The sequence below is a fragment of the Momordica charantia genome (assembly GCF_013281855.1).
Source record: "Momordica charantia cultivar OHB3-1 chromosome 5 unlocalized genomic scaffold, Mcharantia_2.0 BLBB01000005.1, whole genome shotgun sequence".
Classification (NCBI taxonomy): Eukaryota; Viridiplantae; Streptophyta; class Magnoliopsida; order Cucurbitales; family Cucurbitaceae; genus Momordica; species Momordica charantia.
The window spans coordinates 19194020-19325071 of NW_028275163.1; the positions used below are offsets into that span (position 1 = coordinate 19194020).

Consider the following 131052-nt stretch of genomic DNA (forward strand, 5'->3'; position numbering starts at 1 on the left):
ATACTTTTTTCATTTGTATTAATATAAATGTTATGTTAATTAATGAAAAGCATGATGCATGCAAGATGGCATTATTTCTAATAAGATTAGAAATATAATAAAATATTGGTTATAAGGAACTCTATCGAGGAAAGTTCTATCTAAGACTGATGTATTTAAGCTGATCGTAAGAGAACAACCCTACTTGGGAACCGACTTGAGAGTTGAATTAGTAAACATTTTATAAAGCATGAAATAATGTGGTTATTTTATCAAAGTGTTTAATAATAAATCACTTAGATAAATGTCTTAGCCGGATTTACCTAAGTAATAAGGCCTAGTTGTAAAATACTTAGTGGGAGAAAAGAAATATATATGATATGTCATTTTCTCTCACACTCTCCAGTTAAGTTCACACCGTGAGACCCGTGCTCGGCCTCGTGGCGGAGCGTCCTCCCTTCAGAAGGTGTGTGCATGGATCAATACTAAATTGAATGGATAAAGTATTTATAGTAAGTGGAAGAACAACATGTGTCAACATATGATTTAATTATGGTCTCCTTCATTAGTTTGCAATGTGAGATTTCATGTTCGGCCTTGTGGTACCCTGCGAGCGTCCTCCCTTCGAAAGGTGTTTGCATGGAGTCAACATTATGGCAAACTCCAGAAATGGATAGGGTCGCTTTAGTTTTTTGAACCAATATTATCCCTCCTTACGATAGGCTTGTTGGGGCGGCACTCTAGGATCTAAAATGGAGCACTACACTTACAAGAAATCATTAAGCGAGTAAATGTTTTTCTTGACCGAATAAATGATAACTAATTGTTTTAGGAATAAAAGTTATTCTTGTGTAATGCTTAGCTGAAAGTGTCTCAATTCAGTGAAGGAGTAACCGTCTACATTCGGTGACTATTGCTCTAAATCATCGAAGTATCATTGCAAACTAAATTATTTTTAAGGTTCATTATTTTGCTAAAACGTGATTGGATTTATTAAAAGTTTTTGCAAAAATATAATATAAATGAATTTGTTTGTTTCAACCAAATGTCTAATTCTATTATTTCCTTGCTTCTCGTCGGAAAGTTAACTGGGGAGAATTATACAACTTGGAAAACCAATTTGAATACTATACTTGTGGTGGATGACCCAAAATTTGTCTTGACTGAGGAGTGTCCTGAGGTTCGTGGCTCGAATGCGTCACGAAACGTTCGTGATGCATATGACAGATGGACGAAGGCCAATGATAAGGCCCGAGTCTATATCTTGGCCAGCATAATTGACGTTTTGGCTAAGAAACATGAGAACGTGATTATTGCACGCAAGATCATGGATTCATTACGTGAGATGCTTAGGCAATAATCCATACAGATCAGGCATGATGCTCTCAAGTTCATCTTTAATGCACCAATAAAGGAAGGAACTTTTATACGGGAACATGTTCTCGGCATGATTGTCCACTTCAACGTGGCATGGATGAACGATGTTGTCATTAACGAGTCCAGTCGAGTCAGCTTTATTCTGGAATCTCTTCCGAAGAGTTTCCTGCAATTTCGTTGCAATTCTGTTGTGAACAAAATTGACTACAACCTTACCACTCTCATAAATGAACTCCAGACTTATTAGTCTCTACTGAGAAATAAGGGATAGAAAGAGGAGGCAAATGTTGTCACATCTAACAAGAATTTCCACAGAGGTTCGATCTCTGAGACTAAGTCTGGATCTTCTTCTTCTGGCACTAAAAACTTTAAGAAGAATAAGGGTGGAAAGGGAAAGAAGGCCAAGGTTGCTGACAAAGGAAAATGTTTTCACTGCAACGTTCATGAACACTGGAAGAGGAACGACCTAAAGTACTTGATTGAGAAAAAAGAAGCCAAAGAAGGTAAATACGATTTACTTGTCTTGGAGGCCTGTTTAGTGGAGGATGATGATTCTACCTAGATAATTAATTCGGGAACCACTAATTATGTTTGTTCTTCTTTATAGGGAATTAGTTTCGGGAGGCAGCTTGAAGTTGGAGAGATGACTCTTAGAGTTGGAACCGGGGAGGGCGTCTCTGCAGTTGTTGTTGGCAGCATCAAGTTATTTTTCAGCAAAAATAAATACATGTTATTAGATAGTGTGTATATAGTTTCTAAAATTAAAAGGAACTATATACACATTATCTAATAAAATAATGGTTATTTTATTTGTATAACTCAAAATTGTTGGTCAAGTGGGAAATTGTTGAGTTTTGTGCTAAACTTGTGGCTTGTATTGTGAACAAATTATTTATTCAATAAAATAATGGTTATTTTATTTACATAACTCAAAATTCAATAAACGAACATCCAAAGTTATTTGATGTAACTTGAATAGTATGTGGCCGACGTATGGGTAGATCATGTTCAAGTAATAACCTAAAGGGTCTATAGTATATGAATAAGGTCGGGTACCTTATCTTGGTGACACTATGGATACGGCTCATTTTGTAATAGATATAAACGATTTGATCCAAATCATTCATGCGAAGCATGTGAGTAGGAGTATCCAATACAATGAGTTTGTATAAGACTGGACCGCGAAATAATTAATCTCACTTTGTAACACCATTGATTGACGATATTAATATTTCATAGAATGAAAATATGTAACTTGATCTCAATCTTGACCGAGTTATGAACTCCTGTCTACGAGGGATCGTCTTTTTATTTGTATGGGTGAGAGTAGTCTGGGTTGTCGACTCAATAATCCTACCATTAATTTTGAGGATGAAACCAAGTGGGAAGCAAATAACATAGCCACACAAGATGGAATTCACTCCTTGTCGTATTTAGGGTAAGTAGACGAGTTGTTCCCTTAAGTGCTGACTCTGAATCTTACACAATGGGACCCCACCCTCTCACTTGCCCGAGAGGGACTTAGTTTATGGTTGGACCGTAAACAGATTGTTCATTATAGGATCAGTGGTACTTGAGAAGGAGAAGTAATTAGAAGTGTAAAACGGTAATTCTATCCAGCTGTAATTACAGACAACTCATGAATTATTAACTTACTTGTAATTGTTATATCAATGGACGCAACATGTTCTACAGTGCATAAGAGTGCAGCTATGAATCTTTAGTAGAGTGACTCATAGTTAATGAATGTTGATTAATTTAATTAATGAGTTTAATTAATTAATCTTGGGTTATTGGAGCTTATAATCTATAGGTCCATTAGGTCGCATTACTAGCTCGTAATGGGTAAAACGAGGACCAAGAGTTTTGAAATAATTTAAGTGTTCAAATTATGTAAGGGAATGTAGGTTAATGGTATAAGATACAGTTAATATAATATGTATACAGATACATTATATTTTTTTTAGTAAGATTCGAAATTAAACTATATAATATAATAAATAAAAAAATTAAACTATATAATATGAGAGATATATTTGAATAAGATTCAAATAATAATTAATATGAATTGGATTCATATTAAAACTATAAATATGATTCAAATTAAAAGTATAGGTTTTAGGAGAGAAGTGTATGTGAATTGGATTCAAATAAAAGTTTAATTAAATATATGATATTTAATTAAGGTTAATTAATTAATATTATTTAATTAATTATTTAATAAATAAATTAGATAACTCCCCCACCTATTGCGAGAGAGTGGGGAAGTGATGATAATCCCCTTCCGTTAAATGCTCTCCCAACGATTATAGAGCGAAAAGAATTTTCTGTGAGAAAAAAATTCCCTTCACTTTCAAAAGGTTCCCATATAACTGATCCTTGTCAGAGAATAGCACGGAAGAACTTTTGGAGACGTTGGTTTGGTGTGTTTTTTAAAAAGTTCTTCAAAGGAATTTTTTCTCATCCCTTAGGTCTCTTTTACTTACTCGCAATCGTAGTGAAAACTTTCATTCCCTTTGATGGTGCTTACTAAATTGTAGGAATGAAATCAAATAGTGGGATCCACCTCAAACTTTGTAATCTCATTCCTTAAAATGGTGTAATCCCATTACATCGTTACAACCTCATCAATCTCATTCGCATTCCTTATTTCGTGGGTCCCACATATTTATTATAATTATTTTACAACTTTTACCCTTTCACTCTCATCTATTAATTAGGCTCATACAATTTTTCATTATTTTTTTATACTTTTGTAATTTCTTCTTCATTTATACTTGAATTTTTATTATTTCATGTGATTGTATTATATAATATTATAAATTTATATTAATTATTCATTATTTATTAATATTAAAAAAACTTTATAATAAAAAAATATTTACTATCAATAATCTAGTAATAAATTAAATTAAAATTTATTATTATTGTAATTAAAAAATATTAGCACAAATGTATTTGTAATTAGCTTAAAAAGAGAAACTAAAAAGGAGAAATGGGCGAAATGGGTATACTAGTAATTGTTATATATCTGATTTCGATTCCAATTTCAGACAATTTTAGTAAAAAACATTAAACGAATTCTGATTACGATTCCAGAAAATTTATGTTAAACAATATCAAAGGAATAACATTCTCATTCCGATTGATTTTCATTCTGATTCATTCCCATTACGATTGTGTGTAAGTAAACAGGACCTTAGTTCTTAACCTTTGCTGTTTGTCACTTTTCTGTTCTTTTTTTAAAGGAAAAATCGAAGCACTTCGTTCACACGCTTTTGCTGTGGGATTCGATCCCTTTAAATATTGTGTTATACACCTATCGTATAGCAAGTGATAAAAATATCGTACCCACAAATATTGATTAACTAAATACTTCAATAATCACTCCAGAAGTAAGAAAAACAAGTAAAAGATATTTCAACTTATCACTACTTCACAATCAAGGTAAAAATGCGAGGGTTTGTTTCCTCTACTTTGGTGTTAGAGACTTATGCTTCAACAACAAAGTTGTTAAAACCATTAGCCAACAAAACCGGATATCTTTTCAGATTATCTAGATCTTTAATGATATTCCAAACATTGCTTAGACCAACACCTATTTAGCTCAATTTTTAGTTAGGTTAGGTGAGTCTTATTCCTAGACCTAACACAAGTTAAACTCTCCGTATTACAATCTCCCAAAAGTAATCAAAAGTTCATTCAACATAGTGGTCAGGCACATTGAACTTAGAAAAATGTACACAATCTTTAATAAAGCAGCAACAACTTTATATACCAGCATGTTCACAGTAAGAATTCACAATCCTCCTTGAGGATTTTAGCTAACTCAATGTCATAACGAAAAGGGAAAGACAGAGAAATACAAAGCCCATCAATTGAGGAATACTAAAAAAAGAAAGAATAGAAAGAAAACAGTAGAGATTCCAATGCCAACTGCTCCTTCTTTGGGTTCTCCAAATTTGAATCTCTCTCTATCTCTTTGTCTTATCTTCTCCCAGGGATTGATGTGGAATGAATCATATAGAGGCAGCCTTCAATGCAAGTTTTTATACCTCCACTTCAGTTTAGGGCAACATAATGAATAAAGTGGGATCCAACTCAAATTTTAGGTGCTTTTCCGTTTTTACTACTGTAACTCTTGGGTAGGCCAACTGTTGCTTTTAGCTCTCTTTCTTTTGTCTTTATGGCTCCAATACTCCAGCATCAACTTAACATTTAAAGTTAGAAACAATTCATAAAAATCACAGCATTATTAATTTCAAATTAAGCTTCTCTTTGAATGTTTACCTATTTAGCCTATAACATTGGTAATTTGAACTGCTTTGCAGAATTTTTTATCTACCGAAGGTATTTTTCCTCTAAAAATAACTCTCTTATGAAGAGTTATCAAACGACACCATTGATCTGAAGTACTATAGGAGCGAGGAACAACTAGCATACATACTTACGAAACCTCTCAAGACTTTAACTTTCCAAAATTTGAGAAGGTTGATGGGTCTCTGCACTTTGAAGGACATTGATGTTGTTAACTAAAGTATTGTAGCGTTAAATTTAGGGAAGGGATTGTTAGCCTAATAACTATTTTTAGTATTTATTCATTAATGCTCTTGTTTTCGGTCGATATGGTCTTAGTCTAGGAGCTTAGTCCAGGATTTTGTTGGCTGTGGAGTCCTATTTTTACATGATTCTATTATGTATTTGCTATTTAAATTATAGGCTAAAGTATTCTCAATTCAAAGCCATAAAAATCATTTCGTTCCTCACGTATTTGTTGTCTCTTGTGCTTATTTCTTGTTAACATACCCCTCAAAAATATTTTTGTTTCCCCATATTTTCATCATGAGGGGTGGAAACAATATTGTATGGTAATATCCTAAGTTCATTCTACTGTCCCCAAAATTATATAATTTCAATGTTACCAAGGCTCTTTTATATTTTTGTTTTCTACCACTTGCCACCACATCATATTTTCATCTTCAATTTTATTCATTAATGGTTAAATTGAAACTTTTTTAATGATGAGACTGTAATTGAAACATAACGTAAAGTTCAAGGACATAAATAGAACCTAGAGTAATATTTTTTATTTTATATAAGTCACTGTTTCATTTAAACTGAAAAATTAATGACAAGGTAGATGAAAAACAAATTTAAAGTTTAATAGCAAAAATGAAACTTTTAAAAATTTAGAGATATTATTAAAACCTACGCTATCATTAAAGAGATATTTTGTATAATTAAACCTTATAAATTAATTTGATGCTATATAATATCCAAGTGGGCAGTCTCTCCCAATGTTGTAGTTGTCATTGACTTTGATACAATGGAATGAATGGTCCACAAACGTTTCTTCTTATGGAGTGTTGGAGATTTTTTTAGGAAAAATAAAATTCTTGCGGTAGTCTATAATTTTGTTTTGATTTTTCTCCTTTTCAAAATCATATTTCATAAATCTAATTTCTCACAATTTCTTGGCTTCTTTTTTTAATTATTAGCAAAATTCAAAAAATTTTAAAAAATTATATAATTTTCCTTTTAGATTTCAAACTGATTTTAAGGATAGATAACCAAACAAAGAATCAAGGTTGAAAATCGTATTTAGAAGTTTATGTTTTTTTAGAACTAAAATGATGAAAGTGTTGGGTTTTGACAAAATATTAGAATGAAAGTTGTCCAAAGATAGTCTCACGTGCTAGAAGTTGTCCCAGGAAAAGTACAAAGAATAGATGTATTCCAACTACTATAAAAGAGCGAGGTTTGGATTTTAATTATCGCAATTAAAATACTTTTAAGTCTGGTATACCAGCTCTAGTTAACTTATTTACTTTGAAATGGTGTTTTGCCTTGTAGGCCGTGGTTTTTTCACTTAATTCTAGATTTTTTCCATAAAAAAGTTGTGAATGAAAATCAATTAGAATAAAAATTATACATATGATAATTACTAGAATACAACCATCATATTCTTAGCTAATTAAAAATGCATTAGCTAAGTAGATTGTCAATATAATTTTTAGTCAAAATAACAATAACCAATAATAAATCTTAATTTACTTTATTGCTATTTTAGTTTAGAGCAATACTTTTTATTTGAACCATTTATGTGATCTTAAAAAATAATGCCTAATTTAAGTAAAATTACATCAACTTAAAATTATTGATATGATTTTTATTAGCACAATTATTATCATAAAATATTATAAATTTTATTGGTATATTTAATAATAATGAATTGTATTTTAACTATTAATTCATGTTAGTTATTAAAAACTAAGAAAAATTAAATAATTGATAAATTAAACCGAAATTTGAAATACTTTATAACAAAATCACATCAACTAGAAAAGTTTATATATATAGATTTTGTTAGAAGAAAAGTTGTTTATAGAAAATATAGATTAATTTTATTTGTATATGTTATCTAATAACCATTTTTATTTTAATAAATTAAATAATAAACAATGACTAACTAAAATATATTTAACCAATTAAATAGAAATCTTCAATTTTAGAAAAAAAAATCACATTTACTAAAAAGATACTAGTATAATTTTTTTATTAGAAGACAAAAGATTGATAGTATAAATAAGAAATTTTAAAATGGTAAAATAATTAATTAAAAAAAAGTTGTGGTTCCTACCAATAAATAAGAGAAATAATAAAAATAGTAAAATAATTAATAAGAATGTAGTGGAAGAATTGGACGCACCAAATAAAAAATGAGAATGAGATTAATGAAAATTTTTAAAAGAGAAATGAAGAATACGAGGTTTCACCATTTCTAAATTTTAAGAAATTATTTTAGTTTTTTTTATTATTTGTCCCACCAAATACTTACTTCAACCCACCAATATAACTTCAATACATTAATTAAAATGTTTGTACACATTTGAAATATTTGTTATAGAATTTATAATGTAATAACATCAACAACCAAATAGTTATTTATTTTCTAGATTTAGAAAATATAATAAACCTATAACTTTCGCACCTAAAATAAGATTAAACTTTTTTTTTTAGTGCATGGAGGCCGGAGTTATAACAATTAAATAAAAATCCTGAGAGGGTTGATTCTAATTAGGGAAAAAAAAGGATATCTGAAAAAAAATAATTAGAAAAAAGAAAAAAACAAGATTGAATTTTCCAACTTTTAAAAGAAAATCCAAGGATAGTTTATAAACATTCTAATTTCAACATCAATTCACAAAAAATAAAGAATATTTAAAACTTATTCTGAAAAATATTGATGTTTGATTTCATGAAACACTATGATTTGTTACATCAAGAATCATCTCTTGAAAAATGATTTCTCCAATTATTATATCAAATCTTTGGTATGGCAACTTTATCTCTCATTCGTTTTGCATAAAAGGTTTTGTTTTGAATGAACATTTTTCACCATTTTTTTTATCAAATTTATTAATTAAAAAGGTAATTAAGGTTAGAAACTACATATTCCAATTATTATATCATGACTTTTTTGTTGTATATGAATAATTCGATATTGTTAATATAAATTTTATTTTTATTTTTTTTAGTATCCAAGAGTCAGCGGTCCTTTAGCTTTATTATGTTCTTATACTGGAGGATGCATATTATCCACGTACCCCGTACATACACAAGGGGGTTATTACTTTGTTGGAGTGGATTATTTTACATTATTATTAGCTACTTTGGGTTACAAAATTAGAATTGAGAGGTTGCATACGATTTAATTCATATGGATAAATGTGTCTATCAAAGTTGCCAATATAGTTCAAGTTAATAAATTTATGCCGTGAATAATTAAATTCAACAGAAAATAATATGAGTTTTTTTTCCTTTTGAGTTTCGTCGAGGTTGGAAGATCGAACTAGCAACTTTTTTCAACTTTTGTGATTGTAAGAAATGTCCTATCAACTAATTAAACTATGCTCAAATAATATAACTGGATGAGTTTTATTTTAATAGCAAAGAGCTTGATGTTAAATTTCTTGCAAGTATTATTTAAATTGTGGAGGATATGAGAATTACTTTATATACATATATACATATTATTATATTATTAGATGAAGAATCACAAAAAAAAAATATATATATATATGTTAGATTACATATTTAGTTCTTATATTTTTACAATATTTTTAACTTTAATTTCAATTGATTTTTATACTTTTAAAAATTTTATCGCCTCTCTCTAACTTTGATTAAAATGTTATAAGATGTTCCTTTCGTTAGTTAGCAAAAGTGACCAAAGTCCAAGAAAGCAAGGAATTTAGGATTATTTAAAATAATTTCAATAATTTAAGGTGTGGTCACAATATTTAAAAAAACATGCATTTCAAAATTTGATTTTAATATATTATTTGGGATGGAAAAATAGAAAAAAATGGCTAAAGTTATTTCAAAATGTAATAGGATCGGATAATGTCTAACTGGATCGAGTGTACAACCACAAGCATAACTTCCTACGTTGGATTTTTTTTGTTGCTAATTCTTACTAATGATGGTGATGGAATCCAAATGTAACTTTTAAAAATGCTAGATGGAAACTAAAGTGTAAAGTGTAAAGACTAAAAATGCAAACCTAAATTTCTATCCCACTTGGATACTTGGATAGACTATTATTAGAGTGCATAAAGGAAATATCGTCATTTCATTTATCGGCATATAAACTTCGTAATAAACAGCCATGATACGATATGATATCTAACATGAAGTTTAGTTTTTTACTCACATCAAAGCTCCAATGACTAAACCAGAAGATTCAACAGATCTAGAAGGGACTGCAAAGTTCTCCATCAGCATCTCCCTCATCAACATCTCTTCAAAACTCTCGTATGGACTCTCAAGAAAGTCGTCATTCGAATCCTCCATTGTAGTGGCCACATCAAGGGACGCTTCCTCATCATCATCACCTTCCCGATTCTTCTCGAGATTCATTTCCCCAACATCAATCGAGGCCTGATGAAACTTAGCCGGGTCAGGGAACTCGGCATCTCGACCAGTGAGTTCTTGGACCAGGGCTCTAAATTCAGACGCGCTAGTGTGGACCCTCATAGGGTTCGATATGTAGACAACTTTTAAGGGTTGGTTCTTCTGAACAGACAATTTTCGTTTTCGAGTTTCTTTCTTCATCGGCTCCATCTCGCTCACAATTAGATTTCGATCCATTTCCAACGAAGAGAAAATTTTGAGGTTGGGAATGAAGTGGTTTGTTGTTTTGAGGGTTGATTTAAATGGAGAAAATTATGGGAGAGGAAAGTGTTTGGAGGCTGCGAAAGTGAGTTGGAGGTTTCCGGGAAAGTAAAGGGACTCGGAAAATTTGGGACATGAAATGAAAATAGATAATGTTTTTTGAGAGATAATGCCCAGAAAAATTGGTAAAGCCAATCGCCTTGCAGAACGACAACGGGAAAACAAATCTTGTCGATCTCAGACGCGGCCGGGGCGCGTGTGGTGAATGATAAAACTTAAAAGTTAAACGACGGTAAATTTGCCTCACACGTGCGCGCGTGTAGTACACGATTCACACGATCGCGTGGAGATTAGATTAGCGTCCATCAATAATGCACTGATCCGCCATGAGGTAGACGACAAGCCGTCTCTGTCGTGACGTCATGTCGGCTTTTTGTGATGACGTCAGAGTGAAAAGTAGCTACCTATATGGGCAAAACTTGTGATTGTGGGTGGGAATCTGCTACTCCACTGTGTAGCTATATTAATTCGCCGACATAGTGACATTTCTTTTAATATTTTTATGTATATAATGATTCGTGGTCGAATATACGAGGGATAAATTGATATTTTTTTGTATGGTAAAAATATTGATAAAATATTAAAAATATATCTACGGAATATCATTAATATGAACCAAAATTTTAAATGTCGATATCAATGGAAACGTTGAGATCTCAATTTCATCAAAAAATGGTAAAAAATATATAAATTAACAAATAAACATTTTTTTTTAATTTTTAAATAAGTTTAAAATGATTAATATTAATATTATGGGTATATTAGTGAAATTTTGTTGATATTTTTCATATTTTGTTGTAATATGATGGAAATGTCAATTTACCCATTATATCGATGTCAAACCCATAGATACATAGAAATGTCGAAGGAAATGACGACACGTAGATAGATATGTAATACCATGATATGAACATATAGTATTAACATTAATAATTTTTTACTTATTTAGAAACAATGGAATGCTTTAAATTTAATTTAGACATTTTTGTTATGAATTTTTTATTTTTATAACCTTTTTGAAAATATTCATAAATATTGATATAATTTTATTAATATTTCATCGACATTTCTATGAAATTAAAATTTCGATATTTTCATCGACGTCAACATTTAAAACCTAGATTATATACTGAACAAACATTTTTTGTTCATGAAAAGTTTTGATTTAGGTTTAATCAAATCTTGTTTGAACTTTTTATATTTGTTTTGTTCCGAAAATATTTAAATGTTGTGTTGTAGTCTTTAAATGTTTCGTCTTTTTTATTATTATTTTTTTTTTCATTTAGTGGAGTAGATGATTCAAATATCTAATTTTTATAAAAATCTATAAATGTCTCAACCAATTGAGTATATTTAAATATTTTATCTTAATATCCTAAATTTTACATTAAAAAAGATTATCTAACCCTCGTTAATTTTTCTTATTCATCATTTAATAAGAATTTAAGTGCAATTGAAAACCTAACATTTAACCTATAACATGTTTCAAATACTTGTAGACATCTATTAATTAGCTGATAAATAAACAAAAGATGTGTCTATGCCGTAATTAATTTGTTAAAAATTAAGGGCGATGATTAAAATAGTTTTTAATACCAAGTTTAGATACAAGAATATTCAAAAGTGTATAAACGTAAAAGTTGATGACAAAATAAAATTCAAACCTTTTAATCATTTCTAAAGTTTAGAAGATTTGGTAGAAAATAACAAGCTGTTGATTTTAATTACTATCTTTTTTTTACAACGTACAAATACGAAAGTGAAGAGATTAAAACCCACCTCCTTTAGAAAATGGTAGATACATCTTACTAAACTATTCTCGAGTTGGCACTTAAATCTCTTTTTTAACTCTATCTTTTATGTTGGGGTTGATTTAAGCATACACGTGGCAAGTCTTGGGTGGATACACAATCTGCAACACGTGGCTTATGAGAATCGAAGAATAGCGACTTCGGCTCAGCACCATCGGTCGAGCCGAACTCATTAAGTGGCCAAGCCGATCAAGTTTTCTTTGACTTACGTTCTAGCAAGAATGTATAAGTCAGTTGGCTTTCCTCAGTTCGGTCATGCCTCTGACAAACTCTACGACAGTACGCCACGTTTCACGGTAATCTTAAAGAGCCATTGAGGCTGTGTCGAGAACATTATCGGAGGTTCGCCTATAAATAGAATCATTTTCCTCATTTGAATGTACGCAATCCAATCAATTCTCTCTCGAATTGATTTGAACACTTGCTGACTTTAGCATCAGAATTTCTACTCTGTTTTGCAGGTCCTCTTCATGGCTTCTAAAGCTAGCAGTCCAGCTCATCCATGTCGAACCGAAGCTTGAAGACTTGATCATGTTTTTGGTCAAACATTTTGTCTCCTCAATGACTCCAAATTTGTGCTGCAAGCTTGAGAATGAAAGGACATGTATGAACACGTAGCTAAAGCTTACTCTCAAGAACACGGTTTGGGGTGAGAGTGAGGTGTAATAATGGACAAGTTAGGGGCAATTTAGTAATGTTTTCATTTTCGGTTTCTTATATCTCTTATGGTGTCTTATTTTCTCTTTTTCATGAGAGAAATAAAACATTATCGTGTTGATAACTATTTCTTTTTTCTTGTTTTTTATTTCTTTACGAGTAGAAAAAAAATATAAATGTGTTATAAATAATAAAAAATAAAAATTTTACCTGAAATTTTAGTTTTTTGATAAAATATTACAAGATTTATATTATATTTTTCCAATATCTATTATGTAAGAATGATAAAATAATGCTTCTGTGTTTGAAAAATTAGAAACAAGAATAAAAAACAATAATTATACCTTGTTATTTTCAAATTTTATAAACAACTTTGAGAATTTTTTTTTTCTTTTTAATGATAAACAAGAATTAGATGAACCATATCAATTGTTTCTAAAAAAATGGAAAATAATTAACAACAAATGAGAAGCATGAACTTTACAACAAAAATATCTTAATTTCGTTTAATACTGAATAGATCTTTCATCAAATTAGTTTTGAGGTAACATTAGCTAGAGATTTGTACTCTGAAAGACAACATTTTGCTTTTTTTTGCATTTTTTTTTGGCAAAATATATATTTTTTGACGAAGATTAAAAGTATTCATTTTGAAATTCTATAGACCAAAAAAATAAACCTGAAACTTCAAAATCAAAAGTACATTTTGCCTCTTTTCCTTTGATGAGAGTTTTTTTTTTTTTTGGGCTTTCAACAATTGATCTTATTTTGACGATAACAAACACAGTTAATAGACTTTAAAAAAGTCGCTATAAAAGCTTGAAGTTGATGAATTCCAGCCCATCTTAAACCATGGATATAAGATCATGTTTGGTACGTTGAAATTGGTAATCCTTGAGCATAAAAATAACTAATAATCCTAATGCCAACTTAAGCTGCTAAATTTAAAATAGTATTTTGAATTTCAGACCAGAAAAAGAGTAAACTAGCTACATGTTTCACAAAGAAGAATTGTTCTCAATGTTTTCAAACATGTGTTGAGTAGCAAATTTAAAAATTGATTGATTTATTAACATATGTTATAAATTTTGTAGAATTATTATTTTATAATATATTACATTTTAAAAAACAATAAAATTAATTTATAACATGATATAATATACTTATCAAAGTTTTTATTACATTTTAAAATTTCAAATTCAGAATCTAAAAACATTAAAAACGTAAATTTATTTTTCAAAAATAAATTGATCAAAAAAGTAGTCACTGAATCCACTGAAAACATGAAAAAAAAAATGAAAAGATTGCATACCAAAGAGGCCCTAAATTATAATAATGGAAGCAAAAAATCACCTTATAAAATGATTGACTAAAATAATATAATACACTCAACCCTACAACAAAAGGGAAGCAGTGCAACTCTAATCAACTGTTAGTACTTTGTCCAGTGCCTTTTTAACAAGAGAAATGTCACCAATTTGTGACAAGCATGAGTATATCACTTTGGTGATCGACTTGAAAGTTTCAATCTTCTTCTTGCTTTCTGCATCAACACATCCCTTTCCTGTCAAAAGATAAAGCCACTTGTTGTTCAGAACATCCAACACACAACACAAACTAGATCATTATCACACATACATTATCACAAAACATAATTTAATCTTTAAATTTCAATTTGAGCTTAGTTTCAATTTGGTCCTTATAGTTTAGCTAAACCTTTAAACCTCACGTATCGTCTGTAAATTGTGTTTTATCCATCTGCAAAGCTTGCCTACTTCTTTCTATTTTTAACTCAACCCTAATGCAAGCAACTAACCCATATAACAATCCGTCGATTGCCACATAAAAAAATTGTCAATATGTTAATGGAAAGGAAGATTTGTGAATTTAACAAAACCATGTAAAAGTTTCTATCCACCCTTTTCACTAGTTACACCCTTAACGAACTTATCATTAATTGGAAGGCGTTTTTGTAATTGCCCTTGTGGCCTTTCATATATTTCATACCATCAATGAAATACTCGTTTCATATCAAAAAAATAATAATAATAAAAAAATTAAAATTAAAATTAAAAACACTAAACTAAACCATAAGAACCAAATTGAATCTTTTTCTTAATCTTTTTTTTCGATAATTGTGAGTCGGAGCTTTGCTCCCCATCAAGGATTTTTGGTATTAAGCTCACCAGAAAGTTCGAACCTAAAACCTCTAAGCCAGTATAAACAATAGACCCCAAGCTCTTGCCAACTAGACTATTCCTTGAGGCAACCAAATTGAATCTTTTAAAACCATAAAAGCTAAATTGAAACGAAATCCAAACCATAGCTTAATCAGTTGGGATTGTTACCTGGGGAAACTTTAAAACAAGAGAGAAGAGTGGCACAGAAACTAATGTAGTCAGCGATCTGCATGTGTCCAGCTTTATAGGCTGAATGAAGAACCTCTATCATCCGAAACACTATATCTGGATGCAACTCAGGGCCTATGAACAAGAAGTGATAAAACGATCTTAAAAACATAAAAGAAAACAAAACAAAACAAAAAGAAAATTTGTTAAAGCAGGAAAATGTACGATGAGAAATAATTACTCACATAGGCAGCAAGAAGCTAATGACTTCAATACAAGAGGATCCAAATAAGAGAAGTAATAAAGACAACAAATTGAGAGCTCCTGACATTCTTTGGGAAGCCTTGTAAAAGGACCATAGCATTTATTTCCTGCAACAGAATGATAAATGAAGACGGAGTTGCTTATTTCACCCTTTGATAATGGAAAAATTAGATTCAATAACAAACTTCCTTGATGATGGTTGTGTTAATCTAGCCTCGAACTTTATAAATTTAAATAACATCCCTAATTTTTTTCATTCTAATAATTTAATGTGACATGAGAATAATTATTTGGCATGACATGGAACAAAAAGTAGGCGAACTAAATAAAATAATGATATTTCGAATATAATATTCTATATTTTACCTTCTATTTTTAAAAACTAGTGATATAATGGAGACTTCTATTTTTAAAAACTAGCTTTCTCACCATTTCTTTGGTATGTTTTTCACCTTCTTATGAACATATTTTAATTCTTAACCAAATTTCAAAAACAAAATCAAGTTTTTTAAAATTATTCATTTGTTTTAAAGAAGTATTTTAAAAAGTAGGCAACAAAAAAAGAAACATGTCAGGTAATCGAAGAAATTTTTTAGCCCACCAACCTTTATTTTGTCAAATTGACCTACTCGCTTATGCAACATGTAATCACATCATGCCAAATGATCAATCATTGGTTCAATCAACATGCCACACCAAATAATAAAACAATGTAGTTTTATAAAAATCAAAATGAGAAGTTCAGTTCAGGGACTAAATAAACAACCATCAAAATATAGGAACTAAATATAAACGACACTTACCGTCAGCAGTATCCACCATACTATAATACTCTTGTAATGGGTATTGGGTGTTGTCATATTCCCATTTCAGGGAAGAGTTTAAGAAAGATGATTGTCCCACATGAAGCAAAAGACGCAGTACAACCTACAATGCAATGCAACTTAGAAGTAGAAATGAAAATTAAGAAAAAAATAAAAAAATTTACTACAGATAACCATATCATGAATTTTTTTTTTATTTGATAAAGCCATATCATGAATTATAGAATGCCATAATTAACGCATTACATATGGATAAGCAACAGGATACATATTTACTTTCAAGTTAACCTTTAGCACCAGCATTGGAACATTACCTCAGAACAGGAAGCATGTTTATCACCTAGAAGGATCAGCAACAAAGGAAGCTCTCTAATCCACGCCACCCGGTACTCGACTATCTCAGGAAAACTTGCATCTAGGCATGACGACTCAGCTGTCTATGGTTGATGAAATAAATCAAGAGAGTGATTTTGTATCCTAAGTAATTTCTAAAGAAAAACAATTGAGCAAACTTACGGGAATAAGTATTTCTTCAATAACATGCAGGCAAGCCAATTTTAACGAAGACTCTGGGTGGCAATCTTTGAATACATGAGTAAATCCCTGCGAGTACTTTACCTGATCAATATGGTTTTCTAGATTCTATATTCATTTTTGGAACATTAAAAAGTTGGAAAACATGGATAACAGAAAGTGTCACTTGCTCATAATGTCAAACCTGAAGCAGTCGAAACTTCCAAGTATTTTCCATTTGTGCAACGAGTTCAGGAATAAAAGAAAGTAATGGAAGGATATGTTTCTCCCTGACCACTTTACCAAATTGAGTGCCATTGACAGTCTGCAAATTAACACGTTATACTTAGAGAACGACAACCCAAGAATCAACAATCCACCACTCACCCCAAAGTACCAACCAGAAAAATAAATCGTACACTCAAAAATACCCAAACATATTCTGATCCAGAAAAAAATATATATCGTTAATTGCCAAATAAACATGATAGAATTCATGAAGGTGGGTACTATTATGGGTAACAAGTATCATTCTTTGGACATCATCTTGATACAAAAGACATCAGCCTTAAGGTGATAAGAATTAATGATACTTGAAGTAATACCTGATCACCGAAAAATTTCAAAGTATTATACCTTACTAGATACTGGAAACACGCCCCCCGTGAAATTTAGATGGAGATGTGCCAACAAGTTATAGATAATATACAGCTAAAACTTCCTCTAGCGATTTTATGAAAAATAAATCCTTGAAATATGGTCTGAGAATTATTACCTTTCCAAGCATAACACTTTCTATAAATTCTAGAAATCTCTCCAATATCACATTTGAAGGTTTAATACGCTTGCTTGAATGCAAAAATATCTCCGTAATGACGATGTTCAGCGTAAGTAATCTGTCGTCGTCCTGTCAGACATAAACAAAACAATAGAATCATTAATTTTGAAAGGTCATGACATATTGGTTCTTCGATTTAATGTAGGATGCACACAAACAAGAAACCTAGCACTTTCAGAGTGTAATAAAAATGCTTTAAGATCGTAATCAACTTTTCGTTTGAATCACATGTTAGAGAAATCTTTTTTGCATAACAGTATGTGGTTTGAGTGGTGTCATTTTAAATCATTTCAATCATGACAAGTTTTTAGAAGGCACATGATTGAAAATAATGAATTTCCACAACAAACTCGTTGAGGTTCACTAAGGAAGCAAGTCTATTTTGAGCGAGAGTATTTTGAAGCAAAAGGTCTCTCCAAGTTACAAACTTTATTTTCTACTGAAAAACACTACTAAACACACAAAAAGTAATTTTTTTTTTTTTGATATCCATGTGTCCGGGCCAGCTTGCGCACACCTCAACTATTCACAAGCCAACCGCCTAACATTACTACATTTGGTTGACAAAAAAACTTGTAGGATATAAATCCTAGATAGGTGGCCACCATGGTTTGAACTCATTCCCTCTAAGTCCTTTGCTATTTACATTGGCCCTCACTGACCACTTGGGTCATCCCATGATGGTTACAAAAAGTAATAGTTATTAAGAAGAAAAAGTGGTAAATTTGAAACAAGTCAAAGGTTCATTTCAATAAAAGGAAATGAAAATACAAGACGTTATCATTTGGGATCAAACATAATGATCTTAGTTTACCTTCTCCGAGACATGATGCGATGGATTGAGGGGAAACACGGAAAACAATTTCTTTAACAATGCTGACGAAATTGTCCCCTCCAACCGCATGTCAAATCCTTTACAAGGAGAATGTGATTCCACTTTACCTTTTTCACTCCCATAAAGGAAATACTGAACTGCAAGATGTATGCTTTGAACAACATATAGCATACAGTCATATATTTGTGCATTAAGAAGTGTTACATCATGAACCACCGGCATGAACTCTTGGAAACAATTTAATAACACAAGCACCAAATCCTCTAATTTCTCAATAATGACACAAGTCCCTGAACAGAAACAACAAAGATACAGAAAAAATATCAGATTAGATGGTTTAGTGATAAGCAGGCAATAAAAGAAATGAAGACCAGAATTTCCAATACCACATAGAAAATGATTTCAAACAAGAAACTTATTATCTTAATACGACACACAATCAATACTTTCCAGTTCCTTCATGCTAAAGTTCTATTTTTCTAAGGAGAAACCTAACTTTATTAAGAAGAATAAAAGAACAAAAGAACAACAAAGTGGACATGACAAGAAAAGCCTGAAACAAAAGGAGTGCACTGATGCCGGATTCACTTTCATTATGCAGCAGGATGATATGTTACATAATATTTGTTGGCAAAGAAAGCAGATTTACTTTCCTCTGATTCTGGGAAGTAGATGTTACCTATTCACATCTCTGAATTCTTTTCTTCCTTGTATTCTCACCCTATTTTTCATGCATATTTGCACTTGCCCTAGGTTAGAAATCATCCTAGATGGATTATTGTCTTTCTAATTTAGCTAGGTTCCTGCTTACGGGCCAACAATGTAATAACCATTTCTGAGAAAGGAATGTGAATATTTCCCTTCCAATACTTTCAGACGTCCAAACGAGTCAATTGGACTCAATAAGGTAAAAGGCTAAAGTTATTTTTAGTGCTATAGTTTTTTTTGTTGTAACTTGGCGTAAATGCCCAACCATTTTTCACTACTATAGATTTTCATTCTCTTTTTCCAATTGGAGAAGTCTTTGAAAACTCCCTTTGGATCGGGATTCCCCCCTTCGAAATTTCATGCCATCTATGATATTGTTTTTTATTCAAAGCTAAAAGTAACCAAATCTTACAAATTAATTGAAAAGGATCTTGCTTTTTAAAAGAAACTGAACTTTCATTGAGACCAATGAAAACAAAAGCACATGACATACAAAAAACCAACCCACAAGAAGGAGCACCACCTAAAGAAAGGGCCTCCAATCCAAAAGAGTAAAACCTAACTAATAATTACAAAAGTTGTAAAGAAGTTGACAAGTTGTAAAGGGTTTTTTATCTTTTGGCTACAATACTTTATCCTCCTTTACTATATCTTATTGTGATTAATAGTTATTGACGACTGTTTTGAGGTTGTTCCCCTGTTTTTGTTGGGCCCTTACTTTTGTGGGACTCTCCTTGTTTTATTGTTCTTTCATTTCCTTAACAAAAGTTGTATTTTATCAAAAATAACAAAATGGTTATTGATGAGAAAGAGAGAGAGAATGTAACAAGCACAAACACCAACAAATGGACTCTCCTTTCACATACCAGTAGATTCTGTAGGCACATGAGACTCAAAAGCATGCAGCATCCCTTCGTCCACGACATTCTATAATAAAAGGAAAATTGTGTTAAATTAAAGGGCTCTATGAACAAAAATCACAAATAATCAACTTACATTTCAAAAATTGTAAACAAAAATATGTCTTAATAGAAAATAATTGAATAAACTAACAAAACTGAGAGATTTTTTTCTTTACGCAGTACATTTTTAGATGAGCCAATTTCTCTTTTGTTGCATGGCAATAATGATAAGCATTGGACCAACCCAGTAAGAGCATTCTTGAGCTTGCCTTTATCTTGTAGATAGAATTGATTCTTTTGTAGAATTTCCACATGGTTTTGAAGAATCTGAAAATGAAGAAAACAATGGGAACATTAAAACAAAATGCCAACAACCAATAGCGATGACACCAAAAAAGTAAATAATGGACACAGATGATATACTCTTCTGCTTGTCTTAAGGAAGTTTCACAACTATCCTACCTTTTCATACTCTCTTGCAAGCTGTATCTCCACTTAGAATAATGGCATTAAATTTTTTTTTTTTGAACACTTCAAACGTGGTTATTGGCATGGGTGCTCAAATTAGGACTGATCAGAAAGTCTTACAATTTGGTTTTACAAGAGGTAGGAGCTGTTCAAAATCAAGGGTTCTCATCGCTGAGCCAAATTTTTCGATTTTCTATAGGTTTGAGGAAAATGAGAAGTGAATTCTCAACAAATTATCAGATCTACTGTCTAATAAGGGAAATTCTATAGTTATTCGGAAAATTGAGTTTGAGGGCTTGCTTTAAGGATGAAAATGTTGAAATCATGCAAACTATTGTCAGTAAAATATGCATTCTTATAAGAAAGAAGATAAGTAGAAGCTACTTCTTATAAGAAAGAAGATAAGTAGAAGCTACTTTTTTTTAACAAAGGTTGTTCAATTATGGAGAGCCGCACTTCCTTTCGATCCACAGAAGGAGGAAACTCTTGGGTTGATATTTGGGTTTAATTATTTATTTAAATAGCCTCCTCTTGAGCGTTCATGCAATCATTTTGTAATTACCCCCTCTTTCTCTCTTTCTATGATTGTAGCCAACTGTAGAAGCATTTTTTTAACCCATTTGCCTCTTAGGCCTATGCCTCTTGTGCAAATTTAATTTATCATGGAAATTTTTTCCTCCCAAAATGGAAACTAATATACAAGCAAAGATAAGTACCTTATCAGCATGCAAGAAAAATGAAGAAGGGAAGTACTCCACAACAAGTTCAAAAAATCTGAAAGCCATCATCCGAACATCAATGGATAAGTGAGTCATTGCATTGAAAATATAACCCATCAGTAAGGAAATGAAGAGTCCTTGATTTTCCTCCTATTAAATGACAAAAAACAACATTAGAACATACACATGAAGTTAATGAAAAGCAGTTCATATTTCTTATAAGAAGAATAATGTGATTTCAATTAAAAGAATAAATTACACTAGATGGTTGAATCAGTGATCGACAAAGGAAACCATATAGCAAATATCTACCAAGATCCCAACAAGACTCTCATACCTTTCTTTCTTTCTTTTTTTGAATGAGAAACGATTCATTAATGTAATGAAATGAAAAGAGAGAGATATAAAAAAAGGGGGAACACAGCCCAAACCAAAGGAGTTACAAAAAAGCTCTCCAATTGGTTAAAAGAGGACAAAACTATAGTTTTGAAATATAGGAGAACATTGGAACCACGGTACCACCATAGACACTATAGATTCAAAAAGGCTTTTGGTAAATAGCTCTTTTCCTTGAAAGATCCTACGGTTTCTTTCCAACCAGATCGACCACAGCATGGCACACACAAAATGCATCCAGAGAACCTTTGCTTCGTTAGAAAATGGGTGACCCGTGAGAGCAGTAGATAAGGGAGAGTGTATGTCTGATGGAAGAAGCTTGGCCATCCAAAAGATGATAAGAGATCAAACCCATAGTTTGGATGAGAAGTTGCATGAAACGAAAATGTGCCCCAAGGATTCGTCATATTGTTTACAAAGAACACACCAAGATGTTGGCCCCTGTTGGTGTTGTTTCCTTTCCAAAGAAAGTTCTCATCATTTTCTCCAATTCATTTGCCACCTTTGATGGGATGGGAAAGAGAGAGAGATAATATATAGGGAGATTGGATAGTGTAGCTTGAAGGAGGGTGAGCCTATCTCCTTTTGAGATAAGAGAATTTTCCCATGAGCTAAACTTTTTCCTTATTTTTTCCAAAATGGGGTCCCAAAAGGATGTCGAATGAGGTTTACCATTGAAGGGGAGACCAAGGTATGAATTGGGCCAAGATGCTCTTTTACAAACAAACCGATTTGCCAAGAGATCCAGCTCTCTGTCCACCAAGTTTATTCCCATCATTTCAGTCTTGTGAAGGTTAGAATTCAGCCTAGATGCTTCTTCAAAGATCTTAATGATGGAAAACAGGTTTGTAAGATGGGCAGCTTCCATCATCTGCAAATTGGAGATGGTGTATCTCCAATTAGCCAGAACCTACTGTGAGACCCTTTATCGAATTGGATACTGCTGCAAGGGTGAGGAGCCTACTAAAACAATCCACTACAAGGATAAAGAGGAAAGGTGACAGGGGTCTCGTTGCCTTAGACCTCTAAATGCTCTTAGCTTGCCTCGAGGCTTCCCATTGATGATAATAGAGAAATTGGTGGAGGAAATGCATCCCCTGATCCATTTTTGCCATTGCCATCAATGTCAAAAACCTTTTGCTTCTAAAATACCATCAAAAAGTCCCAGTCCACCTTGTCAAAGGCCTTATCAATGTCTAGCTTTATAACCACCTGATTTTCCTTTTTCTGGAAACATTCATCGATGAGCTCATTTGCAATTAAAGAAGCATCTAAAATTTGACGATGAGCCACGAAAGCGGATTGTTGAAGGGTGATTGTAAACGGCAGAACCTTCTTTAATCTTTCACTCTAGCTATGATCTTGTACATACAAGAAATCAAGTTAATGGAACGGAAGTCACTGACCGATCGGGCATCCGTCTATTTCGGGATTAAGAAGATATATGTCTCATGTAGGCTGGCATTCACAATTCCTTTCTAAAAAAAATCTTGGAGCACTCTAAGAATATCGGCCTTGAAAATGTTCCAAAACATTTTTGTAGAATTCTACTGTATATCCATCGGGGCCCAACGTTTTTGTTGTATCCCAACTCCTTAACTACTAGCCAAATTTCAAATTCTGTAAAAGGAGATTCAAGTAGAGCTTTCTGTCAAGGGATGATGGGTCCCAATTAAGAGGGTGAGGGAGAAATCTAATACCTTCCTACTTTGCGTAGAGATTTTCAAAAAAAAAATATGAATTTGTTCAATGTCTTTGTCTTTCGTCATACTACCACCATCTTAGGAGAGACCTCCAAAATGGTACTTTTTCTACACCTGGCCGCTACCAACCTGTGAAAGAAACCGAGTTCACGTCCCCTTCTTTAAGCCATTTAACCTTGCACTGCAGCCTCCAATGTGCTTCCTCTTTGACAGCTAAAGAGAGGAGTTGTGCTTTAAGGGAAGACCATTGGAGAATCTGTTCAGGATGAATAGACCCCATCTCCTCTTTGAGTTAAGAGCAGCTAAATCCTTAGGATGCAGCCAAAGATCTCTTTCTTCCAAGATTGAACAACCGCTTTGAGGCCCTTTAACTTCTGGACGAAGTCATGGCCAGGCCATCCTTCTAGAGGGTTTGTTTGCCACCATCGTTCCACCATGGGGAGAAGGAAGAATGATGCATCCACGTGTTTTCAAAATGGAAGGGAGAAGGACCCCATTGGTTTATGACCAAAGATAACTATATGGGATAGTGATATGAAGTTTTCCTGTCCAAACGTTTCACCAAGGCATTAGGGAACTTAGAGAAAAAAGAATCATTACATAAGAACCTGTCAATAAGGGAAAGAGAAGATGACTCCCTCATGTTGGACCATGTGAAGAGACCATTGGTTGGCGGCAGGTTCCTGAGATCATTTTCTGCAATAAACTCATTGAAGAGACGCATGTTATAGATAGGTCTCCGTTGTTGGGATTTTTCTTGAGACCATCTGGTGATGTTGAAGTCACACCCTAGGAGCCAAAAATCGGAGCAAAGCTTAGAGAGGCCTTGGAGCTCCTCCCATAAAAGATGTCTTTCGCTTGTCTGTCATCAAGAACTTCCAGTGCCAATGAGTCAGAAATTACGGGGGGCTAGAAGCAGGAGATTGTCACAAGATGGGAGATAGATGAGGGTAAGATTGGAGGAGATAGGCGTGTGATGTTGGATAGGGACTAGAAAAGGGATTATCGGTCTCTGGTTCCGAGTGAAGTGTATTGGTGGAAAATTTTGTGCCAGTACAAGAAAGGCATTTTTTGTCTCTATCTTAACGGCTCTTTTTGGTTTGTGGTGTACCTAGCAGGGGTCAGGCAAAGGGAATAAGAGATTGTTTTGATGTGTATGGGAGTAAGTAGATGTTTGAGGGAGGGCCGAATGATTAGGTACGACGATAGGGGGAGACAAAGTGGGGTAGAGGGAGCAAAGGTTTTGGTCTATTACGTGGCTCTCTTCAATGGGTTCCTTCCCTTTTGAGCTTTGGTCACTTTTTCTCAAAAGCAAGGTGACAGGAGCTGTGATATGTTCAACTAGCTCATTAATTATCATTAATTAGGTCTATTGGTGTCATTGGGTTTGCAATGTAAGGCTGCTGGGAGTTTGTAACATGGCAGCAGCTATTGTCAGGTGGCAAAACTCAAGGGTATGGCCAAAGAAGGCCATCACCTTTCTTCTTTGGGCATGTGTGAGGGGCTCTTCGATGATCGAACACCATGGATTCTGGCCAAAAATCCAATGTAATTTCCACCGGAGAAAAAAGGATCTATATGGACCACGCACCTCTTTTCCGTCGGAGTTTAGATGAACAATGGCCGGGATAAATCTATACGAGTTTTTCTCGACACGAATAGTTGCCTCTAGGAGGTCCAGCCGTGAAAGGGTCTTCTTCGATGTTTCAAGGAAACCTCTGCATTAATTTCCAATAAATCGCAAATCGTCTTTAGTTCATCAATCAAGGGTAAGTACCTGATTTTGATCCATCCTCCATATGATGGAACCACATGAGCTTCATAGAAGGCAAGACTGTCCCATGGTAAACATTTAAGATGGTATTTACCCACTTGGTACCATTTAAGATGGTATTTACCCACTTGGTACCAGTCCTTTAGATTGGTGAGAATCTGGGCTTGTTCAATTCCTTTGCAACGTAATAGGGCTCTGTCAGCCGCGAAAGGGTTGAGAGAGCAGAAATAGCTAATGTGTTCTTGTAGAACCCTCATAATTTTCAACCAGTCATCATGGAAGTGTTTCCTTAAAACAATAATGGATGAGTCAAGGTTCGGGTCTGCGTGTGGGTTTGTGGATGTGGATGTGGATGTGCCAATCCTCTCAACGGCCTTCATTAAACTTGTCTGGTTCATTATTTCTCCCTTTTGGAGACTTTCATCCTTTTTTAGGACTTCATAGTACGAGATAGATGGCTTGAGTTGTTGACTGACCTGTGTTGCAGCAATAAAATTTTCTTTCTTTGGGTTTGGTGTGAAATCTTTAATGATATTATAAGAGGAGAACCAACCTCTTCTTTCTTCACCCACGGGGGCTAGTATTTTGTTAATGCTCTCATTATTGTCCAGTCTTGCAATTTCTGCAATAGTTCATTTTCTATTAGAAGATTTTTCAACCCAAAGGGTCTAGTCATCAATCTGTTTCTCTCTAAAGAATCTTTGGTTTATCGAGACAAATAAAAGGGAGAAGAAATAGGTAGCAATCCATGTTAAAGATTACCAATGAGTAGAGATGAAGGACTCATCTTTTGAGGTCTCATAGATTTTGATGCGACTACCTCTATATCTATGGCCAACTTCTACCGAGAATTATTTCTTTTCAATCGTGACTGATGTTTTAGAAGACGCGAGTTTACTGGCCATGGTGTACCATACATAAGCTTATATTCGACATGAAGTCGAAGAAGATGGTGGGGCAGGGTTGGTGGTAAAGAGGAAGATGATCATGGTGACTTCAAATCACCAACCAATGGTCTCTCATATCTTTTTTTAATAAGAAACTGCGCTTTCATTGAGAGAAAAAAAATGGATACAAAACAAGGAGGACATACGAAAAAACAGCCCTACAATAGGTAACTCCTAAAGAAAAGGGCTTCAATAGGTAACCCCTAAAGAAAAGGGCTTCAATCCAAAAGAATGAGACCTAATTGATATTTACAATAGGCCTTAGTGACCGACCCCCATAAAGTAGCCGCCTACCAAAGAAAACGACCCCTGTTGCGAAAAGGGGGAATAACAGCATTTCCTCCATCATCGCCCTACAATCTCTGGAACGGACCCAGACAATCCCAAAACATCTAAAGAACCGAAGCCATAAATCCTGCACGAACTGACAGGTCCACAACAAATGCTCGAGATCTTCCGAAGCACTCCTACAAAGAACACACCACTGTGGACCCAGACAAAAGGAAGACATCATTTGAATACGATCCATGGTATTGACTTTTCCATGTAAGACTTGCCACCCAAAGAACTTAATCTTCTTTGGAATTTTAATCTTCCAAAGGGAGGTAAACCAAGGGATCACCGGGGAAGAGGAAGAAGAAGAAGAAGAAGAACGTAGGGAGTTCAAGATAGGGAGTTCAAGACATGGAAGAAGGAGTTACTCTCATATCTTTCTACATATAAGTTTTTCCAAAAAATGCATAACTAGGTGATCTCTCAACCCAACATGCTAGTGCTAGTAAAGAAAATGTTCTTAACATGTATTTCTTTGTGAAAAGCATAAGTACATTAGCTTAGTTAATTTAACTCAAAGAACAATAAAGTTACCTCTTTACAACCAGGGAAGATAACCGACTTCAGAAGCTGATATAGTGTCTCGCGAACTACTTTATCACTATCATCAATCCGTTCACGCAGTTTCTCAATAACCGCATAGCGATGTAACCTTAACTCCGCAGGGTGTTTAGAGAATAAATCTCTAATGCCCAGCAGAGCACCTATTGACTCACAAAGAAGGGTAGATGATAAGAATAGAGGCCAAATAATAAATAAAGGAACCTAATAGTTGAACATATTCGTTGCCTCAAGCATCAGGATTAAATAATTTAGGCTCCCACTCTAGCATCAATGGGGAAAAATCTTTCCAGAAACAGCCATCATACAATTTATCAAGATGCATTAAACCAAGCCTCTTATGCCAAAGCTTAAGTTTCATTACAACATAATGTAGAGCAATCAAATAAACATCTTCATGTGTAATCCATACAAACAAACAAGAATTAAACTCTGTTCACCCTATCAATATGAGAATCCATAAATTGAGATTATACCTTTTCGAACCTTAGCATTGTAGTGGGATGTTTGCTGAAGTAGCTCTTTCAAAGTCAAACCTTTTTTGTTCACTGCTAAACCTGCCTTCTCTGAGGCCACGCTTTGCTCGGGCAAAATAATAGCTGTCATAATGCGAATGATTAAACTCTCTCTGGCAACAACAAAAATATTGGACCTTCTATGTAACTAAAAAGATTTTTTTTCCCCTTTTTAAGACTTACCTTTTGATTTAATTTCAGTATTTGTAGCATTCTTTGGCGGTGGCAGTTTCCTGCCTATCTTTCGTTTGATTTTCTGTAGTAAAAAAACATTAATAATTAAAACAAAAATATGCCACTGAACTAGGAAGTGTAATGCTGTTTAAGTAAGATGTACCTTGAAATCAATTCCACGTTTTTGCTGCTTCTTTGAGGGTGCTTTAGAACGCACCATATTTCTTTTCTACAAAAATGCAATAGCTTAGGCAATGAAACTAATAGAACTTCTTACAATATCCTACTTGATACGATATGGATATTTCTTATTTGTTCTATTTATGTTTATTATGTTTCGTTCTTTGGTTAGTTTCCTTCTTTTGGTTTTAGGCAAACGTTGAATAGGTTTTGTCCATATGGATCAATGGAATCAATGAGAAAACTGGGCTATAATAAGCTAAAGCTATATTTTTGTATTACAAGAATAGTATTCAGGTGCTGAACATCTCTTATCTCTTACTAATTACCCTTATATTTTTTAGAGTAGGAGAGTGAAATGCAAAAAGAAAGATTAATTTTTTAAGTTTTTAAAAAATTAAAGAGCCGTCAAAATTTTGATCAGTGGTCAGTATGAGATAAAATGCCATAACCTAAGTACCTGGACGACGAAGAGGAAGAAAGAAGAAGGAAGAAGGAATGGGGGATTGGAGGGGCGGCGCGCCTGGACGACGGACGGCAGAGCGGCGGGGCTGCGCGACGGCGGCGGACGAGCGTGCGACGGCGCGGGCGAGAGAGCGACGAGCGAGGGAGAGAACAGGGAGGGATGAGGGTTTGAGTTAGGGGTTTTATTTATTATTTAAACAAAATTAAAACAACCTTTAGTTTAGTTATTACTTACAGAAAAAACAGAAATAATAATAATAAAATAAATTTTAAAAGCCTTTCCCGACTGTTTAACAAACGAAATAAAACTTTTCGGACTGGGTTAAGAATAGTCGGATAAAGTTTTTAATAATTCTTTTAACAATAAAGTATCACGATTGTTTTTTTAAAGTGTTGGAAATTAATTTCTCCCGACTATTTTTTTAAATAGTCGAGAGACGTAATATTTTGAAAAAAATATCACCGACCCTTTACTACGATCAGGAAGTTTAAGTTCTCCCAATCATTTTAAAATAGTCGGGAGTTATAATATTCAAAAAAAAATTAAAACAATATTGCCGATGGTTCATTTAAATATTCAACTTCTTCCGATGGTTCATTTAAAATAGACGGGAGTTGTAATATTAAAAATAAATAAATAAAATATCACCGACCTTTTACTAATGTCGGGAATATTAACTTTTCCTAAAAATAGTCGGGAGTTATAATATTTAAAAAAAATTAAAACAATATTGCCGACTGTTCATTTAAATAGTCGAAATTATTAACTTCTCCCAACTATTTCTAAAAAAAAATCAGCATTTGTAATATATAAAAATAAAACTTAAGAACAATATTCACCGACGGTTTGTTAAAACAGTCGAATAAAGTCAATTTTACCTGACTCTTTTTGTAAATTATCGGCAAGGGTAACTTTTTTCGATTATCTTAAACATAGTCCAGAGTTATATTATTTAAAAAAATATATTAACGGACAATATAGTTCGACAATTTTAAATAGTAGTGAGATGTATACCTTTTTTTACTGGTTTAAGAAATTGTCGGTCAAAGTCCCAATTATTTTTATTTAGTTAAGAACAAGATGTTTGCCCGACAACTGTGGTTGTGTCGAGAAAATAACGCATTTTCTTGTAATGAATCTGGTTTATTGGATGTTCAAGCGGTTTTATCTTGTCCTGCAGGTCTTTTTGATGGACAAACTGTGATTGCTACTCAGGCAGGCATTGTGCAACTGACGGACTCTATAATACTGCATAACATTCTCTTTGTCCCTCCATTAAAGTGTAATTCCAAGTTTCACAATTAAATGTTGAGCTTCATTGTTTTATCCAATTTAATTCTAACTTTTCTGTTATATAGGACCAATGTTCGAGGGGTAACGATTTAATTATAACTTCTCTGTTATATAGGACCAACGTTCGAGGGAGACGATTAGTACAAGCAAGCAAAGGGATGGACTTTATATGCGTCAAAATCTTACAATGCAAGTCGTTTTAGTCTCTAGTTGGAAGTCATTGGAGTTACAGCATCATCGATTGGGTCACCCTTCCGAGAACGCAGTGAAGTTGTTTCTTTTCTTTTCCAACTCTATTGATCATTTGGATAAAGAGTATGACGAAGTATTATTCCCCCAACTCATCTAAATTTAGGAGTGGTAATTATGAGATATGTCAAAATTTTTAAAATTTTGTTATTCTGAACTCGTATTACATCATTATCACGTGAAATTACTTATCACTCCACCATCTCCCTCAAATTACATCACTTCTCTCTTCAATTAGTTGTCACCAATTTTTCCTTGGTTTTCTCTCTCAATTTTTTTCCAACTCAATTATTTATTTTTATATTTTAATTAACTTTTTATCTTCTAGTTAAAATTTTTCCCAAAGTCTAATTCCTTTAACTCTCTCTTTCAAAAAATTTCTCTTATACTTTATTTTTCTCTTTCAAATTTGTTCTCTAATTTTGTATTTTGTTTTTCAAAATCTCCATATTTCTCATCTCCGTTAATCATTGGCCAGCACTAGCGAGATAATAGGAAAAATTCACCTACGTCAGCGAGATAATTGGGGAAATTTGCCAACGATAGAGAGAGGCAAGAGTGATTGAGCGATAGAAGAGAGGTGGAGCAATGAAGCGAAACTAGAGAGAGGCGAGAAAAAGAAAAGGAGTGATTGAGTGATACTAGAGAGAGAGAGGATAGAAAAACAAAAATAAAAATATTAAGAAAAATTTGAGAGAGGAGTGAAAAGTGAACTCGAGATTTTCAGTGGAAGGAAGTGAGAAGAGAGAGAAATCGAGATTTTGGTAGACGAAAATCTGCAAGCGAAGGAGAAATCGAGATCGCAAACGAGGAGTCAAATCGATGAGACAAGGGGGGAGGGGGAGGGAGCGACAGGGAAAAGGGAGGTGGATGAGCGGTAGAGAGAGGGAGAGATCGAGTGTAGCACTAGAGACACGGAAAGCTAAGATTTTGATTTTATTTCCCTAAAAAAAATTGAGGAAGAAATAATAAATAAAAATATAATAAAATAATAGAACTCAACAGAGAAAAAAAATTAAATTCAAACCAAAAAAGGAAAAAAAATTTGGAGATTGAAATATTTGAGTGATAATGATTCTTGTATATATCATATTGATAAAAAAAAACTATAAAAATAATAATCTCAATCTCAAGTTCTTTCAACTTTTTTAGATTATGAAGTGAGGGTGCATGAAAAAGAATCGGTGGTTGATTATGAAGTAGATTTTGTGGGCTTGTATTTTTTTTTTTAAATACAACATGTAGGGGATCGAATTCACAACTTCTTGGTTAGAAATATATGTCAATTACCGTTGAACTATGCTCGCTTTGGCTGTGGGCTTGTGATTTGAGGGAGGGAATTATTTCGTAAATAAAATTAGTTAGTAATACTAATTTTATAAAATTTTAATTGAAGATTTTGAATTTGAATTTAGAAAAAAACGAACAAAAAAATCAATTGAAAATTTTGATTTTCAATTTTTATAAAAAAAAAATAGTGACGGTAGAAGATGAAACATAAATAATAAAGATGAAGCGAAGATAAAGAAGAAAAGTGACAACAACGAAAAAGAGGGAAATTATATTGTGTAGGAAGAAAAAATAAATGAGCAACGAAAAAGTAATTTCATGGGATGGTAACTCAACAAAAGGTTAGAATAACAAGTTTTTCAAAAGGTGATCATATCTCATTCACACTTTCAAATTAGAAGGTGCAATTTTATCACGTGTGAAAGTTTAGGAGTTTAATTTTTACTATTGAAAGTTTGAGGGTTTAATTTTTTCATTTATAGAAGTTCGAGGGTTTAATTTTTACAATTGAAAGTTTAAGGGTGTAACAACCACCATACTTCAGGGGTGGTTTTTACAATTTACCCAAAAATAATTTACTAATGCAAAATCGTGTTATTTTTTTAAAAGATAATTTTGAAGCAAATAAAGATCTTTTCTTTCAAAAATAAAAATATATTTCATTTTTTTGATCTTCTTTTATAGAAATTTTGCTAAAAAAATATTAAAAAATAACATCTTTATAAAATCATTCTGTCACAAGGCTAAAATCCCCATAAAATTTTTCGCCCCATGCGGCCTAAGGACACCACCTTAGTACAACCTAACACCTTTAATTCCCATATCTAGACACAATAGAAGATAAGATTGCGGAATAAAGCAAAACATAACAAAACACACAAAGTTGGAGGGGGCAGCGCCCCCAATTTTCTTAGCTCACTTTATTAAGCTTCCTCGACAAAGAGATACAATGTGTAATGTGTAAGAATGGAATGGGTTTTCAAGGATGCTTGAACACTCCTCAAGCTATCCTTTTATACATGCAACAACCTACCTATTTTTAGACACTTCAACTTTAGCTTACTTGGAGTGCACTGCAAGTAGTTAGATAACCTCCCACTAAATGGATGTTAGGGTAGAATGTGAATCACAACTCCACTCCTCCTCCTAAATATAGGGTTGCTAAATTTAGGCATTCCTAAATTTAGCACCCATGACTTATCCCACTATAGGAAATGTTACGTCTACACAACTTGTATAAAAACATGTCGTTGCCTCGTGTCTGCCTACACGAGCCCCGCACCGTCCTACACGTACACGCACGCTTACGCCCACCGTGTGTTGCGCGTGCTCGTTACTCCTGGTCACCCGCCCTCGCGTGCGCCTAGCAGCCTACTTGCCTGGGGCGCGCGTGCCCGACGCTTGCCATCACCTGCGCACGACTACCTTACACACCGCCCGCCTGCATGCTCCTTTACCTCGGCCACCCATGCATGCCCACCTATGCGCATCGGTCATTTGGTCGCCCGTGGGCCTACATGCTGTCTACATGTCTTAGCCTGTACTAAGGTTGTGTCCTTAGGCCACATGGGGCAAAAAATGTTATGGGGATTTTAGCCTTGTGACACATTTTCTCCTAAGAAATTGACATTTTTAAAAGTATTCAATATATTTCTAAAATTAAAAAAAATCAATTTTTTTTTTCCTTTTTTGAATCTTGTTTTCTAAAAATTCCTATGATGGAAATTGTTTTTGGTTGCCTATGTTTTGTCTCCACTCTCTTTGCAGGACGATCCAAGTTTAATCTTCAAGCCATCACAACTGTGTTTATCGGCTATCCTTCAAGAATGAAGGGTTATCACACCTCTTTTATATAGCTTAGAATATGTTTTTCACTTCCAAATATGTTACTTTTCAAGAGTCTTTTCCTAATTCACAAAGTAACTATCTTTGCTAATGTTTGTTGATCCCTTTTTGGGTTTAGTGTTGCATTGGTCTTTTGATTTCTCTGGGCATGATTCTGTTGATTTGCATACTGCTTTTCTTGATGAGTTGTCTGTTGTCAAGATTCATTTGCCATCAGAGCTATTAATTCTTCTAGTCATATTGGTTTTGATGTTGGTATTATCTATACTTTTTAATACATACCTACGTTGTCTTTCAAATTTTTATGTGACACGACTATTCGGGTTGAAGTGTTTGTTGATAGAAGTTAATCCAAAAGAGTTGCGACTATTCGATGAAGCGATGCGTCCATTCGTACATATGTGTGATTGTAAGTCATCTATAAAAGAAAAGAAAACAAAGTGATTGTACAATTTTTTTTTTTTTTTTGGTTCTCTTCAGAATATATATGAAGGTTTTTTTTTTCTTGAATACTACTAGAAATTTGAGTTTTCCTGACAATTTCTTTTCATTCCCAAGTTTGTGGATAGAGCCCCGTTGTGATAGACTTTTGGCAACAAATTTTAGATTTCGTCGAAGGTCTTCGGCAACGAAATTTTCTTTGGGTAGCATAGGTACCCATCATTTCGTCGCCAAAGGCACCTATGGGGACGAAAAAAATGAATTTTGTTACCATAGATAATTTTTTACGCACCTATTTTTCTCTTGTTACCTTGTTACCTTATTTCTTCAAATTTAAATTAAACTTCATAAGCACGCATTCAAAATTATCACATAAAATTTGATTTATATCAAACATAAAGTGATTTTTACAATCGGTCTAGTCTAACCTGACCTAAGTTATAAGCAAGTGAGACGATCGTTTAAGGCTCCCAATTTTAGAATACTCAATATTGTTTCTAGAACATATAATATATATACTAAAATATTGTTTTACAATTTCTCTTCTTGAAACCCAAGAAAGTCTTTCATTTTTATCTCATCACTATCATTTTTATCTTATCATTTTCACCCGACCTAAGGTATAGGCTTAAGATCCCAAATTTTAGAAGGACCCATATTTTTCATATAACATATAATATATACTATAATATTATTTTCTATTTATTTTAATTTATAAATGTAATTTAGAATGTAAAATAATATATGTTTCATAAAAATTATTTTCTTATAATATGTAATTACAAACTAATAATATATAAAATTCTTAAATAAAAAAAACTTAAATTAAATGCAAATTGTTTTAGGAAACTCATAGTCAATGAGCTCATAATCTCCGTAATGACAATGTTTAATGTAAGTAATCTGTCGTTGTCCTGTCATATATAAACAAAACAATGGAATCACTAATTTTGAAACGTCACAACATATTGAAATTTCGATTTAATGTAGGATGCACACAAACAAAGAACCTAACACTTTCAGAGGGTACCATCACGACAAATAGAAAAAATCTTCATTGTTAGTAGTCGCATTTAGTACCCCTCCTTTCAATCTGTTGTATGGTAATAATTATTGGATTATTGATACCAAATGTTCTCAACATTTGTAGTAATGAATCTTGTTTATTGGATGTCCAAGCGATCTCATCTTGTTTTGTGAGTCTTTTGGATGGACAAACGGTGGTTGCTACACATGCATGCATTGTGAAAGTAACATACTTTATAATAAAGTAACATACTTTATAATACTCTGTAACATTTTCTTTGTCCCTCAATTAAAGTTCAATTTAATCTCAGTTTCACGATTGAGTAATGATGTCAATTGTTTTATCCAATTTAATTCTAACGTATCTGATATACATGACCAATATTCGAGAGAGGTGATTGGCCTAGGTGAGTGAAGAGATGGACTTTATTATATGCGGCAAAGTTTTACAATGCAAGTCGTTTTAGTCTCTAGTTCAAAGTCCTTTAAGTTATGACATCATCAATCGGGTCATCCTTCCTAGAACGTAGTGAAGTTGCTTCCTTTCCTTTCCAACTTTAAGGGTCATTTGAATAAATGGAGTGAAATATGTAGTCAGGCTAAACAATCTTGCAATAGTTTTTTTTCAAGTCAAAATAAGTCCACTAAAATATTTGAGTTAATTCATAGTCTTTGTTAAAACAGAAAACTAAAAATCAAAAACAGAAAATCAAAAACTAAAACAGAAATCTTATCATAGGCCCTAAATTGTTTACCGTCAATTTAACTGTTAGACTTCATATTAGTCAGGTGTGCATGAGAAATAGGGGGAGAAAGAGTGGGGACTAAGTTAGTTCTTATTTTTAGTGTTAAAAAATGTTTATGAAGGGAACGTGAATCCCAGAGTGGAAGCAGTAGAACGCGTTCTTGAATTTGTTTTGAAATTTAAAACACAAAAAAATATAAAACAGAGAAGAATGTTGGATTTCACCTTTGAAAACTCTTCTTCATGTAATCCCAATGAAACAACACCACCTGATCTTCCCTGCTAAATCTCTCGGGCGAGAATCTAGATTGTGAGATCAAATTGCAAGGGATTGAGAGAGTAAGAGAGTTGAGAGATTTTTAGAGAGGAAAAATCCCAAGACCATTATGATATAGGATATCTTCTCCTGAATCTAGGGAAAATCTCAAGACCATCGGGATATCTTCTTCTTTTTTTTTATTTAATTACTAATAAAACAAATTAATTAAATCAATTAACAATTAATTAATTTAATTATTAATTATTAATCTAATTAATAATTAATTTATTTAATTAGTAATTAATTAATTTAAATCCAAATATTAAATAAATAAATAAATAATTAAGAATTAATTATTTAACTTTTAATTAAATACACATATTTAATTAAAACTATATATATATATATATATATTTTGAGGAAAATTAAACTTCATTGGAAGGAAAAAGCTAATGGACTACAATCTGAGAGATTTCTCCCTTAATAACAACATCAAGCCACATAGGGAAATTTGAGGTCCAAGAGGACGTGACGCCAAACGACGGATCTCTAAGATCGCATTAAAATCATCTTCCATCGTTGAAGAAGTTCCATGGATGATCTTAATTGTATAAAGGCAATCTGATTCGACAATCAGGTGAGAGCTATTGACGTTTTTGGCAAATTTGAGACCTTCGATTATTGCTTTCAATTCGGCACGTTGAGGAGGGAGACTAAAATTAAGTGCTTGAGATTTTGCAACAATTGTAGAGCCTCGAAAATTCCAAAGAATGAGACCCAAACTTGCGTGAGAATCCCTACATGCAGCGTTCAGATTAAGATTGGCGAAACCATCAGGTGGGGGAACTCAACAAGCTAGATGAAGAGGCGATGACGCTGAAGCGGGAGTCTGAGAGGGGCGTATTGAAGAAATAGCATTTCGAAATTGAAGGGCATAAGAACTGATCCGGTTGCATTTGTCATCAATATTCGAAACTTGTTGGCCTCGATTAACTAGATTCTGATTATTCCAAATCTCCCAGCAGGTAAGTTCAACCACGTCTTTTTCTGTTGATGGGATTCTGATAAGAAGGTCATTCCAAATCTCCAAAAATGGCAGGTGCATCTAGCTGAAGAGGCTCAACAAAGGGAACATCATTTTCCAGATTGAACGAGCATGCTTGCAAAGGAAGAGCGAATGGGAAGTGGATTCCAATTTGTTTTTGTAGAAAAGACAATAAGATTGGACTTCTAAATCCCTATTTTTCAGATTTGTCATACATGGAAGATAGTCATTTGCTCCTTTCCATAGGAAGATTTTAGCTTTAAATGGAATATTTAGATTCCAAATAGCTTCCCAATTATGTCCCTCGTCAATGTGGCTTGATGAAAATGTTGAGCATTTTAGGTGCATATACAACTTATAACCGCTCTTGACATTATAGCTGAAGGGATATGAATCCCGGACCGGAAGCGGATCTTCGTTGCTGTTTTTCGGGATACAAAATCGAATTGGAAATAAGGAAAATACAGGGGAAAAACAAACCTTTGAAGAACGTTTCTTCAGTAAGTTCCCCTCGAACACCACCGCCGGATCTTCCTCGCTATCCTCTTGGGTCTCGGGATCGTGCTTGTGGTAGCACCTTGATAGAAGAGAGGGAGAGATTGAGAGAATTGTGAGAGAAATTCTGGGAGCCTTTTTTTTCTCTTGTTCAGTAACAAAACTTGTTCTTCTCCTTCTCCAACACTTGGAGAAGAAGAAGGGTGACATGGGGTAACTCCCCACGTCACAACACCTCCCACTCCCCTGCAATTTTGCAGGGGAGTTAATATAAATAATAATAATAATAATAATAATATTAATATTAATATTAATATTAATATATATATATATAATTAATTAATATAATTAATTATTAATCCAATTAATAATTAATAAATATATATATATACATAAATAATTAACACTTAATTATTTATTATAAAATTAGAATCATATTCAAAAACATTTCTCTCGTATAACCTATAGTTTTAATGTACATCTTATGCACATTATTTTTAACCTATAGTTTTAATATGAATCTCATTCATATTAATTTTATTTGAATCTCATTCAAATAATATCTCTCATAATATATAGTTTTAATTTACAATTAACTATATATATTATAATGTATCAATATACATATAATTCCTTAAGTAATTTGAACAATTCAAATTCTTCCAAAAATTTGATCCTCGTTTTACCCGTTATGAGCTAGCAAGGGGACCTAATGGACCTACAGATCCGAAGCTCCAACGATGCAAGATTAATCGGTCAAACTCATTGACCGAGTTAATCTAGATTCGTTAACTACGGGTCATTCCACTAAAGACCCGCAGTTGCACTCTTCTCACTGCAGAATGTTTACGTGTCCAGGGATATACGACCATTAATGACAAGCCAATCCTTCACGAGTGTTCGTAACTCAAGTTGGGTCAAATTACCGTTTTACCCCTGAGTTACATCTTACTCCTTAAACACCACTGCTCCCCTAATGAACAACCTGGTTATGGTCCAACCAATAACCGGAAGTCCCTCTCGGCCTATGAGAGGGTGGGGCCCCTTGTTCAAGTCTCGGAGTCAGCATTTAAGGGAACACTCATCTACTCCCCTAAAGTCGGGGAGGAGTGAATTTCATCTTGTGAAGTTATGTTTCCAGCTCCCCACTCAGTCTCGTCCCCAAAATGGTAGAAATGTTGAGTCGACGACTCGGGCCACTCTCACCCATACAGATCAAAGAACGAGCCCTCACGGGCAGGAGTCCATAACTCACTCAGGATTGAGAATGAGTTGCCTAATCATCCTAAGAAATGACAATCTATTAGTTAACGGTGTTACATCTAAAGATTGCCTATTTCGCGGTCCGGTCTTATACAAACTCATTGTATAGGATACCCCCACTCGCATGTCTCCACACAAACGACCTTGATCGAGTCGTCTGTAACTTTTACAGAGCGTGCCGTATCCATAGTGTTGCCAGGATAAGGTACCCAGCCTTATCCATATACTATAGACCCTTTAAATTATTCACGGGACATTATCCATTCATATATCAGGGGTATATCAAATATATACCCCGTATATCAACTATATACACAGTATATATACTGTCCCGATTACATCATAAATAACCTTGGATGTTTAGTTTATTGGATTTTGGACAATGCAAAGCTATGATTCAACAACAAATTTATTGAATAAAATTTTATTAAATAGACATTTGTTTTTACAAAATACAAACTACGAGTTTAGGGCAACACACCCAACAATAGCTACCTCGTTTATCATAATGCTAAATCCAAGAGTCCACCTGATTCGAGGGACTCAAAGGAAGGGAAAGAATTAAGTCTCGATCTTCAGGACAAAGCCGGTTAGAGATAATGTGATCATCCCATTCCCCTCTTGGATTAATTAGCTTTGCCACTGTTAAATTTGACTGATCCATTCTAGCAGAAATAGGCCGAAAAGTCAAGGGTCTAGGGAGCCATGAGTCATCAAAAGCATGAATAGAGGCACCTTATCCAACCCGAAAATGAAGGAATTTTTTTAATAGATCTCAGCCCCAACAAAACTCCTCCAAAAATAAGAGCATTTAGATTGAATTGTAGCTTTAAGAACACAAGAATAAGGAAAATATCGAGCTTTGAGAAATTTTAAGACCAATAGTTGAGGGTTTTGAAGGACACGTCAAACTTGTTTTGCCAAGAGCGCTTGGTTGAGGCCTTCAATGTCCTTAAAATTAAGGCCTCCAAGCTCTTTAGGATATCACATTTTCTCCCATATTAACCAGTGAAGGCATTTTCGATCCTTAGTAGAGCCCACCAAAATCTAGCAAACATTTGGGTGACTTCATTGCAAAACCCCTTTAGGAGCTGGAAAACGCTTATAGCATACGAGGGAATAGCTTGGCCAATGCTCTTAATTAGGACTTCTTTCCCCCCAACAGAGAAGAAAGAGCGTTTCCAACCCTGTATTCCAAATTCTGTCCTTGAGAAGTTCTAATCTAGGCCTTTGTGGCGAGAGAAGATGGAAGGTAGACTCAGATAGGATCCCAGATCATTAACCAAACAGACTTGAAGAATGACTTGGACGTATTTTTGCCTTTCAACATGTACATTTGGGGAGAAGAGGAAAGCTGATTTGGAGAAATTGATATTCTGCCCTGAAGCCCGACTATAAGTTAAAAGGAGATTCTTAATGACTAGGGACCTGAAAGGATCAGAAGAAAATCAGGCTGTCATCGGCGAAAAGTAAGTGGGATATAATCAGGCAATTTTGATCCAGAAAAGTACTAGAGAGGTGACCCCTCTTAGTTGCATTATTAGGAGCATAGAAAGGACTTCCGAGCAAAAGAGTAAAAGATATGGTGATAGGAGATCACCTTGCCTTATCTCTCGCGTAGAATTGAAACATCTTATAGGTTCACCATTTGAATTGAGAATCATGCAGTAGAGATACAATTCATTACAAGAGAGATCCACCCCTCAACTAAACCAAGTTGTCTCATAACCTGATCAATAAAGGACCACTCTACCCTATCAAAAGCTTTACTAAGATCTAACTTTAAAGTTGCCCTGCCATGTTGACATGTCTTGTGGTTCCGAATTAAAACTATATATTTGAATCATATTCAAATGCATCTCTTGTATAACCTATAGTTTTACTATGAATCCAATTCATATTAATTATTTGAATCCTATTCAAATATTTCTCTCATAACATATAGTTTAACTATTGAATCTTTATTAAAAAATAAACTCTATATATATAATGTAGCATAATACATTATATACATTCCCTTATATATCATTTGAACATTTTAAATTTTTTCAAAATCTTGATTCTCGTTTTACCCATTGTGAGCTAGTAAGTGGACCTAATGGACCTATAGATCAGAAGCTTCAACGATACGAGGTTAATTGATTAAACTCATTAACAAAATTAACCAACACTCGTTAATTACAAATCATTCCACTAAAGATCTGCAGCTGCATTATTCACACTACAAATTATTTCGTGTCCACGAAAATTGACCATTGATTGAAAATCGATCATTCACGAGTGCTCGTAACTCTAGTTTGGTCAAATTACCGTTTTACCCCTGAGTTACATCTTGCTCCTTAAATACCACTACTCCTCTAATGAACAACCTGGTTATGATCCGAACAATAACCAGAAGTCCCTCTCAGGCCAGTGAGAGGGTGGACCCTTTATTCAAGTCCCAGAGTCAGCATGTAAGAGAATACTCATCTACTCCCCTTAAAGTCGGTAAGGAGTGAATTTCATCTTGCGTAGTTATGTTTCCAGCTCACCACTCAGTCTCGTCCCTAAAATGATAGGATTATTGAATCGGCAACTGAGCCACTCTCACCCATACAAATCAAAGGACAGTCCCTTATAGGCAGGAGTCCATAACTTGCTCAGGATTAAGATCGAGTTACTTGGTCATCCTATGAGATAACAATCTATCAACTAACGGTGTTAGAGTCAGTGATTAATTATTTCGCGGTCTGGTTTTATACAAACTCATTGTATAGGATACCCCCACTAGCATGTCTCTACATGAACGACCTGGATAAAGTCGTTTGTAACTAGTAAAAAGTGGGCTGTATCCATACTGTTACCAAGATAAGGTACCTAACCTTATCCACGTACTATAGATCATTTTAGTTATTATTCGAACATTATCCACATGTATATCGAATATTTACTGTATATATACCGTATTTCAAATATATACATTGTATATTAAATATATATTATATATCAAATATATATCGTTCCAAACTTGTATATCAAATATATATACTATATATTAAATATACACTGTATGTCAAATATATATTGTTCCAGTTATATTAAATAACCTTGGATTTTAGTTTATTGGAATACGAGTAAAGTAAAGAAATAATAAAATAACTTTTAATAATAATAATAAAATGTTTACTAAATACAAACTCACGAGATTAGAGCACTAAACCCATTAGTTTATTTGTTATTTTTATGGTTCAGTCATGGGTCAGTGTTTTACTTCATGTCTTAGTCAGTTAGGTTGTGTTTTCTATTTTTTAGGTGGGATAGAATAGATTCATGTGTTTAAATAGTTTATTTATTAGTGATAGAGGCAGATAATTTTCTATTCGGGATGATTCTTCCTGTTATGCTGGTTATCGCTATTTCCTCACTTTAGTGGATGGTTTTTTCGTTACAATTGAGTTTTTATGATGAAAGACAGGTATGCTTTGCGAATTGTTCCTCAATTTTTTCAATTGATATAGACTCAGTTTGGAGTTCTTATTAAGCAATTTAGATCCGATAATGCTCCACGACTATTATTTTCTTAATTTTTTCGCCCAAAAGAAGTTTTCATTAATTTTCTTGCGTCTAGCACCTAGAGCAAAACTCTTTTGTTGAACACAAATACCAACATCTACTTAATGTTGCTTGTTCTTTTTTTTTTCAATCCCTAATTCAAATTTGGGGTAATTGTATTCTTACGACCACTTTTTTAATAAATAGGACTTCATCTCCGATTTTCAATTGGCAAACTTTTCTTCTAGTCATATTGGTTCTGATGTTGGCATTATACCATTAAGTGATGTTTTTGCTTTTGTTCCACATACTAATATTGTTGTTGAACACAATATTATTAGTTATGATATTGCCATACATCATTATCAATTGTTTTTCCTTTTATTCCACATACTAATATTAACCTTGGTCAGCATGTTACTACCACTTCTATTGTTGAATAGAAAATTGTTTCAAATACTTCATTTGAAAATCTTCCGGAACTTCTCGCCCTATATATTTCAAAGGATTATCATTGTAGTCTTCTCACATGCTTTTTTTTTCCTTGTTCTGATGTTATCCCTAACAGTGTCATTTATCATATGAACAATTGTCTCCATCATATAGAACTTTGCTTTGAATCTATCCATTCATTATGAAGCACAGTTTTATCATCAAGAAGTTCTTCATTCCCACTAGTTGATGCAATGGTTGCTGAATCGAAATCCAGGGAGGACAATGACACATGGTCTATTGTTCCTTTGTTGCACATCATCATTCCATAGGCTGCAAATGAATATATAAAGTCAAACACAAGTTTGATAGTTTCATTGAGTGTTATAAGGCTTGTCTCGTTGCCAAAGGTTACACTCAACAAGAGGCTTTGGACTACATTGATACTTTTTCTCTAGTCGCCAAGTTGGTCATTGTTAAGGTATTACTTACCGTTGCTATTTCTTCTCATTTGTCATTATTACAACTTGATGTAAATAATGTTTTCCCCATGAAGATCTTTTTGAGGAAGTTTACATGGACTGGCCCCTAGGATATAAGCATAATGTTATTGTCTGATGAACAACATTTAGTGTGTAAATTATATAAGTCCATTTATAGTTTGAACAAGTTTCTCGACATTGGTTTAATAAGTTTTCTCATGCTTTGCTTCAAATGGGTTTCAAACAGTCTAAGTTTGATTAATCCCTCTTTCCCAGGGGTATTAGTAGTAGTTTCATTGCTCTACTCGTTTGTGTCAATGACATCATTATAATAGGGGCTTCATCAACTATTATTGATAGTTTCAAACTTCATCTCAATAATGTCTTTCGACTTAAAGATTTGGCCCTCACGATATTTCCTTCGGTTGGAATTAGCTCGTTCTTCTCATGGTATTTCCTTATCTCAAAGAAATTACATTCTCCAACTCCTTTAAGACACTGGTTTTTTGGCTTGCAAGCCATCTCCTTTGCCTGTTAATGATTTTACAGCCCTTGTGCAAGTGTACACAATCGTGTAGCAAGTGATAAAAGATCGAACCCAAAAGGATTGATAACTAAACACTTCAACAATAACTTAAAAACTAAAAAAACAAATTAACAAATATATTGAGGGGTATTAATGGTTGCTATAAAAGTAAATACACATAAAATATTGACATAAACTATTGGAGGAAATGCAGTTTCAGCTTAAGAACACAAATCACAGAAGAAATGTTGAGGGTAAAGGATGAGGAAACAAGAAGGGGAGGGAAGAGTTGTATGCTTTACTTTGATGTAAGTGAACAATACTCCACAACAACGATATTAACAAAATTGGCCAAACAGACGTGAAATCTTTCCGGATTTTCGAGATTTCATGCGATTTAGATTTAAATTCAGAACAACTTTTTAGCTTAGTTCTTAGCCATGCTAGGTGAGTTTTTTCCATAAGTACTCACCAAGGTTCTAAATGTCGATGTCGATGGAAATGTAGAGGTCCCAATTTTACGGACATGTCGATGTCGACAGATAATTTGGAAAAATCACGGAAATTGTGGATATTGATACAATTTTTTAATTAATAAATAAGATTTTGATTGTATTGTAGCTAAATTAGCCCATAATTGATCACATTTGACCATCATATCTAAATATATAAAGTAATATACTTATGGAAGTGTTGTAGCGATGAAAACATCCGAACAAAATCATATATAAATAATTAAATAATTGTAGGGAATTTTGAAAATAAAATTTATTACTAACAAATGGTGGTCATATAGCTTTATTAATACCAAAAAGGTTATCTTTTCTTTTAATTCAAATAAACATACGTAATCTTACAAAGAAAATTCCAAATTTGATTAACCTCCTTAATTTGTTTTGGATAAGATTTGATTATCTGTTCAATTATTTCCAGGAAGTTTGCCCATTCCAAATGTTTTATATAACAGATGAGCAAATCAATTTTTTTTTCTTTTTTTGCAATCAAGAAAAAATGAATAAACATATAAAATTATTTGAAATTAACAAAAAAAAAAACAAAGTAATAAGGAGAATTAAAAATGAAAAAATAAATTTAAAAGTCTACCTAATTAACTAAATCTTGGTAAAAAAGAAAAGAAAAACAAGTGGGTTTCAAATCATATAGAAAAAAAATCAATTCCTAAATTATCTCACCCAAACCGGCATATCTTTTCAAATTATTTAATCGAAATATCCGAAATAACCGTGTGCATATCTTGTCAAAATTATTTAACCGAAATATCCGAAATAATCGTGGGCATATCTTTTCAAATTATTTTAAAAAATAAAGATTATAAGTTATACCTTCGTCTACATGACTCGAATTTAGCAAATATTAAGCAATTATTTACAATACTTCATAAATTTAGAAAAATAAACTTGAAAATTTTGTTCCAAAATACAGTAATTAGTAAACGGTTTGATGATTTTATTTTGAGTGTGTTGAAGGGGCAGGTGTTAACTTCCTTACAACTAGGAGAAAAATAGTGCAAGTATATACTAATTGATCAATTGTAGTACTAAACAAGGTTGTCTTTTCAAGGATTTGAGTTATATTTTGATTCAGTAGTTTAGAATACCAAAAAGCAAAAATAAAAGAATAGTTTGATTGGAATATTGGGAGGACAACGAAAATAAATTTATAAACAGTAAATGGACATATGCAGAAATATTTCGATACAATGCTGGAGCATCCGACACAGAAAAAACGCACTTGTAATGAAGAAACGATGCGAAGGTAAATCGAGGGGGATTCACTCAAATGCTTTCAGCTTTTCCTAACATGCTTTAGCAGATCTAGAATACTGAATGCCCAAATCGACGCGGTTCTCTCCCCAGATACTCAAACATGCTTAAATCCAACTCCCGTTGTAATTAAAGCAAGCAATAAAAGCAGTTTATAGACACAATAGGGTGAGTCTCATCCTTGAGTACTCACCATCTTACCTCAAAGAGAGGAATCTAAAGCTAATAGAAGCAACCATGCTAAACAAGGACTCTCCTGAGGCTCAGGCAAGCAATACACACTCAATAAGTTGACCAAACAAATTCAGTGAGAAGGAAAGAATAAAAATACTTCTATGAAAACAGTATTCAAGGCTACTAAAGCATAGTCAACAAAAAGCTACAGCAAGCTCATCCCACCCCAAAGGTGGGGTTTAGTTCATAACGAAAGCAAAGAAAAGAGAGGGTAGAGAAGAAATAGAGCCCATAGGTGAAGTAGATAGCAGGAAATTGGAAGCTTCTCGGCCAAAAAATGGTGACGTCAAGGAAGTCAACCCACATCCTTCAGCTCCTTCTTTGATGAACAGATGATGACAAGGCAATGAATGTTCTCTGAAATTAATGCTCTCCTAATGGATCTCTATTATGTCCCCGCTTTTGCGGCTAGGGTATATTTTCCATATATAACGGGTCCTTAAAATTGAGGGCACCCCTGGAAGCTGTAAGGATGCAGTGAAAAACATATGTGAAGAGTTACTGCGCAATCATACGTGTTAGGACATCTGAGCGGCTATAAGCTCCAACATAAACGTTATTTCAGTCATGCTCCAGCAACATCTTCATAGCTTTGGCAGCACTTAGCTTATCCTTAACAACTTCTACAGTTCCTGCATAAAACATCAATAATTAAGCATAATTCATTCCAATTGAGGAAATTGAGAATTCTAACAGCTTGGGGATCTAACTAAATGATTTCTCCTATTTTTCATGGTCCTTTAATAATGATCCTCACATTTCCATACAATTAATACCCAAATTAGACCACAAAACACTATCTTATGGAGAGTTATCAGTAGGTAATTTGAAGTTTGAACAATGATGGGAGTGCTTTTGGGTTTTTTGGCAAACTATTGGAATGGAAGTTGTCCCATATTAGAAAAGTACAAGAAATGAGCTCCAAGAGCTAGAAGTTGTCTCACATCGAAAAGGTGCAATGAGAAAGTGTGTTCCAACTACTATAAAAGGAGCACATGACCTTAGGTTTTAATCATCCCAATTAAAATACTTTAAGTATGGTATACCAACTCTAGTTAACGGTGTGACATTTGCTTTGAAAAAGTGTTTTGTGACATTGGGGTCAGGGAGAGAAATCTATGTGATTGTAATAATTTTTCACATAGTGAATTTTTCATTGTGGGCCGTGGTTTTTTCTCTGGTTTGTAGGCTTTCCACGTTAATTCTTGTGTTTCTTTATTTTATTGCTTTCTTTAAATTTCCCAGTTATTTTATGCTTATTCCTCCGGTAGAAATAGAGGATTTTTTTCCCATCAAGTGTTATAGAGCTTTAGGTTTATAGTTTCTAGAATTTCTAAGTATGCTATGTGGTTGCAGCATTCTGAACTTCCACATAAAAAAAAAACAAAGATTTCTTTCACATAAAGATTTGGCACTGGTAGCTAGCAATTGGAAGAACATGAAAGATTCCGTACAAAAGAAAACTTGTTGCTAGGGATGCGGATAGTCTAGACACATGAAGAAAAATTATCTTAATAGAGCCGATTCGTCAAAGGGCTTTAGGTTGGATGCTAACAATGTTTCTCTAGTCATGGGAGATGAAGATCAGTTCCTTTAAAGAGAGAGAGAATTCATCCTCATTGTATCCTCGCTTTACTATGATAGAGGATGTAATGTTAGCAGTTCCACAAGTTTACACATGGGCATTCGCTTGGCGGTTATGCAAGGTGTGTGTGGTGGAAGTTATGTCAACGGTTGAAGAACTTGCAGGTGAGCCAAGTAGGTGGAAGTTGCACCTTAAATTTCAGTAGAATTTATCGACATGTGACGATGAAGAAAAATCTTGGAAGGCGACATTCCAAGTGATCTAGTTTTATGGTGGAATATGCTATAGTTATCTGAATTGAGAATTATGATTGTCGGTGAAGACAATAAATGCAGTAGAAGCTGTGAATTTTTTCAATATCTTGCCAAGGTGAAATTTGTTAATTTTTTTGGCAAAATATTGGAATGTAAGAATTATTGGAAAAATACAAGAAATGAGCTCCAAGAGCTAGAAGTTGCTCTACATCAGAAAGGTATAAGGAGAGGGTGTGTTCCAAATGCTATAAAAGAAGTCCATGGCCTTGGATTTTAATCATCTCAATTTAAATACTTTAAGCCTGATATACCAGCTCTAGTTAACTGAGCAGTATTTGCTTTGAAAATATGTTTAATGTAATTGGGATCAAGAAGGAAAATCCGTCTGATTGTAATAATTTTCACATAGTGGATTTTTCCTTTTGAACCATGGTTTTTTCTCCAGTTTGGAGTTTTTCCACATTAATTCTTGTGTTTCTTTATTTTATTGTTTTTTTTAATTTCTCAGTTATTTTCTGCTTATTCCTACAGTAGAAGTAGAAGATTTTTCCCCCATAAATTGCATCATCCAAGTGACTTCAAAAATTCCACTTGTCATGTTGTACAACACCACTGAATCCCTACTGAATCGCCACCAAAATCAAATACATTCTGAAAACAAGAGAGAAGAAATCAAGAAATCTGTGTGTTTTGATAATTGGAATAATGGTGGTCACAAAAATGTCATCTTCAACCTCTGCAAATGCAAGGTCTTTCCAATGCTTTTCCATTTCTATTTTCAGATGTTCGACCAAGATTTTCAGGATATCTTTTGCTACTTTTCTGACTCTATTAAACATCCAATTATTTTTTTCCTTTCGCGTTAAGAGAAAAACGGAAAGAAAAAACAAAAAAAAAACTATTGATATTTGATCGACTTTTCGTCGACCCTTCAACATATCAATGATATGCTGATATGTCGATGACATGGGGGGGACATGCCAAGCAATATTTAGAACGTGGTACCCACACTCCTCAAAGTAGATCTAGCACAAGTTGAAGCCAAACACTCCTTATTACAATATTCCAAAAGTTAACAAATAGTTCATTCAATATGGTGATCGAGCACATTGAAATTTCCACAATATAAACAAACTTCAACTTAGTAGTAACATCATTATATACGAAAAATATTGTTCGCAACTCAAAGTAAGTTCACAACATTCCCCCAGGTTAGTTTAGCTATGCATTGTCATGGAAGAGAAAATACAAAGAGGAACTACCAAGCTTATTTACAAGTGAATACAAACAGAAGAAGAAGGGAAGAGAATAGTAAAGTGCTGCTTTACTTCCTCCTTTTTGGGTGTTTCTACCGCTCTTCAAAGTTCTTCCCTTCTTCTTGTCTTCTCGTGGTCTATGGATTTGTGTAGAGAGAAAATGAGTAAAAATGATGGAAGAATGAAATGGTATGGAATGTTGGAGGTAGCCTTAAATGGTTGCTTTTATACACATCCTTGATTTTAGAGAAACACCAAAGATAAAGTGGGGCCAAGCTTGAAATTCAGGTTCTACTTCGTTCTAACTGTAGTAACTCTTAGGTAACATTCTGTCGCTTTCGGCTCTGTCTTTTTCTGCTTTTGAACCTGATCTGCAACATCAACAATGCTACAACAAAACATTCAAAGTTAGAAAAGTTCCATATAAATCACATCATCATCTAACAATGCAAGGATTCTTGTGAATTTCAATAAATTGAGCAAAAATCATGATGCTTAGAGCTTCTTGGTTAATATTTTATTTACCCAAGGTGTTCTTTCTTTCAAAAATAACTCCCTTAAGGAGAGTTATCAAGATCTTAATGCTAAGTTGTAAGCACTTGTAGTTCTCTATTGGATGACCCCCACTGTTCACCGACGATTGATTGGTTGTCTTCTATATCTTACTATTTCACAGTCGGACATTGCCTTTATAGTTCATAAGATGAGTCAATTTGTTGCTCACACCATTCTCATTTGGCTGTCAACCATTTATTCTTGCAGTATTTAAGAGTTGTACAAAATAGAGGATATTACTTCGTCCTTCTACTTTTTATGTTTGGGCCTTTGCTGACGCAGACTGGATTCCTATTTTTCATTGAGATAATGCCTTAGATAGGTCATTTTGGAAACTTATTTTCACAAATATTCAACGTTTACATATTTTACGGTTTTAGAATTTTGGATTTTAAATTTTTTCATAATACTAAGTTTACCCTTATTTATGACATTTATATTTATTATAAATTGTTTTTATTTAAATGTAAAAGATTTAATGTTCCAAATTTGATTTTCCAAACATTAAATTCTTGTGGACCCAAATCAATTATTCCCCTAATCCCCTAATTTACTCCTTAATATATTCTACTAAACAATTCTATTTATTATAAAATATTTTTCCCATCAACTAATATTTATCGGAATCCGTCCTTGGAATTTACTTCATTTCATTCCAATTCTTTTTGCTCCATTCCAATTCCTTTTTCATTAGTTTAATTTTATGTTAATGATATATACATATACGTATTATTGGTTATAACATATATACTATGTGTACTTTTGAAATCAACTATTGTTAGTGATTTGATGAACATATTGTATATACATCTTTATACTAGGTTATAACTTGCCTATAATGTATTATTATAAAATATATACAATAACTTGTTATAGGAATATGTACAATATTTTAATTTTAGTTTATCTATATATATCTATAAACATTTTTTTATTATACCAATAAATTATGTTCTTGTTTTTTTTTCATTAATTTCATATTTTATGTTAATGTTGTATACACATGTTTATTACAAGTTATAACATATATGTTATGTGTACTTTTGACATCAACTTTTATTAGAGATCTAATGAATATATTGTATATACCTATTTATACTAGGTTATAACTTACATTAGTGGAGGTAGCCACAGGCTCAGTTGGATTTGTGGGTGTTGTGCCACTGCTTGCTCTCATCGGAGGAGGGAGGAAGGGGATGACAAGTTTTGGTGGGAGATAAAGAGAGAGATTAGGGTTACATGGAATGAATGAGAGAAAGAGGGAGAGGTAGATATGATTTTTTAGAGAAAGAGATTTTAAGTTGAAAAATCCCTAAATTAAGGATTTTTCCATATTTGATTTTTTCTTAATTTTTTATTCAATATATATTTAAGAGGGCAAATTTGTAAAATTCTACATGAGTTTCATCTCATACGGGCTCAGACAAAAGTGTAAAATTTTGAGATTCATGTAAATTTGAACCTCCATATAGTCTAATAGTGTACTAATCTCTTTTTCATTTGGTAAATGCTTCTTCTTTTTATTTTTTGTTTATCTTTATTTGGTGAATGTTTTTTCCTTTCTTCTTCTACAAAAATTGAAAATAAAAATATGTTTGGTACTGAAGTTCATTATTGTTTATTCTCTCAAAATTTAAATAAAATAACAACTTTCTAAATGAAATTATTATTTTTTAAAACAAATATCCAAACTTATTATGTTATGTTTAATTATATATATAAATATATATATATATATATATATATATATATTTATTATGAAGGATAAAAATAATATCTTGTTGTTTATGTGTATTTTAAAATAGAAATAAAAGAAAATTAGATTTTGATATTTATAAAATTTATAGACAATTATGATAACGTTTCTTAAAAATAATCAAAATAAAATGGTTGGCAAATGCTTAAAAATGAAGCCTACAATTAAGAGTTAAAGTTTGAATAATTTGAGACCACTTTTATTATGGTATTTATTTTCTTTTTTTTTACGAAGACACTTTCATATGGGTATTGAAATCAATATAGGCATTTCTAAAAAACGGAATATATACTAAAACATAAAAAGTTACTAGATCGTAAACATTATTCATATTTTAGGCCAACATAGGCTTAGCTAAGCATCAATTGACACTCTAAGAGGTCATGAGTTCGAATCCCACCACCCCCAACTGTTGTACTACCCAAGAAAAGTACCATACGTTATTTGATTGGGAGTACATGAGCCCCAAAAAAATAATATTGATCTTCGTTATGGTTTAAAAGACTAATAAACAATAATCACTAAAATCTCATTTGATAATCATTTTGTATTTTGTTTTTTGATATTGAAAATTAAGCTCATAAACACTCATTCTGCCCATGTACTTGTTTCATAATCTACTTTTTAAAAATGTCTTCAAAATCTAAGCAACTTTTAAAAATGAAAAGGTAGTTTGAAAATTTTTGTTTGTGTTTTTTTAAATTTGACTAATAATTCAAATATGTTTTCAAGAATGTTGTAGCTACGGGTTTGTGACGCGAATCCACCTACTTTCTTCTTTGAGAGAGGAACAATGGAGTTCTTGATTGATAACGTGTGATTGATCGCCACAATATATGGATAAGTTGATCTGCACAAAAAGGTTTGGGTTGAAGGGACTTTTGTGTACGGAGAAGGTGCACCCTACAACACTAACAATAATTTATTTTCTTATATAATTTTCAAGAAAATAGTCTTAAAAAATTATTCTTATTTTTAAATGTCGCATGCTTTATTGATTATTGTTCTTAAGCTAAAAATGAGCAATAATTATAAGTGGCCTAAAGTCTGTTGAAAATTTTTAATAATTTGATTTAATTTTGCCTCTTAAGATAAATTCATGAAGGGAATACTCTTGAATTCTCGATTTCTATTATAGAAATTTTGAAAAAAGATTTAAGAAAAAGATGTGGATTGTTATTTTTTTTTTTTGAAATATCATTAATGCTTTAAAACAATTTATTTTCTAGGAGGGAGTGCCTATATTAAAAGGTTTTTTTTTATTTAAATGTTTTATTTTACAACAAAATTTTTCTTATAAAAGAAGAATTACAAAAATGATTTTTTTAAGGAAAATATATTTATTTGCTTAAAATGATATTTTTCTTTAAAAACAAATGCAAACAATTTTGTATTAGTAATTTAATTATTTTTTAAGCAAAACACAAGGATAAACAATTTCAATTGAAATTACACATTTTCCTTAAAAAAATATTAAAAATCAAATCTTTGTCTCTCGAGATATTGATTTTTCACCTCAAGAATCCAAGAATATTGGCATCTTGAATATTTCAAGGGTTTCATCGTTCGAAAGTTTCTTTTGAACTTTTAAGTTAAAAAACGTTCGAAAATGATGAAAACCAAATCGAACTCTAAAGTCAAGCCGGATTCCGGGATGCTAGACTTCCGTATGCGGGCACAAGCACCTGAGCAACAAGAGCCTGATATTGCCCCCTTGGTCGAAGAGCCCCTTTACTAGTACTAGTAAGGGTGCTAACCGATTGAATCTTGATTGAAATCCTAGCGATTATACCAAACCGTTCTTCCAACGAAGTGCGAAAAGAAGGAAGGCCCAATTCCAAGTTGTTCAAGAATAGTGGCGTTGAGTTTCTCGACCCTTTGCCTTAGGATTAGTCAGTTCTATTTGATAAAATTTAAAAATCTCCACCAAATAATATCAAAATAATATTGACATAATATACCCACATTTATAAAATATTATATTCATAGTTTAAATAAACATGAACTAAATCTCATGTTACAAGCAACAATAATATAAAATTAACGGTGAGAATAAATAAGAAGAACATAAAATAAAACGAGTGAAGGAACGTATCTCGAAAATAATGTCGAAAGAATTGAACTTGTACTTGGTTTCAGAAATTGAGAATCAAAAATGAATTCTTTGAAATTATCTTGAATTCATTAATTTGCACGAATATATGAGCTATTTATAAGAAAAAAAGACTTTAGACTAAGCCAATTGACAGAATTGGGTAAGAAAAAGAGATAATGTCTTGGACATTGTTTTGAAAACTTATTTTAAAAAATGTTTAATGTTTACAAATTTTACCGTTTTAGATTTCTGAATTTAAAACTTTTCCCAAATGTCAAATTTGCCCTTATTTAGGACATTTATATTTATTATAATTAGTTTTTTATTTAAATGTAAAAGATTTAATGTTCCAAATTTGATTTTGTAAACATTAAATTATTGTGGGACCCAAATATGTTATTACAATAATCCCCTAATTTATTTCTTAATATATTATACTAAAGAATGAAATTTATTCCAAAATATTTTTTCATTTCATTCCAAAATTGGCTCAATTCAATACATTTCAAGTGCAATATTTTGCTCAATCTCACTAATACTCGCTAGAGAACACTACATTTTAGGAGAGTAAACTTGTCGGCATGATGAGGTAAGACGACAATGGAGTACTGCAATTTCACCCTTTTCATTTTTGTCCTGCAAATATATATATATATATATATATATATATATATATATTTTGATTTGTCGCCTACATTTTCATTTATATGGAGATATAAATTATATCTAGCTATAAACTATAATAATGGTGAAAAGTGAGAGAAAAGAAGACGAGTGAAGAAGAGAGAGATAACTAAAAATTTGGAAAGTTTTTTTAGAAAAGTGAAAAGGTGCATAAATTTAGGGATTTAAAATGTAATCTCCAAACCAACTATTTTTCTATTTTGAATTTCAATATCTTAATAATAATTGCATGTATATGAAAAAGGCTATATTGGTAAATTGCAGATGGGTTCTATATTTAAGGGGTGTATTTTAAGACAAAAGTGTAAATTCTGTAGAATGGATCCTTTTGTGTAATTATCATCTCCCAAAGGGTCTATCAATATACTAATCCCTAAGAAAAAATGGGCAACTAGAGAATGGCCATATGAAATAGAGCGATTTAAAAAATAGCCAAAACTATTAATATTGTAAAAATGACTAACTGACAAGTTATCGTTCAATCCTACAATTTAAATTGGACAAAAATATCATTTAAACAAATTGGCCAAATATCATCCTATAATTATTTTTTTCAGTGACAAATATACCCTTTAACTAACAACTTATAAGCAGCTGGATTTTACCCTGAAAAACTTAACGGAAGAATAACCATACAAAATCAAACTTTTTATTATTTGAAATTGTAGATTTAAGGAAAAAACTAGAGGATTACATTCTTTGAACTTCGAGATTTGGAAAAATCAAACTTATTGTCGCATCGTCATCGCGACGCGATGTCGCCCCTGAAGGGTCTCTTTCGAGATAAGGGTTTGGAGTTGCCACCAATCATCCACGAGGTGTGATTGGTCACCTATAAATAAAAACAGTCTATGAAAAACAAATTTTTGGTTTGGGAGTCGACTAAATGTAGGAAAGGTGTTAGCACCCTACAATACCCGTTCGAAAACGGTTACCAAATTTTGTCGAAAAGTATCCTATTACATTTATTGGTCCAAAAAAAATATAATTTTATGTTTTATTTAAATGTCTCATACAGTGGCAGATCCAGGAATTCCATTCGAGGGCACAATACACATACAAATTTAATAAAATAATCTACGATAAAAAATTTCAAAATATTCATAGGTTCATAAATGTACTAATGGAATAACATTACAACTATCAATGGCGGATCCTGGAATTTCATTCGAGAGCATAATACACATATACAAATTTAATAAAATAATCTACGATAAAAAAATTTCAAAATGTTCATAGGTTCATAAATGTACTAATTGAATAACATTACAATGGTTAATGGCGGATCTAGGAATTTCATTCAGGGGCACAATACACATAAAAATTTAATAAAATAATCTACGATAAAAAATTTCAAAATGTTCATAGCTTCATAAATGAACTAATTGAATAACATTACAACTGTCCTTTACGACTTTTCATATTTTGAAATCGATTCATGATAACGTTGTTATCTAACTTATCAAATAAATCTTTCTCAACATATGCTATGAGACTATCACTCATCCATTGATCTCCCATTCAATTACGCAATCGAGTCTTCACAATATTCATGGCAGAAAACGTTCTCTCTACAGTAGTTGTTGCAACAGGTAAAATCAATGCCAAGGTGAGTCATCGATAAACTAATTGATATACCTTATCCCTATTTGTCATTACCATTTTTACTACAAGATTAGTAATGCTTCTTAGATCATCGAACTCAATATTTGAGCGCACATCAATAATTTAATTTTGAAGGTGATCATCAAGCACAAAGAGTTCAATAGCTGAGAAATCTCTTGGATAAAATTGAGCAAGACAATTAAGTTTTGTCCTTAAAAAGCAGCAATTGAATCCTCTGGATTCAAATATGCCACACAAAGAAAAAACTCAGTACTTGTTTCAGTAAAACGATTACTCAAACTCTTGAAGCTGCATATCAATGCCTGTATAGAAAACTTCAATACGATAATGATGCATATTTGTGATTGGTTGAAATTTTCGTCCTCGTCGTCCTCGAATCAAAAACATATCATCCATCTTAAGAACTTGAATATTATATTTATCACAAAAAATAGAAACTTGATCGAGCAATGAATCCCAACCAGACTCCCTTAATATTCGCAATCTTTCTTTTCAAAATCTGACTAAATTCATGGCATTCACAATGTCCTGATCTTTTCTTTGTAATGCTTGAGACAAATCAATTGTGATTCTCAAGATGATTTTCATAAAATGCATATGAAAAACAAAGTCAAATGATTGGATTGAACTTATTATAATTCATACTTCATATTTCTATTCTGAATTTGATCCACCTTCTACAATTGTCTCAAGTACATCAACTACTGATGAAAACATTGTCATAATACTCAATAAAGCACCGTAATGTGATCCCCACTGTGTATCTCCTGGTCGTTTAATCATTGTCTCTTGATTTAACCCTCGACCACTCGATAGTTCACCATTATCCAAAGCTTCAAAAATTTTCATACTATGCTATTTCCGTAGAATATCACGACGTTTTACTGTTGCCACAATAACATTCACTACATTTGTAACAATAAAAAAAGACCAGCAATTTCCACATGATTTTTTGCCGTAGCTATAAGAGCTAACTAAAGCTGATTAGAAAAACAATTAATGTAAAGAGCACATTCATTTATTTCAAAATAAGTGTTTTCAATCCATTAAACTCACCTTGCATATTAGTTGCTCCATCATATCCTTGTCCTTGCAAACTAGTAATGCTTAACCCATGTTGAGAAAAAAAAATTCATCAATAGCTTCTTTAAGTGATAGAGAATTTGTATTGGCGACATGTATAATTCCAACAAATTATTCAATCACATGACCTTTGTCCACATATCGCAATACAACTGACAGTTGCCCATTTAAAGATATAACTTTGGATTCATCAATCAAAATAGAAAATAACTTATCACCCATATCTCCTATAACTGCATTCACAATTCATATTGCAATACAATTCACAATATCCTTTTGAATATCGGGTGCAGTAAATTTCAAATTGTCTGGAGCATTTTTCAAAATCACAGCCTCAATATCCTTGTTGTGTTCACATAGCCATCGCAAAATTTCAAGAAGGTTACCTTGATTTTTTGAATCATCTGTCTCATCATGTCCATGAAATGGAAGCCGTTGTCGTAATAAAAGCTTAATACAATCAATTGATGCACCTAATCGAGTTCGAAATTCAACTCGTGCTTGATCTGACATCCTATTCAGAAACGTCTCAATACGGTGCTTTTGTTTCAAAAAAGCCTTACATTTAACCCAAGCTTGATTGTGTGCACTATTAGGACCACCAACATGAGTTTGCAATTTCTCTTTTTTCTTCCAATTAGAATATCCTTAACCAATAAAATGATCACCTCCTGATTGTTCCAATTTCTGGTTTGAATAAGTAGCAACATAAACAAAATGCAGCATCCTTTGAAACACTATATTCAAACCAATTAGAATATTCATTGAACAAAACTGGATTAAATCGTCTTGACTTCTGTCCAAATTTCTTGAATAGAAAGATATGATCTCGCGGCTAACAAGGACCCTTTTGTAAATAAGCTATACAAACTTGATCTTGAATATTACAATTGTAATCAGAAATTTTTGGTCTTAGACTAGGATCTGCGGGTAATTCTCCTAAATCAACTTCTACACCAGACCTATCAGAATCAGTATTACTCTTCTTTATGATAACTCAATTGTTGTTTTTCTTTTATAATATTTCTCCATATTGATTTCAAATTAAATCTACAAAAATATTAATAGAAAAATATTCTAGAATTAAAACATAAATTTAACAATCATAAGAAATAAAACTAAAAGTCTAAAAGAAATTAGATGCTAATCATAAGATAAAACTAAAAGTTTAAAAGAAATTAGAAACTTACTTGTCAATTGTATATTCTTACTTTCTGATAAAAAACTCGTCCTTTGAATTCAACTCTAAAATTTATAAAGGAAAAAAAATCAACAATGTAAATAGAAAAGTAAAAGATTAGTTTATTTATCAATAAATTTTTATGCAAATTAAAATAAATGATACCTATGCCCGAGATTCAATATTGGTGAGACTTGAGAGTGAAAAATTACGGGAAATTTGAAATTTTGACCCCTCCCATAATTCACTTTTGGATTTATGACCCCATTCTGAAAAAAACTAATATATGACCCATTCTTCCTTATTTATTAATAATTTCATAATTTTCAAATGTGAAGTTACTGTAATACCCTCACGTTTCAAAATCAACCATCTCCCCCTCCACAAATTTCTTTCCAATCTTTATTCCCTCCACAAATCTCTCACAATAATTAATTACAACCCTAAAAAATCTAACTTTTAAGAAAAATATCTAACTCAAATAGTAAATTAAAAGTTTAATATGGAAAAAATGAAAAACATACATAATTACATAAGATTTGTACGAATTTAATTACAAAAAAGTTAAGATTACAAAAATCTCGGACCAATATTGCATTAAATGCACGAGATTTAATTGATAACAATAGGGCTAAGAGGAGAGAGAATGCAAAAAAAAAACTGAAATTTGGAGATCCCGAACTGGGATTGAAGAATCTCGGTCCAGGCTTGAAGAATCCCGGACCGGGATGGAAGAATCTCGATCTGGACTTGAAGAATCGCTGTCCGGGATTGCAGAATCCCAAACCGGGTTACTATTCGGTCCAGGATTCTGCAAGCTCGGACCAGGATTCTTCAAGCCCGTCCGGGATCCCCAAATTTCAGTTTTTTTTTTTTTGCATTATCTCCCCTCTTAACCTTTGTTGTCAATTAAATTTCGGGCATTTAATGCAATTTTCGCTCGACATTTATGAAATCTTATTTATTTTTTTGTAATTAAATCCGGACAAATCTTATGCATTTATTTTTGGATCATGCAAATCTTTTTTTCACCCTAATTTAGTTATTTGAGGATTTAATCTACAGATTTTTTTTTTGTGTGGATTCGTTTGTTAAGTAATTGATTCCTAAATTAATCCATATTAGATTCAAATTAAAAAAAAATGGTAAGGGTTGAGAGAAGAGATTGGTGAATAATTTTACTTAAAATAAACAAGGATATTTTGGTAATTTTACAAAGACAAAAAGTGGAAAGGGGCACAAATTAGAACAGTAGAGGTCACAAATTAGGTTTTTTTAAAAAGGGGTTAAAAATCCAAATGAGTTATATAATGGGGTAGAAACCCCAATTTACCGAAAATTAGTATTTTAATGGCTAAACATGGTTGAGAGTGAAAATGTGATATATCCTTGGTGGTTAAATTTATGGGAAACGCGTATAATAAAATAAATTATAAATATTGCATTCATTAGGAATCGAATCAAGGTATAACAGATTGCAAAAAATGTAGAAGAAAGAAAAGTGAAAAAAATGTCTAGAATCGATTCCAGGATATTGATGTAATTTTCTAAATTTTTGTATTTCTTTAGCCAACTGAACAACAACTAAATACATTATATTCAAAATAATTTCGGGGGACCACATGCCCCCCCGACCCCGACGTGGATCCGTCCTTGGTCTCATACTTTATTTTTAAATATGAACTAATAATTATGAGTGGCAAGAATGTCATTAGGGGAATTTTATCACCTCGGGAATAATGGAAAGCTCCTATTTCTGTCATTGGTGTTTTCGAAATAATTATTTAATAAAAAACAATGATTAAAAAAATAATAAAATAATTTTAACTTGAATCATGTACATTAACACACTGAGCCTCTTGCCATTGTGTTACAAAGTAAGTTTCCTTTTTAAATTTAAAAAGAATTTTGAGTTTTTGTGACGTTAATCAATAGTAAAACACAGTTGAAATTTTAAATAAAAACGTCACGAAATATAAAAAAACGTTTTTAGAGGGAAAAAACATCACGAAATCCATTTTTCATGACGTTTAACATCATGAAATCAGTTTTCTGCGATGTTTTCTAGCCACAAAATATGTTTTTATGATGTTTCTTAACCGTCACAAATTTAATTTCGTCACGGACATCTCTTTTGTCGTGATACTTTTTAAACGTCATAAAATCCTTTTTCATGATGTTTTATAACCGTCACGAAAACCTCTATTTTTGGTCACGTTTTTAAATCGTCACGAATTCCATTTTTCGTGACACAAATACCTTTCGTGATGGGAGCATAGGTGACGTCGTAAAAAAGTCACAAAAAGCCAAATTTCTACTTGTGAAAATACAAACTTTTTATTTTCAAACTTTGTTTAAAAAAAAAACTCTATCTAAACTAAATCTTTTATTTAAAAAGAAAAAAATAAAACTATTAACTACTTTGCAATTTGAATTCATTTTATTGTTTTATTTTTTTAGAAAAAAACTTATTTATAAAATCTCTTATTCATTTTTTAAAACTTATTTAACCAATCGTTTATTTAAAAACAATTTCTTTTAAGTCGACTTTTGTTTTTTTTTTTATAAAATTAAGTCAACTTTTGTTTATTTTGAAAAAACTCAAAACTTAAAACAAAATCTTTTTTTGTTTTTAAAACTTGTCTTGATTTACCAAATAAAATCTTTTGTTTCAAGATAAATTTTATTCATCAAAATCTTTTATTTTCTTTTCAAAACTTATCTAAAACTTAATTTAAAAGGTTTTCTTTCCTTTTTAAATTAAAAAAAGAACATAGCAGTCGTTTGTTTCGTGGGAATCTAAGATTCCTGTGAGACGAGCATTTAGATTCCCACGTTTGTTTTACGATAATGTAATATAATTGGGTATCTCGAGATGCCCCGGTATCTCAAGATACCCATACGGAAGACATCTGAGTCGATTTGAATCTTCTTTTGAAACACAAGTTTCCATGATTCCCACGTCGAGGGCATCCTATATTGACATTTTTGCCCCATCATTATTTTTTCATCTATTTTCTTTTATCAAATTTCTGTAGTTTTGTTTGTTATTTTATAATTTAAATATATTAATGTACTATTTACTAATAAGCAATTAAGCATATTTATGTGTTACATGTACATATAAAAATAAACTTCAATTAAAAATTATAATATCTTCATTTACTTTTAATATTTGGAATGAATTATTATAAATAATATCTATTATCTTAAATACATACTTTTAAAGCAACATTGTTTTAACGATTAGCTTACCTTTGATATTTTTCTTCTTAAAAGAATATAATTTCGCCTTATATAACATTAATGATATAATTGTACTTTTAAAAAAATATTAGAATTGAAAATGAAATTTATATTAATATTAATTACTTTTAAAGAAGTCTTATATTAATATGAATTCTACCTCATAACATACAAAAATTAATATATATGCGCAATTAATATAAAAAGACCTAAAATATTAAATTAATTTTAAGAAAATCTATTATATAAATACAAATTATATTAGATTAATGTATAAATTTTATGAATATTCGTAAGGACATTTTTGGAACATTATATAAATTTAGGACATTCCATGAATAAATCCTGCAAAACAAACGTGGCTATCCAAATATTCTCGGACATCCTTATATATTTTCCTACAAAACAAACATGGTCATCTGAAGATGTCCGGGATTTTAGAAAAACAAACGGCCCCTTAGGTTTTATACCCAAAAAACGTTTTTCCTTATTAACCAAAAATTCTCTTTCTCCAAAACGAGTTACTCTCCTTGTTTAAAAGAAGGAAATTTCTACCCAAACATTTTCCTTATAAAAAAAAGCAAATTCAACACTTTTCTTTTTATTGTAAAAAAAAGTTTTCTTTATTGAAAACCCACCGGACACCGACTTTAATGTAAAAAGAGACGTCATTTTTATTAAAAGCAGTAAACTCATCGAAATCTTGTTAATGTCGGAGTTCGTGAATGTGCTGTGTCGGAGGTCGTGTATGGGTGAGAGTGGCCCGAGTTGCCGACTCAATATTCCTACCATTTTGAGGATGAGACCGAGTGGGGAGTTGGGAACATAACTACACAAGATGAAATTCACTTCTTCCCGACTTTAGGGTAAGTAGATAAGTGTTCTCTTAACTGCTGACTCCAGGACTTGAACAAGGGGCCCCACCCTCTCACTAGTCTCTGAGCGACTTCCGGTTATTGGTTGGACCATAACCAGGTTGTTTATTATAGGATCAGCGGTACTTAAGGTCCAAGATGTAATACATGGGTAGAACAGTAATTTGACCCAACTGTGCTTATGCACACTCGTGAAGGATTACTTACCGTGAATGGTCAAAATTCGTGGATGCATAATATTCTACAATGAGAAGAGTGCAGTTGTGGGCCTTTAGTGGAGTGACCGACAGTTAACAAACGTTGATTAATATAGTTAATGAGTTTAATCAATTAATCTCGTATCGTTAGAGCTTCCGATCTATAGGTCCATTAGGTCCCCTTGCTAGTTTGTAAAGGATAATTACGAACATTTAGACTTGAAAAGAATTTGAATTGTTCAAATTTATTAAAAGGAATTAAGGTTAATTGTATGAGATACAATTAGTATAATGTATGTTGATACATTATAATATAAAGTTAATTTTGAATTGGATTCAAAATTACGAGAGAGATGTATATTAGAGTTTTATTCTAATATGGTTGATTAATTTAAGTTTAATTTAATTAAATTAATAATTCTTTTTTGTAATTAATTAAATTAAATTTAATTAATTACTATTTTAATTAAGATCGTTTTAATTAAAATAAAAAAAAGAAAAATGGAAAGAAATAGGAGGAATAATGGTGGGAAGTGGGAAAGTGGTGTGTGGGGAAGTGACTTCCTCTCACTCCTCCTTCCTTATAAAAGGGAGGTTCTCCCTTTTTTCTTTGGGTTATCAGGAACATCGGTTGAATGAGTATCCCGAAACTCCGTCAAGAAACCGTTCTCTCAATCTTTTGATTTCCCTCTCATGGTTCCCAAAACTCGAGTTCTTAACATCCAGATGATAGCGAGGAAAACTTTTTGGTGGCATTCTTAACATTCAAAGGTATGTATCACTAACTTCTTTTTATTCATGCTTATGTCTTTTCTTCATTGTAATTTCCAAAACAAGATCTAAGCACACACGTTCGCGAGCTTCCAATGCGGGATTCGATCCCTTTAGCCGAACCACTATAAAATTTTCGGTGTTATTTTCTTTAAACATCTCCTATTTAATTACTGCAATTAATTTTCTTTATTATAAATCGCATGAAATTAATTGCTAGAATTTATTATTCGTGTTTTATGTGCAATATTTACATTAAAATTCATTTGAGTACTTTGCTATTTTTAATTTATTTATTAATTTTATGTTAAAATTATGTGTTCGTAAAAAGTTTACTTATTTGTTTAAATTTGGTCCACTGTGTTAAAAAGTTTATAAAATTCCATTAGACCCTATTCACTCCCCCCCCCCCCCCCCCCCCCCCCCCCCCCCCGTCCCCTCTAGGGTTGTCATACCAATGCAACAACTTGAAGCTAATGTCATAGTTACACCTATGATTAGTGGCTCCATTGTTTTACACGATAAGGCGACCCGTTATTAGAACCATACTTATACAAAAGTCTTGTTGGGGTCCTACACTATGTTACAATTACGACACCAAAAATTTCATATGATATAACAAAGTGTGTCATTTCATGCATGTTTCTACTGTGATTCACTAGCAGCTGGTTAAATGTACTCTAAGGTATCTTAAAGAAACTTTTAATCATGGATTGCTCCTAACAAAACCCACAACACTCATACTTTAAGGATACTTGGATGCCGATTGTGTTGGGTGTGTTACCCTAAACTCGTAGTTTGTAATTATGTAGAAACATATTTATATTCAATAAAATTTTGTTTTTTCTTATTCAATCAATTTGTTGTTTAATTTACAACATTGCATTGTCTAAATCCAATAAACTAAACATCCAAGGTTATTATCATGTAACAGAGACAGTATATGTACTGGGTATTTTGATATACCCTCAATATACAAGTGGATAATGTCTCGGGAATAACCTAAAGGGTTTATAGTATATGGATAAGGCTAGGTCCTTCATCTTGGCAACACTATGGATACAACCCAGTTTGTAAATGTTATAAACGACCTGATCCAGGTTGTTCGTGTGGAGACATGCGAGTGAGGGTATTGTTAGGACTTTCTCCACCTTTTAAAAAGATTAGAGACTCGTGCAAGTGCACATGGTCACAAGTAATACTTGAGAGTAATCCAAGGTCGAATCCTTAGGGACTTGTTGCTTTTCAAAACAGTTTTAATAAAGTGAATGGTTCAAAATGTAATTGTGTTTTATGAAGAAAAATAGTGATGAAATGTTGTTATTTGGGGTTTTAAATATCAAGCAATTTAATAAAACTCAACATTTTTGCTTCCTACCTTAGTTTTGATGCAAAACATGGAAAACACACTTTTTTGGGAAATTGAGTCAGGCGCAATTCTGACTTTTCTTGGGATTTTGAGTTATACTCTTTCACTATCGCTTTTGGTTGCTACAGAGGCTATGGTAACCTACAATCAAATGTATATATGTGATTACAATCCTAGAGAATATTTAACAACTAATTTGCATTATGGGTCAGAAGACATATGTCTACAACCATGTTTTATGCGCTTATGTCTAAGTCACATCCCATATTGATTTCCTATCATTTTACCTAACTCACCCTTTTCAGGGTCGGGCTTTAGTGTATAAATCAAGTTCCCACTGGCCAAATGGGAAAAAGACGTAAAAAGAAGTTTTTAGAAACCAACCCAAAAAAGTGACAGACACAATTCTGGGCAAAATCTCAAGCGTGTTGAAAATCAAATCATTTTGACCAAGGCATTCCACAAAGAGGTTGATAATTAATTTAGAACATGATTAAAGGATAAAAAATGTACGAAAACATAAATGAAGTATTTTTCATTGAATTAAAACGAATAAATAAGTCGTACAAGGAGTTCTAGTTTGACCTTCTTCTCTTTCGAATATAAGGGAAGTGTAAACTCGCTAAAGAACTAAAGAAGAATAGAATAAATGAAGAGCAAAAGGTAGAACTTGAATTAAAAGCAATATGATAAGCAAAAGTATGAAAATACAAAGAAATAACAACTAAAATATAAAACTAAAGCCTAAGAACGAGTTCTACAATGAAGAAGGAAGTAAATGAAGCTGAAAACGAGCTTAGAATGGATGATTTGCTGCTGGAGGAATGACTTTCTTATATAGGCCCTTGAGTTGGTTGAACTTCCCACCATTTTAGGTGGAAATGAGCTGAGATTCACCTAACCACCTTTATTTGACTTAGACTCACGGCTGTAGCTTGATTCAAACACATATGAAATGTCCTCATTGCCCTTCATTAATCAAAACACATGTTTTGGCAAAGTTGGAAAAAAAGTCTCCAAAATTGCGCAGGCGCAATTTTCTGCAAAACCAGAAAACTGTTATTTTCTTCGAACTTTGACCATGTTTTTCTCATTTTTTCCTAAAGTACCATATATTGCAATGTATCCAGAAATGTTCTATGTATGTTCTACTTTAAAAATATGTAATCATTTTTGACAAATAATGATGGGAAAGGGTTCAAAATCGTGGTCAAACAGGCCTATCGACACATGTTTCTACAGTAAAAAGTCAACCCTAACAGGTATCCTATACAATGAGTTTGTATAAGACCGGACCACGAAATAGCCAATCTTTATATGTAACGTCGTTGACTAATAGATTACTATTTCATAGGATGACCAGGTAACTTATTCTCAATCCCGAGTGAGTTATGGACTCCTGCCCATTAAGGCTCGTTCTTTGACTTGTATGAGTGAGAATGGCCTGAGTTGCCGACTCAACATTCCTATCATTTTGGGGACGAGACCGAGTTGGGAGTGTTGCGTCCTCATAATCATGATAGATACAAGTGCAAGTGTACACTATATCTGTCACTTGTAGTACGAAACGAGGTCGAATCAGCAGGGACTTCGGAAAATATTTTAAACTATGCTTGAAGATACCAAAAATATAGAAAAATAATAAAATAGTGATGTTGGTGTATAAATAGTAAAGGAAAATATCATAAACAAACGATAAAAAAAATCCAGCAGCAAACACGCTTTAAAATATTGACATTAGGGAAAAGCTTCAGAACAGAACAATGAACGGGTGTTAAACACATATGGAAAAGTGGGGGAGACACAATATGCTTTCACTAAATCCCAACCTATACTTTAGCACGAAATCACTCATTATTGCTCAACTCAACACGATTCCCTTTCGAGACACTCAAACATGGACACCCACAACTCTCGTTGTTAAATACCCAAGCAATAAACACAAGTTTCAAGCACGATTATGGGACCTCATTCCTGAGTAACCACGAGCCTACTATAAAAAAATAACTAATCACAAATAGAGCAATTCAACTACCCATAAGCCTTTTCGGGTCATACAGAAGCTAGCATACTAAACAAGGTAGCCAACGATGTTCAGTAAGATAAAGGAAATATGCACAGCTCCATTTAATAACAAATGAAAACAGCTAAAGCTTTGGTTGTTCAAAAGTTACAGCATTTGAATCTCCTCAAAATGAGGTTTAGCTCATGGGGGAAGAAGAAAATGAAACGGGCAAAAAAATTTTACAATCCATTTTAGAGAAAAAAGAAGAAAACCGAAGATGGAGACAGCAGAATGCGATAGCAGCAGAAGCTCCTCTCTGTCGTCAGCTCTCTCCCGAAAATGGTGAGATTCTTCTCCCTTGTCTTTTCCAACACCAGAGAATGTTCTCTATTAGGATCTGTGTGTGCCGGGTAGGGTATTTTGTCCCTTTTATATTGAGTCCCAATTTTAGGGCAACAGCTGGTGATTGTACGGGTATGGTAAATTATCTTGTGTTTGAGACAGTTACTGCGCTGTAAATCCATGCTCCATCAATTGTTGCTCCAACTCTTTTATGCTCTGTCTTGACGATGCTTCATCCACTCTTTTCTGCGCTCAGCGCTTTCTTCATGTTTTTATCTTCTTTTCCGAACCTGCACATAAAAGCCAATAATAGGAGAATTTATCTCTATTTTAAGCTAAAGCATTCAAGACATGGGACTTTAGCTTAGAATTCAATTTCTAAGATTATTCATGATGCTTAGGAGCTAAAATAGACACACTTTGACATTTCTTTGTACAAAATTACCTAAATAATTACTAGATTAACTCTCTTTTGGAGAGTTATCAGGGAGTTGGGAACATAACTTCCCAAGATGGAATTCACTCCTCCCCGAATTCAGGGGAGTAGATGAGTATTTCCTTAAATGCTGACTCCGGGTCTTGAACAAGGTGCCCCACCCTCTCACTGGACCAAAAGAGACTTTCGGTTATTGGTCAGATCATAACCGGGTTGTTCATTAGAGGAGCAGTGGTATTTAAGGAGGAAGATGTAACTTAGGGAAAAATGGTAAATTGACCCAGTTAGAATTACGAGCACTCGTCAATAATTAACTTGCCATTAATGGTCGTACATCGGTCGGTCGGGGTCGATTTTTGGCCAATCCCAACGTCGAAAACTAATCTAGTCAATTTCCAAATTTGGAAACCGACATCTACGTCATGCCATTTTGCGCGAACCGACCGACTAGTTGATTCGGTCGGTCGATTCCGTTGGTTTTAAAACAGTCTTCTTTTTGGTGGAGGATGCTAGTGCCGGAGCTATGATGGGCCAAGAAGAAGAAAAAAAAAAAGAGAACAGGTTGGGCGAAAAAGAAGAAGAATGGGTTTTGTATGAAGCAAAGAAGAAGAAAAAAAGGGCAATCGGTGATCTTTGGGAGGGAGAAGAAGAATGAAGAAGAAGGCGAGGGACTCAGACGGAGAATGGTTGGGCGAAGGGAATATAAAAAAAATAAAAAGAGGAAGAAGAAGAATGAAGAAGAAGACGAGATAGAATGGTTAGGCGAAGAGGGAAAAAAAAAAAGGAAATGGGAACAATAGAAAATAAATGGGAGGATAGAGGACGGGGAAGATAAAAAAATAAAATAAAAATTAATAAAAAAATTTATGGCTCCTGGTTTTCAACGCTGCAGCAGCCCGCGTCTTGGGCACTGGGTAGACCGCATTTAATGTGGTCTGCCCCTTTTTTTATATTTTTTATATATAAATTATATATATATATATATATATATATATATATATAATATATCGGTCGGTTCGGTCCAAAATGACTTTTCCGACCATATCGACCGACCAACAATCGGTTTTGAAAGTTAAAAACCAATTTTGACCGTTTTTTCCATCAAAACCAAACCGACGTCGGTTTTGCTCGGTCGGATCGGTTTTTCGTGGTTATTTGATCACCCCTAGCTGCAAGTCTTTAGTGGAGTGACCCGCAATTAACGAATGTTGATTAACTCGGTTAATGAGTTTGACCAATTAATTTCGTATCATTGAAACTTCTGATCTGGAGGTCCATTAAATCCTCTTACTAGCTCACAACGGGTAAAACAAGGATAAGTTTCTTGGAAGAATTTGAAATGTTAAAATTGTTCGAGGGGTTATATATGTTGATACATGGTTAATTCTAAATTAAAATTATATATTATGAGAGAAATTATTTGAATAAGATTCAAATAAAAATTAATATGACTATGATTCATATTAAACTATAGGTTAAAAATAATTATTTAATAATTGCAGGGGAGTGAAGATGTTACAGTGGTGTGGGTAACTTCCCACATCACTCATCGATCAAATATGCAGGGAAGGTCCATGCATATGGCTCTCTGGAACTTCCCCTTTCTTACCGTGCTCTCTCAATCTTAATAGCCTTTACTTCCAACATTAGTGCTCCCCCAGGCAATTGCTCATTCCTAGAGGATAGTCGGGAAGATATGTGGTTGATTGAATGGATTAGCTGAGACCTCCCTCAAGGTCTTCAAAAGTAAGTTTTACTTCTCTATTTTTCTATCTAATGTGTTATTAATTTTTCTCCTTAAATTCAAGAATACGATTTTCGTTTCCTCTGCGAGATTTACGTCTCATCATATTGGGCTTTAGATCGTGATGACAAAATTCACATATGGATTTTGCATCTACTTAGGTGATAATTCTATATCCTCGAGATCTAAGAAACAAACAATAATTTCATGCTAAGTATAGGGGTAGAATATTGTGCGCTTGCCCTAGCAACATTTTGAACTGACTCGATTGAAGATGCTCTTCACGGAGTTGAAGATTTTGATCCCACAATCACCGATTCTCTAGTGCAATAATCTTAGCTCGGTTAATCTCATTGCTAATCTAGTCCTCCATTCACGAACAAAACACGTAAAATCTTCCCCCTCTTGCTCAAATCGTAAACGCTCTCACAAAACCTTTATCATGTGTGTGTTTTCAGATATTGAAGGTCAAGCTCAATGTCTACTCACTTGATAGAGATCGTCTGGAGGAGTCAAAACTAATCACTGAAAGTGGTTTTAAGTTTCAGTTGTATTGTTGTAACAATATGGGTTCATACTCAATTCTGTTAATGAGCTTATTATGAAATCTTTTTCTTATAAATAGTCCATAGCCCATATCCGTACAAATTAATGAATTCAAGATAATTACAAAGAATTCATTCTCGATTCTCAATTTCTAAAACTTGGACATAGGTAGGCAAAAACAAAATATGACAAATACATCGATCTACTTTATTCTCATTCCATAAGAACATGGAAACTTATTTCTTAAAAAAAAACAAACTCTCATTTTTGCCCCCTTATTCAATTGCAGGTGAAAATGATGATAGACAAAAATTGAGTGAAAGTGAATAAGAGGGGAAAAAGAAAATAAAACAAAATTTGTAACAATAAAAAAAAGGAAGAAGAGGAAAGAAGTTACGGTGAGGGGAAGAGAAAAGAAAAATCAAAATCAAAATAGAGAACAGGAGATAGGTCGTGTGATAGATTGTGGAATAACGAGTGAGGAGTGGATAAAAAAAAAGATGGAGAATAATAAACCTCCTTTTATGATATCATTTTGTTTTTCTTGAGTCACTTGGCTCCTATTTATAAAGATTTTAAAATCTTAATTTAAAAAAATAAATAATTAAACAAAATAACAAAGAAATGAGGGAAAAAAGATTTTTTTATTATTATTAATTCCTCCCTCTTGAAAAAAGGAAATAAGATATGTTATTAATTAAGAACTTTGATTTTCCTATCAAATTTTGCTAAATCAAATTAAAACTTTGGAGCAATATTTTATTTGAAAGAAAACAAGTAAATTCATTTTTAAATCAAAATACATTTTCTATTCTGTTTTTTTATAACAAAATAGTCCTAATTTTTAAAGATAAAAAATTTGAAAAAAAAAACAAGAAAAAACAAGAATGGAAAAAAGTGAAAGAGAATAACAAGAATGTGGACAGGTCCAATGGAATGGAATTAATTTTTTTTTTTTTTTTGAAAGGAACAGTTTCATTGATGAAAAATTAATTGCAATCCTTGTTTTTGTTTTTGTTGTTTGTTTGTTTTTCTTTTTTTAAGATTTGCGGATTGGGGAGAGAAGTGAGAACTGAAGGCGAATTGAGATACAGACAAAATCGTTATGACAATCAAACTGTACATTAATTATTTACTAATTTTAGGTCCGGTGGGGCCCATTTGGCTTCCTTTATGGCCAATTTTGACTTTTCTTCTCAAAGGGCAAATCCGTAATTCCACAATTTGGGAACCTTCGTTTTCTTTTCCCTCAGCTTTTCAAATTCCATTCAGGCGGCGCTGGAAAAAGTTACTGTGGTTCTCGTTTGGGTCGAGCAATGAATTATGAGTTTTTTTTTCCTTATTTTTTTATTTATAGGTTAAAATATTGTTTTAGTTCCTATTTTCAACTTTTGATATATACACGGGACTGATGAGTCAGACAATCGCCTAAGGCCCAAATTCTGTAAGGCTTCACATATATTAGTATATATAATATAATATAACATTGTTATCTATTTATTAGTTTTTACTTATAAATATACTTTAAAATATAAAATAATATATACCATATATGTTCTATACTTCTCTTAAAAAAAATCTTTAATTAAATATAGATCTGGGTAGAAAACCCATAATAAATCAATCACAAATTTCTCTAGATTTTAATTTTTAATTTTTTGCGAAGGAAACGGGACTAAGTCCGTCAAACTAAGAAAAAATAATAAGATGGGGCATGGAGACCCCATTACATACGCAATCTATAGGGAAAAAGACACTATTAGGAGGGTTCTTCTCAAATATGTAAACTTAAAGGAAGAAATACTGTTTCATTAGTAAGCCAATTTGTACAAGAATCGGTTTCACAATAAATTTGTCGATACTTACACTCCATTCTAGAAAAAATAGGTTCTCAATGTTTAAGATCATAGACAAAAAAAAAACTCTTGATTTTGATGTGATTCCTTTCAAATTTTGTTATTTTTATCTTTCTCTTCAGGTTTAAAACCTTTCAAATTTTGTTAAAAAAATAATAATAATATAACCTCTCAAAACTCTCTCAAGTTTGGTATTCTTTCTCCTTTTATTTATTTTTTCACAATTAAAAATTTTCGAATTCTCTTAAAAAAAACTCTACCATAAATACATTTCGGTAGATTATACAAATTTTAACTTAATTTCGCCTCTCCCAATTGTTAGAATAAAAACCAAAGCTTCAAATTTTGATTATTCTATGCTTTTTCATTCTATTTCTTTTATTTTTTTTTTTTAAAAAAATGTATTTCATATTGTTAGATACGTGGATATTTGAGATTTGTTTAGGTTTGCTTACTTGTATCAATATAGAATATTAATGTGTCAATAAAAAATATGAATATAGATATGAAAAACTTAAGAAATTTTAAAATATAAAAACTTATTGAATCTAAAAAATGTGCTACAAAAACGGATTGAATCTCAAAAATATGTTATCAATAAATTTTTTAGTGAAGTAAAAGTAATAAAAGTGATAAAATAATAGAAGAAATGATAGGTGTAGACAAATCAAAAGATAAACAAAAACGATAGATAATGATATTTTTTAAAATGAAACATCTAATCAAATAAAGTTCAACCGAAAAAAATAGTCATATAAAGGTCTCCCTTTCAAAGTTTTGCCTAAGGCCACATATCATCTCGAGACACTCCTTTAGGTACGATCATGATTATGTACTTCAACTTTAGTCTATTTAGTTTCTACTCAAAATATTGGTTTTGATCTTTGTACTCTTTAGAAGTGAACATTTTAATCTATATTTTCAAAATTTTAACACAAATTCTACGCATAAAAGAAATCATTTAATATAAAATCATGATCATATTCCAAGAAATATATTGAGAGTAGTATCGTATTGAAATTGCAATTGAAAAAATAAGATTTAACGAACTAAAATGACACGTTTTAAAACTACAGGAATTCAATAAAATGAGTCATAGCTAAAAGTATATGGATCAATCAAAATGAACCTTTCGAAAATATATTGACCAAAATGAACAAAAAATGAAAGTACGAATACCAAAATAGTGGAGGAAATTACGCTAAACAACCTAATGTTGATCTCGTCACTGACATATGCCCACTTTTTGAGAAACTTATTATTCTAACTTTTTGCTTGTGTCATGTTCATATGTGAAATTACGTTTTGCACCTTCTCTCTATACTATTTATTCATTGTTTTTCATGTTTTTACTGAGAATTTTTTTAGCGAACTCAAAATCTCCAAATTTTTCTTCTCCAAAATTTCTAGCTATTTTTGTTGGGTGAATTTTATTCCATTTTTATTTATTAATTGTTTATTCTTTTTTTCCATTGAGTTCAATTTTTTTCTAACTCGAATCTCTCCAAATAGTAACGTAACTTTTGCACCGTTAATTTTACTTATTTTTATTTGTTTACTTTAATTTCTTTGTTTTTCTTTGGTGTCAAAATCAAATTTTAATTTTTTTTACCAACTCGAAATATTTACTTTTCGCTTCTCTCCCACGTTTTCTTAATTACCTATTTTTATTTTCTTCTTTTATCTCTACCCGTACTTCAACCCATATTTCTACCTCCTACCTCGAGTTGGAAAAAAATTGAAAGAGAAAAATAAGATATTGACATAAGTAGATGTAGAGATATAAATATATATATAGGTAGCGGTAAAGATAAATGTAAAAATAGAGATAGAATTAAAAGAGAAATAAAGAATTAGAGTTGAAAAATTTTGAAAGAATAAAGAATCGTAGTTGGGAAAAAATTGAGAGAGAAAGATAATGAATCCAGAAAAGAAATTGAAAGTTATAAACTATAACTATCACTACTATTACCGTTATTATGTTACTGTTATCGTTATCATTCCTACTGTACTTCTATTATCGTTATTGCTACTACTAACAATTTTGAAATTGTTGAGATTAAATGGAAAGTATGTTGTTAATATAAACTATCGTTATTGTTACCGTTATCATTATTCTCTACCGTTATCGCTATCGCTATAACTAAAAAGAAATAAATGAGGGACACGACCACGAGGTAAATTGTCGCGATAGGATAATGTCACGAAGATTAGAATAACAAAATTTTTAGAAAACGGACATATCTCATAGCCTCCTCAAAATTAGGTCATCCGGGAATATCCCAATTCTCAAAATGGTGTTTAAAGTTTTGACCTATTTTTAATTTTCTTTTAATTTCTATTTTCTTGCGTTTGGTTTGAGCCGCACGCCTCCCCTGTGGAAACTCTATCGCTTCTCTAAATGACGAGAATGCCCTTTGGCTTCCTTCGAATCTACAATTTTTGTAAGAAAATATTTTCAATGCTACGACACTTCTTATGGTCCCTTGCGTAATCTTGATATAGATTCTAATTATATTAAAAATTATTTATGAAAAAAAAAGTATAGTATGAAAATGAGTTACTACTTTCTAATATTAAAAAATTTTACTATTTCATAGTCAATGGTTCGATTTCTATCTTATCATTGTTGAATTAAAAATGTAACACCTCCATAGAAGATGTAATTATTTAGAGCATATTTGGTATGCAATCTAAATTCGGTTTCTTGTTTTCAGATTCATTAAATATCTGCCAAGATGGCATAACTATATTAAACTTTGATATACCATTTTATGTTATAAACTCACTCCATTTTTGTTAAAATTAAAAATGTAAAATATATATTGAAACTGCTCCGTTTGAAACACACTGAAAACAAATCAATGCTCTAGTTTTCAATTTAACTGCATGAGATTCAATTTCCAAATGTGCTATCAAACACCTATAATAGTAATAGTACTCAAACATGAGATACAATTCTATTATTCATTAAATTTATTATTTCAAATTTTTATTTTCAAATTACCACTCAAACGCACCTTACTAACTTTTAGTCGTGAAAAAGTAAGTTATATTATAAATAACACACTCTAATAGTTAAGATATCATTAATCTTCTGTATAAGTTAGAAGTGGGAGGGAAAACGCTCTTTTTTATAAGTTAGAAGTGGGAGGGAAAATGCTTTCGAAGATCAATATTGGATTTCCTTTTCATAAAAAACGAAGAAAGTTGAGAATGACCTATGGTGCTGGATTCTCACTTTGACATATAAAAACGAGTGTGCCAAAAATATAGAACGAACTAAGAAATGTAACTTCAAGATTATTTAAATTTTAAATTACGATTTTGATATTGATTTTCATTTTTGTTTTTTGAGAAATAAATTGTTCACTAACACTCATTAAAAATAGTTAAAAAAAATTTTTATCTAAATTTTAATTATAGATAAATAGATTTTTAAAAGTTGTTTTTAATGTTTAAAATCTGGCTATAATTTTAAAATATTCTTATCCGACAAGTAAAATGATGAATACAAACATATAATTTTTAAAAAGCGAAAAACTCAAAATAGAGTTATAATAAAATATGTATTAATTGCTGAATCATGTTTCTGATGTTTCTGTTAGCATAAAAGTTCTAAATTACTAACATGCAACCCTTAAATCAAGTATATATTGGACGTTCTATAATATTGAGCTAAAACCGAGTGTCTTATCTTTGTGACAGTGTTAACGTTACTAATTAAAACAATTCATGCAAAGACATTAAAATCAAATATGTTATAAATTAAATGAAAATGTATATTATGATTCACATGAGAATAATTTTTTTTAGTCCTAAGTCAACTTAGTAAATCCTATAATTTTGAGCACATAGCTAAATAGAGAGTATGAACACTAATGGCCCCCACTATATTTGGTGACCCAAGAGAGATTATGCTATTGATTGGACCATGGCGAAGGTTTTTTTTTTTTTTGGTAGGGAATCCATGAGAGCTAAATAATAATAAAAATTTTCTTTAGAAAAACGAAATTTTATTTTCTAATTTCATACAAAAGTAATATATTCTATTTACAAAACTAATTATTAGCATAATTTGAAAACTAAGTTTATCTTTTATTTTTAAATTTGACTGAATAACTTTTAAAACCTTATAAAAAAAATGTGTCCATGTGAGTCAAAAAAATCAAATGGATCAAACACCAATTAGGATCAAACACCACATATATTTTTGTTTTAAAAAAAAACACATTTGACTATAAGATTTGGAGTTTAAACTATGAAAACTATCAATAAATAAGTGAAAAAAAATATTAAGTTTGAAGAAGATTTGATGTGACATGCAAGTTAGATGGGAAGTGGTGTTTCCAGCGGCGGACGGGTGAGTAACACGTAACAATCTGTCCTTGGAAGGGGTAGAATGAAGTTTAAATGGTGAATGATCGACAACGATGCAATGATAGAGATGCATTCCACGTTCTCAACCCTACGAAGACTTGTCCTTACAATTTTGAAGTGGGGAGGAGGGCAAAGATTCGTCTCCCTATAAGGAACAAAGAAGATACTTATAGAGGCGATGGTACTTAGGGCAACGTTACAATGGTGGTTGACAACGGTAATGTAGATTATGAAGTTTGAAGGAGATGGATGTAGACTAGGGTATGTTTGTAGTAAAGGTGAAAGAGGAAAACAATCTCTTGGTTGGAGGTATATGTCATTTACAGCTAGCTATGCTCGCTTTGACAATAAAATATATGTATTATTGTATAAAAGAAAAGGTAATATTATATATAAATATTTAAATACATTTAAATAATATATTAATATTGTTAATATATCTTGGAGCAAGGTTTGGGACATACCCGTCTTGTCCCCAACTAGGAACTCGAATAAATCTCCAGTTTGACCCTGTAACTGATCAAACTAGGAGTTTTTCGACTCGAATGAAGGTAAGATTGACTATAAAGAGCCATTTGTTTCGTGGGAATCCGAGATTCCCGTTAGATGGGCATCTGGATTCCCACGTTTGTTTTGTGGGAATTTAGGATACCTGGGAATTTTGAGATGTCCGGGTATCCTAGGATGTCCATACGGGAGGCATCTTATGAGTTTTAGATTCCCTTTTGAAACACGGGGTTCCAAGATTCCCGTGTTGAGGGCATCCATTTTTTACATTTCTATCATTCATTTTTTCTCCATATATTTTTTTTCATCAATTCAAAAATAAATTAATGTACTTGTTATCTAATAAACAACTTTATGCTATTAAGTATACTTCTACATTAGATTTACATGTAAAATAAATTGCAATTAAATTATCTAATATCTCCATTTATTTTAATACTGTGATGAAATTACATTATTAATAATATTTATTATCATAAATATACAATTTTAAAGCAACATTTTTTTATGACTAAAATACCTGTGATATTTTTCTTCTTAAAAAAATATAATGTGATAATATGATAAATAAATTTTACCCGATATTACATAAATTATATATGATTGTCTTCTTGAAAAACTATTAAAGTTGAAATGAAATTTATAATAAGTTAATATTTGTTCTACGAAATAACATATAAAAAAAATAAAAATATTAAATTAATTCAAATAAGTCTATTATATTAAATGAGTTTATTAATTATATAAACATTCCTAAGAGTATATTTGGAACATTTTACAAATTTAACATATTCCCGAGAACAAATCTCGCAAAACAAACGTTGCTATCCAAATATTCCCGAATATCCTTATAAATTTTCCTACGAAACAAACATGGTTATCTAAAGATGTCGGATATCTAAAATTCCGGACATCTAAAATTCCAAGCATCTATAGATGTCAGACGTCTACATTCCTGAAAAACAAACGGCCCCTAAAGGAGCAAGAAACCACCTATTTGATATGGGTCATCTTAGGTCCACAAAGTGTCCATTTTAAAAAAGAATAATAATAATTATTTTAAAGAAATACAATAACAATGCAGAGATTCGAACCTTTCAATATTATTTTAAGGATAAATAAACCACTATGCGTATATTGTATTGTAAATTTAATTCATATATGAATATATCAACAACATACAACTGCAACAATTATAAAAAATCAAATAGGAAAGAGAAAATGAAATGGTCAAAAATAACAAAAAATGGTATGAAACGGGTTTAAAAAAACAAACAATATAAGAAAAGTTTTAATAGCCGATCCAAACTTAATTCAATTATTAAAATATTACTCCTCAGAAATTGTTGTTGTATTAGGAAGGAAAAAAAAAAGAAAAACTACCAATAGAGGAAGTGTTTAAAAAGCCAGTGGTGAAGTTACATGGAGAAGTAGAAGAGGAGAGAGAGAGAGAGGAGAGGGTGGTGGCGGTGGTGTACCCACTACTGAAGAATCGGCAATAGAAAAATAGAAAAAAAAAAAAGGAAGAGGAAGAAGAAGAAGAAAGTGGCAGCATCAAAAAATGATTAAAGAAATGGTTTTTGAAGGAAAAGGACGTAAGGGGGAGGTTGGAATTTGGAATGGTCTAAACGTCACGCTTCTTCTACTCTATCTCTCTCTCTCTTCTCCCCTCACCCGAGCAGGAACAAGGGAGAGAGAGAGCCAAGTTAAAATTGAAAAGTAAAATAACAAAAAGAAGCTCAAAATTCAAGGTGGGCCTGTTGAAAATTTCCGCCGTGGGTGGGGTTTGAAGAAAGAGAGGAAAAAACCCACAAAAATTTCATAGTTTTTAAATACTTTTACCAAAGAATTTGATCAAAAAAGTCAAAAAGCTTTCTCTATTTATCTCCACACCCCTTCTGGGTAGGGTTTTTGTTGCGCTGTTCCTTGGATTCCGGCTTCCGGATGTCCATTAATTTGTGAAACCCAAGTCTCATCTCCGGATTCTTCCTCTTCTTTTGTTCTGGGCTTGATTTTTGTTGTATTTAATTTCTGGGTTTTGGATACATACAGTTCGTAGTTCCTTTATTTGGTTGTTGTTGTTGTTTTTGGAGGCCTCCGACACGTTTTCTCCAGCTATTTGCTTTGAGCTCTTCGAAAGTTGAAAGTTGTGCAGTTGTTGATAGCAGCAGAAGTTTTTGACGTTTTTGGATTGGGAAGTTGCTAATAGTTCTAGGATTTAGGAGTTTCAGAGTACTGGGTTTCAGCTATTTTGTTTGAAATTGAAGAGGCTGTTCTTAATCAGTGGTTTCTATTTTCCTTGTTGAACTGGTGGTGGTGGTGGTGATGATGATGGTGATTGATGGGTAGTAGAACAGTGAAGATTGGTGCAGACGATATAAATAAAACGGTGAACGGGATGCCTAGCTTCGTTTCTTCGATGCCCACGTCCAATAATTCCATGTAACTTTCTTGGCTTATCTGTTATCCTCCTTTAATATGAATTATTCAAGTACTCTGTTTGGTTTACTGTTTGAATTTAATTTTGCAGTACTTGGCTTTTTAATTGGTCAGTGTTTTTTCTTGTACTAAATTCTCATTTGATTAGCTAATTATGCTGTAGTTTCTTTTTATGGAGGGAGTATATGATCCTAGGGCTTCATTAATATCTGCTTTAATTTGAAAGGGGCACTTTGTTTAACTCAATGGGCTGGCCATAGCAACATTGAAGCATTCAGTAAAAAACTTTGGTCTTCTTCAGCTCTTAATTTAATGTTTTTGTACTTCAAATCTCCGTTCTATAAATACGAACCAATGTGGAGGGATTAAACTATCAAGTATCAAGTATCACGGTGATGTCGGATGGTTTGTCACCTTGTCACTTGACTCCGCCCACACGGGGAATAAAAACGGAAGTAATATGGAGACTACAGATGTAAGTTAGAGTAACTTATTTTGTGCATTTGAGTTTGGTGCCAAGGAAGATGTGATTTTTAGTATGATTTTTAGTATGACTGGCAAACAAAGATGGGATATGTATTGCTAATGGTACATGTCATTATATTATATATGTGAAGTATGAGGGTTTTCTCTACCCTCCGCCTTTAGGTTGTTTTGGCCCTTTTTGTGGGTGTTTTCTCTAATATACCTCTTTTGTCTCTTATAAAGAAAAAAAAGTATGAGAGTAATATAAATATTTGACGGCTGGAGTTTCTGCTAACCCTTTTTTTTCCTTGTCGATGCACTCCAGCTCAAATCAGTTGTCTTTTTATTTTTATTTTATTTTATTATTTTACCTATAACAATAAAGCTTGCTAAACACATGGTATTTGCACACACGCACACACACACAAACCCGTACTCTTTTTCATCTTGTGATGAGTTTGTATGGAAATTTTTTATGCAATCACAAATCTTGTTCTATTTTGCAAGGTACTTCTGCCTTAAGATGTATTGAAGGGGATATAATGCATTTACTTTGTCTTGGCATGTTCATCTGTTAACTTAAATCCTTAGTTGAATGTCAAGTATGACTTAAAGACAGATTTATTTGGTACATCCTTGAGTTCCAGAAATGAAATATTTTGCTCTTCCAGACCATAGTTATGGGTTTTTGGATGCATGGTTATGTTTTGATGCATCCCTTAATTTTGCTTCTTTGCTAGGGTCTTTTGTTCACAACTTTACCTATTGCTTTATTTTTGGAAAATGTTTTTCACACTTTGATAGTCTTTTTCACTTTGATTTTCAGGGGTGCAGAGGGAAGCTCTATACCTTCATCTCGAATCCCAGACTTAAGAACACTTGAGCAAACTCTTGGATTTCACATAGAAGATGTAGACCTTACTAGAAGTATGTATAAATGCTTTATTTTGTAATTGAACTTGAGGCTTTTTTAATTTTTGTCCTCTTCTAAAGTAGTTTCAGCGATTATTTATATATCTCATTAAATTTTTCACTCTTGATGTTGCATTACCCTCGTATGATTTTGAATAATTTATCCTGTATGATTCCTCTGCTATGTTTCTAGGATGACTGAGAGGTGTCATGATTATCTGCCTCTTGATAAATAAGCCTAAGAACGCACCTTTAATTCTTGTTCCATTACACTCCCAGCTTTTTATGGTGGCTTTCTTTGTTGAACTGAATCCTACCATCTCTTTCTATTCCTTCTGCAATTTGTCTACTAAGTTTGACGAGCTGTCTAAAGCTTTCTTGTGCAATTATGACTCTCCCTGTATGATACTTAAAGTTGCTTAAATTTGTTTTCCATTTTACAACTAAATAATGTACATATACTGTTTTATGTATGAATAATTTTGTATGTAAAAATACTGATACATTAACTAAAGAAGAGCTACATTTTTTCTTGGGTGCCATAAAATCTAAACCTCTGAAAGTCTGACTGCTCTTCTATTCTTGTTTTCTTATTCTACTAATATGTTTTATTTCCAAATATGGTTGCTCTAGATCCTCTGTATAATCAGATAAAGTCAAATAGTTCGACTCTGAACAACAACATCCAGTTTGGTGGTTTAATTAAGGTACTGTTTTTTTATGTTCTCATATTTTATTTTAATAGAATGGTCTATTGGTTTTGCTTTGAACTTGTATTTGATGAACATTAATACCCCCCTGACATACCTGTAATGAAATTCAGCCACTTACATCCACTGATGTAAATCTGCCAACTGCTATCATGGGTTCCCAAACATTGCCGTTACAGAAAGAATCAAATCCAAATTTGGTTTCTACATCTAGTGGTCCTCGTGAAAATTGGGGAGAGTCTAACATGCCAGATACGAGCACAAGAACTGATACCTCCACAGATGACACAGATGACAAAAGTCAAAGGGTAAAGTCCCTTGAGTACGTTTTCAAATTAGTTTTACAAGTTGCATTTTGGAGATATTCTGGTTTATTTTCTTTAATCTTTATGATCTTTGCATATGATTTGTTTTGTTCAATTATCAATGTAGTTGCCTTATATAAATATCGCAATTTGAGGCTTAAGATAATTTAGGGCCAGCTAGACAACAGTACAAGTATAGTCTCGTTTTCTTCTTTTCACCTTCTCCTCCCTCCTTGTGTGGGAGGACTTTGGATTATATCTCCCCCCTGAAATATTCACATAGTTTGGGATTTTGAACAAAGTTTCTTGACTCATGCATGCCTTTTTCACAAAGTTATGTGAATTCCATCAAACCAGAAGGCAGGTTACTAGTTACTTAAATTCTTTTAATAATCTTGTGGTTTAATGTTTTCATTATCTCAAGTAACAGTGTCTACATTTCTGTTTAGAATTCTTGAGTGGTAAGCTCATGGTCTTTTGTCTTCTGCAGCTTGACAAGGATCAAGGAAACTCACTTGGGGCATATGATTCTGGCAACAAATCAAAAGAAAAAACAGCAGATCAGAAGGTCATGTTGGAAACTAATCTGTTTTTCATTGTTAGCCGAACATATTGATGGACAGACAGCAGCTTGTTCAAGCACCTAATATATTTTTTTTGACATCTCTTTCAGACCTTACGAAGGCTTGCCCAAAATCGTGAAGCTGCTAGAAAAAGTCGTTTAAGGAAAAAAGTAAGCTTCCATGATTATTAATCTCTTATTCCGCTAATTCTCTAAAATTTTAAATTGTCTAGTATTGAACAAGCGATACCTTTTTTAGGAGAATTTGGCTTCAACGATGTCCTGATTTTTAACTGATATTGACTTGGTTGTTTAGAAATGTTTGGTGTATTTGATCATTTATGTCCTGACGTTCTATAATTATTCCTCTTTTTTTTATTTATCACTTTCCATTCTTTCATAGGCGTATGTGCAGCAGCTAGAAAGTAGTAGGCTGAAGCTTACTCAGCTTGAGCAAGAACTCCAGAGAGCCCGTCAGCAGGTTGAGTTATCTATATTTTTGTGCTTGGCCATCATGGTACATTATCATTCAATTTAGTGGGAAAGTGTTAAGATGCTTGCTTACTTAAATCTTCCATCACACTTTATGCAGGGTATATTTATTTCAAGTTCTGGAGACCAAGCTCATTCGATGAGTGGAAATGGTATTTAAGCTTCTTTTGCATGTTATGGCATGTGATCTTTTTAATGTATATCTTGTTATCCGACTGTGTAACTGTTCTCAACTCATCATGATTTGAACATCATTGTTTTCTCGTATCATCATGACATGGAGACAAATACCTTATGTTGGCCTTTTCTTGCTATTATCAACTTCTCTATGAAGGAACTTGACTTTTTATAATTTATAAGGTTTTGATATGAATGACTTTATTGTCCAATGTTTCAAGTCATAAATTTGATTTTGTAGCGGACGTTCTTTGAAATAAGAATATAGATGTTGTGGCTAAAAAGTCAGCTTAAGCCCAGCATGGGCTCGGCCCAAAAGGGTGCCATGCATTCTTGGGTTCCTCCGGTATTTTCAATTACCTCCTACCAAACGTTAATAATTCTATCTCTAATCCTTCACAAAACTCCAATGTTTGCCCTTTTGTTTATTTATTTATTTTTTATATGAAGAAACTAACTTTCATTGAGAAGAAACGGAAGAATACACTAGGGCAATTTTGTGATCTGTATCTTGTAGTGGGTGGAGGGTTAGTGAAAAAGAAAATCAGCATGTATTTAGTGCTTGATGTACTAAGTTATCTTTTAAATGGAGTATGTACTCAAATATGGCCTGGTTGTACCTTGTTCACTGTTCCTTTGGTTCTTTGTCATATCTTTTTCTTTTTTTGGTATGTAGGTGCACTAGCGTTTGATGTAGAATATTCACGTTGGTTAGAGGAGCATAACAGGCTGATAAATGAGCTTAGAGCTGCAGTTAATTCACATGCGGGTGACACTGAACTTCGAACTATTGTTGATAATGTGACTGCACAGTTCGACGATATTTTCAGGTTGAAAGGCATTGCAGCCAAAGCTGATGTGTTCCACATCTTGTCAGGAATGTGGAAGACACCAGCAGAACGGTGTTTCCTGTGGATTGGTGGCTTCCGTTCATCCGAGATCCTAAAGGTAATAAATGCTCTATATATTTACATGTGACAGTAGAGCAAGAAAATGTTTATAAATTGGGTAAGTACATATAGGAGTATAAGAACATAAAGTTAATTGGTCCCTATACCCTGCATGCATGCAATCAAATTTGTTACTTCTAATATGTGAATTTTAGTTTGTTAAAAATGTGATACTTATGGAAAACATATTAGGTCTTCTCCCCCCTGACTCTCACTCTCACTCCCTTCGCATTGTGGGTGTTGATCCATGCTCAAATGAAAAATTTACGTGGAAAGTATGTTGACATGTACAATTGCTCGTGCATAAGTAATGAACACTGAGCGTTAACAAGTCACAACAGAAATTGTAACGCATAAGAAACCTGTGCAGAATCTTTAGAGCATTGTTGTTTGAAGACAGAGGTGACTACACTCATTATCAGATTGGTTTGGCAATGATGTTTGTCTTCAAAGCTATGTAGTGTAAATGGAGAGTAAGTGGTTTACAGACTTTGATTCTTGAACTAAGGGTAGGTTCGTTCAAGTTTTGGAAGGCACCAAGAAAGACTTTGGGTTATCTGTAGAACAAGAGGTCGTGGTTCAGATTATTGATGCATTTGAGGCCCTATTATTAACCTCACAAAACCAAAGTTCTTCCTAAAAATCTACTGCATCAGTGGCTTCATTTGGGTAACAAAAGACTTTGAAGAAAAGGGGGAGTTATCTTGAAATCACAGGAGTTCCTTTTCTAATTTTTGGAATAGTGTGCAGCTTATGGCTTCCAGGTGGTGTCTTTCTTTTAGCAATTCTTTTTGTAATTACTCCCTCAATGAGATCCTCCAAAACTGGAGTTCCTTTATGAATTAGTTTTTTGTGCGGGAGGGGGCTCACTCTGCCCCCGCCATTAGAGCTGTTTCCTCCTTTTTGTGAGTAATACACACACAGCAGGTTTCTTATCAAAAAAAAAAAAAAAAAATCACAGAAGTTCTGAACACTCAAGAAATTGAATGGGTAGTTCTAGCCGAGGAAAACTTTGGAAGCTGGCAAGATTTTAGTTTACTTCTCAAGAGCTTCCTAAATGGCGATGATAGTGAGAATGAAAAGAAGAGTCTTATCCAAGAAGAAAAATCTTGTGTGGATGTGGCCAAGGCTTGAGACTCTGGGAACCCCCCTCACTTGTCAAAGAAGAAGTTTCTTAATCAATTTCCCAAGCAAGATTTAGCTGATCTATATTAGAAAGATCAACAGCAGAGATGTGGTAGTGGTGAATAAAATTGCCTTTCTTGATGGGTGGGGCTGGATTCTTGACACTCCAAAACAAGCTTTTTGGTCTTATTATCATGCGTTCCACCCAGATAGGGTGGTCAATGGTTGGAAACTTCATTTTTTTTTTTTATATGAAACGAGTATTTCATTGATAGTATGAAATATACAAAAGGCCACAAGGGAGAAAGACTGAATTCTGACAAAGATAGTAAATTTGATGTAGATATTTCTTCCATGAGTTAGGTTAGATTGTGAGCATAAATAATTCGTCCAATAAACATTCCTTCTACTGGTTGAAAATTTATCGATATTTTGTTCTTTATACAACGCTCATATTTAGACCAACTACCATCCTTCACTACTAACAAGACAGCACTTGAAAGTAGGCTTTTGCATGGTCCAATATCGATTATTTTTGCAACCAACATGTCACCCACCAATTAGTTCCCTGGATGAATGAATTCAATCAATATGGCTGCACATTATTATGGTGTGGTCAAGAGGTTGGTGGGAAGGAAGAACTACTGGTTTATGAACAGGCAATCTAACTGGTGCAACAACTCCCCTGCTCTTTAAATAGTTGTCTTTGTTTTCTCTGAAGGTTCAATTTCTAATGTTGAGCCCATGTAATATCCCTTTCATTTATCAATGAAAAGTTCGTTTCTGGTTAAAAAAAAAAATATCCCTTTCGTGTGTGCTGGATTGTACGCATCATGAACTCCTAGGAAACTTGAGTCTTGTAACATCCCTCTATTTTGTAATGGCATATGAGATGTAAGGCCTACTATAAAATTAATACCAGCTTGTCTCTTCTATGAATGGACTTGCATCTGCTTCCTCTTCAATTACCTCATGCATCAATTTATCCTCCTGCAAAACAGTGAAACTCCTTATTTTTACACCATTTTTCTTGCGCTAGAAACACAATCCTATTTCTTGCTTGTTTATAATTCTGCATATATTAGTTGTTTGTATCTTGCGTTAGCCCCCGTGCAGTAGTTTCATCATGAACTCCTGAAGGCAACACCTTGTTTTCATTGCTGGGGATGTTAGTTTGGGCCCACGTAATGGCTTCCAAATTTTGATTGGATCTTGGCATAATATGGCATTAATGCACATCATTCCTGTCTTAGAAAAATGTTATATTCCTTTTTGCGATGTGTTGTCTTCATTATTCTAACCCATCGTTTTCAGTATTCAGACTTCTGTTTAAATCTCAAGCTTCAAACTGTTGATGAAAATTTCTTCCTGCACCAATTATGATAAGTCTTTCCTTGTTATCTTGTTCGTTGTGAAAAACCTCTCTGCATGATAAGACCATCTGGATTTTACCTTCTAGTGCTAAATATTTGATAATTTCAACTTGTATACAGTTCACTCTGGTTTCTTTCTCCTTGGTTCGCTCTGCTTGTTCTTGGGCCATCGTCCTTGGTCTCCTTCGTCTTTCCACCACTATTATTTATTATCCGCTCCATCTGGTCAGACAGAGAACCTCCTTTTCTGCTATCTTCCGAAACTTTTCCTACACTGATTTGATTTAATTCTATCTTCATTATTTCCATCGAACTCAACTGCTTTCTACCAATTCTGTTCTTTCATCTATATTTTTATTCTTTAGCATTCTTCATATCATATTGCTCTGATACCAAAGTTGATGGAAGTTATAACACAACTTCCCAAGCTTTCAAGAGGCTGGGTTTCACCTCATAATTTCTCTAATTTCTCCTCTACAAATGCTTCTCCCATTATACATCTAACTGTCCACCTTATTTCCAGCATGCTAACACACGCACTTCCCACAATACCTTTCTCCTTTACTGAAAGCCCAACTGTCGAAACGACAACCTTCGCTTCTTCTAACTTAGGTAAAATGAAACATCAGGTTTAAGAAGCCTTTCAGCACATCCCACGGTGTCAGATGAGAACTCTGAAATTTTTAGTTCTCAACTTGAGAGGTTCTGAAACCAGAAGTTTCTTTTTTTAATAAATGGCTCTTATATTTTTGGGATAATTTTATATGACTATTTTTGAGCTTTCATGTGCATATATTGGCAAACACTATCCAGTTTTAGCATTTTATTGTTTTTGGTTACAGCATGGCCTCTTTTATCCTCGTCCCCTCTCATATTGGTGAATGTTTGTTTTAACTGCAACTATGTTAATGCAGCTTCTTGTAAACCAATTGGAGCCTTTGACTGAGCAGCAATTAATGGGCATCTGCAACCTGCAACAGTTATCACAACAGGCAGAAGATGCTCTCTCGCAAGGAATGGATGCGTTGCAGCAATCCTTGGCTGAAACGTTGGCCAGTGGCTCACCTGCAACTTCGGGATCGTCCGGGAATGTGGCAAATTATATGGGTCAAATGGCCATGGCAATGGGAAAGCTAGGAACTCTTGAAGGTTTCCTACGCCAGGTAAAATTTGGTTTTAGAGTTTATGTCAATCTATTCCAGCTATAATTGTTCTAATGTAAAGACCTGGAAGTGGTTTTACCAAAATGTGGCAAATGGGAGAAGTCACTTAGATAGACTTCCTTTCTGTGAAAACCATACATTCAAAATGCTCCAACTCTGTCTCAATGACAAGTTCATGTTTAGATTCTGTTAGCTGATTGGCATAACAAAACCTGTTGTTTTGTTTTTGCTTCCATGTGCATATGTGATTATGATTTCCCTCTTTTACTTTCCACTTTGTTATGCTATGTAAAGAGATTTCAATGACTTATTTCAAGTAAAAATAAAAGCCTCAGTTTTTAAACATTGAGAAATCATTTTTCATTCATAACAATTAACATTTTTTGATTCCCCAGAATCATTTGTCATTCAAAATTTCAGTTGCAGCTTGTTACATTTATATTACTCATATATTCAGGTCATGTTGCCTCAGAATCTGCTAGAAATAAATTAAGTTGAAATATTTGTTCTGTGGTCCACTTTTTCTTTTTGGGACTTGCAGGCTGATAATCTTCGCCAACAAACTCTTCAACAAATGCATCGCATATTGACAACCCGTCAATCAGCCCGCGCACTTCTTGCGATAAACGACTACTTCTCCCGCCTTCGTGCCCTCAGCTCTCTGTGGCTCGCACGGCCAAGAGAGTGAGGGGGCATGGATGCTCTCTCTCAATTTAATCCAAAGACTCCAATCAAATTTACGACTGCCGCCTCGAGCATTGGCGCTCCAATTTCTTCATTGGATGAACCTGCTTCTGTCATAGGAATTGTACAATGGATCAAGATGGGTAATGGTGTTTAGGTGAAGTTTGTGATTGATATATATAAATATAGTTTTCACATCTGCAGTTGTTGGTGTCAGTTGGTTATGTTGTATGCTTATTACAATAATCTTTTTACGTAGTTGGGCGATGTTGCATAGAACTGAATGGGAAAAATAGGTTGTATCTGTAACTTAGATTTGTATTACATCAGCTTATTACACCAGAAAATCATATTTATATGAAATTTTAGTGCCCTTTTTGTACCTTCTATTGATCTAAAATGACTCAGGAATGGAAGTATACAATTTCTTTTTCTTAGTATTTTCCTCCAAGGTGTTAAAATAGTAAACCATGTCACGATCTCCATTCATGCAGTAAGTAATAAGATAAGCATCTCTCCTCTGAGTGGTAATTTCAAAATTTTCATCATGCAAGTTTTGAATTTCTCCCATCTTATTGTTTGATATAATAAAGAGAACATGAAGATGCCTTATTTCCAGCATCAGATAACATAATTCCTCTCAATTCCACAATTAAAAAAGACAAAAAAAGCACATTAATAGTTGATAATCCAACATCTTCGAAAGTTTCACATCATCAGTCTTCTCATTTCAATTCACACATTTCAATTCACAGGAGGAACAGAATCCAAACAAAAATCTCCTCCTACAAATATATTAACACACGTGTGGCTCGATCCATTTTGAAGTTTTCTTTGTTCAACAGGTGTATACTTCCATATTTCAAAGCGCAGCCACTAACACGTGATTTTCAAAACAGAGTTGAAATCTGAGTTTATCCATTCCAACAGTATCGAGTTCAATTCCTCAGTCAAGCAAATCTGACACTGCTGTTTTCCTGAATGCATCAACTTGGGCTAATTTTCCTGCCAAAGCTTTGTTTGGAAACACATTATCTGCCTTCATTCTCTCTCTCATACCATAGGCTGGAGCCTTTGCATTAATGTATGCCTGTATCAGAGATTGAAACTGGGTGAATCGAGCAACGTAACCCGATAGCCTCATCCTATGAAACATTTTCTCTGCATTGTGGACGTCGCCTCTCCTTGAATATTGATCCATAATAATCATATAAGAGGTAAACAATGGTTTCATCTGGTTTTTCTGGACAGCCTTCTGCAAGAAAGAGTCTGCCTTCTCTACCTCCCCAGCTTCCACATAAAGCTTCACAACTGCATCCCACGTGACTGGGCCGATTCGGCAACCACTGTCTGCCATCTGCTTGACTAGATCCTTTCCCTTCATCAGCATCTTATTGTCTGCATAAACCTTCAACATGGTAGAATATTGTTTTGAGGACAGCTTCTTCCATGTCTTTAACACTCTTTCAAAAACTTCCTCTGCTTCTGGGATGTTCTTCAGCTTTCCCCAAGCAACGATGGCAGCCATGCATTCTTCAATACGAGGATTTGACTCACAGATCTTCCAGACCCTCCTCACGTCATCTTCCATTTGTAGCTCTCCGTAAAGGGGAAGTAGAATTCTGCAAGGCCATCGACGATCGTTGGCGCTAACTTCTTCCATCTCCTTTAAAATGGCCTTGGCTTTTTCTTTAAGCCCACCTGAAGAATAGTGCTTAGCTAATATCGCTAGAGTAGCTATATCAAGTTCAATTCCTTCAGCCTTCATCGTATCAACAACTTGTTCCATCCCAACTATGTCATTTGAAAGGCCTTTAGCCTCTATTAAGATTTTGTAAGTAAACAGGGAAGGCTTGACATTTTCTTTCTCCATCAACAGTAACACATCGGCTATTTTCCTCTTGTCAAGCCTCTTGTAAAGAAGAAGCAGCTGGTTGCAAGCAAATGTTGTGATTGGGAATTCAAGGTCTTTCATTTTGTTAAATACTTCCTCTGCCTTCTTTACATTGACGGCAACCACACAGTTGGCCAGAAGAGTTCTGTATATTACCTCCCCCTGGAAGGATTTTGGGATTTTATCAATGTAACTCTCTGCCTTGTGGAGACCTCGTACCTTTGCAATCAAGTCTAGGCGAGAAGCATAATCTCTGTCAACAAATTCGAGTTGTCCACTTGCTTCCAACCACTCTGAAAACTGGGAGCCCCCAAAGCAACGCCAGCATGAGTTCAAGAAATGAAGAATAAGAATGTAGAACAAATTGGAAAAAATATTTACCATAAACAGTAGTCAAGAAATTACTCAGTGACAATAGTTAAAAATTGCATAACCATTTTCATATCAATAAGGAATAGTTAAAAATTGCATAACCATTTTCATATAATAAGGACAAGGTCAACAATGAATAAATACTAATCCATATATATACTCAATCAAGCAGTTCCGGGCTGCTCAACCTAATATCAGACCAACTTAAAATTCTACTAGAGGATCTAGCACTATTTCTTGAATGCTGTAGGCCAGCTCGGCAATTTCTGTGCAAGCATTTGATTATGGTCAACACACCCAGGTTTACTGATTACCAGCGTAAATTTATATCAATCACCTAACAAACACGTCTTGAAATCATTTTTTGTTTAAAAACCACATCAGCATCTTGAAATCATCGTGTCTGCTAATCACATAAACTAAATAGAGTGATGCAAATCTCAAGACGAGTGAGATTAATCATAAACAATAAACCTCAAACCACACAAATAAGTTCCAATAGCTAGAAAAAGTAAAATCATGTCAAATTACCTGCAAAGCCTTCCCAAACATTCGACGTCTACGAAGATTGAGCATGGCCAAAGAGATATCAGCCCGGCTTAAATCTTTTCCTTCGCTGACCCATTTATCAAGTGCACTAGCAACAGAACCTGGAGCATTAAAAATAGCCTTGAACAGCGCTGAAGGAGCCCTTTTTGTTGATATCTTTTCAACAAGTTCAGTTTCAACCTCAGGTAAATCCAGTTCATTTTGAGTCCCATCATCGTCATCGTCATCCTCAACTTCTGTTCCAGAGATTAATCCCTCTTCATTATCATCAGCTGCTTTATTATCTCCAAGTGAACTAGTGCTTGGAGGCGTTTCAAGCTCAGAAAATCCATCTTCCAAGTCATCTTCCTCTCCACTGTTCTCAGCACCAGCTTGTGAAGATAGACCATGACTACTAATATAAAGCCCAGAGGATTGCCATGTTGCAAGTTTATTTCTCTCAAAAGAAATGCACCTATCAGATATAGCAGGGGCAGCACCCAAACCATCTATATTTCCTTCCCAAGAATATGGCATCCCTAGTTTGCCAAGGACGTATGAATTTCTTACTCTATATCCTTGATTCCTAGTAAGAGAACACAAAAAAATAATACAAAGAAGGATCTGAGAAATTGGAGGTATTATACCTTCGAAACCACAATATACACATGCATGCACACACACACATATATATATACACAAAAATACACACATACAAGAACAGAGTTCATCGGATGATTGAAAATGATGGGTTTGAGGAAACTCTCAGCAGCGAAGTTCATGTTTTGGGTATCAGACAAATAAGAGTATCAAGATGTTGTCCACTTTTTTTAGAAATTCTGATGAACAGCATTTGTTTTTCTTTTGAATCTAACTGCTTCATTCTGAGGTGATTTGAATCTTATCACTCAGACCATCTCCAAAGCTTCTTCTTACTTACGGAGAAAGAACAAAATCTCCCTTAATGACAGACAAACAATTATATTTGAAAATCAAAAGCCCAAATGTACAGTGCATCATAAATTACAAGATTGAATCTCAAAACCCAGAAATTTATAAATGGTAGGAATATTAAGAAAAAATCAGACAACAAACCCCAACCAAATGGAAGCTTCATAAGGCAGCTTCAATACGATTAAAAAAAGAAAAGAACTAATCACGCAAAGCTTTTTACTTCATTTCCTTCTCTAATGCTCGTCAACAATCAAACATCATCAAAGCACCGGAAACTCGTTCAGAATCAAGCAGAAATTTCTACCGACTACATATAGTTAATGAAAACCAAAGGCAAAGGGTTCTTGTATATAACAAAGTAAATCAAATTTCTTCACTAGAAAGAACATTAAGCGCCGTTTGGCATTAGCAAACGAACAATGTAATCTACACAAACTGAGAGGTCCGCTATGAAGAACACCCTCAAACAAAAGCTAAGAGAAGCGTACCTAAGAGGAGTAGAAGCTCTACGAAGAGCCCACATGGCGAGAAATTGAGAATAGTTGTGATGAAGAACTCAGCAGAACGGAAATGAAAGCGAGAGAGCTGAAATAGCAGTGGCAGTGGCAGCGACGTTGCTCTTAAACCCTAAAAACCCTTCTGAATGGGACTTTGGACTAACAAAAATGAAAAACAAACTACGTTTTTTCATCCCCTAATTTCTATAACGGCCTGTTTGATAACAGTTTTTTATTTATTGTTTTGATTTTTTTTTATTTTTTAATAAAAAGATTAAATTGCATAACCTCCCAGAATGAAAAAACAATATTTTTATTTATAAATAAGAAAAAAAATTGTTTGGGTTCTTTTCAATATTATAATAAAATTTTAAAAAAGTTCTTTTATATATATATATATATATATATATATATTATACCATGTAAGAATGTTCTTAAATAAATGATTTGAAAGTTTAGAAATTAAACTTTATAATTTAACTAACTTTTAATTCATTAGTATCAAGTGAAAAGAAAGAATATTTTTTATCCTTGAACTTGACCAGCTGTATAACTATCACTCTAAACTTTTAATTATTTCATCGAATTGAAATCGAAACAAGTGTTAGGAATTTTTACTATCTATTTATTTTCTTTAATTCACCGACTAATTTTTACAAAAATAATGTAAAAATTCACTAATCGGATGGAAATGTTGAAGTGCTGAGCCTAACGAATCGCAAAAAGTCTCCTATCTCTCTTGTTGTGATAGGGGCTTTCTCGGTCCGAAAAGTGCATTGTTGAAACTGGGGGCAAGTGTTCTTTGAAATGACTGAACGTAAAGGGCACGTAGGCGGTGAACCGATCAAAATTGTAACAGGTGTACCGAACGCTATTCCAGTAATAGGATCGTAAGAACCACTTTTTTATTGTGATTTTTATTTTTATTTTTTTGGTTCGATTAGGTAATAGAAATTAAGGAGAGATAGTTTCCATCAGTCAAAAGCAGAAATTGGAAAAAATTTTGGTATTAAAAAAGAACTGAGTTTAGCTGTTCTGGTAAACTTTCCACAAAATTAAGTTTGATTAATACAAAAAATTCACTATTAAATAACTCCGCCAAAACCTATAAATTTCAACAAAGAAAAAACCCGCTCTTTTATCGTTTTATCTTAATTATATCAATTTCATATCAAATATATATTTTATAATTCATTAAAGACATAGAATACTTATTTCTACAAATTTTTAAATGAAAACCTATAAAAGGGTAAAAATTAGCGACACTTGTCCAAATTGAAGGGGTACAATTTAATGAAATTGAAATTTTATAGGTTAAAAATTGATACACTAAGTCCATAATATTTTCCTTATTATTAAACACTCAATTATTACCATCCATTTAAGCATAGTTCCCTTATTATTAAACACCATTATTGTTATCCATTTAAGCATAGTAATATATAACCGACTAAAATAACTTGTTACTAAAAAAAAGTTTCTTAAAAAGAGTATGAATTGTTGTAATAATATTTTTTTAAAAAAATATAACCATTACAAATATGCGGTAAAAGTTTAGCTTATAAATAAAATTTGCAAAATCGAACATAGCTTAATGGTAATTGGTATATACATCCAATCAAGAGGTTGTGAGTTTGAATCCCCTCTCCAACATGTTATACTTGTTTTATAGTAGGGAGTTATTTCCTCTCATTATCTCCTCCTTGAACAGAGGAACGGAGGGATATGTTTTAATAGGAAGAAATTGATTTTTTTAAATATATATATTTTGGAATTTTGTAGCCTCCTTGCCAGCTTGGTTGGAATGGGTCTTTTGGGTTTATTACACATAATTAAAGGAAAAAGTTACTTGGTTGATAAGTGAATTTTCAATTTTTATCAAATTAAATTAAAAGTTTGAATGTGAATGATTAAAAAATTTAATGGATTATATTACAAGTTTATTTACATAAACTCTCCTATCTAATAAAATTTTAAATTTTCGAAAATATGAAATAGAGCTTTAAATTTTGAACTTTGAAACTCATATATCTTTTAACTTAAAGATATCTAGTAAATTTCTAAACTTTTAATTTTATATCTAATAACTCATTGACTTATAATATTTCTTTTTTTTTAAATTCACTGATTTAGTAGATACAAAATTTAGCGTTTAGAATTAGATGTGAATTTCAATCTCGTGTCTAATAATTCATGAATTTTTAAAAATGTCAAATTAAAAGTTAACAGACCTACTAGAAACAAAATTAAAAATTTAAGAATATATTAAATACCATCTTGAAAATTAATCAATTTGTAATTTAATATTTACGTATTTATATAAACTCAAAATTTTAAAAATCTAAATATATATTTGAGTTGAGAATTTTTTTCAATTTAGTCTCGATTATCTAAAACGTTTTAATTTAGTTATTTATGTTTTTACATTTTCTAATTTAGTCTCTCATTGTTTCTTGGTTCGAATGACATAAACTTAATGAATTGACACAAATTTAGAGGAGGTAAATATTTACCATCAAGAAATTTTAGAGAGGAATTAGAAATTTTTTGAGTGTAACTATTTTCATCCTCTAAAATTTTATTTATTCACTTAGTATTATATCACATAAGTTTATTATTAGTCATTTTAACATTTACCAACGGTAGGGAGGGGTGTGTTTAATTCAAAGTTTAAAAATCTAAATTTATATTTGAGTTAGAGAATTTTTTCAATTTAATCTATATTATCTAAAAATTTCAATTTAGTTCTTTATATTTTTATATTTTCTAATTTTATCTCTTATCTGTTTCTAAATATTAAAATTGAGTGATAATTAAATCATACAATCATTAAAATTGAGTGATAATTAAATCATACAACTTTACGTATGAATTGCAAGAAATTTAGAGGAGGATATAATATTTGCTATCAGTTTGTTAGAAATTTGATAGAGGAATTAGAAACTTCTTCGTTATAAGTATTTTGGTTTATTATCAGTCATTGAAAATTGAAAAACGTAACACAAAAAAATAGAAGGGGCTAAATTGAAAATTTCTAAATACTAAGGACTAAATTGCAAAAAAAGTGAATGATGAACAAAAAGTTTTTGTAGATCGAAACTACGAACGGTACTACGATAGGGAATGCAGTTCTTCAAAGTCGAGGACTCGATTATCATCAATACTTCTATTGGATTTCACTCGGAGCATTGTTCGGATTTGCCCTAATTTTCAATGTTGGATTTGCATTGGCCCTAACTTTTCTCAAGCGTGAGTTCGTTCGTTCGTTCTTTGATTGCTTTGAAATGCTAATTCAAATCTCGTAGTAGTACATATATGAGTTTCACATTTCGTTCTACATTCAGCTCCTGGATCGTCTCGCGCCATTGTCTCATATGAAAAGCTCGCACAAGCAAAGAGCAGTGATGATTGCAATGGCGGTGTTAATTCTGTGGAAAAAGCTCCTTCTCCTAAGACCACCGTAGAATCGAGCAAAGGTTACGTAATCTGTCCCTATTTGTTTTTCTTTTTTTTTCGAATTTTGCAATTGTTGTCATTATATAAATTTATTGATGTTCTTTTCTATTGATTTTGAACAGGCAGAATTGCACTGCCTTTTACGCCTTTAACAGTAGTGTTTCAAGATTTGCAGTATTATGTGGACATGCCATTGGTAATAGTCTTGAGACTCTGAAACTAATATTGAACCTGTTTTTATTTTTGATTTTATAACTGATTCTAAGAATTGTGATTGGTTGGGTTCGATTTATGTTCTGGAAAGGAGAAAACTATTTTGAGAACAATCTCACAGACAAGCCTCATTTCATGGTTGAAGCACTAAAAGCCTGAATATATTACAACTAACTTTTTGTTTTAATTCAAGGAAATGAGAGAGAGGGGTTTCACCCAGAAGAAACTCCAGCTCCTTTCTGATATTACAAGGGCTTTAAGACCTGGTGTCCTCACGGCATTGATGGGTGTCAGTGGAGCTGGGAAAACGACTCTGCTTGATGTTCTTGCAGGAAGGAAAACAAGTGGATACGTTGAAGGAGAAATAAAAATTGGGGGTTTTCCTAAAGTTCAAGAAACATTCGCAAAGATATCTGGTTACTATGAACAAACTGATATACATTCTCCACAAATCACAGTGGAAGAATCTCTAATTTTCTCTGCTTGGCTTCGTTTGGCATCCGACATTGATTCAAAAACAAAATCAGTATGGTGTTCTCATGCCCTCTCAAGCTGAAACTTAAATGGTTATAGTTATTTTTCACTGAGGATAATTTGTTCGTGAAATTGACATTAGTTCCTTATTTTGTAGCAATTTGTGAATGAAGTCCTTGAAACCATTGAACTTGATAGCATAAAGGATTCCTTAGTTGGTGTACCTGGTGTCAGCGGTCTATCAACCGAGCAGCATAAACGATTAACCATAGCTGTGGAGCTTGTTTCCAACCCCTCTATCATCTTCATGGATGAGCCTACCACTGGTTTAGATGCCAGAGCAGCTGCTATGGTCATGCGTGCGGTCAAGAATGTAGTGGATACTGGTAGAACAATAGTTTGTACAATTCACCAACCGAGTATCGACATCTTTGAATCATTTGATGAGGTAAATTTCCAGATTAGAGGTGTAATTGCATTTGTACATTGAACTTTTGTCTTCCCTTCAAACATTTGCCCACATGACAATTGTTGAAAACATTTTTTGCCGGTTTGTTGAAAACCCATGTCATTTGAAATTCATTCAACAATCTTGACTAGCAGAACTTGAGAGTGCGGGGATGACTACAATCACAAGTCCATGATTTTTATGCTGGTTTCACTTTTTGTGCAGTTGATTCTTCTTAAAACTGGCGGTTGTATGATCTACTGCGGACCACTTGGACATCAATCAAGTGAGATTATAGAATATTTTGAGGTCAGTTTTCTCTAAGACTAGCAATTTTGTTGTGACAATATATTCCATTTTCATTGTTTCTGAGCATTTCATTTTCTATTGCACACAGCATATCTCTGGGGTTTCAAAGATCAGAGAGAACTACAATCCTGCAACATGGATGTTAGAGGTTACCTCTCCACCATCAGAAGCTGAACTTGGCATAGATTTTGCTCAAGTATATAGGAATTCTGCTCTATATGAGTGAGTTAAACTCTAGAATCTTTCGTCTCACCCAAGTACACAAGTTAGGATCTCAATTTTTGTTTTCTTCTAATTTTCTTCTTCAGATAAGAAGCTATTTTATCATGCAATGAAAATAAGATAAGAGAATTGTTTCAAATTGATCTATGGACTGTTAGAAAAAAAAGACATAAAACATGCTTTTCAACAAATCCTGTTTTGCAGGAATAACAAAGAACTTGTGAAGCAGTTGAGTATTCCACCTCCTGGTTCGAGAGATTTGCATTTCTCAAACATCTTTTCGCAAAGTTTCATGGGACAGTTCAAGGCTTGCCTTTGGAAGCAAAACTTGTCGTATTGGCGAAGTCCTTCTTATAACATGATGCGTTTCATACATACAGTTGTATCATCTTTGATTTTTGGGATAGTATTCTGGAACAAGGGAAAGGAGCTGTGAGTATTTTATGCATCTATGCAATGCTTTTGGTGCCATTCCATTTCAGTTCTTAAAAGTATTAGGAGACTGACAAGCATGTGAAACTTTTTATCTTCTTTTTGTTTGTGTATGAAGAGAGAACCAGCAGAACTTATTCAATATTTTCGGTTCAATGTAAACTGCTGTAATTTTCCTTGGCATCGACAACTGCTCATTGGTCCTTCCTCATATATCAATGGAGAGAACTGTGATGTACAGAGAACGGTTTGCTGGGATGTATTCTTCATGGGCTTATTCACTTGCACAGGTACATTACTCATCTTAACCTGTTTAATCTTCTCGATAATTGGCATTCAGGCTTTTAGTTTTATACAGACAAACTTTGCAAGTAAAAGTACAAAAGTAAGGACAATGTAAAAAAAATAAAAAATAAAAAATAAAAAATAGTGAAGCACAAATGTAAGGACAAAAAAAGATTGAGAAGCCCAATATTGAGCCAAAATAACACCAACAAATAATTATGTAAAACATTTGTCTTAGACACCAAGACACGCATTAAAATAGATCAAATTCTAGTCTGAATAATTATCATTCCTCAAACACCCTTGAAAAATACCTTTTATTCTGTTGGAGATGCGAACGTAGTTTCCAATCCAATTGAAATTGAAAAAATTCAGACAAGATTTCTATTAGTATTCGACCTTTTAGATAAAATAAAAAGCATACAAGCTTAAGACCCTATTCGAACAATATCATATTATTGTGTGTTATTATGAAAATAGAGAGAGGTATCGTATTTCTTTCTAACCAAATATACCACAGAAAGCAGCTTACCACATAACTTAAATCCACTAAATGTTTTGTTTTTCTTCCTGTCTTGTCTATATTTACCACTAATATGTCAACATATTACCAGATTTTTGAGACTTTGAACTTTGAAGCTCTATAATGTGAAGTCCTCTCATAAGTTAAGCTGTTAAACTTCAAAATTTTGTATAACTTTGCAGGTAACTGTTGAGGTTCCATACCTGTTTGTACAAGTAGCTGCCTATCTGATTATCACTTACCCAATGATTGGATACTATGGATCAACATCCAAAGTATTTTGGTGTTTCTACTCAATGTTCTGTGCACTTCTCTACTTCAATTATCTTGGGTTTCTGCTTGTCTCCATCACACCAAACTTTTACATCGCTAACATTTTGTCCTCTGCCTTCTACACCATCCTCAATCTCTTTTCTTGCTTTCTCGTCCCGAAACCGGTAAGCCATATCTGACTAAAACAAGGCTCTTTTCTTACTTTATAGTAATGAGAAAGAAATCAAAATTTGTGCTTTTTTTATGCAGCAAATCCCAAGGTGGTGGATGTGGTTGTATTATATGTCCCCAACATCATGGACTTTGAATTGTTTGCTAACTTCACAGTATGGAGATATAGACAACACTTTGAATGTGTTTGAAGAAAAGACAACAGTTTCAGGTTTCTTGAGAGATTACTTTGGGTTTCACCACAATCAACTTCCCCTCGTGGCACTCATTCTCATCCTCTTCCCTATTGTATTTGCTTTTATTTTTGCATTTTGTGTAGGAAAATTAAACTTCCAAAGAAGGTAAACAAACAATTTCCTTACCAGGGTAAATGTATAATTTTATTCCAAGAATAATCTTGAAATCTTGGGTAGAATAATGAATAAATAAAGATGGAACATAATCTTCCTTCGTTTCCCATAGTAACTATAAATAAAAAAAGATTGAAAAAACTCCATCATAATAAATAAAAAGATAACGATGGAACATACATAATTTTCCTTTCCCACAGTAACTATAAATGATAAAAAAAGCAAGAAAAAATCAGTCGAAGTTGGGGAATCCTCAATCTTCAAGCATCATCTCCTGTGAGAATGTTGTGAAGAGAATCAAGACTGAAGGACTCAACGGTGAAAATGGACTAATCGCTCTTAACTCGATCCAATTTGCGGAGGGTTCCACAGTTGGGATCATACAACGCCAAATGGACTCCATGGAGAAGACACAAGATGTTACCATCGTCACAAGATTTGAGGAACTTGAGGTTAAACTTGTCAATCAAACCATCATCTTTTTCCGGGAAAAGACTCTGTGGTAAATCCACAACAGATACTTTTGTCCAGGAATATGAATGTTGTTGTTGTTCCATCTTCCATACATGGTAGTGAAGAGTGGGAGGACTGTAACGAGTAAGATAGAGATTGGCATTAAGGACCCCAAGAGTAGTGCAACACATAATTTGGGGATGATCTTCAAGTTCTGGATAAGAAATCTACTGAAAAATGTGAGATTGTAGATCGAATCTTTGGCAGCACATGTACTCTGATTCAAAAAAAAGGTCTCCATTGAAGCAAACGCCATGGGATTTGATGCGAACAGGCGAGGCAATGCTAGTCCATTGCCATTGCTGGGGGTGGCTTCTCCCAAATACCATAATCTCTACAATTGTAATGCCTGTTTTGTATCTGCACCAGTTTCGTACTATTTTGTACTCCTTGGTCACGGGACTAAACCCGAACCCGTAATGGCAATAGCGATACCGATACCGATCCAGATCTCCGGTGGGAAGCTTGATGTACTCATTAGTCACAGGATTCAATATGCCAACACGATGTCGGTCTCGGTCTCGATCTCGATCTCGAGGAGTTGTCTTAGTCTTGGTGAGGCAGAGGAGTCCATTGGCGGAATTGACAATTTGGACAGACACCTTGGAATGGGATTGGGAGGTGTTGATCTTGGTCCTCCAGCTAGAATGGAGGCTAAAGGAGGCAACAAAGTTGAAATTGAAATTTGATTGGATCCAAGTGGATGCACTGGATATTGGTATAGGGGTAACTATAAGCAAAGAAAAGATTTGAAATTTGATCAGTTTGAGATTCAAACTTACAACTCAAAATCAGATTGTTCCAGAGTTTGCAGACGAGTCGAGAAGTGGGAAAATTGAAGAAGGGGAGTTTCGAGAGTATTAGTTGAACAATTTCAGGTGGAAGCTCGAAATTTATGTTCATAATTTTCGCTTTTTCCTTCGCCATCTCAAAACTCACAACAAAATTATCCTCTCATTCATTCCTATTTATAATAATGAATATTTTTGTTACCTTTTCCTTCCTAGAAAAGGAAAAGGAAACGAAAACAACAATAAATCTAAAAACGATATATAAATTATTATATATTATCATGGCATAAAATATTTTTAAAAAATAACCACAAATAATAATAGATTTTTAATGAAATTTAAGCTAAGTACATGACCTGATTAGACGAGTATTTTGGGACTCTAATTTCAAAATTGTTTGACAAAATTTTATTTTTATCTTGCTAGTTTAGAAGGAAGCCTAATTTAAAATCTAAAAGTTTTTCTTCCATGTTTTAGCATTTACCCTCAAAAGTTTTTAAATCTTTCTAAATTAAATTTTAACCATCCAATTTTTTACCGACCACAGTCCTCTGTTTTTCACCGCCAACGTTTGGCATTTGATTTTACTTTCGAGAGTTTCGATTTCCATATCCGACAAGGAAGCATTGGTTTTTTTCTCTTTTTATTTTCTTGGTTATAATTTGAACTTAGTTTTAATGGGTTTCTATCGAACCACAAAAGTAGTTTCTTAATTGTGTTTTACTCAAATATTTCCTTTTATATTTTACTGCAATAGACTTTAATACAATCAATTTAATATAATTACCTAAATAACTTTTTTTTTTCTCAACAAAAATCAATATTTCACCTTGGAAAAATTTACAGACATACTCTTCCTGCTAATTAAACCCAAAATCGATTTTTCTTTTTTAATTTAATATTTAGAGTGATGTGATTGAATTTCAAGTTTATTTTTATATTTAAATATTATTTTTTAAATGTATTTTTTATTTAAAATAAATAATTTGTCTAATTAAAATTTTTAATACATTTAAATTCATAACTCTAAACTTTTCATAATTTTTATCCTCCCATTCAATAAAAAAATCCACAAAAATTCTCTAATTTAATCAAAATCAGAATTAAGTTTTATTAATACACGAAATTTACTATTTCTTTTTAGTCAAAATTTATAAATTTAAAGCAATTGGGTGTGAAGTAAAAGCATAACCATTCACTATTTTCAAAATTTCCTTAAATGAGTCCCATTTTCATTGAATCCATAAGAGAAATTTACATCTATGTACAATATTGTCCGCTTTGGATATGAGATCTCACAATTTTGCTTTTAGAACTACCTAAAAGGCTTCATTAGAGTGGAAATATTATCTTCACATATATAACCATGATCTTATTCTTTCCTACTCAATGTGAGATTTTGTTTGCATTCTTACAAACCCAACAATTCTCAATTCGAGCAAAGTACCATCGAATCTGTCTTCAAGTAGTCACTCATCAATCCACTCTCGAACCAGAATGAAAGCGGATAGCACACACCCACAGATTACATCATAACTACATCTTACAAGGCTCCCCACAGATTCTACCAACACAGCTAGGTTTAGACCATGCCTCTAACACTGGGAGTCCATCCAAACAAGGGATACTTCGCATTTTCACAGTGGTACTATATTGTCCGCTTTAAACATAGATCCTCTGAACCGTTAAAACTTAAAACTTCGTCCAACGAGGTGATTGATGAGGTTTCATAGCTGTTTGTACGAGGAGCTGTGTATGTAATTATAACTTAATCAATGATTGGATACTATGGATTAACATCCAAAGTATTTTGGTGTTTCTATTCAATTTTCTGTGCACTCCTCTACTTCAATTATCTTGGGTTGGTGCTTGTAATTTTAGCAAGGTAAACAAATTATTTCCTTAACAGGCTAAATATAAAATTTTGTTCAAGAATAATCTTAAAATTGTTGTAAAAAAGGATTGGAATCGGATTGAGTAAGACGCAGCTAAAAAGGATTTGAGAAGAAGTAGAGAGGAAAGAAGAAGAAAATGACACACTGATTTTACATGGAAAACCTCTAAACGAATTAGGGTAAAAACCACAGGCAAGGAAGAAGAAATCCACTCAATAAAGTAGGAGTTACAAACTTTCTTTCTTAAGGAGAACAAAATCTGTCATAAGAAGAAACTCTCTTTATCTTTATCTCACCAAGCCTCACACTCACTTTAGCTCACTTGGAATTGAGATTTTTTTTTGGGATGGATTGTCAAGTATGGGTGCCCACCTATTTATAGCTCATCCATATTTGGTCATCAAACAAATTTCTATGACTACAAAATATGCCACATGTTAGCCTTGGATATGATGATGATCTAGTGGTAATAGATTTGCCACATATTCCACTCTAGAAGATTCAAGTTGCTTCAACTCTCCAAGGGAAAGCTTCTCGAGCAAGCTTTGGAAAATCTCTTAACCTAGTGGCTTCTAGAGACTTCCATCTTCAAGGAGGCTTCTTGAGTAAGCTTGGGAAATATTATTTAACAATCTCCCACTTAGAGATTTGATTGATAATCAATCACATCTCCGCACCTTTCTACCTTGCCACCTTCATTTTGCTTATATTTCTACTAGGTCATTCGAGGATCGACACCAATTGAACTTGTCAGAATTGATTGCCTTTTTTAAGTAGCCTGCTAGGTTTTCTTTTGTGTGAATTTTGTGCAAGTCGACTGTTCCTTCCTCCACTTTCTCATGAACGAAGTGGTATTGCACTTGGATATGTTTTGACTTAGAATGGAAAGCTAGATTCCTTGCAAGATATAACTGTCATAAAACAGAGAAATGCTCTTCTGTTCATGTCCGAGTTCCTGCAATAGCATTTTCAACCAAACCGCTTCTTTACTAGCCTGTGTAGCTGCAACATATTATGCTTTTGTTGTTGACGTAGCCACAACTGACTGTAGTTTTGAAACCCAGCTTACAGCTCCGCTAGCAAGAGTGAACACATATCCAGTGGTGGATTTGCTCTTATCACGATCACCTGCATAATCTGAGTCAACATATCCTCTGACAATAAAGTCTGATCCTCCATAACACAATGCAACATCAGTAGATCCTTTGATGTATCTAAGGATCCTTTTAACAACATTCCAATGCTCTCGACCTTAATTCGCCATATACTGACTAACTACTCCCACTGCATGTGCAATGTCTGGTCTGGTACAGATCATGGCGAACATTAGGCTTCCCACTATTGATGCATATAGTACTCGAGACATCTCCATCCTCTCTGCTTCACTGCTAGGGCTCATACCAGAGGATAACTTGAAATTAACAGGAAGAGGGGTAGAGATTGGCTTACAGTTTTGCATGTTGAACCGTCACTAGACTTTCTTCAAATAATTTTTCTATGATAGCCAGATCTTCATGTTATTTCTGTCTCGGTGAATTTGCATCCCCAGAATCTTGTTTGCTGGTCCTATGTTCTTTATTTCAAACTCCCTAGCCAACTAAGCCTTCAATTCTTCGATACGATTTTTGTTGGGGCCTGCAACCAACATGTCGTCAACATACAACAGCAAGACAATAAAGGCTTTTTCACCAAACCTCTTGAAATATGCACAAAGGTCTGCATTAAGTCTGTTGTATCCAAGGCTCACGATGAAGGCATCAAATCTCTTGTACCAACACCTTGGTGCCTGTTTGAGACCGTATAGAGATTTGTTCAACCTACAAACCAAGTTCTCTTTTCCTTTTACTTCAAAGCCTTCTGGTTGGAGTATATAAATTTCTTCTTTGAGATCTCCATGGAGAAAGACAGTTTTAACATCTAACTGCTCCAACTGTAGCATACATTGCCAGGACTATTCTAACCGTAGCCAGTCAAACTACCGGAGAAAATATTTCATTAAAGTCAATACCTTCTTTCTGAGCATATCCCTTCACCACCAATCTTGCATGATACCGCTCCACTTGGTCATCAGTTGCGCTTGATCTTGTACACCCACTTGTTGCCAATGAGCTTTCTCTCTCGTGGTAGCTTTACAAGTTCCCAAGTCTTGTTCTTATGGAGAGCTTCTATTTCTTCCTGCATTGCTGTCATCCACTGAGCAGCATCTAAACTAATCATTGCCTCTTGGAGAGTTAATGGCTCTCCATCCTCAGTTAGAAGACAATATGCAACATTACTCTCCATAATGTAGTCAGATTGCCAACTGGGTGGTTTTGTTGGCCTACCTGATCGACGAATCCCTGATACTTGTGATCCATCTTGTTCCTGGATCTCGTGCACTGGTTCAGCTTTAGAAGAGTCCTCTTCAGATTCTTTCTCCAAGTGTACTGTTGTAGTCTCTGAACTTTTATTTATAGTGTTATCATCCTCTACAACTTGTCTCTTGTCCTCCATAAAGACCACATCCCTGCTGATGATAATCTTGTGGTCAGTGGGATCCCACAGGCTATACCCCTTCACACCATCAGCATACCCCAAGAATAAACATTTCCAGGATTTTAGATCCAGCTTTGTAGTTTCTTGGGCATTGTACATCACGTACACCAGACTTTCGAATGTATGGAGGTTTGAATAATCACCTGGCTTGCCCGTCCACATCTGCATCGGTGTCTTCAACTCAATTACGGTTGATGGAGCATGATTCACTACATAACAGGCGGTATTGACTGCTTCTGCCCAAAAAGCTTTGTCTAAGCCTGCAGTTGCTAACATTGCTCTTGTCCTCTCCAACAATGTTCTGTTCGTCCGCTCTGCTACTCCATTTTGCTGAAGAGTGTAAGCCATAGTGAATTGCCTCTTGATGCCTTAAAAACTCACTAATTTGATGAAATTAAGTTTTGATTTAAATTACGTTTGACGCAAAATCAAGTTTAATGTATAAAATTGATCCATAAATAATTTGGCCAAATCTTACCATTCTGACAAAGAACACCAGCTCTATTGCCTTATTGTTTAAATCCCTATCAATCTTACCCGCCAAATATATGTTTTATAATTCCATGGACGTAAATGATAATAGTTTTTTCAACTATTTTTCAAACGAAACTTTTCAAAAGGCAAAAATTGTAATACTTTTTAGGTCTTTTTAAGAATGATTTTAGAACGAGCGATTTTAGCGAAAGAGATTCAATGACAATTGCTTTTGTAAAAGTATTTTTATATAATTTTCACAATTTTTTCAAGTGGTTTTTGTATAATAAAAATTAGAGAGAGATTGCAAAAACTTTAGAGAAAAAAGATTAGAGAGAATAACCTAAATTAGAAATAACTAGAGTTATAGAGTGACAAAAATTTAGAAAAGAGAAAAAAATTCTCAAAATTTAAGGTGAAAATAAGGTAAATAGAAAGACAATTTTGAAACTAAAATAATAACCATTTTAATTAAATACTAATTTATTGGTAAAAAATCACTTAAATAATCACCTTCTAAGTGATTGATTGGAAATCACTTATCAATCATTGCCAAACATTCTATTTTAAAATGGAAGTATGTTTAGGGTGTGTTTGGGGTGATGGTAGAAAGAGTAATTTTGAAAAAAGAGATTTAAGAATAATTCATTTTCCAAAATCACCACTCAAGATACATTAAAAATCAATTTTAAGTGATTTTATTGTTGGGTTTTGGCAACCCATAGAAGAATACAATGATTGTCTCAAAGTACTAGAAGTTGTCCCACATTGAAAAAGTGTGTTCCAACTACTATAAAATGAGCTCATGAACTTGAGTTTTAATCATCTCAATTGAAATACTTTAAGTCTAGTATACCGGCTCTAATTAACTGAATGATATTTAATAATTTTTTATATAGTGGATTTTTCCTTGTGGACTATTGTTTTCTTTAAATTTCTCTGCTTATTCCTAGAGCGGAGATTAATATGGGAGTGATTTTGACAATAACAAAAACGATTTTTGGTCACTCTCAAATACACCCTTAACATAAATAAAAGTAATTATAGATATATTAAATCACTCCTAAATATATCCTTAAATTTTTGCTAAGAGACCAGGCCAACTATACCCATGAAGTCACAAAAATAATTATGTTCACATACCATCATTATTTTATGAGAATAAAAACAATTAGAAAACCAACACATAATAATGTAAACGTGTAAAGGCGAAATTAGAAAATAACATATAAAATTATATGCTTACCCTTTAACTAACAAATTTAGCTCAAATTTCAAACATATCTAATAAATTTTTAAAAATTTAAATTATGTTTTAACAACTTCATGACCTATTATAAAAAATATTTAAAATTTATGAATTTATTAAATATAAAATCAATTTTGTGTCTAATAAATTTATGAATTAAAAAAAACAAATATATAAAAAAAAGGTTAGAAATTTTTTAGATGTGAAATTGTGATTTAAAAAAATCTATTATATAGATTTCAAAGTCTAAAGACCTTTTTTGAGCTTAACCATGAATATTAGAATTTTTTATTTTTTTATTTAAAAATATATTTTAACTAAGTCAGCAGCTAAGTTTATATTAACTTTAAAAAAATTTAAGATCTAGTCTATGCAAAATTAAATATTTAGAAGACTGATAAAATCTGGATTTATAAATGGGATGACAGGGGAGATCGCACACGTGTAATAATAAAAAAGAATAGATAAAAGAAAACGAAACTTAAGGAAAAGAATTCTTACATTGCTGATATGGAAAAAACAATGATTATTTTTAAAGAAAAGTCGTGCGTCTCACACGGTTTTTTCCCTGATTGATTGTTAACTAAATTGAATTATTATTATTACTATCGGCTCTCTTATTCATTTTAGTTAATGTATTTTTAAAATATTTGTTTTGGTTTTTGTACCGGTAGTTATTTTGATTTATTAATTTTATTTTTTATCACAATTTCAATATGATGTTACATACATTCAATATATTTTTTGAAATGTAATCACGACTTTATATTAAAGAGTTTTTGTTAAGGGTAGAATTTATATATAAATTTTACAAAGAAAAAGAAAAATTATCACTTTTAAAAGTACATAAATTATATCTTTAAAAGTACTAAAATCAATTACAGTTGAAAATACGGACCAAACAAAATATATCTTAGAAGAACATGACCCAAAATGAACTGAAGTTTTTAACCATCTTTAACGATATCGAACTAATCTTGTACTCAACTCTGTTAAATATTTGATAATTAAAATAGAGAAAGGATTTTTACCAATTATTTTTCTTTTAACATTATTATTATTATTATTATTATTATTAAAGTGGGTGTGACGAGAAGGCCATACCCATCTTCCACGCCTCTTCATTAAGTGCGCAATTAGTGCTTTCTTCTTTATTTATTTTCAAATTAATTAATACACAGATCGCTGTTTTTGCCGCCTCTTCTTCCTCCTTCTTCTCACTTTGCTTCCCTTCTACTGTCTTGTCAACATCTGTTCAATTTCTCTTCCTCTTCAGAGTTTCAAATTTCTATCAGTAAATTTGGAAAACAACAAAAACCCCATTGACAGATCAAAGTTGAAAGATAAACCCACCACTAAATCCCATTACTCCAATAAAAGACCATGTCCCCTGTCACTTGCAGTTGCTGCGCCAGTTAAATTAAACCCCCTTTTCTCTCTCGAGCCCTAGAAATTTTCAAATTTGATTTTGGGTTTGTGGTGGATTAACCCCACGAGGTGGGATTCTGAGGTTTTATCAGTAATGGGTGAAGATAATTCGGACCCAGTTGAGGGAGGCGACGATGGAGCTTGTTGAATCAAACCCAGTTCCCAATTCTCATGCATTGCTTCCATGGGGAAGACTGAGGAAGAGCAGCCGCTGCCGGTTGGGTTGAGCTCCTCCGAGCTCTCTGATGGGAATGTGGGAAGCCGGTGCGGCGCTGGGATTCGTAGACTGATTGCGGTGAGATGTGTCTTCTTCCTTCTACTGTCGGCGGCTGTGTTCATTTCTGCTTTCTTTTGGCTGCCGCCGTTCCTCTCCGATGGAGATTGGCCCGATCGGGCTCTTGATTCTGCTTATAGAGGTGGGAACCTTCGTTGATTTTTTGTTTCAGTTTTCTAGGGTTTTGAGTGCTTGTACACTTTTTATGGCTGGGATAGGTCTAGAATTCTGTTGGTGGGTGTTGATTGTTATTAGATTATCATCCCTTCTTGTTGTGGCTTCTGAAAGTATAGCCAAGAAAATGAGTAAAAGTCTGGACCTGTTATTCTGGTGTATAGGTGGTTGCTTGTGGAATCATTGTAGTTGTGAGTTTTTGGATTTGATGGGAGTGCGAGAAAGGAAGTTTACAATCATAGGGAAATTTGAGACCAAGCTTAATTATGTTTAGGTCATTCGTGAGAAACAATTGGAAGAACTTCAATTGTTCTAAAAATAGGTCAAGATAAGATTTGAAGAAAAAAATGGAGAAGAATTTGTGAAAAACAATTGACCAAGCATACCACCACTGAGATCTTTGTTCTAAGAAACAGAAAATAGTTTTTAGGGAAAATTCAATTTTGACCTCTGAACTTAGCAATTTTATGAAATTGGATCATATACTTGGATAAATGTTGAAATTATTACCTTTGGTTGGATTTTCGCTACATTTACCCACTAATATAAAAAAAAAAGAAATGAAAATATCTCCCTAAACTCACTGATCTCAATGAAAATGAAACTCTAACTGACTAATGCATGTGAAGTTCTAGAAAATCAATGCAGAAGTTCAATTATCGAATAAATCTCCAAAAACTCATCAATTTAAACAAAGATGAAGCCCTAGTTGTCATCTCTCTTTGATATTCCATCAATTTTGTATCAGGCCTCTATGTAATCCATCAAAGGCAAGTGATAATACTTTTAAACAATTTTTCAAGTGGACTAGAAAAAGATAAATATTGTATACTACTGAAGTCTAAGGCCCAATTGTCGAAATTATAAGTTTAGGGTGAAAATTGATTCACCTTGCCAGGTATGCATTCAATAATTGACCTGGATCCAACTTATCCCTATTGTTAATTACATTTACACGAGTTCTTTCACTGTGGTAGGAAACTTTTGAAGAGACAGTGATGTGAATTAGGATTATCCATTTTGATAATATTGATAGGTGTGTTATATTGATGAATCCTTGTTGGATATCCATTTAGCCATTGATATTGCATCACCCCCAAAAAGAAAACAAAAGGATTGGTTTTTCCATTTTGATGATATCAATAGGTTTTTCATGTTATATTGACAAATCCTTGTTGGCTGTCCATCTAGCAGTTATGCTTCACACCTCAAAAAGGAAAGAAAGCAATAAGTTTAGTTAGTTAAGATGATGACTATTTTCTTCTTGCTGCATCATTTCTTTTGGTGGTATCTATGCATGAACTTTAATGAAATTCTGTGATTTTGTGGAAAGCTTTTAATAAGTTAAAGAAAATTTCTATTGTATTATCTATTCTGAAAATCTGAATTTATGTTTAGAAGTAGGTTTGGATGATTTTTGTGATTATTTCAAAGACTTCATGAGTTGTTTGTTTTTTGTTTTTTTTTTCCTCTTCCTTTTAGCATACAAACTCCTCAACATGTTTTGGTCAATAATGAACGAAATGTACCACCTAAAAGCTAATAGTGTTCTGATTTTAAGCGGATCTCACTCGTATATTTGTATAAGTGATAACAGTCCTGACTTTTGATGTATTTGAATTCGAAAAGAGTGATAAATATAAAATAATAAATCAATTAACTTAGCTGAAATTACTTGTGCTGGTTAAATGATCAAGAGGGTTTAGGAGTTGGGTGGTATCCTGTAAACTCATACAGGTGCTCGATCTGTTTGTTTGAGGATTAGGCGTCTCTAGATTTGTTTGATTGTGGTGAACTTTGAGAAGAAGAACTTTGATATAAAATTAATTAGTGCTTAGAAATAGTGAAATTTATTTTTGGATTTGAACTTCTCTTTGAGTTCTATCATAATCAGAACGTCTTGATTGAATTATTATGTTTGATGGTATTGTATCATCTTAACCATCTCCATCAAGTTATACTCCTTTCATAGTATTTAAGTTACTGCACATATATTATACATTCTTTTCACTGAAATTATTTGATTCTATCACACTTCCAGATCATGAAATAGTAGCAAGTTTTCATGCTTGGAAGCCAGTTTCGTTTCTGCAAAACCATATTTTGGAGCTTGAGGATAATATTTTTGGAGAAATACCTGTACCTTTTGTCAAGGTATCCAGTCCAGTGTCTTATTTCCTCCGACTTGATAAGTCACTTTTTGGTCATTTGATCTAATACTCTCTTTGAACCAGGTGGTCATCCTCTCGCTGCAATCATTAGGTGGACTGAACGTAACAAAGATTGTTTTTGCAGTAGATCCTGACGCCAAATATTCAAAAATACCCCCAACTTCTCAAAGTTTAATCAAGGAGATCTTTGAAACAATGTTTATAAATGAACCACCTCTCACATTGACTGCAGCATTATTTGGCAATACATCCTTATTTGAGGTGTTGAAATTTCCTGGAGGAATAACTATTATTCCTCCTCAGAGTGCATTTCTTCTGCAGACAGCACAGATCTATTTCAACTTTACGTTAAATTATTCTATTTATCAAATTCAAGTGAATTTCGATGATCTTACAAGCCAGCTGAGGTCAGGATTACATCTATCTCTTTATGAGGTTCGGCAATTTTCTATACTATCTTCTTCCCATTATATGTTTGATTGCTTCCATTTAACTATGCAGGACAGAGAGTGCTACTGCTTAAAGAAATTTTAAATTTCACAAGCATTAGCTTTGAGTTAAATGCTTGAATAAACTTTGTTGTAGATGCATGGAGTATGAAACTATATTCACTTTCTCCTGATTTTTGAAGTTTTTTATGGCTATTGTTTTTAACTGTGAAAATTTAACTGACTGTTTTATGTGATGCAGAATTTATATGTTAGTCTATCGAATGCAAGAGGTTCAACAGTGGATGCCCCCACCATTATTCAATCATCTGTTCTAATGGCAATTGGAACTAATTCATCGAAAAAAAGACTAAAACAGCTGGCTCAAACCATCACAGATTCCCATTCAGGAAATCTTGGCCTGAATAACACTATATTTGGTAAGGTCAAGCAAGTTCGTCTTTCATCTGTCCTGAACCACTCTCTTAGTGGTGGTGCAAATGCACGGTCACCTGCACCTTCTCCTCTGCCTCATTCTCACCACCACCACCATCACCACCATCACCACCATCACCACCATCATCACCATCACCACCATCACCACCATCATGATGCATCATATTCACCGAGTCCTGGAACAGAGGAGCACGCACATATGCCACATAATGGGGTGTCGTCTGCTCCTGGATCTGCCCCAGTGGAAAGTCCCACTCCGAAGAAGAGAAATGATGAAGCAACTCCGCCTGCTTGTCAATATGGATATAAACGGTCTTCAACAGAAGTCAGAAAACGTCATTTAGGCCCTATTCATTCACTAAGCAGTCCTCCATCATCGCCATACTTTCGAGTAGGTCCACCAGCACCTGTTTCTGGCTCAATTTCTGCTTCAAGTCCACTGTCAGAGGTAGTTTTATCTAATGTTCAGCCTCCTGATAAAGGAAGCAGACACGCCGAAAATTTTGAAAGAAGAGCCCCCTCAGTTTTACCTTCACAATTTTCTTGTGAGTATATTACGTGTTATCCCTCATTCTAACATTTTCTCAGTCGTTTACTTGTTGATTCTCTTCATCAGAGATTTCTCTTTCTGATTTTTACTATAGTTAGTGCAATTATGATTGAACCATGGGGAAAGTGTATATAAGGTATTAGTATTAGTTAGAGGAAGTAGGTTTATAGTAGTTTGGGTTAGGAGATCGGGGTGTTGGGCAAATATTATGTAAAGAGTGTGGGGGAGAGATAGTTCTCGAAACGCTAGCAGTTAGTGGATTCCAATCGAATTTGTATCCAGAGCAACTGATTGCTAGATACCATGGTGAACCACCAATGCAATCTGGAACTAATGTTGAAACTATGGTATTTGGGGCCTTCTCAAAAAATCCTTTACTAATGGTTGGATTACCGACATGTGATGGAACGGATTCAGATTTGGCCCAGTGAGAGGAAGTTCTGCTGCATCTTTTAATCGATTATTGGGTGTTGTGAAGCTCAAAGCGATGGGATATTGGTCAAGAAGCCAAGAGTTGTTGAAGTGTTGGAGATTGTTTATAAATTCTGAGCAAATAGCTATAGGCTTCGGAAAAGGAGCTGGTGGATGTGCTCAGCAGCACAAGTTGAGGAGTTTATCTCTAATGCATGTAGGGTCGAAGTACAAAGATTACTCGGCATAATGTAGCAACTTTTGAATTTCGATGGAAAGTGAGGCAGGACAACAACATGATGGAAAGTGAGGCACGGTGTCGAGCATGAACCTGGAAAAAGTGCTCAATCGCAGGTGTTCCTTGACCGAGACAGAGCGGATGGTGCTTCATGTGTTGCTTTGATGGTGTTGGTATTACACATTTTGTCCATGGCTATTTCTAGCTAAAACTGAGGAGTTTGGGGCAGTAAATGCAGAGGGCTTTAGGTTTAATAGAGAGAATACCCCAAAAATATCACATTTGCTACATCAAATGCATGCCTGAGAACAACAATTCAAAACTTATTTGCTAGACCTCTTCGTTTGGTGTCATTCAGGTGCCAAAACTTGACTCACATTGAAGATGAGGTGTTTTTGCAGTATTGATAGGAATATTATGGAGTCATATAGTTTCTCTTTTATTTGGTGTCAACTAACAGTTCTAATTCTGTTGCTATTGATAATTTTTGTTTCTCTCACTTGTGGAAGTTAAGGTGGATACGTGTTCTAATTTAACACGCTCGTCTGCAGCTTCTGTAGGTGTTCGTGTTTATACAATTCGATGGACACTTCTGCTGTTTCTTCTTGTATGGCATTGGCATATATAACCAAGGAGATAAAACCTACATGCATATGTCAGGATACCAGTAACGACTGGACTCATCATTCATATAAAAGTTGTGATAGCGAGACGAACGCGAAGGCGTGCTCCTGCTAGAGTCGAGATAATGATGTTTCCATGTGTAAATATCAGTTAAGCAAGTTGGAAGATGCATTTTTCCAGGTCAAAGTCACAGAGGTGGCAGGCCTTTGGTAAGATGAAGAATTGGTGTTGTTTTTTTTTTTTGTGTATTATTTCTCTTCTTCACAAAATGTGAGGAAAGAAATCAGCAAATGTATCTGATTCCATCTTGATCTCAACTTCTATTATAAAGTCAATCGAGCAATTACAATTTTTTCACTGCAGAAAAATCCTCATTTAAAATAAAGATAAAAATGTGTCTGATGTGACTAGTGATTAGGTAACTCAAGTTCTTGGGTATGTGTAAGGTTTATACCTGATTTATTGTTTTGGTTTTAAACACTATTTTTTTATCATTGGAATCTCGGTTTTAGTTCATTTTGGTCTACTTTTATAATGTGTTCATTTTGGTTTTTGTCATTCCAATTTTTGTCCAATTTTTGTTCATTTTAGTTTTTGTGTTTTTGAAAGGTTCGGTTTGGTCTTTGTACTTTTAAAAATAACCATTCGATTTTAGCGTAATACTTAACTAATTTGTTATATCCAAATTAGTAAAAAGAAATATAAATATTAACCCATATAAATAAATCTAGTCTATACCAAACTTGGTTGTTACTTGTCTTTCGATTTTCTAACATCAAGTGATACGTTGAAAATTAATTTAAAGTGATTATAAATTTTACTAAAATCAAAATTTTAATTTGTCAAACATGATCAGAAGCGATTCTGACCCTGCCAAAAATGATTTAATCATTCCAAAATCACTCCAAAAAACATTCCTATACTACGTGTGTTTGTGCAGTATTGATATTAAATTTTTACAAAAACAGAAATTCAAAGTGCTATTTAATAACCATTTTGTTCTGCATTTGTAGTCTTTCATTTTTGAAAAAAATATTCATTCAGTACTTGGATTTGGAATTTCGAAAATTTTTATGGAATTTTAAGTAAATTTTAGAACTAGAGGAAATATGTTTTCAAAATTCTTACATCTATTTTTTGCTCTCCATCTAAAATTATCATCTCTCTAACAAATATTTCTCTCTTTAAAATATCATATTTTTCGTACTAAAAAAAAAAATCATATTTTTCTCCCACATTTTTCTTTGTACAATCTTTGTTTTCTACCTTTTACTGCTACTTCTCTCTCTAAATTATTTTCTCAAATTTTCTCTCCTTAAAATTTCTATTTTATTTTTCTTACTCCCTCCAACTTTATCTTTCTGAATTTATATATCTCTAAATTTTTCCCCCGTGTATTTAAAAATTTCTATCTTTTATTTCTATTCCCGACTTATTTTCCCCTTTCTCATTTTTTAGTTCAACCATACGTGCGGTCGAGATTCGATTTTCAAAAGTTATAATAATCAATTATACTCGGTTGATCTCATTTAACTTTTATATCTTTTAACATATTTTTAAGTTGAGTTTTATTCTCCCTCAAACATAACATCACTCGACATTATCAAATGTATTTTGATTCTTTTTTTAATTATCAAATAGTAAATAACGGTTGTTAGAATTAAAAAAAAAAAGATGGATAAGGGAAAAAAATCCCAATATCTAAATTGCTCAAAATTAAGTATGAGCATTTTGGAAGACTCTGAAATGGAACTCATGTAATGTAAAATCAACACATTATCAGCAACTTCGTATCAAATTAGGAAAACAAAACCCAACTTAAACATAACTCAACTCGACTAGAAGGTCGGAATTTAAATGAGATTGGTGAGTCTATTCGGGAGGTTAATTTTAATATTTTCGTCCCAGGTAAAAAATAGAAAACAACAAAACATATATATATTTTAATTAAAAATAACACATAATATGAACTTACCAATCAGGAACTAAAGATATTTGTAATCAAAATTTACAACTGGTGGTGTTTGAATACTTGTTTTCAAGGTTTGCATCATGGGTCAACTTGAACATAATTGTCTATATCTCCGATCAAAAGGTCATGAATTCGAATCTCCACCCTCGTGTGTGGTGAAAATAGTTTTTATTACGTGACATTTCCATATAAAATTATCAAAAATCGTAAACGTACTAATTTAATATAGGTTAAATTACAAATTCTGTTTTTATAGTTTGAGAATAGTTTCAATTCGATTCTTATGGTTTTAAGATTTTTAATTTAGTCTCGTAGTTTTTTTAAACTTCACAAATCGTCATTAACATTACTATATTGACAAATTTATTTTTACGTGACAATGAGCTAATATTTTTTATTTGACTAAATTTGTTGTAATTAGATTTTAATGCAGAATAAAAATATTTAAAAAGTGGGTTTTTTTAGGATAGTAAAACTAAAGTTTTAAATGTGAATGTTGATACAAATATTAATATCGAGGTTTGAGATTTCGATCTTATTTGGACTATATCAATAAAATGTCCATAAATATTTCAGAAAGATTATAAAAATAAAAAAATTATAACAAATACTTAATTAGTAATAAACATTTTACCGTTTCGAAATAAGTTAAAAATTAATATTTAGTACAATGTTTATATCAGTAATATTTTGTTGATATTTTATCTATTTGTTAATGATGTTGATTTACCCCTCATGTTGATGTTGGACATATGAAACGTATGTGGAAATGTTATATATCGACGAAAATCATAGAAATGAAATCAAAACTAAATAAACAACCCTGAGGGCCCGTTTGTTTGGTGGTAATTTATGATGTCCATGGGATGGGCATCTCGATTGCAATTGGAGTAATCGTAAAATGACGAGGCATCCAAAAATGCCTGACATCTCAGAATCCGTGATTTGTAGTTATTCTGATTCCCCTTTAAAAAAATGAGTTTTTAGATTCCCTCTCACTAGTAATCATCAAATGACCAATCCACCCCTAAATCCTATTATATTAAGGTAAAAATATTTTTCTTTCTTCTAGCCGTTTCATTCTTCTCTGTACACTCAATTTTAAGGCTATCAAAATCGTAGTTTTCACATTAACTTTCTTTCTATTTTCTTCATTTTTCCCCTATGTTTCTACCTTTTCACATTTTTTCGATTGTGTCTTCTATTAAAATTTTTTAATATTTTATTTTATGAATTTATGTAAAGAACCTTCCAAGTGAAAGATCAATGTCTTTTGTGTTTTTATCGTTGTTTTCCATATTTTGTTAATACTTTTTCTTGGTTTTCTTTATCTAGAATTTAAGAAGATTCTTTTGTTTTCAAAATTTTGAAAAATTTGTTGGAATCATTTATCTCAAACACAATCAAAATGGAATCCCAACAAAATTTTTGCATTTTCAAAATTATTAAATTTTATGCACTTTAAAATTTATTTTTCATTAATATTTTATGTATTTAAATTGTCTATTTTTGTTTTTATTTTCTGAATTTAAATCTTCTGCATTTTAATTTTTTTGAATTTTATTTTTTTGCCTTTCAATTTTCTATTTATTTAAAGTTTCATCATTTAAATTATCTATTTTTTTCTGCATTTTAATTTTTGGTATTTTAATTTGATGCATATTTATTTTTTTGCATTTAATTCTCTAAAATTTATGCATTTCCAACAAGTTCTACCTTTTCATTTTTTTTTAATTTTCTTCATTTTAATTTTTTTTTTGATTTTCTGCATTTTATTTTCTCAAATTTTATTTTTTACCTTTAAATTTTTTGCATATAAATTTTCTGCATTTAAATTATTTACATTTGAATTTTTAGCCTTTAAAAGTTTCTTTATTTTTATTTTATGCATAGAAAGTTTATGTATTTTTACTTTTAGTATTTTAATTTTCTACATTTTAATTGTCATTTGCTGCATTTTTTACTTTTATTTTATTTTAATATTTTCTTTAAAAAATCTTATATTAATATGAATTAATTTAGTGTACAAAATATCATATAAGAAAATAATAAATTAATAAAAACAAATCGAGTGTAAATATAAATTATATCAATATTCGTAGGGACATTTTTGGAACATTATATAAATTTACAATATTTTCACTAATAAATCCTGCAAAACAAACGTGGCTATCCAAATATTCTCGAATATCTTTATAAATTTTCCTACAAAACAAATGTGTCTATCTTGAATTCCGAACATCTCAAATTCGGAGCATCTAAGATTTCGAGCATCATGTCAGACGTTTACATTCCCAAGAAATAAACGGCTCCTAAGGACTAAATTGAAACTTCTAAAATGATAGAGACCAAATTAAAATTTTATCATCATCCCTATCAAATTTATTATTAAAGCTATAATTATATTAAGTAGGCTTAACTTAAGAACTAGAAAGATTAAGATTAGTGCGGGAAAATTAGAGAGAAAGAGATGGAGGGAAGATTTTAAAAAAATTTGAAGGGTATTTTGGTCCAATCGATAAAATTACGCGATTTTAAATAACTCACACGTTCGTTCTTCTTCTTCTTCCTCTTCTTCTCCGTATCCTCACTGATTCTCTTCGTCTCTCTGCCATGGCTACCACCAGCGCCAGCCACCGAATCCCCTCCGATTCCGACAATTTATTCGACGTCACCATAGATTCCGATCATATTCGCACTCTCCTCACATCTTCTCCGGCCATGGTCGATTCCTGGATCTCTGAAACCCTCGCGATTCGGACTCCACCTCTCATCGTTGGTTTGTACATCGAGTGGCGCCTCAACGCCAATCGCTCTCACAGAGACCGGGTCACCACATTGGAACTCTGTTTCAATCGCCGATGCCTCATTTTCCAACTGATTCACGCCTCCGAAATCCCTCGCTCTCTGTTCGATTTCTTGAACAACGAGTCGTTCAGTTTCGTCGGAGTTGGAATCGGCAGGCACGTCGAGAAGCTCTACAGCGATCACGGCTTGAGAGTGAGAAATGCTGTGGATCTCATGAGTTTGGTCGAGAATGTGATGGGGAGAAGAGATCTGAGATGTGCGGGATTGAGGGGCTTGGCGAAAGAGATTTTTGGAAAGATGATTTCTGAGCCGAAGGACGCGACGACGTGTAGGTGGGATAATGAATGGCTGACTATGAATCAGGTGTCGTATGCTTCTGTTGATGTGTTTCTGTCATCTGAGATTGGAAGACGCCTTTCGATTCAAGGTAATTAAGGGAAAATGTTAATGTTTCTTAGTGTTCACTCTGTTTGATGGATTTTGTACAGCAATCTTTGAATGTCAATTCTTGTTCTACAATTTCTGCTTTGCATTTCAATCTGCCTTTTTCTTCTCCGTAATGACTCCCAAATATCAGAGTTGAAGGATATGGTTTCTTTGATTGTGCAATCTTTATTCCCTGTGTTCTCTTTTGTCTTTGTTTTGAATGTTGTTTTAGTTTCAGAAAGGCAACGAGTTTTCAAAGAAAAAATATCTTTAACAAATCTATACATAGAGGGAAACTTTGTATCTGAGAAGAATTATAAAAATTAGGGATAATCTTTGCAGAAGAAAATAATATGAAATTGAAGAAGTCAATTTCATCTTTTAAATTTTAATTTATAATTAAGAAATAAAATTAAAAATACCCGAACCAAATACGGGCACAAATGAAAAAACTAATGAGACCAAATCTATACATACCTTCTTTTAAATACACTACGGTCTTAGGAAAATTCCCCAACATCTTCAACGTCTCCCTCAAGTCTAACTCACTTATGTTTCAACACGAAGCAAATACGTGTTGAAATTGCTTAGGGTTTTTTTGGGTAATGTTTTCGTTTCTTATTTTTGTTTATTAGTGTTAGTAAAAAATAATAGAGTTGCATTGACATCAACATTTACCAATTCAGGAATAAAGAAACAAGATATTTATTTATGTTAGAATATATTGGAAATAGAACTAGAAAGAAGGAATTTTTTTTTCCCAAAATTTATATACAATTTTTGAAATATTTTAAAAAAATGAGAAATAGAGAACACAAATCTTACATTTCTTAATAAACTTGAAAACGAGTAACAAAAAATGTAAATGCCTTTTAGTTATCAATATCGATAGTATAATTCCAACTTAAGGTATATTAATGAAAGTATTTTAGTCCATATATATATATATATATTCAACTTCTTGATATGCTAGAGCTATGCTCGCTTTGGCAGTACATATCATATTTTAGCCTTTATCATTATTTAAACATGTATTTCATTAAAGTTTTTTTTAATAAAATATGAAATTTAAAATTGTTAAAACAGATAATTAATATTTTTGGTCGTTTTATTCTTCTTTAGTTCTGTTATTAATAATCACATTATTTTATTCCATTATCGAATCCCAACAAACAAACTGAGATCATACATATTAAAATATCTAGAATGAAAATATTAAAATTAAAACCTAGTTTGACATAATATTAAAATTATTTGACCTTAGTGAAAACTAAGATTATATATAAGATATGTGAAAGTCTAAATTTTATGGAAGTCAAAAAAAAAAAAAGTCTAAATTTTGTGAAAATTTATTTAGAAGAATATCTCTAAAATGCTGTTGATGTTGATGTACATTTTCAAAATAAATCATAGAAATTGATTAAAATATTTTAATATATAGTCTATAGTATGTTTAAAAGCAGATAAAGAGAATTTTTATGTCAATTTTAATATCTTATTATAAATATTTTTCACTATTAATTGGATGGAAATTGTATCATTCAAATACATGTCTGCTCTCTCTGGTTACTTCCCCCCTCACTCTCACTAAATGTTTTTCCTAAAATGCCATTATTTTATTTGGTGAATTCGAATCTCTATTTCCACATGTTTCTATATATTTAATAAAATGAGGTCATATATATCTAATCGACGATAGTTGGTAATTATTTAATAGGCATTATTAAAGTCAAATGGAGAGGTCAGATTGATTGTCGTAAAATATTTAACTCATTCCCACGAGTAAGAGAAAAAAATGAAAAAAATATATAATGAGTTGTCAAACTTTTTAAGGGCAGTGATGACAAAAGTGGGTAAGAAGCCGAATAATTTTCTAAAAACATAATGAAAATCACTGTACTACGGATATTCCATTTTCGTCTTCAAGGCGTCTCGTTGGTGTTCAGATCTGCTGTAGATTCCGCGCTTTTGAAACACTTTTCTGTTAGGGGATCATCAGGCAATCATTTCTTAGTCGTCTAATTCATTTTTTAATTAATTCCTTATTTAAGAAACTCTCTACTTCTCTATCTGCGATAATCTTTTTCTCATTAGACACTGGTAATTTCAAAACTATGTTATATCCTCTAAACTTCGATTTTGGAAACAACATTGTTTTGAATAAGAGATTTGGGCAGAGAAAATGTTATATGATAGGAGCAACAAATTTGGAACTTATATAGGGATTTCCATTGTCATTTTCATTCCTCCTTCAGTTAATTATCATTTTCATCCCTGAATTAATTGTTTATAATCTTACTTCCCATATTTGGTAGATGAGAAATATTTTTATGTATTTGTTGTTTGCTAGGATATTAGCCTAATGTATTATGATGTTGTTGGGAAGTTAGATGCTCCGAAACAATTTCTTCTTTCATAGTTATATCCAGTAAATCACAATCACACAACACAAATAAGAGATTAAAGGAAAAAGTAGAAACGACACAAGAATTTGTACTTGTTGATGCACAAATTTGGCCTTCTGGGATTCCATCAAATTCGCACCAATCTTCAAGAATAAAAGGGATCGACGAGACCTGCAAAACATAATAGCATTAAAGATCGGTGTGACTCTTGCGGCCACACAGGCTCCGATGCTTAAGTCATAATCAGACTAGTTGAGTATAAAGTGTAGGGTGTTATGAGCATACCTATAGGAGTTGAATCCTGATCCGGGATTGTCGAATTAGAATCTTGATACATCTAGGAAATTTGGTTATCTGAATTTGGGGAGAATCTTGAGGCAATCAGGATAGATATCTTCTTCTTTTGAATATAGGATATCTTTCTCCTGGATCATAAGTTCATCAAGATATATCTTCCCTTTGATTCGAATTGTAGAAAATAGGGATTTTCTCATCTATAATAGTAGCCCCCACTCTCAAAGTTGAAGATTGTCAAAGTTCTGCTTTGAGAGTATTTTGTCGTTCATGGGTTGATTATTTTTGCGGAATAACCTCTTTTTGGTAGCTGTTGATTGTCGTCTTAATTAGGCTGACTTTCCTAGCCCCCATTATCTTTTGTTGTAGTTGGCTACTATCAAGTCTCTTAGCATTGAGATTACTTGTCGTTGTCAGTTGTCGCTTTTTATGGGTTAACTATCATAGCTCCCATACCCTTTTGTCGTAGTTGGCTGTAGTCAAGTCTCTTGGTTTACTCTTGGATTTCCAACCTACTTGGCTTTTGCCAATGGTTTTATACCCTGAGTCCAGTCGATACTCTTTTGTTGTTGTCGGTTGTCGTTTTATGGGCTGGCTGTCATAGCCCCCATTCTGTTTTGTTGTAGTTGGCTGCAATCAAGTCTCTTAGGCACTGCTATACGGTTAGTTTTAACCATTAGATTTTAGTCTGGATCTAACTTTCAACAAGGCTAGTGGTACTTCCTTTGAGTTTCTAATCTATTTGGCTTCTGCCCATGGTTCTATATCCTAGAATTCACTCCTAGGTTTCTAACCTATTTGGCTTTCGCCAATGGTTTTATACCCTGAGTCTAGTCGGCCTTGGGTTTCTAACCTTGCTAGGCCTACGCATGCCTTTTTCAGTACCTTGGGATTCTTTTCCCTGCTTTCACTAATTGGCTTTTAGCTTATCGGCCTACTTCTAGGTCTGTCCCTGTTCGAGTTCCTTGACCAACTATTGATTTACTTACCCATGCCCCCACTTGAGGGATTTTCATTTAAAGTAAAAGATAAACGTTCAAGTAGTAAAGATGTAATTATATTTTAGATGTCAAAAGTCTTATTCATAATATATAAAGAGATAATTGCTCAAGTAATAAGTAATTAATTAAATTTCAGATGCTAGGAGCTTTTTTAAGTCACAAACGAGTAAGTATCTTTGGAAACATAATATCAACATGTAGTTACCAAAAAATCAGTCATAAATTATGCAATCTACCAAATATGCGGTTACCAGAAAATTAAACTTAAACTCTCATAATCATAAACAACCAAAATTACACAGCAAACTTACCATCGAAGTAGAAACTCCGTATGTTAATCAATTGTTTTTTCTTTTCTGGGATTTTTTGACTCGTTTATCCCAGAGTCTGTTTTGGAATCCGTCGATATATCTCATTTAGGATCTGTCCTGGAATTTGTTGATTCGTTCGTTCTGGGTCATGTCTTAGAACTTATTGATTTGTTTTTTTCTCGGCTACCTCAGGTAAGGGAAGCCTTCGAGTAGTATAACATTCGTCGTTAGAAGGTTGTGGTCTGCCTCCATAATACATGTCAATTCGTTTCTCCCAAGATCTCTTTGGATCTAAGCAGTTCTCGATCAATTCGTCATCAATCGTCTTGACTTCTAGATCTTAGTCGTTCCCACAGACGGCGCCAATTATTGATGCAGAAATTTGGCCTCCTGGAATTCCATCAAATTCGCACCAATCTTCAAGCATAAAAAGGATCGACGAGACTTGCAAAACGTAATAGCATTAAATTCCGGGTGTTATGAGCATACCTTTAGGGTTTGGTTTACTTGTCTATTTATAGGAATTGAATCCTGATCCCTCTAGGGATTGTCGAATTCGAATCCTGATACATCTAAGAAATTTGGTAATCTGAATCTAGGGAGAATCTTGAGGCAATAAGGATATCTTCTTCTTTTGAATATAAGATATCTTCTCCTGGATCATAAGGTCATCAAGATATATCTTCCCTTTTGAATTCCTTAAATAAGGGGAATTCGAATGGAACAGTACTGGTTTACGTACCCCAACAATTTATGGGCTATGTCCAGTCTTCCGCTCAGATGCGGGTTCCACTATAATTAGAGATTGAATACAAAACAGTCAAATATCTCCCCAAATATTCATCCTCTAGAGGCCCCAACAAAAGCCCCCTAACTTCTGAGTATTATAACACACTAATACTTAGGTTCATCAATGAAAAACGCTCACTAAACCCACGGAATACAGACTCATTTTCACACACTACCCACAACCACTCAATTCTCTTTTATTTGGATTATGTACAAATGAAACCTTAATATAAGAGCTCTATTTATAAGAGACCAAATATCCTAATTCTTATAGGAAAACAATATTGTAATTCTTATATGACAATAATATCCTACTCCTTGTAGGCATTTGTAGTAGTGTGAAAATCATTTTCTTCGTAGGAGATGAGTTTCCTATTTTGGCTCCATTATCCCAACAATTTCCCACTTGGAGACAATACATCGATCTTGCCTCCCACTGCACCAACAGTGTCTCATCATCTTGGCAACCCCGCCAAGGCTCAGTTCTCACTACATCAACAGTTTCTAACTGAACAACGACTTCTTGGCACCAACAAGGCTCTACTGTGATTGCTCCGAGACCGAGCAATCATGCGTGGTCTTGTCTCCCAGACTCTAGAGACACAGCCACGTGCTCCCACTCGATCTAAGTGGTCCATGATGTTTCCTTCTTCACTCGCACCTAACGACTCCTAAAGAAAGATTTCTCCTGTGATGACTTGGTACTTCCACCCAAGTCTGTTGCCACCCTAGAGACTTTGCCCTTGACTTCAACATCCACTGTAGTCTTTTCCCTCAATGCACTCCTTCGCCTATTCTACTTCATCAGCTCGCCAACTACGCCACCACCCCTAGTTGCAAAAATATATAATAAATTTTTTTTATCTAGTTTCTTAAATTAAGTGGAAACATATTTAAACAAATACTATACATTTTTAAGTAAAAAACAAAAAACTGTTTTCTTTTTATTTAAAAATATGAACTAACGATTCTACAATTTTAGAAGTCCATGGCCTAAGGTATATAGCTCATCAAGATGTGGGCCTTAAAAATACCTATGGACTAAACTACTGACGTCGAGCGCCAAATAAATGAAAAAAAAAAAACAAAGTTGGAGTGAGAGAGGTTCGAACTCTCAGCCTCAACATCACATTTAAGGCATGAGACTAAAAAATCAGTTATATAGTTTCTAAAAAAAATAAAAATTTCTTTTTATTAGGTTATGGTTTTGAAACTTTAGAAACGTGGGCCTTAAAAGTACCCGACTTCAGAATTAGTGGTTAAGCTGAGACTTGGTGCTAGCCAACTACACCACCATTCCTTGACTTGTTGAAAAGTTAAAAAAAAAAGAAAAGGTTAGAGTGCGAGAAGCTTAAGCTCTCAATATCACTAAGTATGAGACATACGCCACCACCCCTTGAGTTACTAAAATATATTTAAAAAAATAATTATCTAGTTTCTAAAAAAAATAAAAACATATTTAAATAACTACTATACATTTTTAAGTCAAAAACAAAAAATTTTTTTCTTTATATTTTAAAATATTAGCTAACGATTCTACAAATTTAGAAGTTCACGCACCTGAGGTATATAGCCCATCAAGATGTGGGCCTTAAAAGTACCTATTGGACTAAACTATTGACGTTGAACGCCAGAAAAAATAAGAAAAAATTGAAGTTGAGGGGAGGGAGTCTTAAAACTCTTGACCTCAATATTACTCTTTAAGCTATGAGACCTATGCGCTATCCAACTATGCCACCACCCCTCGAGTTATAAAAATATATAATACAAATTAATTATTTAGTTTCTAAAAAAATGTTAAAACATATTTAAATAAATACTATACATTTTTAAGTCAAAAACAAAAAACTGTTTGCTTTTTATTTAAAAATACTAGCTAACGATCCTACAATTTCATAAGTAACCTCTCTCACTCTCAACTTTAGGATAACTCTTTGCTATAAGACCTACGCACTAGCCAACTGTACTACCATCCCTTTTGTTGTTAATGTTATAAATTTGAATAATCTAGTGTCAAACAAAAGGTAAAAAAATATTTAAATAACTTCACTATATTTTTATGTAAAAAACAAAAAACTGTTTATTTCTTAGAGATAATGTCTTGGATAAGCTATTTTGGAAACTTATGTCCAATATTTACAAATTTTAGTTTTAGATTTCTGGATTTAAAATTTTTTTCAAATACCAAATCTACCCTTATTTATGGCATTTATATTTATTATAATTCGTCTTTTATTTAAATGCAAAAGATTAATATTCCAAATTTGATTTAGTAAACATTAAATTATTGTGGGACCTAAATCATTCCTTCTCATAATCCCCTAATTTACTCTTTAATATATTCTACTAGTGAATGAAATTTATTACAAAATATTCAATTATTATCATAATCCACAAATTTACTCCTTAATATATTCTACTAAATAATGAAATTTATTACAAATATTTTTTCATTTTATTACAATTTTTTATTAAATTTCAATAATATAGCTATTATAACATAAATTTATATGGAAATATATATATATATATATATATTTATATTTATATAGAGATATAAACAATATTCGGCTACCTTTTCGGTTATATCCGATAAGCAACATACACTAAATAATCGTCATATAAACTATAGCCATTATAACATACGTTTATATGAATATATAACCTATATCTGGCTATAAACTATATACGATTATATCTCTCTACAATTAACAAACAAATCAAATAACCTACAAAGTCGGCGACTAGACAATGATCGAGATAAACGAGGGCTCAAATGGTCGACGGGCGGCCGACGACAAAAAAGAAACCTCGGGATAAACGGACGGAAACAATGGACAGACAGTTAGAGACGAAGGAGAAGCTAGACGTTTTGTTCCGACGACGAAGAAGAACAGAGAGGCGGTCAGAGACGAAGGAATAGACGACAGAACGACAGAAGAAGAAAAAAAGTTGGAGGAATGAGGTTTTCGAATTTTTTCAATAATGGAGGATTTTAGGGAATTGATATTTTTTATAGGCAAAATTTAAGGGATTTAAAATATAACCTCCCAAGTAACCAATTTTGAATTTTAAAAATTAATTAATATTGAGGTGAGATACAAAAGAATATATTAGTAAATTGGGTGATGAGTACCATTCTAAATGGAGTTGTTTCACGACAAAAGTGTAAATTTTATACAATTCAATCCTTTTATGTAATTATAGTCTCTAAATAGTCTATCAATGTACTAATCCCTACTTCTTATTAAATATTAGCCCTCAGTTAGAAGTTCCTAGGCCTGAGTTACATAGCCCATGTGTGCCTTCTACCCAACCTCAGGATCACTCTTTAAGCTATGAGACCTACGTGCTAGCCAACTACGCCAACACCCTGATGGGATGTGAATCCTCATAAGTTTTTGAGAAACAAAATCAAACGTTCAAAGATGAAATACAGGGGAAAATTTGTTTACTTTTGAAGAACTTTTTTTCAATGGATTAACCAACGAACACCACCAAATGATCTTCTGTGCTATCCTCTGGGTACCGAGATCGTAATTGTGGGAGCAATCGGTTTGGAACAAGAGAGATTAAGAGAGTCTGTTCTTCGAGAGAGTCCTCTGAGAAATGTAGGGAGGCTTTTTCTGTATTGCAACACCAACTACAAAAAAACCAGAAAAAATTATGACGTGGGGTAGTAACTTCCCACTCCCCTGCAAGTTTTATTATTAATATAATAATATTATTAATTAATAATAATTAATATATATTTAATTAATTAATCTTATTAATTAATATTAGTTAATTAATTATTAATGTAATTAATAATTAATTATATATATATATATTAACTAAATAAATAATCAACACTTAATTATTTATTATCAAAATAGAATCGTATTCTAAAACATTTCTCTCATATAACCTTTAGTTGTAATGTACATCTTATTTACATTATTTTTAACCTATAGTTTTAATATGAATCTTATTCATATTAACTTTATTTGAATCTCATTCAAAAAATTTCTATCATAATATATAGTTTTAATTAGAATTAACTATATATATTATAATGTATCAATATACATATAATCTTTTAAGTAATTGAAACATTTCGAATTTTTCCAAAAACTTGATCCTCGTTTTACCCGTTATGAGCTAGCAAGGGGACCTAATGGATCTATAGATCAGAAGCTCCAACGATACGAGATTAATCGGTCAAACTCGTTGACCGAGTTAATCAACATTCATTAACTACAGGTCACTCCACTAAAGACCCGCAACTGCACTCTTCTCACTATAGAATATTTTCGTGTCCATGAATATACAACGATTAATGGCAAGTCAATCATTCACGAGTGCTCGTAACTCAAGTTGGGTCAAATTACTGTTTTACCCCTAAGTTACATCTTGCTCCTTAAATACCACTGCTCCTCTAATGAACAACTCGGTTATGGTCCGACCAATAATCGAAAATCCCTCTCGGGCCAGTGAGAGGGTGGGGACCCTTGTTCAAGTCCCGGAGTCAGCATTTAAGAGAACACTCATCTACTCCCCTAAGGTCGGGGAGTGAATTCCATCTTATGAAGTTACGTTCCCAACTCCCCACTCGATCTCGTCTCCAAAATGGTAGGAATGTTGAGTCGGCGACTTGGACCACTCTTACCCATACAGATCAAATGACGACCCTCACGGGCAGGAGTCCATAACTCACTCAGGATTGAAAATGAGTTGTCTGGTCATTCTAAGAAATAGCAATCTATTAGTTAATTGTGTTACATCTAAAGATTGGCTATTTTGCGGTTCGGTTTTATACAAACTCATTGTATAGGATACCCCCACTTGCATGTCTCCACACGAACGATCTGGATCGAATCGTCTGTAACATTTACAAAGTGGGCCGTATCCATAGTGTTGCCAGGATAAGATACACAGCCTTATCCATATACTATAGACCCTTTTGGTTATTCACGAGACATTATCCACTCGTATATCAGGGGTATATCAAATATTTACCCAGTATATATACTGTCCCAGTTACATGATAATAACCTTGGATGTTTAGTTTATTGGATTTTGGACAATGCAATGCTATGAATTCAACAACAAATTTATCGAATATACATTTGTTTCTATATAAATACAAACTACGAGTTTAGAGCAACATACCCAACACACCCTTTGTGTTATTAAAATATATTATAAAACTTAAATATCTAGTTTCAAATAATAAGTAAAAAAAATATTTAAATAACTACTCTACATTTTTATGTAAAAAATAAAAAAAATTGTTTTTTTTAATTTTAAAATATTATCCAACCGTTAGAAGTTCATGGGCTTGAGGTAAATAGCCCCTGTGGGTCTTAAGTATTCATTAGATTAAACTACTTATGTCACGTCAATGAAGAAAGTTGGGGTGAGAGAGGCTTGAACTCTCGGCCTGAAGATGACAATTTAGGCTCTCAGACTAAAAATAAGTTATATAGTTTCTTAAAAAAACTAATAGAAACATATTTAAATAAATACTTTAAATTTTTAAGAAAAAAAATCTTTTTATTTTAAAATATTAGCTAACGATTAGTTGGGTTGAGAGAGACTCGAACTCTCTACTTTAGTATTTCTTTAAGGAATTAGTACATAGATGGTCTATTTAGAAATCATAATTACGTAAAAGGATTGAAAAGTATATAATTTACATTTTATTATGAAACAACCCTAATTAAGATGATACCCATCACACAAATTACAAGTATATCCTTTGGAGGGTCTATCTCAATATTAAATAATTATTAAAATCTAGAATTGGTAAATTGAGAGGTCAAATCTGTGCTAATATACTTTCCAAAATAAAAAAAATCCTAAAACCCAAAAAATCATCCATTTTTTAAACTCACCCCTCTCTTCTTCCTCCAACTGTCCGTTTTTCTTTTCTTCCTTCGACCATCCGTTTTTCTTCCTCCGACCCTCCGTTCTTCTTCTCCAACCATCCGTTGTTGTCTGCCTTCCTCTCCAGTCGGTTCCGTTTTTCTCTGTTGCAAGAATATTTCGTATGCGTTTATCCCATTTGAAAGGAGATTTTCGTCGGTTCTTCTTCTCCGGTCGACGTCTGCCTGTCTTCATCTCCGGTCGCCTCCATTTTTCTCAGTCGCCAGAGCAGTTCATCTCCTGATTGAAAGGTTTGCATTCCAACGGTTATTTTCAATTTCTGATTTCGTGTGAAATATTGTTTATATGATGATATATTATAGTGATTTGATCAGGATATATCTTATAATTCAACTTGTATATCTACGGATATGCAGATATATACTATAATGATTTTGAATGTATATATGCAGATATATAAGTGGATCTAACTCAACTTGTATATATGCGGATATGCAAATATATACTATATTGATTTTGAATGTATATATGCAGGTATATAAGTAGATATATACTGTGATTTTGAATACATTTTTTGAATATGTGGATATATGTTTATTGAGACTTCAAAAGATGTTTTGTGATTGTGAATTAAGGGAAAGTCAATCTTGAGTAAATTAAGGTTTTGATGGAGTGATTTAAAGGATTTGTGTTAAAAAATAGTATGGGCCCACAATAATGGAAGGATTATGATAATAATTTATGGAGTTAAATATTTTTATTTTAAAAAATAAATAACTATAATAAATGTAAATGCAATAAATAAGGGTAAAATCGGAATTAAAATAAAATCATACATGCAGAAATCTAAAATACTAAAATTAGAAAATTTTAGACATTTATGGAAATAAGTTTTTAAAACAGTCGTCCAAAGACATTGTCTTTCCTTTAAGCTATGAGACCTATAACCAACTGTTCGACGAGATGAAGTTGATGGGCTTGAGATACATAACCCATCAAGATGTGAGCCTTAAAAGTACCAATTGGACTAAACTATTGGCGATGAACGCCAAAAAGAAAAAACAAATGAGAAGAATGGGAGGACATAGTCTTAAACAAATAAATTGCTTTATTTTTCAGTTACATAGCACATCAAGAGGGCTTCAAAAGTATAAGTATTGGGCTGAGAGAGGCTACAAATCTAGACTTTACAATATAACAAATTGTAAGACTTATACGTTATTAGTAAAATAACACATGGGAGTAGAAATTTAAATTCTCGACCTTTTGATTGGGTACTTTAATCAGTTGGTTAGACTCGAGTGGAAAAAAAATATATATATAGTTGTGAAAGATAAAATAGGTACAGAAATATTGTTAATAAATAATATTTCAGAACATAAATAGAAAAAAAATACTCCTAAATAAGAAAATGACTTGTAAGGAAGCCACAAGGTATCAAGATTACAAAATAATGAAAAAGTAAAACTAATCTAGATGCGAGGAAAAAACTTTGTTTAACATTTTTGGAAAGACCACCTATTTGTTCATTTATCAAGTTCGGTACGAAATCATAAATAAGCTCCATCCAGAATTGTCAATTATTTGGTATTGATTTTCCTCCTTAGTTTTTAGCAACAAAATGAACCAGAAATAGGACTAAATTGAGGGTAACAAAATAAACCATGATGGATTTGAGAATGAAAAATAAAAGTTTCCTATATTCATATGAATCAATGACAAATTGTTCAAGTTGGTTGTTGGACGTAATTGTAAGAAACATTTTTCATTTCATCCATTAGTGTCACTTCTTGTTGGAAAAATAAAGAAAGACTTGTGGAAAATGTCTAACCAAAAAAGACATGTGAGTCTTTGGGCATTGATGAGGATAAAATAAGACTGAAATGACCTATTGATTGAAGCTCTATTCTATTTATAGAATTGTATGGGTCTAGCTAGCGTTATCCTTTGAATTCAAGAGGGAGGAAGATTTTATAAGAGCGACTTTTGACATTCTTAATTGCCTTAATTGCCTCCCCGTGGAGATGAATCTTAGGTCGTCTTTCTTCTTCTTCAAGAGAACATTGATTGCCAACCTCACCTCTCACTCTTTATTTACTCAAATGAAACAACGATTCACGAGCTTGATGATCTTTTGCTTCAGCTCTTCGGCTCAAGCATCTTTAGTCTTTTTAACTTTTATCTCAAATTATTTTAGAAGGGATGAGTTATTTATTAGATGGATTTTCTATATCTTTACCTCTAAGAAAAAACAAAATTTAGTACACATCAATGATAACTCTCTATACAATTTTTCTCTACAATTTTTTTCCTAGTTAACCCCTGACACTTTTAAGACATCTCTCTTATTTATAGTTCGCAATAAAATTTTGAAACTTACATAATTTAATAA

General features: G+C 32.9%; 7 protein-coding genes and 1 pseudogene across 10 annotated transcripts; 5 read left to right on the forward strand and 3 right to left on the reverse strand.

The window, feature by feature from the left end:
* The first annotated feature begins 1024 nt into the window (after nt 1-1024).
* On the forward strand, nt 1025-1339 carry LOC148211502 (uncharacterized). Its single transcript, XM_088124435.1, has one exon. The coding sequence runs from the start codon at nt 1025-1027 to the stop codon at nt 1337-1339; it is 315 nt and encodes a 104-aa protein (XP_087980561.1).
* A 13031-nt stretch (nt 1340-14370) lies between these two features.
* LOC111016649 (uncharacterized) lies at nt 14371-28706 on the reverse strand. Of its 2 annotated transcripts, none has more exons than XM_022292108.2 (17): nt 28524-28706; nt 28047-28107; nt 27893-27965; nt 27671-27793; nt 27168-27337; nt 21478-21630; nt 20477-20620; nt 20258-20318; nt 18663-18973; nt 17786-17917; nt 17216-17335; nt 17014-17100; nt 16812-16934; nt 16477-16600; nt 15655-15780; nt 15410-15544; nt 14371-14625 (listed from the first exon to the last, which is right to left on the reverse strand). In XM_022292108.2, exons 2-17 carry the CDS (start codon nt 28101-28103, stop codon nt 14483-14485), a joined length of 2082 nt encoding a protein of 693 aa, XP_022147800.1. In that variant the 5' UTR covers nt 28104-28107; nt 28524-28706; the 3' UTR covers nt 14371-14482. The 2 variants fall into 2 exon arrangements, with proteins under 2 accessions (XP_022147800.1, XP_022147799.1); XM_022292107.2 differs by having other exon boundaries at nt 28047-28112; nt 28524-28705.
* A 26343-nt stretch (nt 28707-55049) lies between these two features.
* LOC148211503 (uncharacterized) lies at nt 55050-56585 on the reverse strand (annotated as a pseudogene).
* A 20781-nt stretch (nt 56586-77366) lies between these two features.
* Nucleotides 77367-87556, forward strand: LOC111016639 (transcription factor TGA2.3). Of its 2 annotated transcripts, XM_088124626.1 has the most exons (12): nt 77367-78259; nt 78483-78731; nt 79548-79648; nt 80267-80340; nt 80457-80651; nt 81139-81216; nt 81322-81381; nt 81614-81691; nt 81803-81854; nt 82556-82827; nt 86242-86490; nt 87032-87556. In XM_088124626.1, exons 2-12 carry the CDS (start codon nt 78652-78654, stop codon nt 87176-87178), a joined length of 1386 nt encoding a protein of 461 aa, XP_087980752.1. In that variant the 5' UTR covers nt 77367-78259; nt 78483-78651; the 3' UTR covers nt 87179-87556. The 2 variants fall into 2 exon arrangements, with proteins under 2 accessions (XP_087980752.1, XP_022147791.1); XM_022292099.2 differs by lacking the exon at nt 78483-78731 and having other exon boundaries at nt 77387-78259.
* Nucleotides 87557-87713: 157 nt separating this feature from the next.
* LOC111016638 (pentatricopeptide repeat-containing protein At1g80270, mitochondrial) lies at nt 87714-91594 on the reverse strand. The gene is made up of 3 exons (XM_022292098.2): nt 91411-91594; nt 89972-90554; nt 87714-89368 (listed from the first exon to the last, which is right to left on the reverse strand). Exons 1-3 carry the CDS (start codon nt 91443-91445, stop codon nt 88121-88123), a joined length of 1866 nt encoding a protein of 621 aa, XP_022147790.1. The 5' UTR covers nt 91446-91594; the 3' UTR covers nt 87714-88120.
* Nucleotides 91595-94521: 2927 nt separating this feature from the next.
* LOC148211504 (pleiotropic drug resistance protein 3-like) lies at nt 94522-98672 on the forward strand. The gene is given in 11 exon segments (XM_088123713.1): nt 94522-94668; nt 94764-94895; nt 94998-95071; nt 95282-95614; nt 95720-96010; nt 96236-96319; nt 96408-96541; nt 96746-96973; nt 97092-97263; nt 97964-98218; nt 98304-98672. Coding segments are annotated over 9 exon segments (1773 nt in total). The 5' UTR covers nt 94522-94668; nt 94764-94895; nt 94998-95062; the 3' UTR covers nt 98571-98672.
* An 8536-nt stretch (nt 98673-107208) lies between these two features.
* LOC111016642 (uncharacterized) lies at nt 107209-113138 on the forward strand. 2 transcript variants are annotated; one of them, XM_022292101.2, is made up of 5 exons: nt 107209-107876; nt 109950-110062; nt 110143-110514; nt 110770-111508; nt 112714-113138. In XM_022292101.2, the coding sequence occupies exons 1-5, from the start codon at nt 107645-107647 to the stop codon at nt 112788-112790; spliced, it is 1533 nt and encodes a 510-aa protein (XP_022147793.1). In that variant the 5' UTR covers nt 107209-107644; the 3' UTR covers nt 112791-113138. The 2 variants fall into 2 exon arrangements, with proteins under 2 accessions (XP_022147793.1, XP_022147794.1); XM_022292102.2 differs by lacking the exon at nt 109950-110062 and having other exon boundaries at nt 107698-107876.
* A 4072-nt stretch (nt 113139-117210) lies between these two features.
* On the forward strand, nt 117211-118175 carry LOC148211505 (uncharacterized). Its single transcript, XM_088124498.1, has one exon. The coding sequence runs from the start codon at nt 117372-117374 to the stop codon at nt 117999-118001; it is 630 nt and encodes a 209-aa protein (XP_087980624.1). The 5' UTR covers nt 117211-117371; the 3' UTR covers nt 118002-118175.
* The last annotated feature ends 12877 nt before the right edge of the window (nt 118176-131052 follow it).

Excerpts from the sequence above, each read along its gene's own strand:
- LOC148211502 (XM_088124435.1), top strand. The coding sequence starts at position 1,025 with ATGTCTAATTCTATTATTTCCTTGCTTCTCGTCGGAAAGTTAACTGGG.
- LOC111016649 (XM_022292108.2), bottom strand. The coding sequence starts at position 28,103 with ATGGTGCGTTCTAAAGCACCCTCAAAGAAGCAGCAAAAACGTGGAATT. Across the intron at positions 17,918-18,662 it reads CGCATCATGTCTCGGAGAAG|GACGACGACAGATTACTTAC; the intron begins GTAAACTAAGAT and ends TATGTCTGACAG. Across the intron at positions 15,545-15,654 it reads ATTAGCTTCTTGCTGCCTAT|GCCCTGAGTTGCATCCAGAT; the intron begins GTGAGTAATTAT and ends TCTTGTTCATAG.
- LOC111016639 (XM_022292099.2), top strand. The coding sequence starts at position 78,159 with ATGGGTAGTAGAACAGTGAAGATTGGTGCAGACGATATAAATAAAACG. Across the intron at positions 78,260-79,547 it reads CCCACGTCCAATAATTCCAT|GGGTGCAGAGGGAAGCTCTA; the intron begins GTAACTTTCTTG and ends TTTGATTTTCAG. Across the intron at positions 81,382-81,613 it reads AAAGTCGTTTAAGGAAAAAA|GCGTATGTGCAGCAGCTAGA; the intron begins GTAAGCTTCCAT and ends ATTCTTTCATAG.
- LOC111016638 (XM_022292098.2), bottom strand. The coding sequence starts at position 91,445 with ATGTGGGCTCTTCGTAGAGCTTCTACTCCTCTTAG. Across the intron at positions 90,555-91,410 it reads AGAGCTTCTACTCCTCTTAG|GAATCAAGGATATAGAGTAA; the intron begins GTACGCTTCTCT and ends TTCTCTTACTAG. Across the intron at positions 89,369-89,971 it reads TGTTTGGGAAGGCTTTGCAG|TTTTCAGAGTGGTTGGAAGC; the intron begins GTAATTTGACAT and ends GGGGGCTCCCAG.
- LOC111016642 (XM_022292101.2), top strand. The coding sequence starts at position 107,645 with ATGGGGAAGACTGAGGAAGAGCAGCCGCTGCCGGTTGGGTTGAGCTCC. Across the intron at positions 107,877-109,949 it reads TCTTGATTCTGCTTATAGAG|ATCATGAAATAGTAGCAAGT; the intron begins GTGGGAACCTTC and ends TCACACTTCCAG. Across the intron at positions 111,509-112,713 it reads TTTACCTTCACAATTTTCTT|CTTCTGTAGGTGTTCGTGTT; the intron begins GTGAGTATATTA and ends GCTCGTCTGCAG.
- LOC148211505 (XM_088124498.1), top strand. The coding sequence starts at position 117,372 with ATGGCTACCACCAGCGCCAGCCACCGAATCCCCTCCGATTCCGACAAT.